At 31.7% G+C, this 111,164-nt stretch overlaps 1 protein-coding gene across 1 annotated transcript; it reads right to left on the bottom strand.

Annotated features, from left to right (window-relative positions):
* Positions 1–43,240: 43,240 nt before the first annotated feature.
* Positions 43,241–88,097, bottom strand: SMC5 (structural maintenance of chromosomes 5). Its single transcript, XM_065504624.1, has 16 exons — positions 87,907–88,097; positions 87,465–87,846; positions 83,182–83,360; positions 82,862–83,108; positions 77,864–77,962; positions 61,543–61,827; positions 61,373–61,474; positions 61,105–61,313; positions 57,988–58,151; positions 57,348–57,477; positions 57,064–57,269; positions 44,422–44,639; positions 44,145–44,366; positions 43,849–44,073; positions 43,493–43,768; positions 43,241–43,439 (listed from the first exon to the last, which is right to left on the bottom strand). Exons 1-16 carry the CDS (start codon positions 87,951–87,953, stop codon positions 43,341–43,343), a joined length of 3,090 nt encoding a protein of 1,029 aa, XP_065360696.1. The 5' UTR covers positions 87,954–88,097; the 3' UTR covers positions 43,241–43,340.
* Positions 88,098–111,164: the final 23,067 nt, after the last annotated feature.

Below are 111,164 nucleotides of genomic sequence, written 5' to 3'. Positions count from 1 at the left end.
ATTTGTCAATTTGTATAAAATATCATAACAATAATTTTTTAATAAATTAGTAATATAAATCATTCAAATCAATTCACACAACTTATTAAAAAATGTATTCCATTTATTTGTTAATAATAATCCACAAATTTTAATTTTGCACAAAAAATGACAAATCACAACAAGAGCAAAAACAAATGCAGATAACATTAAGTGATAACAATTTAAAGTGCTATATTCGGCTGTGCCGAATCTGAAGTACCCTCCACCCAAATATAATGAGAATTATAGAAACTAAATTGGCATAAATACCTGAATATTCATTGTTGCGCTGATTAACTGTATGTATGATTAACGTATTTAATAGATTTTTTCTCTTGTTCGAATAAAACGAATAAGAGATTTTAATTGTGTTCGAATAATTCGATCACACGTTTTCGAATAATTTAATTTTTTTTTAAAAGTAAAGAATGAAGTTTTGATGCTGGTTTTTTGATGGGTTCTTGCAGATGTTTGTAATGACCAAAATATTAGTCTAACACCCACCTTAAAGTGTACCGACCGACTCAGAATCACTTTCTGGGTCGATTAAACGATGTCCGTCCGTTTACATGGACAGCCACCATGTAAACCTTGTGTGCAAAGTACTGATTGCTATTTTGAAGACATTTCGATCAAATTTGGTACATACATTTGTTTCATTCAGCCCATACATTTGTTTCAACCCAACTCGGTCCATTATTTCACCTAGCACCATACGAAATTGGACTTTATCGGTCATAACTGTTTAATTTATATAAGTATCTACACAAATTTTGCACAAAATAGTTTTATATATCCGAAATTCATGTCCACAAATTTTACGACTAGGGTTTGGGGTTTCCCGGATAATTTAATTTCCCGGGATTCCCGGGAATGTTTTTTTAACTAGAAAAATAAGTAAAAAAGAAAATTATTTTATAAAATTGTGTCATTTTATTAAAAAAAAAAGAAAAACAATACATTACAATTCAATTGTACTCACATAAAACGAAAAAAAGTTTGTTAAAATATTTGGAGATCACTTGTTACTATAAAATTAAATATTAGCGGTATTCATGATATAGTAGAGTAAAAAAGCAATTAAGTGTCACAAAATTTTATAAATTGTGAACGTATCTTTTTAATTCGATGTCGATTAATATGTTAATGGGATTTTTAATGCACTTTTTAGATTCTTTCTTTTGATTTTTCTGTTATATTTTTATACCCTTCACCTTCGTGAGAAGGGTATATATAAGTTTGTCATTCCGTTTGTAATTTCTACATTTTTCATTTCCGACCCTATAAAGTATATATATTCTGGATCCTTATAGATAGCGGAGTCGATTAAGCCATGTCCGTCTGTCTGTCTGTCCGTCTGTCTGTTGAAATCAGTTTTCTGAAGACCCCAGATATCTTCGGGATCCAAATCTTCAATAATTGTATCAGACATGCTTTCGAGAATTTTGATATTTAAAATCAGCAAAATCGGTCCACAAATGGCTGAGATATGAGGAAAAAACCAAGACAACCTCGATTTTTGACCTATTTTTTACCTATATCTGGATTACTAAGACATTAATATAGACAATATGGATATCTAATCATAGATATTTTAAAGACATTTGCTACGACGTATATAAGACCATAGTAAGTTAGACCTACAATGGGTCAAAATCGGGAAAAAAAATTTAACCCGAATTTTTTTGTATTTTGTTTTCTGCTAATGTATTTTGTTTTCTGCTAAACTGCTCTTTTGCTATAGAAAGTACTCTACATTGTGAATACCGCTATTATATCAAAAAATTAAGTTATATGTATGTCCGTCATAGAACTATTTTTTTAAAAAATTGATTTGTCGAAATTACTAATGCATTCAATAAGTCATTCGACGAGAAAACTCTTTCGCTTTAAACATGTGTTGGCTTTATCGTTATTAAAGCATTATAAATACAATCAAAATGTATTCTCCGATTGCTACTTGCTTCAGCATTTGATTTTAAATGTTTAGAGCTTTCCTTTTCAATATTGATTGAATATTCTAATTGGTTTTTAAAATTTTGCTCCATTTGTATTTCGTTCCCTGAACAGATCAGGGAACATTGTGGTCATATAGACGTTCATACATTTGCTGTTCATAAATTTTTATATTATAATGTTGAAGTTTTTAGGTTTAATTTAATTGAATGAACCGTTTTTTGAGAAATCGTAGAATTTTTAGTTCATAAGTGTTCATAAAGTGTGTTCATTATAGCATCACCTATCAGAAAAATGGTTTCATTTCGGCTTAATGCTTCTACTGTATCCTTAATAGTGTTTAAAACCTCCACTAATATTTGGAACAAGCCATTCATCAAGCAGAGATGTCATATTAAAGTATTTTTAATTAATTTTAAATTTCCCGTTTTTAAATTTCCCGGAAATTCCCGACAATAATTTTACGGGAATTCCCGGGCGGGAATTCCCGGACCCCAAACCCTAGTCACGACCCTACTTTCTCACTAGTTTAATATTTTATTTTTAAAGAAAAACAAAAAATAACGTTAAAGTTAACAATTCAAGTATTGATAATGTTAAAAAACATTCATCAATTAATTTTCATCAGAAATATTCCGATCGAATTCCAAACATTTTAGTTTCCGTTTTGGAGCTATGATGGACATGATCCTGAATTCAAGTACAATATAAACGTATTATGAACATTTTTACGTCGTTCATTAATTCGGGTTTTAAAATGAGTAACTAATTCTTTAGTATATTATTCACTTTTTTCTAAATTATTTATCAACGTTGCCGAATCTTTGCTTAATCAAGTGGTCTTAGGGATTTACACAAATCTGTCAAAAGTTTGATATCATTGTCAGTGAATGTGGCTAATTTGAAGTCAGGCAGCGCAAGATCGACGCATTTATAAATACGCAAAATGTTTATTACCATGTTAGACAAAGATGTCCAACGATGTTTAACATCATGTACAAGACGAACTCCATGTTTTTCTTGCAAAAAAATGTAAGTTTGCAATCGTAATCATTATAAATGTCATCATCAATATCGACGACCGTTTCAAAATCACATTCGACATCACTTTCAACACCACTTTAATCTAAGTAATTATTTTGATTATTAATTGCGATTCTGCTAATATTTCGCCAGCATATGTTCACACCACGGCCGCCCGTCATGTTTAGACCCTAAAATTTCTGTTTCGAAATCAATTCCTAAATCATTCAGCTAAATAACAAATCTGTGGTCGTTTGGAAAAACAATTAACTCCATTTTTTTAAAACACGAGAAAAACACAACGTTTTAAACATATTTCACTAATTATTTAATATGAATTTATGTTATTATGCATGCGGATTAAGCAAAACATAATTTTAATTTTCTGGTTCCATTGAACTCATTTTTGGAAATTAAAACCGAAAATCAATTTCAGTTACGCAAACGCATTGGCCAAGTTGCACATTTTCTCAGTCAACAAAATACGCAAAGCATTCAACAGAACGCCGTTTAGCCGGCGGTGCATAGACAATATGAACCAATTTATTTAAAAATTGCAAAAGTATCTTTTCCTAATATTGCAACAAATCGGCTCTACGTCCAGTCTCATAGGTTTAAAGCTCTCTATTTCAGCTATAGCTGCTAATAACTCTCGCGATGTATTGTCTTTGTTTATTTATCTTCAGAAGATAAATCCACTTCAAGTTCTCTAATTGATGTTCCGAACAACGATGACGTATTTAGATTCGTCGATTCGTCAATCAGAAAATCAGATATTGGTTGAAGTGGAGATACTTCAGGTGAAGTTAAATCGAAAATAAAAGTTATTAGTAACGAAAAAAAATATTTATTATAAATAACTCTTATTAGGCAACGCAAAAAAATATAAATCGAAAATAAAAGTTATGAGTAACGTAAAAAATATTTATTATGAATAACTCTTATAAGGCAACGTAAAAACATAAAAATCGAAAATAAAAGTTATGATCAACGAAAAAAAATATTTATTATGAATAACACTTATTGAAAAGCAAAACTTATTTTCATTGAGAATAACTATTATTTAAAGAAACAAAAATTTATTTTTACAATATAACAGTTATTGGTAAATTTTTTTTAGATATTTCTTATAACAGTTACATATGTCTCTGTTTAAAACACGTGATTGCAGAAAATAATTAATTTTTAACAGACCACAAAAAAAGTCTACCATAAGATAATGCTGATTTTTTACAACTGACTATTAACATGACCTGCAAAAATGAAGTACACTCACCCAATGTGAATTTTCTGAGATCATAAAACTCTTAAGCTTGGTACCGCTACTCCTATGCTCTTAGTTTTAGAGAAAAGCAGCTATACCACATTACCCGAACTTACTCTATTTTACGGAATTTAAGCAACTTTAGTAATCATTTGTGAAAAATACATTAACTATTTGACTCAGCATGTTAATTTCACGTTTTTTTACAAAAAAAAATGTAGTTACCCAGTTTTTCCAAAAAATATTTGTTCCTTTTATTCTTATATACATATACAAAATAAGCCGAGTTTTTTTTTTCCTTTTTTTAGGTTCAAAATCTGGACCCAAAGAGCTAGTGGCCCGAATTTGTTGTATTTCGCTCTTTCTCTCTCTTAGTTTTCGAAACAACGTCGATTTAAACTTCTAATTTTTCTTTTTTTTAAGAAACTATGTTTTTTCAAAAAATGCTTGGAGTTAGCAAGTTTTTACATGAAAACAAATTTTAAATGAGAAACTATGTATCAAAATTTCGATCTAACAGAGTGATAGTAAATGTAACGCACTTTCTATTTTCTCAAAAAGTGGAGTTACCTAGTTTTTCCAAACAACCACAGAAATATTTTATTCCGTACCTTTTATTTTCATTGGTTCAAGTCGTAAATTAAACATTTTGAGAGACTTGTTTTTAGAATTGTAACTTCTTGCAGTAATATTTATATACAAGGCGTATCTAATAAGGTGACGTCGAAAAGCCAGCTGACTATTTTTTGCTCGATTTGTTTTTTCACTTATAGCTGTCAAAGTTTGTTTACATTTCTTTATTAATTTAAATTGACGTTTTTGTTTCTTTTAATAAAAAATATAAAATAGTAGAAAATGGAAATGTTTAGCTGTTTGACAGCTAGCAAATAATTTTACAAAAACAAAGTACATGTTGTTTTTGGTAAAGTTGTATTTGTTGTAGAATTGGGTATACCTGTAAATAAATTTGCCTTGATTTATATATACATATATCGGATCAGTGATCGAAAGACTCCCTTTATCTTTAGTTATTTGTCGAATTTCAGGAAAAATAAAATTTTTGTAAGTCATTATTACTTATTTAAATTTGGTATTATGAAAAATTTTAATCAATTTAATAAATTTAAATATACAGTAGAAGACAAAACTGTTCACATGTAGATGCAATTTTAGTTTACACATTATTTATTTAAGCACTTAAGCACTCTATTTACTATTATCTGGTAACTCACTCGGAAACTAACGGAACTTTTATACGTTTTTTGAATCACAGCTGATCGATGTTACATATGAACAATATTGTCCGCCAATAGATTTTGTGAAAAATTAAATTCTGATATTACAAGGAGAAAATTAAGTAAATACAATGGCCCATAATCGTAGTCAAAAATAAAGTGTATTTTAAGAAGTCAAAAAAAGTCATATTTACTTAAGAGTGGACTTTAGGTCTACCATATACTACGTTTATACGCAAGGCTTATTCGCAAATAAAAATATTGTAATTACAAAAATTTGCCGTATAAACCGTGAATTATTTTATTATTTGCAAATAGCTAACTCACAAAAACAATTCCTGATTAACGACACTATTTGCAAATAAGATTTTAAACATTGCCATATTTTTTAACGTTTTTAGTTTTTCTTTCGTTTTTTAAATATTTCATTGCGTTTTTGCATTAATTGAATTGTAAGACAAAAAAGAATTTTTAATTCTTTAATTTTTGCATTTAAAAAAATAAGAATTTTGCGTAACCAAAGTGACATATAAACAGAGAGTTAGTTAATTGCAAATAATTTTTATTTGCGAATAGGCTACGTATAAACGTAGTAATAGACAAGTTAAAGTATGGATGAATTCCAAAATGTATGTATGCAATGCAGTCATATCTTTATCAGGACAAAGCATGCAAACGCGTAGTTAAAATTTAAAAAAACTTATCATACTGCCTGTTTTTACTTTTTCATACATTTTACGATATGAAACATTATCAAAGTTTACACGGTTGCGTTAAGAATCTCTCGACTTTTTAAGGTTGCATTGCATACATACATTTTGGAATTCACCCTATACTTCTTACGTTAAAGTCAACTGTAAATATGAAACTAGCTGAAGCCGTTTTTAGCTCATTTAACAACAGCATCAGCTGTTCTTCGCCAAGTAAAAAAGTTCGACAAAAAGTAAAAAAAAAACATTTAAGTTACAAAATATTGTCAGAGATTTTTCAATTATTGAACAGTTATCAATAAGACGAGTACCAAAATATCCTAAATATGATATTAATCTTATCTTTTCCATTTTTCTACCACAAACAACATTACTTCTTCAGTTTTCCCGGTTACTTTTATTGTTTACCTTTTTTGTTTCTTTTTTTAATTTTCTATGTCAGCTGTTCAGCGGTGCCACTTGTCTATATTTTGTTATATATTTGGTCAATTCACAAGGTGTCTTTTCATGTCATATTGTCATAAAGAGTCGGTTAATTTTTGACCAATTGTATGAAAACATTTTCTACATTTGAGGTGGCACCCAGTTAAAGTCGATTCAATTTATAATATACTTTAATTTTGACTATAGTTGCAAAATAAGTAAAAGCTGGTTTTTATTTTAAAGTTGTTTTTAAAAAGAACCGACTTTAGTGTATGACTCTGATTATGATTTAATTTCTTTATTAAAAAAAAAAAAAAAAATAAACCAAAATAAATGGGAAATGCTATAAATTCTGTTTTGATGTAAAACATCCTATAATATATACAAAATTGCGTTCCGTACCGATTAATTGCGAAAAAATACAAAATAATTTATCAGTCAGTAAGCCCAAACATTTCGAAAAATCTTGTAAATAGTATGCCAAAAAGAATCAAAACTGTAAAAAATCACGTGGTGGTCATACAAAATATTAATTTTAAAATTACTCGGAAATGGTAATTTTTAAGTTGTTCGTAAGAAATTATTCGATTAATCGAACTATCATTATTCGAATACCGTAGTATTTAAGTTAGTTTGTTTTATTCGATATTAGTATTTTATAATTTGCGCAGTTCATAATTTATTTCAAATGTTTAAAAATTGTACTCGTATCTAATTTTAAAAAATTATAATTGATGTAATATCGATTCTTATAATTTAGTAAAATACATAAAATAATTTCATAAAGTTAGACGCCATAGATATTAAAAAATGTAAAATTTGGGAAGATTTTGTACACGATTCTTAATCTATACCTGATTAGCGTCTACAAAATATATTTTTTTAATTTTAATATTAGTAGAAATCAAATTAATGGTTTTTATGATAGGAAAATAAATACAAATGGAATTATAGCCAAAAAGTTAATTTATTGCTATTATTTATTTCATTATTCTGAAAAAATAATAAAAAAGGTAAAATGGAGTGTTAAAATTAGTGTTTATAAAAAGCCGGTTAAACCTTTTTAGAAAACTTGTTTTTCGGTTAACCGACTTCGAAAAAACTAGTTTAATTGGTTAACCGACATTGAAAGTAATTATTTTAAAAGTTTAAACTGTACTATTTTATATCGACCCCTTAGCGCCAAATTATCGTAAGCGACATTTTCTAAATTTTTTTTTTATTGCAAAAATTAAAATTTTATGGACCGACTGATGCTTTAGCGTTCTCAGAATATCAAAATTGTTAATAACTTCAAAATTATAGGCGGTAAGATTTTATCGTAAGTCAATGTTTACCTTTTACAGTAAACGAATTTTATCGTAAGCGACACATAGTGGTATAGAAAAAAAAGAAGGAAATAAATCTGAAACTTCTAAACCGTTAGATTGGTTTGAATGAAATTTCACATGCGCAAAGAAGAAGTGCTTTTGAGTTTAGGTTCTGAATCTGGACCTCATGGGCCCACCAGCGGCGCGACTAATGGCCCTTAAAGTAGGACACCTCGGGTATGTTACATTTTTAAAACGATCCTATTTCTTCGTTTGTGTTCCGATTTCAAAAAAATTACACATATAAAATCTTGTCATCGAGCGCTACAAAAGACCTTATCGTAGCTATAAATTACGTCTTATAGCTTAGGAGATATTCGCATTTGAAAATTAAATTTTCAATATTTTTCCCTAACCTACTCCAGTTTTTTGATAACAGCGTATCCAAATATTTTCCGATTTTCTCCAGTTTTCTTTCATTGGACTAACAATATGTGTATGTGTCAAATAGAAAAAGAACTGTTTAAAAATAATGACTAAGTCCAAAGTTATATACATTTGAATTTAAAAAATTTTAAAAAGCCGATTTTTCGCTAATTTTTTGGGAAAAAAAAACTGTTTTTCTTTTTAAGTTATCACAAAAAATTTCTAAGAGGATGTATAAGGAATTTATACTTTCTGAAAGCTAGGTTTTCACAAAATATTTTAAATGAAAAAAAAAATTAAAATTGTTGTTACCGAAGGGACCAGGTTCAATCAAAAAACACCTATTTTTTTTTTAAATTAAACTTTAGGGCATAAATTCTCAAATCGCACATTCGATATCAAAATATAGTAACCGATTTTAGATGGCCCAATATACTTTTAATTACTTTGTAAAGGGTTCCGATAACTCCGACCCTGGTATGGATATTATAGCCAAAAAACTAAAAATTTCCATTTTTGGGATTTTTCAACACTTTTTTGGGAATTGTGGGATTGCTGATAATAAATTTCCAAATTCGTTTTTATTTTTCCATTTTGAATAGAAAATTTTACATAACTGTGAAATTTCATTAAAAACTATTCTTAAATAACAATTTTATTTCAATTCGAAAAATTTTTATCTATGCAAAAATTCAATAAAAAACATTTTTTGTCATATTTTTCAATAAAGTATTCCATAAATTTTTAATTGTCAATAGTTAGACATATTTTTGAAAAATAGACAAATAGCTTGAACGAAATTATATTATATCGCATCATAACATTTTTAATTCAATGTATAAATTTCAAAATAATCGAAAAAACCTTCTCCTGTAAAATTTGTGTTTTGTCGCTTACGATAATTTGGCGCTAAGGGCTCGATATGTAGAAAACATAAAATATCCAATAAAGTAGTTAATGCAATAAAGTATAAGATTTAGACTAAACTTCTAGAGTTATGCGGAATTTTTTACATTTTAATTATGTGCAATTGATTCTGAAAAAGTTTCTAGGTAAACTCATCGTCCTCTACTATTTAGAATCAGTGTAATTCTTAAAAATTTTTTTGTTTATATTGTAACTATATCAGCAGTTTAAGTTTCAAATCAGACCAAATGTTTGATATAATGTATACAATGAATATAAAAAATTCACCAAATCATGAGATTTATTAATTTTAGTACCAAATTTTAAAAACCGGTTCAACATTTTAAATTAACCGGTTCTCAAAAACCCGTGATTAACCGGTTTATAACACATTTGTAATTGTTTTTTCCTTAACAAAAATGTCAATTTATATTGAATAAAAATTTAATATAAAACCGGTTAACCGATTTTTTTAGAATGACAAAAACCGAAACCAGTTTTTTGGACAATCAACTCAACATGTTTCCTTATTCGACACAAGTGAATGAAAATAGTATAAAAAGAATATTAACAAGTAAGAAAATACACTACACTAAGTAATTTGAGCTTTTAAAATTTCTATAATTGCCTTATATGGGACTAATATTGGACCGATGGCCATGAAGTTAGGAATGTTATTATTGTTGAATTTTATATGTATACCAACATTTTTAAGAGATTTATGTTCGTTAAAGTTATTATCGGAAGCAGGCCTTATATGGGAGCTATGACTAATTATTGACCGATCATAATAAAATTTGGTGACATGAATTCCGTATATATAAAACTTATTTGGAGCAAAATACCTATATTAGAGTTCGTTTGTGACCAGGTCACTTCATTTGATTTGCGGGTATCATAATTTTTCTGAAGGTTTTTGCGTAAATAAAAATAATGGCGTCCTTTTATTTGGAAAATTTTCACTCCTTGTGGTGGTTCAACGCACCTGAAGATGCGGTTTTTGAGCACATTTTTCTGTAGAGCAAAAACAACTTATTTCAATAGTTGTTTTCGCGTACTTGATAATTTGTAATAATTTGTACAAATTATCACTGGAAGTTACGGGATTCCGTTCGTTTACTTTTAAAAACTTGTAACGAGAGAGCAAGAGGGTGTTAAAAGTGACAGTTTTTAGATAAAGAACATGATATTTTTTACTGGACATGTTTTGTCCAGTAAAAAAGTTTGTATGTCTTTTTGTAAACGAAATTAAATAGATTTTATAAAAACAAAAGTTTAATAGAGGAATTAACATTAATTTGATGGAGGATGAACACGAAGAACATGAGTTCCAAGTGAATGCTGAAAAATTTTATCATGCCAGGCTTAACTACCTGGCAGACATGGAGGATTATGAATATTTCAAAAGATTCCGGCTGTCGATGGCCACGTTAAACAGCTGATTTATGTAAACATGTTGTCCAAAGTAAATTAATAAAGTAGCGACAGTACTACAACAAATACAACATTTACAAAAACCACAAGCAATTTTGTTTTTGGTTTAAGGTCTGAGCTGTCAAAGTTGCCTGTTGTTGTTTTTGCTTTTGGGCTTGTTGTATTCTTCGCCACAACAACCACAAGTGAATTGACAGTTCAGACCAAAGTAAAAAAAATAGTCAGCTGTTCTACTGAGTCTACTTTATTAATTTACTTTGATGTTGTCAATTGAAGGCAGGGTTCCCAACTTTCACATACAGTTGCGGTATAAATAATAGCAGCAGACCATATATTCACAAATTACTTTGTATTACTCGTTATGTGTTGCTTTTTGGAATTCCATTGCTTTTTGTTTTTTTACTTAAAAGAAGCAATAACAAAAATATAACTGTAAATTTTTTAAATTCTTTTTTCTTTCTTTAAAATTTTTGCGTTTTCTTTTTAGTTCGGTTTTACAAGCAGTCCAAATAATAGCAGTTTTTTATAAAAGTGCAATATTAAAATATTTTAATAAAGTTTTTGGAATAATTTTTTTTCTAAAAGTAAGAAAAATTGATATTTATTGATAAAAAAGTATATTGAGTGTGACTTTTTTTACAGTGGGGCGGGCAAAGCATTGTACGGAGGAAAAACGAACCATTATAAAAAAAATGATTTCTGAAGGAAAAAAATACAGAGAAATTCAAAATATTCTAGGTTGCTCAGCCAAAATGATTCGGAACGCCATATTATTTGAAGAAAAGACCGAAACACGTGGAAGAAAGCCGTTAGTAACTCCTGCTATGAAAAGAAGTGTAAAGCGTTATAGTTGCAAAGATCCTTTAGCGTCAGCTATAGAGATTAAGGATAACGTGTGCCCAAGCCTGAGTGTCGAAACAGTGCGTAAGATACTACGTCAACAAAATTTGCACGCAAGAAGCCCAAGAGCTGTACCACTTTTAAAAAAAACACATGTCAAAAAAAGATTAGAATTTGCAAAATTGCATGTGACATGGCCTAATGAAAAGTGGCGCAACATATTGTGGTCAGATGAATCAAAAATTGTTTTATATGGCGGAAGAGGATCTCGGCAATATGTGAGAAGACCTCCAAACAAGGAATATGACCCGCGATTTACAGTTAAAACTGTTAAACATGGAGGCTCAAGCATAATGGTGTGGGCATGTTTCTCATATTATGGTGTTGGTCCGATATATTGGATAAAAAATATCATGAATGCCCCCCAATATGTAGATATTCTTAAAAATATCATGCTTCCATACGCCGACTACGAAATGCCTCTCAGATGGATCTTCCAGCAGGACAATGATCCAAAACACACCAGCCGACTCGCCAAAAGCTTCTTTGAAGAAAACGGAGTTAAAGTTATGGAGTGGCCTGCGCAGTCGCCTGATCTCAATCCGATTGAGAATTTATGGTGTGATGTTAAAAAAGCAGTGTCGGAGGCAAAACCAAAAAATAATAATGAGCTTTGGAGAACCGTGGAAGAATCCTGGAAGCACATACCAAATGAAAGATGCCAAAAACTTGTAGACTCCATGAAAAGACGCTGTGAAGCTGTTTTAAAGAACAAAGGCAGCTCAACAAAATACTAAAGCATTATTTTCCTTTCATACTAAATACACATATAAAAAAGTACAAAGTTAATTAACTTTTTTTAAGAAAAAAATAGTATTTGGATAGCTGCTGCTATTTTTTTTACTGCCAAATCATTTCAAATGAATACTTCTAAGTTTCTGATCTCTCAACCTGAAGTTATTTTTTAAGTTTAAATGTAAAATTTAAAAATACCTTAAATAAGAAATTAAAAAATAAAAATATATATTTTTTTAAATATCAGAGTAATTTTTTTTAAACATCTAAGCAATAATTTCGGCTGCGCTGCTATTATTTATACCGCAGCTGTATATTGTGAGAGGTATTGCCAACTGAAAATAATCTTTTTTGTCGGTATATTGAGAAAAACAAAATTGTTAACTAAATTTATGTCGACATTTAGTAACAGGCAGTTTGTCGATACATTGAGAAAACGGGCACGACTTACATCCAAATATTTTTCCAAACTCAAATTGAATATTTAGGTCACGTTGATCAATTCAACAAAGTATCAATATCACCAGCTAAAATTCAGGCAATCGTCAATATACCACGTCCAGCTACGGTAGATGATGTTAAAAGATTCTTGGGAATGGTAACGTAATACTCTAGATTCATCAACCATCACCTTTCCATTACGTCAATTACTTAAAAAAAATACAAAATTTTATTGGTCTTCTACTTGTGAAGCAGCGTGAACGGCGTGGAATGTCCTGTCGCATTTGCATCCAGATCTTTGACATCTGCTGAAAGAAAGTTTCAATTATGAAATAAAGTACAAAAAAGTATCGGATCATATAAATGTCGATTGTCTATCACGGGCCATCTACAGATAAAGTAATAAATGAAAAAGTAAACGAATTATGCTTAGTATCTGTTTACGAAATTTCAAATGAATATGTAAATGCTAAAATTTTGGAATCTGAAACAGCTAAAGACCCAGATCTTTCAAAAATCATGTCAAAGTTACTGAACACTGGTGAGAGTGATGATATTTATACCCTTAATAATGGCATTATATTTAGGGGTCAACGAGTTTTAATTCCAAAAAGTCTCCAATCTAAAATTTTACAAGAGCTTCATCATGTTCATCCTGGCATTACAAGGATGAAACAGCACGCCAGAAGATATTGCTGTTGGAAAGGGATCGATCGTGAGCCAAATTTTAAGTTCTATATAGATTTACAACTTGTAACATTTTTAACTTTTCAATTTTGAAATTCAATTTAAATTTTTATTTTTTTGGTAGTTTTTTTTCAAAACCCATTCCACGGGTACGAAGAAAGACTTCACTTGGAAGAAAGACTTCACTTCACGACAGAAATGACAAAACGGTATGGAAGACTGGTTGTTTTCTACGTAAGTTTGGTGAAAACTCGATGATGGTTACATTTTAAAACGACACATCGACCAAATTAAATCTACTAAAGTTCAGCAACGTAGAGTAAACTTTTCTCCAGATGTTGAAAGCAACACGTCAAGTCAACAACAAATCGATTACAGTCAACAAATCTTCGAACCAGTTATTCCTCAAAATCAACAAGAATCAGAAGTCCCACGTATTTAAATGAGTACTTGGCAGAGTAAGAACCTTTCAATTTTAATTTATTTTAGTTTACACATACAATTTTTAACATTGTATTTTTGTCTATGCATATGTTTTGTAAATTGAATTCCATTATTTTCTATTAAGCGTGGGAGATTTTTATGTCCCGTTGTGAATTGTAATAGTCTGGCAACATTGTAAATTACTCCTGTAGTTATCATATTCCTTTTTATAGTTAGTTCGCAAGTTATAATGAAATAAAATGTTATGAGCGTTGAAATGATTCAACGCTTGTTTCAACTGGACTTAAATACATAATTATAATCCTACAATAGATAGAACACGTATTCTGGGCGAAGCCAGTTTTTGATACACCCCAGAGGAGAAAGCCCTTGAGCCAGGCCGAAGGCCGGCAATGCAAAATGTTTTTAGTATGCGAAGACGGTTTCTTTTTCATTTTGGTTGGGGGTTTAGTTCCATTGATTGGGGATTTATGTCATTTAATTCATAATGAACAAGTAAGATTGTATGGCCCGACCATATAATACCCTACACTAAGTAAAAGAGCAAAAACATTTTTCTTTTAAAATTTCAATAATCTATATTTTTGAGTGATTTTCGGAAGTGGGCCTTATATGGGGGCTATGACCAATTATGGACCGATCACCATGAAATTAGGTCGTGTGATTTATGTCTATATGAAAGTTTACTATGTTGAATTTTGTGAGTATACCAACATTTTTAAGCGATTTATGCACGTTAAAGTGATTTTCGGAAGCGGGTCTATATGGGAGCTATGACTAATTATGGACCGATCGTAACAAAATTTTAGGTTCATTGGTGAAGAAATTACAAAAAGTACCATTAGATTAAAGAAAAAGTGGTTTCCCACTCACTCGGTTCCATATAAGCTTTATTTCAGGTTTCTAGGTTCATTGGTGAAGAAATTACAAAAAGTACATTAGAATAAATAAAAAGTACCAAAAAGTCTCCCCCTAGAATTCTCACTCACTTAGGACCATGTATGCTTAATTTCATGTTTCTAAGTCCATTATTATAGAAAATTAAAAAAGTACCGTTATTATAAAAAAAGTACCATGAAGTACCCGCTTGAATTTTCACTCACTTAGGGCCATATACGCTTAATTTCATATCCATTATTATAGAAAATTCAAAAAGTACCATTCGAATATAGAAAAAGTACCAAAAAGCAGCCACTTGTGGATTCCCACCCACTCGGGCCCATGTAAGCTTTATTTCATGTTTCTAGGTTTATTGGTGAGGAAATTACAAAAAGTACCATTCGAATAAAGAAAAAGTACCAAAAAGTCTCCCCCTAGAATTCTCACTCACTTAGGACCATATTTGCTTAATTTCATGTTTCTAAGTCCATTGTAATAGAAAATTCAAAAAGCACCATTAGAAGAATGAAAAAGTACCTATAGTTCAGTTCTCACATTTTGGTACCTAAATATAATCCCTTATTTCTAACACTAACTTCACTCAGATACATATCAGCTAACTTTAATGTCGATAAGTGAAATAATTTAAAATATTAAAAAGGTACCATTAGGAGAAAAGTACCAATTTCCCTTTTCCTCCTTGAACACCCATCAAGTTTGAAATTTAAAAATATTCCATTTTGCAAAAGTTGTTTATGCTACAGACATGTCTCAATCGATTAAAATCTGTGTTAATGTGCCCAATAATAAATATGTTTTAAAAAAATTACCAAACTGTTTACCCGGATTTGGCCTAAAATACACCATGGCACTCGAGTTTCAAATAACAACCAGTTAGTTAATTTTTGTATGAACCCAGGAACCAATGTTAAAAAAATTATCAAAATCGGCTTAATAATTTGCAATAAAATGTATTTTAATGATTTTATCCCCTTTTTGGTACCTTTTTTATCCCCATTGCGTTTAAAATATTATTAAAATAATTTTCTGTATCGTGGTGGGAGCTCATAGTAAAATATTCGAATGTCTATGTCAAATTATAGAAAAACATATTTTATGAAAAAGTACCAAAAATAAACACAATTTTTATCCCTTAAGGGTTCGAATTTCCAAAAAGTACCAAACTTGTATTTTTTATTTATTAATAAGTAAAGAATACGATACATAGGGTGCCAAAAAAGTACCAAAATACAGTTTTTACCCGTTTTCTCCCCTAAAAGGTTCGAATTTCGAAAAAGTACGAAACACCTGTCAGCTTATTTTTTAAATGGAGTAACATGCAATTTCAAGTTTTTTTGTATCTTTATTAGTTTTGAAGATATAAGATTACCGGATTTACCCGTTTTTACACTTTTTACCCCCTATAGCTAGGTACTCTGTTCAAAATTTCGTGAGAAATGCTGTCAAACTACATATAAAATATTTGGAATGAAATTAATACCAACAGCTAGCTGTCAAACAGCATGTAAAATTTTTCGCATGAAAAAAACATAATTTTTCGCAAATATGAACAGAGTACTAGGCTTAAACGTTCGAATTTCCAAAAATTCCTTCTTAGTGGATCGTTTTGGGGAGGGAAGAACCCACAGTTAAAATTTCACGATTCTAGTCGTTTGGGCGTTATTCTTTTATATTGTTACGAAATTGTACTTGAATTCAAATATAACGATTTTAAGGGCTGATTTAAAAGTAGCATAATGCTATTTTTAAATAACAGTGCTGTAATAGCAAACTGTAACATATCTGTGGGCATTATTATAGTGCATTTACACCGAAGCGAAATCTATCGGATTTCAATTGAAATCTTCGTCAAAATCTATACTGTTTACACTGCTGTTTTCTGACATTTAGCAAGATTTCAGGCTATTAATATCAAAAACAGCTGACGAAAACAACACACATTTTTTTTGTATGTACATTTGCTGGTAATAAGTTAATTTTTAGTATTATAATTTTTATTTTCATATGTATCACTTACCTTTTTTATTCATTTTTGCATCCATTGAAAATATTTTTCAACTAATTTTTTCCGCATTTTTTTATTTTATTTTTTTTATTTGTATCTGTCAAATTTTACTTGAACAGGGCTGTATTTTATAGTTCATTATTGAGAAATTCAAGGTTGCATGACTTGGTACTAAGTAGATTTGAGGAGATTTCATCAAAATCTAGTCACGAAGTAGATTTCATTTTGTATGGGAAATCTCGTCAAAATAACAAGATTTGGCTCGAAATCTCGTATGTATTAGATTTCGCTTCGGTGTAAAGGGATAAAAATTGTGTTTATTTTTGGTACTTTTTCATAAAATATGTTTTTCTATAATTTGACATAGACAAACGAATATTTTATTATGAATAAAATTTTACCACCGCAATGGGGATAAAAAAGGTACCAAAAAGGGGATAAAATCGGGAAAATACATTTTATTTGAAATTATTAAGCCAATTTTGATCATTGGTTCCTGGATTCATACAAAAATTAACTAACAGGGTGTTATTTGTAACTCGTGTGCCAAATCCGGGTAAACAGTTTGGTACTTTTTTTAAAACATATTTTTTCTTGGGCACATTAACACAGATTTTAATATTTTGAGACATGTCTGTAGCATAAACAATTTTGGCAAAATGAAGTATTTTTAAATTTCAAGCTTTAGGGGTGTTCGAGGAAGAAAACGGAAATTGGTACTTTTCTCCTAATGGGACTTCTTTAATATTTTAATTATTACACTTATTGACATTAAAGTTAGCTGATATGCATCTTAGTGAGGTTAGTGTGAGGAAGAGGGGATAATATTTAGGTACCAAAATGTGTGAACTGAACTATAGGTACTTTTTTGTTCTTCTAATGGTACTTTTTTGAAATTTCTATAACAATGGACTTAGAAACATGAAATTAAACATATATGGTCCTAAGTGAGTGAGAATTCTAGGGGGAGACTTTTTGGTACTTTTTCTTTATTGGAATGGTACTTTTTGTAATTTCTTCACCAATGAACCTAGAAACATGAAATAAAGCTTATATATAAACCGAGTGAGTGGGAAACCACAAGTGTGGGTTTTTTGGTACTTTTTCTATATTCTAATGGTACTTTTTTGAATTTTCTATAACTATGGACTTAGAAACATGAAATTAAGCATATATGGTCCTTGGTGAGTGATAATTCTAGGGGGAGACTTTTTGGTACTTTTTCTTTATTCTAATTGTACTTTTTTGAATTTTCTATAACAATGAACTTAGAAACATGAAATTAAGCATATATGGTCCTAAGTAAGTGAGAATTCTAGGGGGAAACTTTTTGGTACTTTTTCTTTATTCGATTCGTACTTTTTGTAATTTCTTCACCAATGAACCTAGAAACATGAAATAAAGCTTATATGGAACCGAGTGAGTGGGAAACAACAGGTGGGTGCTTTTTGGTACTTTTTCTATATTCTAATGGTACTTTTTGAATTTTCTATAATATAATGGACCTAGAAATTTAAAATTAAGCGTATATGGTCCTATGTGAGTGAAAATTCAAGCGGATAATTCATGGTTCTTTTTCTTTATTATAATGGTACTTTTATTTAATTTTCTGTAACAATGGACTTAGAAACATGAAATTAAGCATACAAGGTCCTAAGTCATTGAGAATTCTAGGGGGAGACTTTTTGGTACTTTTTCTTTATTCTTTTGTAATTTCTTCACCAATGAACCTAGAAACATGAAGTAAAGCTTATATGGACTGCAGTGACTACAAGTGCCTGATTTTTGTACCTTTTTTATATTGTAGCGGTACTTTTTGAATTTTCTGTAATAATGGTCATAGAAATATGGAATAATCGTATATGTTCTAAAGTGAGTGAGAATTCTAGGGGGAGACTTTTTGGTACTTTTTCTTTATTCGAATGGTACTTTTTGTAATTTCTTCACCAATGAACCTAGAAACATGCAATAAAGCTTATATGGACCCGAGTGAGTGGGAATCCAAAAGTGGCTGCTTTTTGATACTTTTTCTATATTCTAATGGTACTTTTTGAATTTTCTGTAATAATGGACATAAAAATATGAAATTAAGCGTATATGGTCCTAAGTGAGGGAGAATTATAGGGGGAGACTTTTTGGTAATTTTTTTATTTCTGATGGTACTTTTTTGAATTTTCTATAACAATAGACTTTTTAGTACTTTTTCTTTATTCGAATGGTCCTTTTTGTAATTTCTTCACCAGTGAACCCAAAGCCATGAAATTAAGCTTATATGGACTCGAGTGAGTGGGAAAACACAAGTGGGGAATTTTTGGTACTTTTTATATATTCTAATGGTACTTTTTTAATTTTTTGTAATAATGGACATAGAAATATGAAATTAGGCGTATATGGTCCCAAGTGAGTGAAAATTCAAGGGCATACTTCGTGGTACTTTTTCTTTATTCTCATGGGTACTTTTTTGAATTTCCTATAATAATGGACCTAGAGTTTCCAAAAAATCGAAGAATTTCAAAACCGCGGTTTCGGTTTTGTGATAATTTATTAAATATTATGTATTATAGAAACAAAATTAGTTAATAATATAGGAAATTATATACAAATCTAAAATTCAAACTTGACGGGTTATGGTTTAGTGAATGCGAATTTAAAAGTGATAATCAATGGTACTATTTCCTTATTGCAATGGTACTTTTTGAATATTTTATAATAATAAACCTAACAATTTTAAATTAGGAACACATTTTGCATTTTCTTTAATAATGGAACCAGAAATATGAAATTAGACATTTTCAATTAGATTCACAAAGTGAGACTTGATAGTACTATTTCTTTCTTCTAATTGGGGTGGCGAAGCGCACCGGGTCAGCTAGTTGATAAAGATAAAAGATCCAAAGTTCTTTTGTCATTAAAAAAATCTTTTCACGAAAATATTGTAAAAAAGGTCGAAAATAACAAAACCACTGTTGGTTGTTGTTCAAATGGGCAGGATGAAGAGATAAACAAAGCCACCTATTTAGTTGCGTTAGAATTGGCAAAACATTGTCGCCCATTCCACAGTGGTTTAGAAACTTTTTTTTTTGGAAATAATTCGGTATCTCGGGAACTATTGGAGAATTTCACATGGTTAGAGCTGAGGTGTTTTTGAGTTGAATTACATTTGTTCAGCTTCCTAGGGGTAATACGGGCCAGTTTGTGCCCCCTCAAAGTTGGTCACCTCGGGTCTCAAAATTTTTAAAAAAATCCCCAAAAATTCATTTATGATCCGAATGAGCTGAAATTTAAAATATAAATAGTCCTTGAGAAGATATTTTTTTTTTAATTTTGCTCGATTTTTGTTTTTTTTTTAGATATGGCGGCAATTGGACAATTTGGACAATTTTAAAAAAAATATTTAGGTTTCAGTAAAAAATTCTAAAAAGGCAAAGCACCAATCCTCGAAAAAGTTCCATATTTGTATAACCCTATATGTTGTTTAAATACTTAGAAAGTTGTTTTACTATCACACGGTAAATAGCGTCACAGTAGGCACTTTTCTAAAAAAAACTCAGTTTTTGGAACACATTTTCCCCGTTTTAGGAATTTCGGTATTTGAAAATAAAAAATGTCAAAAATTATAATGTCATTAATTTAAGGACATTTGGATCTAAATTAGTTCCCAATTTTGTTATGATATCTTTAACCGTTCAAATTTTACATTAATTCAAATTTTATATTTTTATTCGTGGAAAATCACCATATGAAAGTTTTTTTAGTTTTTAAGGTAAATGAAGTCCCAAAATTTTATAAAATTATTTAATTTTACTAAAATATCAATCCTCAGGTCATAATGTTTTCAACAGTCTCCTCAGAAGTTCCACAAACCTTGCCCGCTTTGACAAATTTGTACATTTTTTCATATAATGCGTGCAAAAATCTGTTAATGTAAATATCTCTTCAACTGAAGGAGATAACCTACACATGTAAGCATATTTTTTGTAGATCTTCTCAAGGACTATTTATATTTTAAATTTCAGCTCATTCGGATCACAATGAATTTTTGGGGATTTTTTTAAAAATTTTGAGACCCGAGGTGACCAACTTTGAGGTTGCACAAACTGGCCCGTATTACCCCTAGGAAGCTGAACAAATGTAACTCAAAAACACCTCAGCTCTAACCATGTGAAATTTTGTAATAATATCTCCAATAGTTCCCGAGATACCGAATTATTTCCAAAAAAAAAAGTTTCTAAACCACTGTGCATTCACTGATGGATGTTTTTTTCAAAAAATTGCCTGTATCTGTTTTGGACAGCTTTGGGCGGGATGCGCAAATAGTTTGTCAGCCCAAACTATGTGCAGACGTACTGAAGAAATAAGTTCATTTCTTAAAAATAAAATAAACTAAAATATAATATTATTAATTGCAAATATTATTCTATATGTGTCGATGAAACAGCCGATATAAATGACATAAGTCAGTTGCTTATTTTTGTTAAAACAGTTGACAAAGATTTTAATGTCACAGAAGAAGTGTGAGCCCTTTGCTCTCTTCATGGAAATCCACCGGTATGACAATATTTAAAGCTGTTACTTTCATTTTCCAATTTAAAAAAACTGAGCAGTGTATGTACAGATGGTGCTCCTGTAATGGTTGGTAAAAAAGAAGGTTTTGTTGGTCAGTTGATAAAGAATAATATTAAGGTCCCTAGCTTTCATTGCATTATATACCAGCAGACTCTCTTTTCAAAAGATGTAGCCATGAAAGCTGCAGTAAAAATTATGACCAAAATACGTAGCATGTGTCCTTCCATAATCTGGTTGTTGCATTTTCTATCCCTTTTTAACTCTTTTCCTTTCTTTTGTTGATGCTTACATTTTCTATCATTCCTCTTTATCCTTTTTTCTCCTGCTACAAAATCACTCACGATCACGATTGAACCTATTTATGTATTTGTTTATGATTTTTGCATAAATTGTTGTTGGATGTACATACATACAGCAATTTTATATCATAATTATCTACTTGTGTGTATAAGTTGATGTTGTTGCAGTTAATTTCCTTTTGCTCCTGTTGTAATTATACCTGTGCCTTTTTGCATTATATCTTACACATAAAATTGTTCTTCCACAATTATTTTCTATTTGCTTATTTTTTTGTTTGTTCTCCTGTTACAAATTTTACGAAATGAAACATTTGAATGTACAACACTTTATTATGATAGATTTTATTCATAAAATGAATGATCCTGTTATTTATGGTATTTGGCTGTTGTTGTCACATTTTGTTGTTGCATTAAATATCCTTTTTTAACCGCTTTACATACAAAATTATTTTTTTTCTTACAAATTTTTCTGGACTCCTATTACCACCAGCAAATGTATTGAATTCGTATTAAAAAAGCCAATCAATCAAAAAATTCAATAATAATATCCTCCGCTAGCTATCCTTTGTCCAGAATCTTATTTAATTTAATTTATCTTTCACAATACATACAATTACATACCTCAAAAAATAAAACTTCTATTTTATTGCACTAAAATTCTTTATTAACACACATTTCAATACAATTTTTTATTTTGTACACCCAAATCAACTTCATAGTTTTTTTCACATTTTTCTGCTCAATGACTATATGCGGCAAAACAAAACCATATATGCGGCGGAAATATTTTAAAAATAAACATTTTCGCTTTAAACATTTTTAACTTTGCACAATTTCGTATTTTACATTTTTCAACTTCGTATGGTTTGGCAGTCTACTTTTAGCGTCTTCCATATTTTCATTGTTTGAATTTGTCACTGCGCATATCGTTTGCAGTTTATGGTTTTCACGCTGCAATTTGTTTGCATGTATGATGTTTTTGTAGTAATTTTTTTGTATATTATACACAAGCAATTTCATTTGTTTTTGCTAACCAAAAATATACATATATTTAGGCAGCAAAAGTTTTAAAAATGAAAAATTTTCATTTTGTCTTCTAGCTGCAACGTAAAATATTTTGTAAGGCAAAATATTTTTGGAAAAACTGCGACAAATATTTCTACCATGAAGCTTGTGCATATATGGAATTGGAAAATAGTATTTATATTTTTAGTATGTATACAATGAAATATTATCTTGTTAAATATTTGTTGCAGTTTTCATGTAAAATTATGAATTTTTTTGCAATTTTTTGACTAATATAGTAGTAATTTTAAACTCTGAAATGCACTATTAAATAAAAGCTTTCAGTTGACCATTGATCTAATTTGGCAACGCTGTTTGAATTCGAATATTCAGTTAAAGTACATTGTAGAAAGTACACCACAGATGGCGTATGATCTAGAATATTCGAACTTTGACAGTTAAAGAGCAATCTAGAGTGCAGATGGCAGTGTTATTAATAGTGGCAGAGGTTGCAGTTGTTAGTCAGTTTATCAGAGACGCTATTTGAATAAGCATCAACTGAGTGCCTTAAAGTGTGCTGTATTTTTCAAGTGAATTCGTGTACATTATAAAGTGTGTCTTTATTTCTGCGAATTTATAAACGTGTATAAAAAACACTGAGTGACTATTTAATTCTGTTGTACATTTTAAATAAATAAAGAGTTGTTACAATTTTCAAACTACTAAACGGCTTTTATTTGCAATCAAAAGTATCCGGTTTATTTAAAGGAAATAAACCAGCGTTTTGAAAAGGTTAAAACGTAACAATATATATAGATAAAACAAACTAATTTCAAGTTTTAATTAGAATCGAAGATCTCTTTTTTTATTCAAAATAAATATTACCTCGTAGAAGGAATATGTTATGTATTTAATTAAGATGCACGTAGTGCTTATGTCTAAGACAAAATAAACAACAATTTTTGTCAGATGATTTTCAAACATTTTAGATTAAAAATTACGACGCAAGCACAATATTTTAAGTTGGTTAAAATAATTGAAAATAAAAAGTATTTGGATAGAGGCATTATGTCCGTAACTTCAACAAGTAGATATCTACTGTGTAAAATACCAAGCAGTTAAATTTACCTAAAATGTACGTTCCCACGACAATTGGATCTCCGTTCCGGAACGACCCGAATCATATTCGGCCAAAGATTGTCAACTCAGCGACAGCTGTACAAACCGAAAGTTTTTTCCCCAGGAAAGAACAATCGGTCACAGTCGAACTGTTACAACAACAACAACCTAAAATGTAACTTGACATTAATTTCTACGGGTATCAATATCTACGGGTAAAAATTCAACAAATACATATCTACTGTGTAAAATACCAAACAGTTAAGTTTACCTAAAAGGTAACTTGACTAATTTCAAATCAATCAATATCTACGGGTAAAAATTACCTAATAATTTTACTCCATAAGTAACTATGCACTGCCATTTATCTATTTGTTGAAATTACGTTCATAAATATAATAAACATAAAAAAGATTGGAAGAAATCGCAGACGACCTAAATTGTATTGGACCACCATTCCGTATTTGATTCTGAAGCAGCCTGGTGAGGGTTGGTTGAAGGTATGGGCTTACTTCAAATTTAAATTAAAAAAAAACTGGCGCACTAGGCCGAAAGTCATGCAGCAGGTAGTGGAAATTTGAAACAGTTTATGTTATCATCATTAGAATAGGCTGCAGTAAATTTATTGGATATGCACACTATTGTACAACACAAAGAACTTGTCGGTCTTAAGCGACCGTTATGTGTTTCTCCAAAGCAAAATATCAATTTCGGGAATAGTTGATTTTCCCGAAATTGAAACATTGTTGGTCCGAATTTGTATACGTACGAAACGTTTGCTAAATTGTTTTTGTACATGACTTATTATTCGCAATATATGTAAGTCGTAGCTTTTTGCAAATCTTTCAGTCTTTTGTAAGCCGATCTTCCAGATTTTAATTAGCAACCGAACCAGAACCATTCATGTTTGTAAGTTATTGAGAGCCTTCGGAAAGTTTATTTCAACAGACATTGAAATATCGACTACTCTATTTATAAGGATTGTAAATGAAAAATGTCGAAAATAATAACGGTATGATAAACTAGTATTTAATATCTTATCTTATTATACAACACCTTTTTTATAACATTAATTATTTTAATATGTGAATTATTTATTGGATTGTTAGTTTTTTCAAAAAATTTGAAAAAAAAAACTACGTATTTTAATGCTTTCCGATTTTTTGACGATTTCAAAAATATTTGACCGATTTTGACGATTTTTTAGTCCAATTTTGACGATTTTATACCAAAATTATCTGGCAACAGTGGCTACTGGTAATAAAAATCGCCATCATCTTCTTCTAAAGATGAATAAAAGCCCACACAACATATCTATTTAAAAAATTAATTAATTTTTATTTATTCCGCGTTAATAAAATTTAAATTAATTTTTGTAAACAGCTGTGACTTTTGACAGTTGTTATAACAGGCTGCTTCAGAATCAAATAAAATTAAGTAATCTGTTACAATATAGTTACTAGGGTATTCAATCGGTTAACCGTTAATCGGTTAACCGATTAATTTTGGTCGGTTAACTGTTCGAATAATTCAAAATTGCCGATTTTCAAATAACGAATAAACCGATTAATTTGTGTCGGTTAACCGATTAACCGATTAACCGAAATTTCTTTTTTTTTGCACTTTAACATATTTTATTTTTGTTTTTAATTTTCCATTTTAATTCAAATACAAATGTCAAAGTAAAATTACATATTTTTTCGAACATTTAAGAAATATGTTTAGAGAGTATAATAACTGATATACTATCTAATTTACATGTAATTGTCGGATGAGAACATGATAATAGACGAAACTGGAGACACTACTGAAACAAGTTTTTATCAGAACTTATCCAAATTATTAAAAGTATTTAAAATCTAAAAAATCCAAAACTAAAAAAATAACTGACAAATTGGATATTCTTTATCATGTCTTACTTTCGAGAGAGTTTTTTCCAAGTCTAGTTTTATTAAAACTAAAGAAAATTTTTTACTTTTTGGTTGAATTGTTATGTTTTGTTTATTTTTATGTTTTGGTCTTTTTATCAATAAAATAGTTCAATAAGTGGGGTAGAAGGGGGACCATAAGCCACTTTTTTTGAGGCGATCTCAAATTGAAACCACAACACATATTCTTAATTTGTTTCTTGTTAGGAATACTTAGATATGTTGGCTTTAGTTTTGATCATTTATATCTTGCCTATCTTATCTTCATATACATATTTTTTTGACATTTCTGTACTGACCAAAAACGGCGAAACCGCCCCACTCATGGGGTAAATACGCCAAAGGGATATGACAGATTTGTCATTTGTAAAATAAAACAAAAAAAAATCAAAAATATAAACGTATTTTACTGCTTTATACCTTAACTAGCATGCAACCCGCTACTTCGTTAGCGAAAAAATGTGGAAATAACAAAACAACTACGTAAATTATTTTAAAATGTTTATTATAGAAATTTTAATTATTGCGTAAAGTAAATACACCTTACAATTGTTTGTAGTCCATGATATTTTGAAGTATTAAAGCATCTCAAAACTGCTTGCGTAATTGAAAATTCATAATAATAATTGCAAATATTAATAGTAGATAGATAAAGATATACTAATTTAATAATGTGTGTGAAGTTAAATTTCGAAATTTATAACCCTAGACACAAACCAGTTGAGTTAACAGAGTTATGTTTAAAAGTTTACATGACACCGTTAAACATTGTAAATCAAGGAAAGTGTATTCAAAATGGAATAATAACCACACGGTTGAACCTAATGTACCACTAATGATTGAAACGGGAACTAATCTCCCGTTTTTTCCAAAAACTAAGTCAAATCATAAATGTCAAACATAGTTTTATACTTTTGCGGAATTTTTAAAATTTAATTATTATGGATGGACGAATCTAAATTCATGGAAAACGGGAGATGATGGGCAGATGGAACTTGCTGGAATTTATAGCCAAGGTGTTTTTCTATCATAACCCATGGTCATAACCCTTAACAGTGCGAGTTTTTATAGAGAAATTAAAATTTTTCGGAAATTTAAATTTCTTGGGAGGATGATCTAAATTTCTTGGAAATGGGAGAAGATGGGCGGATGAATCTTGCTGGAATATTTAGGTAGGGTGTTGGTCTATCATGGTCCGTGGTCATAACCTTTAACAGTGCGAGTTCTGCTAGAGAAATTTAAATTTTTCGAAAATTTAAATTTTTTTGAGGATGATTCTAAATTCTTTTATAACGGGAGAAGATGGGCAGAAGTAACTTGCTTGAATTTATAGCCAAGGTGTTTTTCTATCATAACCCATGGTCATAACCCTTAACAGTGCAAGTTTTGGGAGGAAGAATTCAAATTTTTTGGAAATGGTAGAAGATGGGCGGATGAATCTTGCTGGAATATTTAGGTAGGGTGTTGGTTTATCATGGTCCGTGGCATAACCGTTAACAGTGCGAGTTCTGATAAAGAAATTTAAATTTTTCGAAAATTTAAATTTTGTTTGAGGATGAATCTAAATTTCTTGGAAATGGGAGAAGATGGTCTATCATGGTCCGTGGTCATAACCTTTAACAGTGCGAGTTCTGATAGAGAAATTTAAATGTTTCGAAAATTTAAATTTTTTGGAGGATGAATCTAAAATCCTGTATAACGGGAGAAGATGGGAAAATTAAATTTTTCGAAAATTAAAATGTTTTTGGAGGATGAATCTAAATTTCTTGGAAATGGGAGAAGATAGGTGGAATGAACTTGCTGGAATTTATAGATAAACTGTCCCACTATGATAATCTGTGGTCATAATATTTAACAGAGCGAGTTTTGATAAAAATTTTTTAATTTTGACCAAAATCAAAATTTAATTTACTTGGGAGGCTGAATCCGAATTCTAGGAAAACGGGAAAAGATGGGCGGATGGAACATGATGGAATTTATAGATAGGCTGTTAGTCTATCATCGTCCATGGTCATAACCTTTAACAGTGCGAGTTCAGAGAAATTAAATTTTTACGAAAATTTAATTTGGAGAATGAATCTAAATTTCTGGGAAATGGGAGAAGATTGGCAGATGAATCTTGCTGGAATAGTTAGATATGGTGTTGGTCTATCATGGTCCGTAGTCATAATCTATACCAGTGCGAGTTCTGATAAAGAAATTTAATTTTTTCTAAAATTGAAATTTTTTGGAGGATGAATCTAAATTCCTGGATAAAGGGAGAAGATAGTCGGATGGAACTTGCTGGAATTTATAGTCAAGGTGTTTTTCTATCGTAATCCATGGTCATAACCTTAACAGTTTGGAAGGATGAATCTAAATTTCTTTGAAATGGGAGAAGATGGGCGGATGAATCTTGATGGAATATTTAGGTAGAGTGTTGGTCTATCATGGTCCGTAGTCATAATCTTTAACAGTGCGAGTTCTGATAGAGAAATTTAAATTTTTCGAAAATTTTATTTTTTTTGTAGAATGAATCTAAATTTCTTGGAAATGTGAGAAAATGTGCGGATGAATCTTGCTGGAATATTTAGATAGGGTTTTGGTCTATCATGGTCCGTGGCCATAACCCTTAACATTGCGAGATCTGATAGAGAAATTTTCGAAAATTGGAATTTTTTGGAGGATGAATATAAATTCCATCCAAGAAATTTAGATTCATCCTCCAAAACAATTTCAATTTTCGAAACATTTAAATTTCTCTACCAGAACTCGCACTGTTAAAGGATATGACCACGGACCATGATAGACCAACACCCTATCTAAATATTCCAGCAAGATTAATTCGCAAATCTTCGCCTATTTCCAAGAAATTTAGATTCATCCTACAAAAACAAAAAAAAAATTTCCGAAAAATATAAATTTCTCTATCAAAACTCGCACTGTTAACATTCGCTTTACCAAAGGTTTTTTATGTACGTGGTTTACCAATACCCACCCGGGTGATACTGCACTTCTATACATATATCCGACGAACAAAATTTTAAAAAATCGAAAAAACCTTATAAAAAGTTTAAAATGTTTTTATTAAATAATATAGAACTCTAAAATTTGTTCATTGAGTCTAAATTTTATTTAAATCGAAACAAAATGAAAAAAATTATTAAGCTAACAAAAACTGAGTGGTCACCCGGGTGGGTATTGGTAAAGCGAAGGTTAAGGGTTCTGACCACGGATTATGACAGAAAAACACCTTGACTATAAACTCTAGCAAGTTCCAACCGCCTGTCTTCTCCCTTTATCCAGGAATTTAGATTCATCCTCCAAAATATTTCAATTTTAGAAAAGTTTAAATTTCTCTATCAGAACTCGCACTGTTAAAGGTATGTACATATACATTATTATACACTTATTATTACACAACTATTTTTTTTTCAAATGAGTTGACGGTTATATGTAAATAGTGTTGTCTATTCATCGAAATAAAAATATTTAAATAAATGTTTGTGTAAACGATTTTATTTAAGCGAAAATTTATTTGTTATTATCTAAAAAAATGTTTTTTTTTATAAAGCGTGCAATTTGTATGAAGAATACTGGTAATAAGGTTTTAAACTTGAATTTTTTTCATACACAATTTGTTTAACGTTTGGAAGCGTAAGCAATTTGTATGAAGAATACTGGGAAAAAAGTTTAAAACTTATTTCCATAGAATTTTATTTTAACGTTTGTCGTTGCGTTTTATAAAATGAGGCCCTATAAATCTTTTGATAAATTGAATATGAATAAGGTTTTAATCATAGAGTAAATTCTGTTTTTTAAATTTATAAAAAGTTTCTAATACTACATTTGAGTGAGATATAAGTTGATTTTATAAACTTGATAAATAGAGTATAAATAATGATTTACTCATAGATACACATAGTGCTTTACATTTTAATTTTTTTAGGGTCTAATTTTATAAAACGAAACGACAAACGTTAAAATAAAATTCTATGGAAATAAGTTTTAAACTTTTTTCCCAGTATTCTTCATACAAATTGCTTACGCTTCCAAACGTTTTGTTTTATAAAATGAGGACCTTAATTTACTGAAATTGTTATTAAATTTTGCGAGAACAAAATTCTTATTTTAGCGAATAGGAATAAACACGTGATTTTTTTTGAGAAATGCTTTAATGAATATATTTTTATGAATATTTTTTGTTTTGTTTCACATTTCAACAAAATAATTTGTTTTGTAGTTTTTTATCAAATAAAACTATAACATTTCAAATAGCATTAAACCAACTATATTTACAACACTGTTATTAATATTTTCCCTCATAAATTCCCATATACATTTCATATAACTGTATGTTGAATAAATTTTAAATTTATTGAATAAGGTGAAAATAATAATTTTTACAAAAAAGGTTAAGGTTTGTGTCTGTACTATTGGAATTTTCAACACCATTAGAATTCAACTAATGGTGAATAGGGTGAAAAACTATATATTTTAAAATAAAATTAGTATTCTAAACATGAAAATAAACATTCTGGTGTAGGCTAAGGGTTTAGACTACTGAACTGTAGCCGAACTACATCGGTTCGAATCTCAGTGGAGGCAAAACAATTTTATTGAAAAAAAAATAAAACTACTTGAATAGAATAGTAGAAATGAATTTCAAAAAAGTACCAATATAAGTGTACTGAAATTTGGCCCTTTTTACCCATTTGTATTTGACTTCCGAATAGCATGTTGTGGATTCTTTTTTGTGTGGTTGGAAGAATATTTTATCTTTTTTTTATTTTTAAATTGAATAAATAATATCAAATCTCCGTTTTTATCCCGTTTTTTGTCCCCCGTGAAGAAATAATTTTCAAAAAAGTACCTAGTAATACGTACTATTTGAAAATAATAGTTCATGGAATTGTTAGTGAGAAAATACATTTTGATAAAAAAGTACCAAAACAGAAAACAATTTTGAGGCCTTAGGAATTCGAATTTCAAAAAAGTACCAAAAAGATTTCTAGTTTTTATTGATCTGAGCCAGATACATTCAATATAATATTTCTATGTTTATTTATGTAGGAGATATACATGTTAACAGAGGGTTCTATGGGGACTATTTTAACCCCATATGGCCACTTGAATTTTGAATTTCAAAAAAGTACCAAACACCTGTCGGCTCTTTTTTTGATTACAGGTGGACGCATTTAAAATATTATTTCTAAGTTTATTTGTTTTGGAGATATAGAGGTACAGGTTTTACCCGTTTTTGCCCCATTTGTCCCCCTTAACGACCGAATTTCCAAAAATCCCTTCTTAGTGGATCTACATATTGTAAAAGGAACCCATTACCCGAATTTCAAGTTTCTAGCTTTAGCGGTTTGGGCTGTGCGATGATGAATGAATCAGTCAGTCACGTTACTCTTTTATATATATAGATTTACAAAAAAATAAACTAAGACTAGATATTTATTGTTTATTTCACATACATACATAACTTAACAAAAAAAATTAAACAAATTATGACTGATTTTTTTTTTATTTTATCAACATTTTGCTCTACATCAAAGGGCTTCCTTGTTTCTGGCGAATGTGCCCCAACGGTAGTTTTGAGGTTTAATATACATTTTGTTCGTACTTCAAATTAAATGATCCAAAAAACTATTGCCACTTATTGTTCACTATTATTGACATTCTATCACCAACCAATAACTTTTTTGTATCACAAAAACAAAAAAAGTTAGCATAAAAAATTCACAAGCTGAAATATTTCCACAGATTTTTGAAAAACAATTAATCGCGTCTGTATCACATCATATGTAAAATTAAATTTTCCAACTTTCAGGGATGATAAATAATCGATAAACGAAAACATAAATTGATAATGTAACAAAATCGATTACTCGGTTTTTAAGTTATTCGGTGTTGGCAGATGTGTCCCTATGGCGAATGATCCCCCTTCTACCCTACACAAAATTCGTGATTTAGTTTCAGTTTAACTTTTAAATAGAAATTATTCGGTTAATCGAAACGTTTGCAAATTCGCAGAAATACAGACACAATTTATAATATACACGAATTCACTTGAAAAACACAACACACTTTAAGGCACTCAGTTCATGTTTATTCGAAAAGCGTCTCTGATAAACTGACTCACAACTGCCACTATTTATAACACTGCCATCTGCACTCTAGATTACTCTTTAACTGACAAAGTTCGAATATTCTAGATCTTACTAATATATACTAATGAATATTCGAATTCGAATATACGGTCGCAGCAAACAGCGTTGCCAACTTACGATCAATGGTCAACTGAAAGCTTTTATTCAATGTTAATAATGCCCACAGTGGGATGCGAGATGAATATCTATCAAAATACATATTTTGTAAGTCAAGACATACAATTTTTGTGTTAGAACATTTATTTTGATACTATCCCACTACGAGACCAAAAAGCTCTTAAAGGAATAGACCTAAGCTTTCTTTTGAGCAAAAAAAATTAAAAAAGGGCCCCTTTTGAAAAAAATTTCGATTTTGCCGAAAAAAATCAAAAATTGTATATCTTGATTTACAAAACATTTATTTTGTATATATCCCACTCGCATCCCACTAAGCGACCAAATAGATCTTTAAGGACTAGACCCAAGCTTTCTTTTGAGCAAAAAAAAATTAAAAAAGGGCCCATTTTGGAAAAAAAAGTTCAATTTTGAAAAAAAAAGTGAAAAACTGCATGTTTTGAGTTAGAAAACATTTATTTTGAAAGATATCCTACTAAGCCACCAAATAGGTCTGAAAGGAAAATATCCAAGCTTTAAAAAGGGTCCATTTTGAAAAAAAAAAGTCAACAAAGTCAACAAAGTTTTTTGATTTTGCAAAAAAAAGTCAAAAATTTTATGCTTGAGTTACAAAACATTTTTTTTTCATAGATATCAAACTCGCATCCCACTAAGCGACCAAATAGGTCTTCAAGGAAAATTTCTAAGCTTTATTTAAAGAAAAAAAGGCCCGTTTTGAAAAAAAAGTTAAAAAATGTTTTGATTTCGGAAAAAAAATATTCAGCCTTATCATGGAAGGCGTAGTCGTTTTACGACAACGACAGTTTCGTACTATATTAATGAAACAGGTTGAATAATTTCTTTAATCTAGTACGAAACATGATAAGGCTGATTAAATTTTTTTTATTTTTTTTTAAATATTTTTTTTCGAAAGATTGAAGAAATAGCTATCTAAACTATTTGGAACACATTTTGCTAAGAACAATAGGTAATAAGTTACATGGATGAGAAAAATCACATGTTTGGCCAAAATGTCAAAACTCAGAGAGTTCTGGACCGATCTTGTTGAAAAATTGTGTCTGAATTACTATCCAATAGGTCTAACCTTGGTGTAAATTTCATCCCGATCGGAAGACATCGATTTTAAAAGTTGGTTCACTTGACGTGAAATTCCCCATACAGTGGTGGCCAGGAATTTAAGACAAAAATTGTTTGCTAAATTCCACGTGATTGTCAATTATTTTTTAAAATATTTCCACAAATATGTATGCATGAAGACTGTTTTAACACACAAGTGTGTTTTATTCGACTGTGTCAATTCATACATATTCACCACGAACACATACAATTTTTCTACAACTTGACCAAAAAATTTTTTTTTAAATAAACATATTTTCTCACATTTATATCATTATAATTTTATTATTATAAAATATTCGGACCAAATTTCGTATTTTTAGTTCCATAATTTTCGGTCATATCATGTTATTAACAGCGTGGTGGGTCAACGTATTTCCACATGTCTTTGTCCACATATGTTTTACCGATTTTTCCAAACATTTTTCAGAAACTAGAAACATTAATAATAAATTTCATACCCTTAGAGGTCCTTTTATTTTGGCTCTATCGCACTTAAAATTCAGTTGATGAAAAAAATTCAAGTATTTGTCTTAAATTGGTGGCCACCACTGTATATCAATGGATAGAGGATTTTGTCTACTTTTCAAAAATGTATACAATTTTTTGAAAAATATGACAAAAAAAAGCTTTTTATTGATTTTTTTTCCATATGTAAATAAAATTTTTCGAATTGAAATAAAATTTTTATTTATGAATTTCTTTTAAAATGGAAAAATAAAAACAAATTTTGAAAATTATTAGCAGCAATCCCCCTCTGCGATGGGTAGACATCTTGACGCGATGCAGAGGCTTAAGTGCTAGGAACCATGTAGGCCATGCTGGCAGGTATACCCATATCAGAGGACTCATGGTGAGCACGAACCAAGAACTATCCTTCCCTTTGTCAGGTAGCGTCAGTATATCCCCTATGGGGCGGCTACCTGACGTGTCTGTCAGAAGGTTTTCCCTTTCATTGAGATTGGGCCTTCTTGACAGAACATGTCCGTTTTTGGACCTTTGGGTCCTCTGTCCCTTACAGAGTCCGAAATCCACCAGCGTCTGTTCCCATATTGGGCGGCTTGGTGGTCTGTTCGACCCCAGTGGGGCGACAGTTTTAAAAACCTGGCAGATAGGTATAAAATGAAACTCTCACGTCGGTCCGTCCGGCAATGAAAGCCAACCAACAGAGCCCCATGTATCCGGTCGGGGGCCTCATAATCTCCGGAGACCCTATTCTCGCGGCGGCGATTTCAGGTCGCGGTGAATCGAGAGCTACTGAGATCCAGGTTAGTTCGGTGGAGACACCGGTCCGAGCTAATCTGCAAGCTACTGGCGATCAACAACCAGTAGCATCCGAATGCGTACAAAGTGCGTCCTCCAAAGGATGCAAGAAGAAAAGCAGTGAGGTGCCTCTGAACTTCAACCCAAGCACCTCGAAAGCTGCCTTGGCCCGTACCGACAGAGGATCGGTAGAAACCCCTGTTTTGGGTGCTGCTAGCTTGAAAACTCAGGCTACAGCTAACCCAGTGCCGATTGTGATCAAGAGTACTGCGAACAAGATTTCGGGTACTCAAGCTTCACCTCTCCCTGCCAGTAAAGGAACTGCGAACAAGTCTTCGGGTTCCCAAGCTGGGCCTCTAGCCCAACAGGGCGACAAAAACCCCACCACCAGGCACGTAACACCAGCCGAAAGGGCCTTTTTGAGACGGCGAGCCGCCGAGAAGTTTTTGAATCGGCTAGGAAATAAATCTGCCGTATCGCTTTCGTCCGATGATTTATCATCGCTCAACTGGGCAAAATCCATTTTAGCTGACCTGCAGAATCCTCCTCCTGCGTCTAAGGACGCGCCTAAACGGCAACGTTCTGAGGAGGAGACACAAACGCAGAGTCAGCCCGAGACGAAACGTCCGAAGCCTCATCGATCGTTTGACAGATCCTTCAGCGAGGTGGCCAAAGGTCATCTTGTTCGCGCTGTCATCGATCGGAGCTCCATATCCCATTCAAATTGGGATTTGGTGCGCAGAAAACTGATGGGAGTGTTCTGGCGAGTTCTCAAGGAGAACCCGGGACCCCCCCTCAGTATGACGATGACGGTTGGCATCGGGGTCGGGTAAAACTGATGGCCTGTTTAAACGAGCGATCTGCCCTGCTTCTTAAGCAGGCGGTCGCCCTGTTGGATGGCCTTTGGGAAGGAGCTAGACTGGATGTGGTCTCTGTTGACGAGATACCACGCCGGCCTAGGTCCACTGCCCGTGTTCACGACGAACCGTCGAAACCGGGGGAGATTCTGGAACTCCTTCGGATCGGAAATCCTGACATCCCTACACATGACTGGATGGTTGCCAGGGTCTCCGAATCCGAAGGAGTCCCTGGCGCCTCTTCGGAAAAATCTGGGAAAGGTCTACGGTTTCGAGTCGATCTTTCTTAGAGTTTACCGAGGGGACGATAGGGACAAACCGGTTCAGGATGACAATGAACCTATCCCCGAAGACATGTCTTGCGATGAGACTACCAGTTCTATTGCTCAAGAGGACACCCACTCCAACTCTGAATTGGTGGGTGAATTTTTTGGGCCATTGGACGAGGTAGTTGACGAGGACGCCCTCTTGGACTCGAGTCCCTCGGACCAAGAAGACGTCAACGTCACAATCGTACCAAAACACGGAGATGGTGAAGGTCACACAAATTAACCTTCACCACTCCAAAGCAGTTTCAGCTGCCCTGCTCCTCCGGAAGTCTGAGAGAGGGAGGAGCTTGCACTCATCCAAGAACCCTGGATCTATCGAGAAGGGGTTCGCGGACTAGGTGCCAAAGGCCATAAGCTACTATACATGAAAGGCTCAGGTAACATTAGATCATGTATAGTAGCTAGCAATAATCTCAATATCTTCATTCTTTCTGATTACAGCGATGAAGATACTGTGGTAGCGGCCTGGGAAACTGGTGTAGGAACTATACTAGTGATCTCAAGCTACATGACACATGACCACAGCGAACCTCCACCAAACAGCAAGGTTCGCGACATAATTGAAAGGGCAAGAGTTGATAATCTGCCGGTTATTATTGGAGCTGATGCCAATGCACATAATACTGTATGGGGCAGCTCGGTCACCAACGCGAGAGGTGATTCAATTTTCGAATTCATTCTTTGCAATAACATAGACGTAGTCAATACTGGTTCAGAACCAACCTTTGTAGTTACTAACAGAAGGGAAGTTCTTTGATTTAACGCTAGTTAGTTCTAGGCACTCAGATCTTATCAGTGGATGGAGAGTATCGAATGACTGTTCATTCTCTGATCATATGTATATAGACTTTGTTATTGAAGTTCGTGAAAAGGGGGCTACGCCCATCCGAAACAGGAGAAGGACTGATTGGGTTGGGCAACATGCTATTCTCTCTCGCCTTCTCCACGACCCTCCGATCATTAGATATCGAAACGATATTGAAATTGCGGTTAACAAACTGACTAATGCGTTTGATAGGGCGATTTCAGATTCATGCAGACCTAGTATCTGCAGAGGTAGGAAAAAATCACCTTGGTGGACTTCCGAGATTGCGAGCACTCGTAGAGAGTGTCGCAGACTTTTCAATGAGGCTAAGAGACTGGGTAACTGGTCTGTTTATAAGTCCTCTGCGAATAAATTCAAGAACCTGGGGGGTTATTATGCAATTCGATTCGAATTGAAAATACATTCGAAACGAATTTCCGATTCGAAAAGAAATTCTTATTATGTAGTACTTTCGGAACGTCTGCACAGTTGTATATACAAATTTAAGGGAAAAACGAAATGATGCCAAGTTTTAATACGTAAAAACTTGGCAGCATTTTGCGTAGTTTTATTCAAATGTCAAAATTATTTACCAAAAAATTAAAAACAAATTTAAAAATATACAAAAAACAAAGAATATATATAAATAAATACTTAAAAATGGATTGTGTTTTGTTGTGGGAAAGTGATGAAGATGTTGTTCAAGAAAGAGTCCAAAGGAAGTATATAAGAGATACATCGAATATTATGGATCTTAAAGATAATTCGTAAGTAATTTAATTTGAACAAATACGAAAAGTGCGTATAAATATTTTATTAAAAAAAGAAAAATTACTTTCAGGTTCGTGAAAAATTGTCGGCTTAGTAAAAACGCTTTTATGTACGTACTGAACTCCATCAGCAATGATTTAAAAGTACCACAAAGATCTACTGCCGTCCCTCTTATGTTAAAATTGGCAGCCACCTTGAAATTTCTTGCGCAAGGTGGTTATCAACATCAGATTGGCCAAGACAGTTTATTGGGAATGTCTCAATCATATATTTCTATATGTTTATCGGAAGTATGTGAATCAATACAAAAAATTCTTTGTTCTAAACATATTGTTTTTACAATGAGTGAAGAGAAAAAAATGGAGGCAAAAGGGTTTTTTTACAGTAAATGTTCAATACCAGGAGTTATTGGGGCAGTAGATGGAACTCACATACAAATAATAAGACCTTATAACAATGAGCATTTATATTTTAACGGAAAACTTAAACACAGTATAAATGCTATGGCGGTAGGATTTAACATGTATATACATATATCAATTGATTACACCACGTTATTAATTTCTTTAGATTTGTGACCACGAAGTGTACATTAGAGCCATCAATGGACGTTTTGGAGTCGCTTGCCACGACTCTCATATTTGGAATTTGTCTGAAGAGAGGCAATATTTAAAAGAAAAGTTTCAAGCTGGAGATACTGGAATTAGAATTCTTGGTAAAAATCTTCATATTATATCTATAAACTTAAAAATAAGCTTAATATTTTCTAGGTGATTCCGGTTATCCTTTGGAACCATGGATTTTGACACCGTACAGGAATGCTATTGAGAATTCTTCTGAATCATTTTTTAATGATCAGCATTCCAAAGGACGATCGATCGTAGAAAGAACGTTTGGTGTACTCAAGGCAAGATTTCGTTGCCTTTTGGCTGCAAGAGAACTGCATTACTCCCCAGAAAAGGCTGTTCAAATCCTTAATGTGTGCTGTTCATTACACAATATTTGTTTAATGTATAATGTAGAGAGTGATAGCTTGCAAACTGAGGAAGAAATAACTACCACATCTTCTTTTAGCAGCAACACAGAAAATAGTTTAGAAACAAATTTACTTCATGTAGCAAAAAATATTAGAAATGAAATTCAAAATAATATTTTTAGAAACTGAAAACTATAAAAATTTCTAAAATAAATAAATTACAAAATTTAAAAATAAATAAAAAACATTTATTGAAAGAAAAAAATAATAATTCAAATTAATAAGGATATTAAAAAAAACAAAATAATAATATAAAGAGGCACATAAAAACTAATTAATTATAGAGAAAAACATAAAAATTCATAAAAAAGGCACATAGCAAAACCGCAACCATTTCTTTTGCTCTCTAATTCAAACATTTTTCTTGTTCAAGCTTTGCTATTTTGCATTTCGTCCTTTCCAAATCATTTTTCTTTAAAAAGTCATACTTTTCCTTTTTAAGCTTATAAATACGTTCCTTTTGTTCGTTTTTTTCCAATTCATTTCTTTTATAAAACTCCAACTTTTCTTTTTCCAATTTATAAATACGTTATTGGAAATCACTGTTCCGTTTTAAGTATTTATTGGCAGTTATAAGGTTCGTATTTATTTCTTTCATTTCTCTTCTAATATTTTTCTGATTTTCGTCACATTTGCTTAACAGTTCTATTGAGCTTTCTTGATATTTTATTTGATTTTGAACCTGTTTTTCTAATAAAGGCGGCTTATTGGAACAATTTTTACGGTTATGTCTACGTGGATTATGGACATTTAAAGAATCAAATAAATTTTCCTCAGAAGGGTTTACCGCTATGTCACTGCTAGATATTGTAATGCCTTCTTGTATTGCATCTTCGTCTCTAATGCTTGTAGTAGCAGGATTATTTGTTTCTGCCCCATATCTTGTCGTGGCACTCATCTCTTCAGTAGAAACATTAATGACAAGCAATTCAGCAATTTGTTCTTCCAGTGGTGTTAAAGAACAGTATTTACTTGGACCTCCTCCAGTTCCAGAAAGGCTACTTTTGTTGCGGCGGGATTTAACCTTAATGTGCTGCTTGAAATCTGCCCATACCTTTGACCACATACATTTGCAAAAACGTTATATTTTCAGTTAAAATATTCATATGTACAAACCTTTTTCCACTTTTCAGTCTCATGTGATGGTGGACCTGCAGCATTTAAATCTTGCGATAACCTTTGCCACAATTCTCTGCACGTACTTTTAGCATTTGCAACATTTAAGTGTCCTTTTGGCAAATCCGGATGCATTTTCATAAACTCCACCATTATTTCATATTGCCTTGGTTTCGCACATACACTTTTTTTAGACGATTCCCTTTAAACATGTTCAAAATCAAAGTAATTAAATCAATATCTTTTATTATTCAAATAAAAAATTCATATACTTACATTTTAAAATTTTTTATTTAATTTTCTGTATATAAAATAATACGTAAATGGATTTCCGCAAACAAAATGCCATTCGAAAGAAATACGTACGTTACAACACTTTTGACTTTTGTTTTCGTACTACATAGTTGCATTTTCGAAAGGGATTTTTTGCTTTATGAAAGGGAGTAGAAAAAATTCCGTAATTTACGAACGTTCGGAAATAAATTTACGAAAACCGTACTACATAATACATTTTTTACGAATTCGTAATAATTTCGATTCGAATCGAATTACATCATAACCCCCCTGGTAAGGAACGCGAAGCGCAAATCCTGGAGGTCCTTCTGTAGCGGCGTGGAAGGTTCCTCTGAGACGAGTCGCTTGCGCAGGATCTTGTCATCTTCGGCCGTTGTCCCGAGTTACATTCAAACATCGAGCAACAGCTGGACTACTAGCGGAAAGGAAACCCTAGAGGTTTTGATGGACGCTCATTTCCCTGGCAGTGTTCCCCTATCTGTGGGTAACATTGCGGAATCTTCTGCTGGGCCTTTTGAAGTCACAATTCTCATAAACGAGGAGAGATTGAAATGGGCCCTGCGTAGCTTTGACCCATATAAATCTCCGGGTCCTGATGCAATCTTTCCGGCTGATCTGCAACGGAATGAGGAATTAATTATACCCTGGTTGACTCGTATATATTCGGCCTGCTTAGTTTGGTCACATATTCCGGAGTCGTGGACCAGATGTACTGTAGCCTTCATTCCTAAGGGAGGGAAGGCTTCTCATACGAGACCTAAGGACTTTAGGCCTATTAGCCTATCGTCCTTCCTCTTGAATCCATGGAAAGGTTGATTGATCTGCACCTTCGTTCATCGATTGACCCGAACCGACTTTCCTTGTCTCAACATGCCTACATGAAGGGCAGATCTGTTGAGACGGCTCTACATTCCCTTGTGGGATTCGTAGAAAAATCACTCGAGCACAAGGAATATGCATTGGTGGCCTTCTTGGACATTGAAGGGCCTTTAACAATTTGACGCCAGAGACGATTCTTTCGGCTCTAGGCGATCTGGATATAGATCAGTCTATTATCTTCTTCATAGGTAGACTTCGGACCAATAGAGTCATTATCTCCTCTATGGGAACTGCTGCTATTTTTAGATTAGCGAACCGAGGCACTCCACAGGGAGGGGTTTTATCGGCTTTTATATTCCCCATCTTCGAAAGAGGGTGTGCTTCAGGCTATATGATCAATGTAGTGTAATTTAAGCTGAGATCTCAGCGATTAAAAGGGCAATACACTGGATAAAGTACTATAGGCTATTTGGTGTGAATATCCGAATCTGTACCGACAGTAAGCCTGCTATCAAATCTCTATCTGGCGTCTACTCGACATCCAGATTGGTACATGAATGCCGGGTATCTCTTAATGATATGGCGATACATGCTAACCTGGAGTTATTCTGGGTGCCTGGTCACTCTGGTGTACCTGGCAATGCTATTGCGGATGAACTGGCCAAAAGAGGCTCACGCTTACAAATTGATGAGATCGATCATTCACCGCTATCTTGCTGTAAGTCAATCATACAGCGTAAATTATTTGAGTCTGCTCAGCTCAGATGGTCTAATTTGACAAATTGCTCGATATCGAGACTCACTTGGCCCGTTTTTGACCATCACAGGTCAATATCCCTCACGGGGTTACTGCTTGATTGGTGCGCATGCTAGGAGACTGAATACTCCATATAATGACTTCTGTAGGAGTTGCCATGATGAAGACGAGGATGAGACGGTTGAACATCTCCTCTGTCTCTGCCCTGCTCTATCAGGGGTAAGGACTGCGACAATAGGCAGTCCATTTTTGCACGGCCTAGCGGATCTATCTACTCTGGATATCAGGAAGATGGATTCGTTCATTCGTGCGTCAGGTTGGTTCGGCACTGAACCCAGTTCTGACATGTTAAGGACCTCTTGAGGTCCTGAGCATGATCCTCTAGGGTATCACAAAGGGACCAATTCATGGACTCAAGTGAGCTGATTGATACTAGCTGCCTTTTTACTAGCTACCTTTTAAAAAATAACCAAAAATGGTTATTTTTAGTTTTTTGGCATATTGGGCCATCTAAAATCGGTTACTATATTTTGATATCGAATATGCGATTTGAGAATTTTTTCCTTAAATTTTAATTTTACATAAAAAATATGCGTTTTTTGAATGGACCTGGTCCCCTCGGTATCAACAATTTTTATTTTTTTTTTTTTCATTTATAATATTTTATGAAAAGTTAGCTTTCAGAAAGTATAAATTCCATCCTCTTAAAAATTTGTTACGTAACTTACAGGTATGTTCTGTAATCCACGTGATTTCAAATCACATACCGTTTTAAAATCACACGTGTGATTTGTGCCTGTTCTGTAAATCACACTGTTATTGTATTTTTCGGTGTGATTTTAAATTTTCGAAAGCACAAGAAAACAGCTGATTCGTTTATTTTAAATGTTTTGTTTTGCAAATAATTTTGTAGAAATATTAAAGTGAAAATAAAAAAATGCCTGGAGCTTCTGTTATATCTTTAATTGAATTAAAAAGAATGGAATTACATTTTATAAACATTTTGCAAAAACTATGGCGCAAGCTCAACCACTATGTCAAAAAGAAAACAAAACAGCAAAGCTGCCACAGTACACAATTGCTTTTGGTTACCACTTGCTTCAACTTTGTTGCATTTTTTTTTCCAATTTGCGCAAAAAACTTAACGCATATTGATAACTTATAATATAATCTAACAAATATTATAAATTTTATGACGAATTCTATAATTAATTTAAAGATATTGAACATATTTTAGACAGACATTAAAAAATTTTAGTCTGACAAGCTTCCATGTATTTTCGAAAATCATAAACAGCTGACAACTGAAAACAAACCTGAAACCACAAAAGAAATCACAAAAGCAAATAAACTTTTTACAGCAGAAAAGGTGTCTCTAGATTTTTATTAAATTTTAAGTGTTTTTTTAATAAAACAAGTAATTCTATAAGAAAATTAATAACGGACATATTGTTTAATTTATTTAAATAATTTATTTTAATATTTTCCATGCAATAGCCGCAGAAATAACCAAGTGATTTGAAAACATTAGTGACTTTGTTGAACGTTTTAAAATCACAAAATTATATGCTCAGAACACCTTTTATGTGATTTCAAACCACTTTTATAAAATGTGATTTGCAGAACATACCTGTTAAAAAGAAAAAAAGTAAATTTTTCCCAAAAAATTAGCGAAAAATCGCATTATCAAAATTTATTATATTCAAATGCATATAACTTTTCATTATTTTTAAACAATTAATTTTCTATTTGACATACACATGTGTATGGGGAAATATTTGGATACGCTGTTATCAAAAAACTTAAAGTATTCTATAATTTTTTTAATTCTTAAACATTTTTGAAAATAAGACAAACTATCCTTCAAACTAATGTAGGTAAAAAAAACTAAAATTAGGCTTTAAATGCTTTCTGCTTTTTAAATCAACTGGGAATATGGAGCCGTGTAAGAGCTACATTTTTTAATAAGTATAATATTTTAATTAATATACTACCAGTTTAATAATATAAAATTTTTTAAAAAATAATTTGTTTTACGATATATCTAAAAACTCACTTAAAAGTCGTCACATTTGTAAGTAATTAAAAGGTTTTATATTTATTATTATAAAAAAATAACATTAGTAATATATGCAGTTCTAATATAAGTAAATAACATTAAAGATGATAATTCAGGCTTGAAAGGAAAACACTTTTTGAGAATCTACCATTCTGCCATTATATACTACATGTACTGACATTCTTTCATTGGTTTTCAGATTACGCAGGAGCTGAAAATTTTACTATTAAAAAAATTACGTAGTATTTTTACAATTACAAATACCTTTGGAGTGACGAAGAAATATTGAGCACGTCCTGTTTTAGTTGTCTCATCTACTAACATTTCAAATATTTTTCTTTCGTTTCGTGCATCCATACCTTGATTAATTTCATCCACACATCGGAAAGGAACATGTGTAATATGTTGCATTGATAACGTATACACTGCTATAGCGACGGCTCTTTCGCCACCTGATTGTACATTTCTGCTCAGGGGTTGGAGAGCAACATTTTTACGGTATTGTACCAATATTTCTATGCCGTATGTATCAAAATCAAACTAATAAAGGAATACATACAAAAATATAGAAAATCTGCAATGGAATATACAAGAAATACTAGTAATATTTATGAACATACCTCCTCTTTTCTCGCCAACTTTACTTCACCCACGTACCCCATGGACTGCATAAAATCGCTAAAATGACTATTAATAGTCATAATTACTTTATATATTTGTGGATACCATTTATCAAATATTGTTTTGATTTCAGTATGGAAATTTGTATCACCAACTTCATTAGAGTCAATTTGTTTCTTCAACGATTCTACATCTTTTCTCCTCTCGTCATACTCGCGCACTATCTGTTTTTTATGGAATACAAATGATTCCAATTAATTATTATGTTTAAAATATAGTTACACAACACAAGTACCTGCGAATCTAGATTATCCATGCAGTCTAAACGGCCACTAAAGTCGTGAATTGATTCACGGAGGTCGTCAAGAGAATTTGGTAGACTGGAATAGAAATCCCGATGAGGGAAATGTTCATCATTTGGATCCAAATTGTTCAGTAATGATCTTGCTTCGGTCGATTTTAATTTGGAGTCACGTTTTACGGAGTTATATTTGTTTTGGATAATTTCAACCCGTTTCTTAAAATAAAAATAATAACTAGAAAATTCATTAATTTAAGTTTTAAATAAATACCTCTGCAGTATCTCTCTTTTCTTTTGCTGTCTGTATGAAATTGGTCAGCTCTTCATTCTCTTGTCTAAATATAGACATCTTTAATTTGGAATAGGTTTTATTTGCAATAGCCATCTGAAATGCAGCAAAAGCTTCTGTTTTTTCAAACTGCAACTGCTTTATCTCCATAGAAAGTTGTGATCCAATTGTTTTTAAGCCTCTTTCCATCTCGGGAATACCTATTATATCAACAAATGTATTTTAATTGTTTTGTTTTTAATTTTCGCATATTACACAGTGCAACAGTGCAAAAAACACACGATCATGACAGTATAGGTTCGACTCTACTACCAAAGGGTAGTAAAACCCTATACTCAGTTTGTCTATTTTGGAGACCATTTTTTTATGGTCCCCTAAAGATTCTGAAAATCAGTGGGCCCTCAAAAAATGTTGTCATCAGTTTTTGGCCAACAGCTTATTCAGACTTGGTAGTTTTATATAGTTAAGAGTTCCCCAAAAAATAGCTTTTTCGTGCACTTTTTTTTTTGCAAAAAGTATAGAAGAAAATATTTTTTTTTTACTTTTTTTAGAATAAATTCCAGGGACTCCTAATTGTTCACTAACTATATTTGACAAAGGTCGATTTTTTTTAAATATGACATACATATATTTGCTATAAAATCCCAAAGAAAATAAAACAAATCTGATAACAATTACCTCGTCCCTATAAAAAGTTACACGCATCCAAAGTTGAAGCATTTTTTTATATACATACATATGTACATTAGAGTGCTCCAAGATTGTATGGATGAAAAAATTTTTCTAGGTACAGGCCGTCCCCCCTCTAGAATGGTTCTATGTATTGTAGAAATTCGTTGTGTAATATTTTTTTTATTAGATTTAAAAAATAACATTAAAGTTAGCACCATTCATATTGACTGTGTTTTTCGTGATTTTAAAAAGTTGAGGTTAATTTTAACCCCAAGTGCTATTAAGGGTTAATTTTAATTTTTCTGCTGTTTTTGTAAATACTAGACTTTGTGTTATATATTTCTCAAATTTCATCAAAATCGGGCGAAAAATAAATAACATTTCGCTAAGTTTCTTGAGAAATTCCAAATATTGAAAAAAATTACCTTTGACCTTCACGATTTAAGGGATAACGTTTTCCGATTTTAGAAAACCTTTCAGACTATATTTAAAATTACCTGGAATATATTCTGAATAGCTTTTGCTTAAAAATCATAACAATAAAGAAATTCGGCTCATTCGCCAAAATATGGTCAAAAAATAGTTTTTCTCGAAAATCTTAAAATTTAAATCGCAGGTACGGAAAAACTATAGGAGGTATTTTCATATTTTTATTACCTATTATGTTCTCAATAAATCCCAATGTGATGATCAAAAAATTTTGAAATTTGTTTAACAAAATTTTTAAAAATTTAATTTTTTTGGTCATACCTGCGAATAGGTTAACGGTATCCTACGAAGACAAAAACTCATATACAAGTAAATATGGATATATTTTAAGTAAAAATGTACTTTTATTTTAATATTTCTCAAAATATGTTAATTTTGTTTCTACATTTCTTATTCTAGTGGCCTGAGACACGTTAATGGCCTGGCGATTTTTTAATAACTTTAAAATTTTTCAACCAATTTTCGTCTTTTATAACTTGTTAGAACGACAATTACGTGTACATTTCGATTCTTTTAAATTAAATTGCAAAAGTAATTGTTTAATGCAAACATTTTTACAAAAACTGAAAAAATTGCATTTTTTTCCCTTGTAAATGCACCTCAAAACTTCAGCGTCGTTGCGGCACCAGTTAGCGTTATCATATCATCCTAAAATTTTTCACAACGTGTTTCTACAATACATAGAACCATTCTAGAGGGGGGGGACGGTCAAAATTCGCACTCTAATGTACATACATACATATTTCAACTTTGTGTTTTTTCCCAAAAAAGTCCCCATATTTTTTCTTTTATAGAAAAAAAATTTTTTTATGATCTGGAAAAGAGAACTTAATGCTAAAACTTATAAAGTAAAATTTGACTCACTTAAGGTGACATGTCCCTGACTTATCCAATTTTGAAACAAAATTTTAATTTTGAGTAAAAAATTCTAAAAACGCAATGCACCGATCCTCAAAAACTCTTAAAATTTGTATATGTTGTTTATATACATACAAAACATTTTTACTATCACACTGTATATAACGTCAAAGTGGGCACTTTTTTAAAAAAACTCAGTTTTTGAAACACATTTTCCCCGTTTTAGGAATACAATAGTGATGCCATTGATTTAAGAACATTTAGGTCTATATTACTTCCAAATTTTATTGTGATGTCTGCAACCTTTAAAATTTTACATTACGTTTGAATTTTTAAAACTAGAAGTTATACACTCTTGGAGCTACCACTAAGGTCAATCGTGACAGTGTGGATTCTACCCCCCGTAAGACTGGTGCAAACCATACTGGAAATATTGACCAAACAGAACTTTAATCTCCCTACAGACCAATGGTCTGTGGCCTCAATGATGTGTAAGGAGAATAATGGTAGGGATTTCCGGTTCGCAGTGGATCGTAAATCCCTAGAAATCTTGGATAAGATGAGGGGTGTTGTGAATTTTGGGTTTGGCACTGCCAGATTTCGGTATCCGAAACAAGACCGCTAGTGGTGCAGATAAACCTGCATCATTGTGAAGCGGCCTCAACAGAATTGACAACATTTCTCACCCTATCCCAGACTGGCGTGGCCCTGATCCAAGAACATTGGATTAATCAAAATAAGGTTTGCGGATTGGGGGTAGCGGGATACACGTTGTTTATCCCGTCCACAGAGGACAAATAAAAGAAAGGTACTATCCTGGTTATGGGATGTGATGCAAACGCTCACGTTCAGGAACAAAGATAGGCAGGCGGTTATTGACATGTCACTGACGGACCACAATGATAATTTCGTTAGAGATTGGAGGGTATCCACGAAATGTTCTTTTTCAGATCATAGTCGGATTATCTTCACTTTGAATCGTATGCAAGGACACTATTTAGGGATCCTAAGCAAATTGGGGAACCTTTCATGACAAGGTACGTACTGGGATGGGACAGTTAACTCTACGTGAACTGTGTTATGGTAAAGCCTGTAAGCAAAAACAAGAACAATTTATATGAGAAAACTTTTCTCACGGTGTAACAAAATTTTGGCAACGCGAAATATTACTGTGCAACGAACACCCGCCCAAGCCCGCTGAGTCATAGCCGCACAAAACGACAAGTTGCCAGTGTAGCATACGTCATACGGTGACAACCTTAAGGTTGGATCGGGACAACTGTTACCATCCGATTTGGAATATGCTGTGAATAAGTTCACTCATTTACTCAAGGTGAGCGTTCAAAGGTCGATGGTTAGGAAACTATTCAATAGGGCAAAGCTCACTAGATTGCAATGTGACTGGAGCAACTATAAGGTGTGCTTCAATAAGTATAAGCGAGATCTAAAGAGAGCGAAACGGAATTCATGGAGGACGTATTGTGAATCCGTTGATAGCGTCAATGAGTTGTCCAGGTTTTAGCGAATTTTATCCAAAGACCCTAAGGTCATAGGTTATATTAAAAGGGAGGACAAGTTATGGACGGAATCCAGCGCGGAGACACTCTACTTTTTTTCAATCAATTTATTTTCAATTTAATATACTTTTTAATTCTTAGAACTAATCCCGCGAAGCCATTTGGCTTGTCTGCAGGATATATTAAAATGAAGGATTAAATCTATGAAATGTTTTTTTAAATTTGCTTTTCTATTATATGGATTTGTTAAATTTAATAAATATACAGGTAATTTGTTAAATATGTTTGCCATAGTTGTTCTTATACTGGTCGGCCTTATATGTTCCTTCTGCACGCCTTCTGGTGTTGTATGCGTGGTTTATAGGTTTCAGATATCGGGGATCATTATAAAATTCGTTGATCAATGTGTTGTAGTATAGGCTTTTAATGTTCAAAATCTGTAGGTTGCTGGTTATGTTGGTATTTGAAATTATGTTGTTTTGGAATCTGTTGCTGCTGTTGTTGTTTGTGGTGTTGTTAGCAACATTAAAGTTGATATTTGGTGTGCTAATTGTAGTAACGTTGTATGTGTTGATGTTTGTGGTGTTGTGTGTATTGATATTGATTGTGTTCATGTTAACATTATTTGTATTGAGGTATACCTCAACTATTGTCTCCAGCAGTTCGAGGAGACAGTACCGAACTAGCTAGTCACTTCAATAGCCACGTGACTAGCCATTTTAACACGGGCATGTCCTAGGCAGGGGGTCAATTGTCTCCTTTTGATTACATTGAGACTGTCTTATAGTTGTTCCAAAGTAGTCAACGTATTGGATTCACATACCGGTTACATAGAGTCAGTTAGCTTACTAGCTACCAAACTGGTTACTTGATAAGCTACTTAACTAGCTTTTTGTGTCGTATGCGGAAGATTATTGATCCCAAATAGTCAGTCTAAAAGACATATCCTTCTGGTGAGTTAAATAACTAATTTCTTAAGTTCAATTTAAGAGTTGTAATAAGTTATAAAACCAAAATGATATATTTAAAATACAATATGTACATAGTCAGATTGACCGACTCCAGGTTACTTAGCGTAAGTTAAATTACTAGTCTCAAAGTATTATTTTCAAAGTAACATAAGGTAGTAAGTAAAGTTGCTAGTCCTTAAATATAATTATAGTTGTACTTTTGTAGTGAGTAAAATGGCTTATCCCTAAAGTTAAATAAAATTGAAACAGACTATACTTCAGACTAAAATGAGACATTAGGAGACAATTGACTATTCAATAGATTACTTCTGGTGGGTAAAATAACTTTCTAAAGTACAGAACAAAATAATATTTTAAAGTGATTTCAGCGTAGATTACTTAGAGACACTACCCAGCAGTTCTAGGAGACAGTACCGAACTAGTGATTTTACCCATCATTTAGGGTGGGAGCTAGTTACTTCAATAGCCACGTGACTAGTCATTTTAACACGGGCATGTCCTAGGCAGGGGGTCAATTGTCTCTTTTTGATTACAATGGGACTGTCTAATAGCTGGTCCAAAGTAGGCAACGCATTGGATTCACAAACTGGTTACATAGCGTCAGTTACCTTGCTAGCTTAGTAACTGGTTACTTGATCAGCTACTTGACTAGTTATTTTAACACGTGCATGTCCAAAGCAGGGGGTCAATTGACTCTTTTGATTACAATGTGACTATCGGATAGCTGATCGTAGTCAACGCTTCTGGTGGGTAAAATAAACTGCAGTACAAAAAAAAGTTTGAAGTGACTTCACCATAGGTTACTAAGAGACACTAAAGTGACTATTGACTTCATGCTATGTTACATGCGATATCAGTATACTTAAGCAAAAATAAAAATAAACTGTATGAGAATTATATTAACACAATTTGTAAAAAACTAGTTTGTACGAATTACTCACAAAACGTTTAAAGTGACTACACTCTCGATTACTTAGAGACACTTAAGTGACAATTGTCTTCACGCTAGATTACTTGGGATGCATAAAGTAACCAATTGTCTTCTATCTGCACTACAAAGTGCACACACGTGTCAATTGACCAAAATATATAAAATGGAGTCAGCCAAGTGATAAGACATTTGTGATAATTACTGTCTTTAAGGGATACATTGACTACTTGCTTAACTGCTGGGTACTTCTACAAATAACTAGTTCGATGTGGCTACTAAAGTGGTAGTTAAATGGTTATCACTTGCACTGCATTTCACCAGCATATTCAGTAATAAGCAGTAGTCAGCTATTTGTCCTAAGTTTTTGAAAATAAATTCAAGAAAAATAAAATCTTCTAGAATATACCACTTCGATGGCCACATGTAATGCTGAATGTGGCCGTTTGTGTTTTCATTCTCAGTGATGATGTAGAAAATGCAAAAATAGATAGTACTCACATGTTATTCTTAATAACAATTAGAGAGCAGTACAAATAAGTGCTCAGTGGTTTAGAGCATTTGACTAGAAAACGAGAGGTTATGTGTTCAACCCCGCTCTCAGAAAAATTTATTTTTTATTTTTTTCTCAAATGCTGGAGTATTTTCACTATTGAATTTAATAGTGAAGTGTTATGCAGAGTGTGCCAATCGGCCACTTGCAATGACATCCCCGATAGCAGACGCCGAGAAGGTTCTGCCGCGTGGAACAAGAGTCGTTCTGGCACAACTTAGATCAGGATGGAGCAACAGGCTTAATGCCTTTTGGTCTCGCATAGACCGTGCCGTCCTTAACTTATGCCCAGCATGTGGTCAGGGTCCTAATGACACCCTCCACATATTTAACTGTTCAGCCAACCCTACTTCACTCAGTCCAATGGATTTATAGACTCATCCTGTTGAAGTAGCTCAATTTCTTGGACTTGAACAACATGCAGAACCACCAGAACATCCAGATTGATTATTGTAAATTGTTCATGCTGCTACAACAACAACAACAACATCCCCGTGTTAAATTCACCAGTCAATGACGTTGCGAGTAGGTTGAAAATTCACTAGTCGTAGTTCTAAGTGGCCAACGAATTCGACGTAGCGGAACTAGTGCAATGAACTGCAGGGGATATTTGTGTTTGTACTGTTGTTGATGTTGGTAGTATTGAATAGGTTTATGTTGTTGTTGGGATTTGTTGGTATGTCGTTAGTATATTGGTTGGAATTGTTTCGATATATTAACGACATTTGTAATTGTTGTTGGTTGTGTAGCTTGTTTTTCATTAATATTTTAAGAATTTGATTTTGCGTTTGCTGTAGAGATCTGCAATATGTTGAGTTTCCCCATGCTGTAATACCATGCCTAATATATGATTCTGCTAACGCAAAATATGCTTGTTTGAGAACATCAAAGGTTGAGCAGTTGCTTAGATGGTAGAGACTATAAGCGGCTTTTCGCAGTTTCTTCGATAGTTGTTGTATGTGCGGCAGCCACTTGAAATGTTCATCAACGTGCACTCTGAGATATTTATAAGTTTGTACAATCTCTATGGCTGTGTTGCATGTGTCCGTATTTTAGTTTTAGACGCGTTTATTACAAGACCGTTATCGTGGCACCATTTTGAGATGTCGTTAAGTTTATTTTGCATCATTTCACACGCTATATCAATATTTCTATATGATACTATAATAGCTGTATCATCCGCGTATGCAAACATCGAACACTCCTTAAGAATGTTTAACATTTCGTTTGCATATATCAGGTACAATATTGGTCCAAGTTTTGATCCTTGTGGGACACCATTATTGGAGTAGGTTTCATCGCTTATTTTCACACGATATGTTCTGAGCTCTAAGTAGTTTTTAAACCATTCCAATGATTTGCCTCTTACGCCGTTTCGTTCTAACATGTCAATTAAATTAGAATGAGATAACGTATCAAAAGCCTTACTGAAATCAATGAAAAGTACATGACAATGTAAGTTTTCTCCTAAACATGTGTTTATTTTGTTTGAGAAATCTCCTAATAATTTATATATGTTTTTTCCTTTTTGGAATGCATACTGATTCGGATTTATAATTTTGAATTTTCTTAGGAATTCGTTTAGCCTTCGTACAAGAATCTCTTCCAAAACTTTTTCTATCACTGGTACTATTGCAATAGGTCTATAATTATTGTAGTCACTTTTAGAACCATTTTTATATATAGGACGTATTATTTATGACTTTAGTAAATTCGGTATTATAGCATTGACTATACTGGAGTTAATTAAGGTTGTAATTATTGGCGTAAAAATAATGGCATTATGTTTGAGGTCTCTTGGTCTGATTCCATCAGCTCTTGCACCTTTACGTATGTTTAGGTTTGTTAAAATTCTATACACTTTTTCATCGGTGGTGGGAGACAGAAACATCGAAGTTTGAATTGTTGTTGGTTGGTTTTGGCAGGTTCTGATATCACATTTATGTATGTAAAATTTTATTAACATTATCATTAAAGTTTTTCGCGAAATTATTTGCAATGCTTAATAATTTATCGCTTTCAAAATTTTTGATTATAGAAGAATCAATATGTGTTGTTTTCTTTCCGGTAATTTCATTTATAAGTTGCCACGTAATGTTATTTCTATTTTCTATACATTTTCTTTTAAAATAATTGTTTTTTTCGTAATTAAATTTTTTGCTTATGGAAACGCACTTTCCTGATTGTGTAGGTACATCAACTAAGGATGACGAGAGGCTATTATGCCTGAGTATATTAGCCATGACTCTAGACAAATTGAGGATATAGTCACTAGGGAAAAACTAGCCTGGACGATTAACACCGCGGCAGGACGATGTATTTCCGGCTGTGCTATGTAACATCCCGGATACAGCACTATTTCTTTTGGCAGATATCTTCAAGAGTTGTCTCAGCAGAAGATATCTGCCCAGAGGGTGATGGGAGGTTAAGGTAGTCTTCATACCTAAGGCCGGTAAGGCCAGTCCCTCGAAACCAAAGGATTTCAGACCTATTAGCCTATCGTCTTTTGTTCTGAAAACATTAGAAAATCTACATCTAAGGAGCAATATACATATATACTCACCTCATTAGCAACGCTCAACATGCCTACCTTAACGGTAAGTCTGTTGAGAGTGCGCGTCATGAGGTGGTTGGTTGTATAGGGAATATACTTTAGCTGCGTTGTTGGGCATGGACGGAGCCTTTAATAACATAAGGATAGAGGCAATCGTTAATGAAAAAAAATAAAATATTTTAATAAATAATAAAGGGTAATAGTGATGCAAATAAATGGTTTAAAACCCAAAATATAAAAGAAAGTGTAATTGTGTTTGATTGCGAATTTGTGTTGATGCAGATGGAGATTCAGACAGTGAAGTCAGTGAGGATCCAGGCAGAGAAGACCACCGAATCCATTGACGACATACAACTCCAAATGGAAACTTATAGTTTTTATATTTAAGTATTTATAAGTATTGTATTAAAAAAATGTAAAAAATAAAGAAATTGTTATTGATATTAATTACCAAAAAAATAGAAAGGAAAAATTGTCAGGTGTCAAATCGTACACGAACGGTATCAAGTCGACAACTTATGGTGTCAAATTGACAAAGGTCTGGTGTCAAATCGTACACGAATGGTGACAAATTGACACCGTTCGTTTATCAAAATGTACACGGATGTGTTAATTTTTTCGCTGGGTGTAAGCTAACTAATTTAATATGTTAAAAAAGTACCATTAAAAGAAAAAGAACCAATTTTTCTTTTCCTCTTGAACACCCGTCAAGTTTGAATTTTAAATTAGTATAGCATTTCCTATATTATCAACTGATTTTGTGAAGTAAGGGTATATGATAAAAGGATGTTAAACTAAGGAAAATTAAGTTAAAATTATGATGAGATCAGTTCATTAATATGTTGATATTGTGAAGCTAAGCATCTTCTATTAAAGTTAATCTTTCGATTTTATCATGTACGAGTTCGAAACCAGCTAGAACGTGTAGTGCCAATGTAGATTGAATATCATTTTAAGTAGCTTATTTTGTGCTAATTGGATTTTATATAAATGACATTTTGCAGACGTGGACCAAACTGGAGTACAGTAAAACATTATGGGATGAAATATGGATTTAATAATATTTTTTGGTTTTCTTTGTTAAGCTCCGACTTTCTGTTTATGATTGGGTACATCATTCGAATTATTTTGTTTATTTTATGAATTATATAGGGAATGTGATTATTAAAGTTAAGTTTTGTATCAAGCATTACACCTAAGTATTTGACTTTATTTTCCCAAGGGATGTCATGGTTCATAAATCGAAGCGAAGTTTGGGGGAGTGTAACAGTTCCTAAGCGTTCTCGTAAAATATATAATCTGAGTCTTCTCAGGGTTAATTAAGATTTTCCATTTATTAAAATATTTGTTCAAACCAGTAAGAACAGACTGTAAGTTTGTAATAATATCTGCTGAATATATATCCGAAGAAAGAATTGACGTATCATCTGCAAATATAGATGTAATGCAGTTCGAAAATGTGGGGATGTCTGCAGTAAAGACGTTGAGGCATTCCCCAATGGACATGCCTACAATTGAAGTCTCCTCCTAAAATGTAGTTGTTATTAGTGTTAGTAAGTTTCCGAAGATCCGAACTAAATTTTTGTTTTCGGGTAGGATCCCTATTCATCGATCCACCCGGGTAATAGCACGATAATATATCAATAAAATCATTACCTGATTTTATTCTGACACGAATATTTTCAACAAGTATTGTGTTTTGTGGGGTTAATAGTTGATGCTGTATGTTCTTTTTTATTAGGATAGCTACTCCACCTCCTCCACCATGTTTTTATTGAAATTTTGTTATTCAGCCAGGTTTCGAATAGTAGGCATATGTCAACATTAGTTTTTTTTTCCAAAAAGTGGAATAATTCGTCTTTTTTGGTACGAATGCTACGACCATTCCATTTGTAATAGCCTTATATTGTTATTCATTGGTAAAGAAACTTACAAGAGAGGTTTGTAACAACCTCAAATTGCTCTTCACGAGTCTTACATTTCCTTAAATTAGAAATTAAATCAAACGTAAGATTTTTTATTTCTTTAAAAGAAAAAAGATTATTATTGTTGGTATTGTTGAAGTTTTGTGAAAATTGTAAACTATTGCCAATTCTTGAGTGTTTTGAGTTTCGCTTTGGTTTAGAACATTTGGAAAATTAACCTTATAATTTGACCTATTGTTAAATTGTTGGTTTCTTTGACCAATTCTCTTTGGCTGAGCACGTTGCCGAATTTTTAAAAATGTTTCTCTATTAGGGTAGTCAGGAGACATAGCCTTGTGTGGGCCCTTACACTCAAGCTGAAACTTTTTAGTGAGAGCATCAAAAACTTTATTGAAATCTTCAATTTCAAACCAATAGATATTTTTCGAATATTATTTCGTTATCATCGTCATCGATTGTTTGCAGAGGTGGATAATAATTGGAGTTAACAGTTCTCCGAGAACTGTTTGTTGCTGGTTTTTTACTCATGTTATACCCAGAGCAGGTATCAACATTTTCCTCTCTCAGACGTTTAATTTTGTATGTGTTTTTTTATTTATTTATTTTGTATGTTATACTTTGTTATGTATTATGAAGTTGAAAAAAAACAACATAATACACAACAAAAAGAAAAATGATAATAAACCGTAACTTTTAAATAGTCAAAGAAACAGTGAAAAATATGACTTTACACATCAAGTGATAGTGCAAGACTAACTTTCTTTTTTGTCAAAGTCATTCCTAAATTCATATTTATATTTTACATTATCCATTTATACTTTTTTAAACTTTAAATTTGTGACGTCTGAACTCCACAAAATTCAGATAATAACTAAAAATCGTAGCTATCATCTACTACTACTTTAAATAAATTCGATTGAAGTTAAATTAAAACATAAGTACATTGTGTCTATGGACTTTACGACACATTACACATGGACATTATGATACTACCGAAATGACATAATGTCCATGGACATTATGTCACCTTTTGGAGTGACATTATGTCAATGGACACTGTGTCATGCCACCGTCCAGAGCCTTTTGGCTAAAACTGAATACCAAAACACTGATTTAGTTGGATAGGTATAGTCTCAGGATTGTAATAGGAGTGATTGCTCAATTGGGGTCTTCATAGGCAAATGGGACAATTGCACACAGGATTGTGGGGAAAAAATTGCAATTTTCCCATTTACCAAAAAATGTTCAGGACGATTTTTTTCCAATGTTCATCAAACTCGGGGGGGGGGGGTTGAGACTGGCAAAAATACAACTTTCGTTTATTAAGGGTCACCCTAGGCTTCATACATTCCATGTAGCGATGTTAAGTTTTTTCTTTGGTTTACCTCCTGGGATTCTTAAAATATCAGCCATTCATTCCATAAATCCATACCCAGCATTTAATTCTTTAGCTTCATTCTAAGACTTTATTCAAATAGAATTCGTTCATCGTTGAATTAATTCATAACAGAATTCATTCAACCTTTGAATCATTATATATTTGTTAACTCAAATCTAATACAAATTGAATTAAAATATGTTTTCTTTAATTAATTCATAATGAATTCATTAACTGATGTTGGATATTAATATTGAACCCTGCTTACAACACTAATATTTTCCTCTTTTTATAGGGTTTATAAATTATTCTTTTAATGTTCTTTTTTAATTTTTGTCTTTTGAATGTAACAGTTATTTCTTTTAACATTGTAAACCTATTTGTTATTTATTCGTAATAAATTATTCAAACGTGACACATCGTCTTTTTGGTGTCCTTTATAAAATCAAGATTAACGGAATGGCTAATTTGATTTCGAAAATGGAATTAAGAATTAATTCTTTCGAACCTTGGAATTCAACTCAGTATAAAAATTTTTTAATTGTAGAGTAAATTAGCAACAATAAAAACTTATTGTGTTAAAAAAATTAAAATTAAGTCCATAAAAGTATGGCTAATACTTATGGATGCACCCACAACCAATTTTATGCATTTGAAAATAGTTAGGATTTAAAAATTCAAGAAATATTAGCACAAGAAAAATTGTATCACCAAAGCACCTTATGCAAGTACATTAATTTATTACATTTAAATGATAATAAAGAATAATAATATCATACCGATTATATCCTTTTGAAGTTCAGAAATTTTATGATGTTGCCTTTTTAGTTGGATAGATTTCTGCTCGTATTCTTTAATTTTGCCACTGATTTCTTTCAACACTTGATTATGCTTCATAGCACTGACTTCTATTTTACCCAACTCCGCTTCAATCGAAGCACGTTGGTTTCTTAGCAAATCAGTTCTAGGATTAATTGCAGCTAGTCTTAAATTATAAAGAAGACGGCAATTAATTTAGGTGAAATCAAAATATAAAAAAAAAATATAATATTAATATTAATACCTTTGTTTAATTTCATTTACTTCTCGGTCATCCTTAGTTGAAAGAAATCCTTTGCCCCTAATATGAGCCTGCATTAGATATTTTTCCCTATTTCCATACTTTGAAATTGACAATTGATAACGCATATTACCTAGGTATTTTAAAATTAAATCGTATTAAAATACATATACGTAAAAACGTAAATATGTGTATTAGGGTGGGTCAAATTTTTTCACGAAAAATCGTATAGCAGAAACCATAGAATCTATAGGTCTAAAATCCTATCTTGCGCATTTCGTCTTTTATCCAATGATATTTAGAATTTATTTTTTATTGGATAAAACTCGAAATGCGCAAGATAGGATTTGATTTTACACCTACGGTTTCTTGAGGAAACTTCTGTAGAATTTTCCGTAGATTGCGTTTCTGCTATACGATTTTTTACTTTTTGATCGTCCATACAAATCAACCCAGCTTAGTGTATATATATTTGTATGTAATAGACTGATCAAAATTAAAAAGAAGAATTAAATTAGTCTTTATTGTTATAATTTCTTTTCAAAATAAGAAGAGAATACATCTTTGAAATATAATTTAACATATATTACTAGTTCAATTTTTATAATTTAGATGAGTCAACAAATAAGTTAAAAAATTTTACCGCCATAGTATAATCTAATTTCGGTTGGTATTTGATCAGTATAGTTATTGACATCATTAGCACCATATGGAATATTTTGTAAATTATATAGTGAGCATAGATAACCTAATAATGCTGGTGGTCCTTTGATTAGATCTATTAAATACGCATTAAATCCATATTGCCTAAAATTAAAGGAAAACAAGTATTAAATATTAAAAGCAAATTTTGTATGAAAATTCTGTTTTATAAACCTTTTATAAAATTAAAAATTGATTATGAATTAGTGGGTAAACATTTATTATGAACAACAGCTCTTTGTTATTATTTTTAATCATAGCATGAATAATGTATTTTCCGAACAGCAGTCAGTCGGCATCATTGTATCGTTTGTGTTAATGCGAAAGTAGTTAACAACAACGTATAGTAAGAATTGAGAAATGTATAATGAACAACTAAAAACTGGTTTTCGAATATTTCAAAAAATTACATTCTTTAAAAAAATCGGTTTACAATACGGTTTTAGATGAAAATCCCGGTTAAATGGTTTTTGATTATATTATTGTCCAATTCACAATCGGTGTCGAAGCGTTGAATCGTTGTGTCATAAATATTTTTCAAACTAATTTTTCGAAACATATTTTTGTCATATTTTCTCTACTTCTTAATGTTACACAATTCATTGGCCTGGATCCCGATGCAGAACCCTGCTACAACAACAACATATCATTATGGAAGACATGAGTTTGTCGAGTTCAGAAATCAAAATACCGCAAGATAAAAATGGGCGTGCCACAAGGAGGAGTACTCTCACCGATGCTCCACAATCACCCCTATCATGAAAAACATGTGAAATTTATGTTCCCATGAAATATCCATTTCCCTCGAAGGGAAAATTGCTATCGTGATATTCCCCTCAACTTTTCATTCACAATAGTTGATTTTGTTCGTAACAGCTGTTTATTGTTTACAAAATTCCATATAAAAATTTCCTAACATTGGGAATTTTTTAACGTGAACAAAGTTTATGAACGAAAAATGGGAAAAGGGAACATATTTCATGTGAAATATTGATTAGCGATAAGAGTGAATATATCGACCCCTCAATAAAACAAAAGTGTATAACATTGGTCTCCAACAGTACGGCCGCGGGTACTTCCTATGGATTAGTGTCTTATACATGTGAAAACGAAATTAAAATACGAACATGATTCATTTTACAAGTGTTGTCAGTGCAGTATTTCGTACCACTAGCGAAATTACAAGTAAATGTATATGACAACACACGAATCGGCAACACTGACCATGCCAACTGTGTTTTTTACTCAGTCGTGTTTTTTACTATCCCCACGGTTCAAAACCCGAACATTTTAGGGGTAGTCTTCGACAGCCTCCTTCACTTTTCAAGGCATGCAATTTACATCAACCAAAAGGTTAGAAATAGGAACCTAGCTGGCACCTCTTGGGGCATTAACAAAGACACGATTGTAGCGACATACAAGGCGATTGATAGCTCTCTTCTTAATTACGTTGCCCCAGTATGGACCTCATTCCTTAGTGATACCCAATGGCGAGGTTTACAAACAGCCCAGAATAATGCTCTCCGGATTGCAACTGGTTGTGTCAAGATGACGAATGTGGATCATCTACATGAGGAGACACATCCGGATGGACTTTCGACGTTTTCGCAGCAACATCTAAGACGTAACACAGGGATTTTGGTGTCAAAAAGTAAATTTTTCAAACACTTAATTTCAAAAATCAAATGATGCAGTTTTGTAGAGAAATGTTTAAAGATGAAATGTACACTTATAGTTTTAAGAAAAATTTTATTTTATTTTTAAAAAATTTAAAAAGTAAAGTCCATGCAAGGGTGTTAAGCAAAAATTTACTAATATTTTCACGCAATTCAGTGGTTTACATATGTATAATTTTCATATTAATACCATTTACTTTTAACATATTTGAAAAATATAAATTTCTCCATAAATAAAAAAAATAATTATGGGGATATCATAAACCGTTATGAAGATATGCCCAAAGTTATAAGTCTCTTAAAATTATTTTATTTTTGATTTTCCATGGAAAAATATGTAGCCCCACTTTCCCCCGAGCTGTTTTTTTAATAAAATGAAAGTTGGGAGTGTCTTGTTTCGATTAAAAAAATATATAGTTTTCGGAAGTTCTCAGAAGGATGAAAACTTAAAATTTTTTGTCGAATAATAAACGAAATATCCCAAAAATTCTTATCTATGTATGGGTTTCGTGGGCCGTGTGCGTGATCGATTTTATTGAAACTTGGCATGCGTTCTTCTTTTGTTTCTGAAAATATATGTACCAATATTCTAGACTTTTACTTGGATAGGAAAAATTTTATGCTAATTTGATAAAATTTTATTTTTATCTTAGTTTGGTCCATATAATTCTCGGTGCCAACGACCACTCCTTATAATTTTTGCCAAAAAATGTATGAAGCCATCCCTCTGTGCGTCATACCATCGGACGTCGACCGATTGTCTATTGCAAGTGCTCGGAAAATCTTGTATCAAACGGCGGTCTCTGAAGCCATTAATGGCTACAGATGCAACAGAGTCCTAACTGGCACTGTAAACCGTTGTCCTGCCTGTCATCAAAGTCCTCACGACACATTAAATTTATTTTATTGTCACTCCAAATTTGCTCCCCATAGACCTACAGACACCAACGCAAATAATTAAAAATATATTCTTATAATTTCAGGAAAAAACTATCGGCTACAGTCGAACTGTTACAACAACAACAAATCATTATCGCTAAAACACCGTTACCAACATAATCCAAATTATCGTTTTTTTAAGTCGAGATTTTTTGACTAAATATCGAGTAATTACCGCAAAAAAAGCTCAAGCGACAAAAACTAAATTTTACAGGAGAATGTTTTCATTATTTATTTCTTGTTTAAATTAAGAAAAAATTTGTGTCGATTGAGATATAATATTCTTATGATATATGAGAAGACCATTTATCGAAATAAATGAAAATCTGGGCCTTTCTATATTAAGGTAACGATATATTGATATGTATTTTTATACAGAACTCAAAATTCCTCGTTGATAGTTACTTACTTTACGTATTATCTATGTAAAATATGAATCTTACCGAATTTGTTCAATTTTCAATCTTGGAATAAAAATTGTTTCATTTGGAGTTGGAGCATGAAATACATTCACCATTAACCTTTTGTTAACACATAGTTCAGAAACAAGGATCGAAACATCAGAAGTTTTTTCACAGGAGAATGCCAGAAGATCTCGCAGGCTAATAGTATTTTCTAAGTATTTTGCAAAGTCAGGATTAGAAACATTTAGCTAGAATAAATTAGAAAAATATATTAATATTTTACTAAATATGAAATTAACAGTTTTACCTCTACAATTAAAGGCTTGTAAACTCGGCCCTCGAACAGTTCCATATTTGAGTCCAACCAGTTAATTGCTTCGTATACATGGGGATGTTTTATTTTTATAAACTAATTAAAAAATACATTGAAGCTTATAAATAATGTTAGAATTTTTAACAAGCACTCATTGTTCACACCTGTAATTTTTGTTCAGTTTCATTTTCCAAATGTGTTAGACGTGTTTTTAGTTGTTGTATCTCAGGAATGCTGTCGTTTAGTTTACTCGAAATATTTCTGAGTTCATTACTAAGACGCTTTGTTTCACATTTATATTCATTCATTTTACTTTCGCTTTCAATTTTTCGCTGAGCGTCTGCTTCCTTATTTTCTTTTAAATTTCTTAAATCCTGTGCGTATACTTCCAGCATTTTCGTTTCATGAATTAATTCAATTTCTCTTTCCTTCCTTTCACGTTTGCGTTTCTACAATTGTGTACAAGATAATAATTTTTAAAATTACTTATTTTTTTGGATGGGTCCCGTTTTGTTCTAAAACAAATTGATGAGAAATTTTGGGCTAATCACAAAATTTTCCTAAAATATGGGTAAAGTAATGGTTTTTGCCAAATACATATATGGTTTGGGAAAAATAATTATATTTCCCAATTCACAACCGGTGTTGTAACGATGTATGTATGTATGTACATTAGACCGTACCTCAAAAGAAATATTACCCCCTAATATAACGTAATTCTGCAAGGCAGTTATGAATTTTTTTTATTTTTTTTTTTTGCAGAACGTAGGGGAAGTAATTCTATAAAACTTGCAGAACAGTCTGCATTTACCGTCGGTTTTATACATATTATGTAACGAAATCGTGTCTTTTTGTCAAAGACAAAAATATTAGTTATATAGATATTCAAACCAAATTCAGCACAAATAAGTTTTATATAAGCCGAACTCGCACCACCGATTGGTCCATAATTAGTCATAGCTCCCATATAAGGCCCACTTCTGAAAATCACTTTAACTAACATAAATCTCTTAAAAATATTGGTATTCCCATAAAATTTAATACAAATAAGTTATATACATATATACAGAAGTTATTTCCCCAAATCTTATAACGATCGGTCCATAATTAGTCATAGCTACCATATGAGGCCGACTTCTGAAAATCATTTTAACGAGATTTCATAAAAATGTTGGTACTCAAATCCAGCTCCTATATACATTTTAAAAGATAAGTTTTTATCTTTTAGGTGTTGGGTATCATTTGGTCGGGCTTGACCGACTAAACTTTTTTACTTGTTGTTATTCTTTTGGTATAATTAAATTTTAAAGTGTTTCTGCTGGAGTTATCGATCCATTAGTGTTTCTCACTAATGGAATAATTTTGTAAGCATTGCCATACTTTTCAGTCAAATGACATGTGCATTCCTCAAAATGTTTCATATAAATATGGCAATACCTAAAATTTTCTATGAAAAAGCAACCGCGTACATAACTTTTTGTTTGTAAATTTTAACTTTGAAAGAAAAGTATATAAAATGTATATTAAAAATTATATTGATGTTAATAGAGCAAATCAAAACAAAGAGCTGCTGTGCTGAATTGTTTATTTTATTTTTCATCAGTTTGTGCTTTGGCATTTTATACTTACAGTAGCGAGCATAAAAATGCAACGCTATGCTATGTGAACTTCAACTGGTATTATTTTTCTTATAACTGAATTCAATTCTCACCATCTTCTGTTTTTATATTCTCATTGATCATAAGCAATTATTGTATGACATTTTGTCCAATATTTTTGTACGTATGGATATTTATTGGATTGATCGACCCGGTTTTCAATAACCGGTTATAACCGGTTTTTTTTGGTAATGTCGGTTTCGGTTTTTTTGAAAAGCTTACATTTCGAATATCGAAGAAACCTGGGTTTCTCCTCGAAAAGCCTGTTTTTCTAAAAGTGTGTTTTTATGAGTTTTAGTGTATTAAAAATTTTAAAAAAATATTCAAAATCCATAAAACTTTTTTAAAACAAATACTCCAAATATTTTCGAAGACTTTTATTATATAGACAAGTGATCCAAAAAGCCAGAAAACATACTCAATGCGTTGTTATCTATACACATCTGCTCAAAATAATAGATACACCAAAATTTATTTTTTAAAAACGAAAAAAAATAATGGTATATTGTAAAATTATAAAAAAAATTCAGTCGATTTTTATTTATAGTTAAAAGGAGAGTAAAAAACAAAAACAAAATATTTCATAATTAATAATAAATATTATAAAGTAAATTAAATTTCTTAAATTTCGAAAAATTTGGTGCTCATAATAATAGTAATAATACATTTTTAAAAATTCTTATTAAACAAAAGCTAATAAATTTTATCTTAAAAAAATTAGTTTATTATTAAAGTAAAGCTAGTATCCAGTATATCCACCTTTGTTTTGTAAAACTTTCTCCACTCTTCTGGGCATACTGGATATCAAGTTCTGACACTTCTCCAATGGAATCTCGTACCATATTTTTTGCGTTTTCTCCCATAAATCGTCTTTATTTTTGAAAACTTCCTTCGAAAGCCTTATCTTTAATTCACTCCACAAGTTTTCTATTGGGTTTAAATCAGGGGATTGGCTGGGCCAGCTTAAAACAGGTACGTTATTCTCCAAGAACCAGTTTTTAACTAATCTTGAACTATGTTTTGGGTCGTTGTCCTGCTGGAATGTCCATATTAATGACATATTTTCCGATGCATATGGAAGCATTACGTTTTCCAATATGTCTCTATACCCACTAGCATTCATGGTATCTTCTATTCGGAATATCGGACCAACACAATTCCATGAAAAGCAACCCCAAACATTTCCCCCGAAATGTTTTACCGTCTTTTTTGTAAATTTAACGTGGAATTCTTTTCCTTTTGGTCGGCGTACATTTCTTTGGCAGTCGTTTCCAAACAAATTTATTTTTGTTTCGTCGCTCCATAAAATATTTCTCCATTTTTTTTCGCCTTCACACCCGGACCATTGTAAGTGCTCTTTAGCAAATTCTAATCTTGTCTTGATATTTTTTTGGCGCATTAGTGGAACTTTTCTGGCAATTCTTCCCGGCAATTTAGCTTGTAAAAGACGACGACGAACTGTTTGTGGACTGATTTCGTTACATAGCTCCGCAGAAATAGCTTTCGATGATATGAAAGGGTCTTTTTTAACCATAAGGACGATCCGCCTATCTGTTTCTGGACTGGTTTTCTTTGGTCTACCGCGAGTTTCTCTTTTTTGTTTTTTAGATAAAGCATTTTGGACAAAATGTAAAGATCTTCCTATGCTCTTTGCTATTTCCCGTAATGATTTTCCTTGATTTCTCATCGTTTGAACAATTTTTTTCTCATCTTCGGTACAATGATGATTTCGTCCCATTTTCTTCAAAAGAGTCCTATTTTTTATAAAATTGTTGCTAAAATTTAAATTATACTTACCGTTTCACGTAAATAGGAACAAAAAATTACACAAAAAAAAAATTGTATATAAACAAATTACAAATTACTGATGTGTATCTATTTTTATGAGTAAATAATTTTTTGTAATTCAAATAAATTCGATTTTAAAAATCAACATGAAAGCAAATAGTTGCCAGATTTTTGACTGACATGACATTGCCAGATAGAAATTTTAATAATATGATGTATTCTTAACGCTTGCGAGGAAATTTTCAATGTTACCGCCATTTAAATTTTTTCCAATTAGGTGTATCTATTATTTTGAGCAGATGTGTATGTCCTACAAGTACACTGAGTGAAATATCAGTTTTGATGTCTAGTTTTATAAAAACAAAAGAAAAAATCGATATACTCCAAAGCATTTAAAATGTTGATTCCTAAGAGATTATTTAACTACATAAAGTCTTCAAATTTACTGACGTTAACGATATTTGGGTCTAATTTAACCTGAATAGAAAAAGATTACTTTTACCAATTTTTTTTTAAAAAATATCCACCACTCACTTTTCGAAAAAATTCAATTTTAATTTCAAAATGGGCCAAATTTTACTAGAAGACCTTATGAAGGATAAGAAAAACATTGCTTTGGTTTTTACCTGGGGAATCCCAGTTTTCATTCGAGTATAATGATTAGCATGTATGATGAAATTAGTCAGATATATATGAGAGCTACCAAAGATATATTGTAGTGCTACCAAAGCTCTGAAAACATTTAACTTAATTGTCAAATATGACCCAAAGAGACCTTAAATAAAAAACAAAAAGTATAGTGTGGCGCTTATAACAGCTGAATTTAAAAAAATAATTTAGAAACACATTTTTGTGTACTTACTTATATAATTATTTTATTCAAACTCTGTGCTACTTACATTTTCGACTGATGTGGGATCCGTATTTATACATACGAAATTAAAAATATCTATATTTAGTTTTTCTCAGACCAATTTCAAATGTGACTTGTTTTGATAGTTCTTGTTCGAAACTTTTCGCAAAATATTGTTACAGAAACACTTTTTCTCACACCCTTCCAATAATTGCTGGAAAATTATTTAAATGACAGATAATTCTCGCAATGTCAATATACAGAAACACCTGTGCGAGAAAAAACATATTTTGTTTCATTTTACACTAGTTGTGTTCGCGTTCTTGATAATTTGTACAAATTATCACTGGAAGTTACGGGATTCCGTTCGTTTACTTTTAAAAACTTGTAACGAGAGAGAGTGTTAAAAGTGACAGTTCGCAGATAGAGAACATGATATTTTTTACTGGACAATTTTTGTCCAGTAAAACATATTAACATAAAAATACACAGGTGCATAATCCTATAAACGCACACTACTTTTTTAAAAAAAATCGTAAAAATTAAACAAGAACATGTTTAGGGATCTACAAATTTGTTTATTATATTAGTTAAGACTTCACTTAAAATATTCTTTACAAAAAAAAATCATTTGTACTTTATTTTTTTTTACTTAATTTTCGAGATTAACAGCGATTTTTAAGGGCATTTTCCTATAAACGCACTTTAATTTATGGGCCGCTGTAGCATTATTAATAATGTGTGGATGATCCTTTGTTATGGATTGTTTCAAAAATACGGTCTGGCTTTGATTCCACTAATTTTTTTAACAGATCGGAATCAATTTCCTCCCAGACTTGTTTAATTTTTAGTTTCAGCTCTGTCACAGTCATTATGCTTTCATTCTGGGCATTATTTGCTTAATCTTTACGGGCCTGTATCCCCACAAGTTCTCCATTGGGTTTAAGTCCGGACTACAAGCCGGCCAGTCCTACAGAGGAATGCTATGTTCATTAAACCAAGATTTCGATTGCTTAGAAACGTGGATTGCAGCATTATCTTGTTGGAATATGCAATCTTCATCCATAAATGAGAGAAGAGCATCTTCCAACAGTTCGTTATAAATCGCACTATTCATTTTTGTCGAAACAAACCATATTTTCGACTTGCCAACTGCAGAAAACGCTGCCCAAACCATAATACTGCCACCACCGAAATTACGTTTTGACATCCGAACATCGTTTAATCTCAAATCGTGCCAATAGCATGAGTATGAGTCAGGACCGTCTAAATTAATTTTTTTTCGTCAGAGAAAATTACTTTTTTCCACTCATCTGTCCATTTCATATATTTTCTTGCGAATTTTAGACGATTTTCTTTATGGTGCTTTTTTAGCACTGGTTTTCATTTAGGCTTTTTCCATTTTATGTTTTCATCGTTTCGTAAAATGTGTGCAACGTGTTTGTAAGATTCAATTTATTCTTTATTTGTGTGGAATTCAATTTGTTGTGGGTTGCTTCTTGTTTTATTAGATTAAGTTGTCTTTTTGTTAGTTTTGTAACTTTTTGGTAACTTTTTTAAAAACAAATTTCACGTCTGCGTTTATACGAATCTTCCACTTAAAATGGCACCAAGAACATTTGATCGCATAATTAAGGCAAACAACAAGAATAAGAAAAAAACTTGTTTATTTCAAAAAGTACAGTTATGTTGTCTCTCATTAACAAAGCTAAATTCAGCTTTTGGATGAGAACAACAAAGATATAACAAAAATACAGAAAAAAATTAAGTGCGTTTATAGGAATATGCACCAGTGTATGTTTGAAGCACATGGTTGCAAATGTAAACAAAACTAAAAAGTTGAAAATTAATACAATTTACAAGTTTTGCAAAGAAAAGAAGTAAAATAACACAAAACAAACGTTTTTAATTGATTTATAATAAAATACAACTTATTTTTCAAAATTGTTATTCGCGTAATTTTTTTTTGGATATTTTTTAGATTGAGAGTAATTTATTTTTACTCTATAAAATAAAGTTACTGGATATTTTTTACTGGAAAGTACGCGAACACACCTACTGTTTTTGTTGCAATTCAATCGTTTCATGCGGAAAGCTTTTCGATTCGAGAAATACAGAAACAGGATCGAATTGATTTTAAAAAACAAACTGGACAGCCAAAAAAGCTTACCGAGGTGGAAGAAATCCGTTTTGTTAGAAAAAGCAAGACTAACCCACGCTTAAGTGCCCCCACAATTGTTACTGAAGTTAAGGCGTTACTTTCACAAAGGAGGTCGCGACTTTAAGGGAGTGTATTAACTAAAGGTTACTCATCTTGTCAAGATATTGGGGCGATAGTGTGTTCCATAGCTGCCGCGTCAAATATTATGACATATATCCTCTCGTGATATCCACACTTGTGTTCGCCACTTGTATAGTAGAGGCTTTACCGGGGGTACCACGAAAAATATACACTTTTAAGGTCAAGGTGAGTGGAAGCAGTGCCGAGGACCTGGATGGTTAGTTAGTGTAGAAATAAACTAGCCGCTAACAGCTCCCCTACGCTATTGTAAGTAGTTGCCTAGTCCACGCACGCCGTCACTGCGTGGATGGTCTGTTGTTTTACGTGCCTACTCGTGGGAACAAAATTGAGCGAAACGAAAATCAAAAACTTACAACTACTATGGAAGCTTCCGATTTCAGGGATATTAAGGAATCAGAAGGGGGGGGGGTATCGGACAGCACCCTAGAAGGTGATTTAACCCTGACGGACGTTCATGCCAGGATTTTGGAGCATGAAGGACAGATGTTAAAACTTGATGTGGATGGTCTTTTGGGACTGTCGAAAGACTCCTTTGGGGAAACTTGTGCCACTCAGAGGTTGGAGGAGTTGGTTCTGCTATCTGATGATGAACATGAAATCACTATGATTTCTGTTCAGAATCAGGTGACAGATTGGCGCTAAGGTCGCCAATCTTGTTCGGCAGGTCGCCGTGGAGGAGTCGCCTAATGCCACTCCACGAGATATTGAAAAACCAGGCCGAACGAAAGAAGATAGGGCAAAAAATTACACCAGGAAATCTCTAGCCTTTCTGGCAAAGATGGGAAAGAGGGATCCTGGGTCATTGACTGCAAAGGAGAAGTACCTTCTCAAGAAGCACAGACAGGACGTCGGTAGATTTGAAAGAATTTACGGCCCTGTAAGTGTACTCTTGGGAGTGTCTTCTCCTGTTGAGCAGCAAGTGGTAGCTGCTGTCGATCTGGCTGACACCCAAAAGGGTATAAGGTCGACAGCTCCAACCACTAGCAGTGCGGTAAACTCTAAGGAGGGGGGGCTCTTCTACTATCCTACAAATCGGTGCTTCGGCTAGATCTGTGGATAGTAGCAAGAAACCACCCATAAAGGTGTCAGGTGCGAAGGGAGTGAAGAACCCTCCGGCCGATCCCCTTAAGGGTGCCCGTATGGGTAACATTAAGGGAAACGGATCCGATGGTCCTCAACCTCAACGTGGTTGGGAAACTTGGCGACCAAAATCCTGCCTTAAAACTAGAAGTGATACGCGCTTCGGAGCTACCACTAAGGTCAATAGTGACAGTATGGATTCCTCCACCCGTAAGACCGGTGGAAACCATACTGGCACTATTGAAAAAACAGAACGTTGATCTCCCTATAGACCAATGGAAGGCTGTAGCCTCGATCAACTTAAAAAGTTCCGCTGGAATAAGGTATGCAGACCAAAAGGAGGAAGACTGAATGCTAAGTATTGCAAAGGAACAATTAAACATGGAGGAGGCAATGTAATGGTCTGGGGTTGCTTTTCTGGTCAAGGATTTGGGCCAAATCATAAAATTTATGGGATTATGGATCGGTTCATGTACCGTGATGTATTGAAAGCTGTAATGTTGCCTTATGCCAGTGAAGAGATGCCAATTATAGGGAACTTCCAACAGGATAACGATCCTAAGCACCCCTCCAAAGTTTGTAAGACTTGGCTACACAGCAATAAGATTCAAGTTCTTCATTGGCCTGGTCAATCTCCTGATCTCAATCCTATTGAGAACTTGTGGCACATTGTTAATATGAAAATAAATCGTGAAAATTGTTGAAATAAGGATCGGAAATTTTTACGATTTATTTCATGCCGTTAAAATAGCCTGGGAAGGAATATCGAAAAAGGAATACCATAAAAACATATTATCTTCTATGCCAAGAGATGTTCTTGTGTCATCCAAAACAAAGGATTTGCAACAAAAAAACTAACTACATTTTTTTATAGTATATCCTTGAAGGGGTGGTTTAGTTTTGTCCGTTTCATTTTCTACCTTAAAATATTTTTGGATTTTAAGTAACCTCTTATAGAAAGGTTAACTTTGAAAGTATTTGTTTATCAATACTAAACATATTAACAAATGAAAATAATACATAATAGATATTTAAAACTTTGATTTTATACAAAAAAATACCATATGAAAAAAATTCATTGAGGGGTTGCTTTAGTTATGGCCAATACTGTATATGCCGTATGAGGTATCAGATCCACCAGGCAACGAGGTGCTTGAGCTAACGGCGTATGCAAAAAGGAGAGGTGCTATCCTGGTAATGGGATGTGATGCAAATGCTCATCACAGCCAGTGGGTGCGTGCGTCTATGATTTCATAAGGTGAGTGCGTCCAGAGGTGAGTGCGTCTATGATTTCATAACTGTCAATAATTTAGTTATTTGTAACAAAGGCAACATGCCCACGCTTAGGAACAAGAATAGACAGGCGGTTATAGATATTACATTGACGAACCATGATGATAATTTCGTTAGAGATTGGAGGGTATCCACGGACTGTTCCTTTTCGGATCATAGTAGGATTACCTTCACCTTGGACTTTAACTCGTCTGCAAGGGTACCATTTAGGGATCATAGGCGGACAAATTGGGAAACCTTTCATGATAAGGTTCGTATTGGGTTGGAACAGTCTACTTCATGTGAACTGATACCATCCAATTTGGAATATACGGTGAACAATTTCACTCGTTTACTAAATGAGAGCTATGAATCATCATGCCCAATAAAATTTCCCGGGAAGCGTAAACAGCCAAAATGGTGGACTAAGGAACTTCGAGGTCAGAGGTCGACGGTTAGGAAATCTTTTAATAGGGCGAAGCTCACTAGATTACAAGGAGACTGGAACAACTACAAGGTGTGCTTCAATAAATACAAGGGAGATCTGAAAAGAGCGAAGCGGAGTTCATGGAGGAATTATTGTGAATCCGTTGATAACGTAATGAGGTTTCGGAGAATTTTATCCAAAGACCCAAAGGTCATAGGGTACATTCAAAGAGCTGAGAACTCATGGACGGAATCCAGCTCGGAAACACTCTCCCTGCTTATGGAAACTCACTTTCCTGGTTGTGAAGGTATAGGCACTAGGGCTGACGATCATTGGGTTAATATGCCTGAGGGTACTAGTCATGACTATAGACAAATTGAGGAAATAGTCACTATGGAAAAACTAGCCTGGGCGGTGAAAACTTTCGACCCGTACAAATCACCGGGTCCGGATGGAGCATTTCCGGCGATGCTATGTAACATCCCGGACACAGCACTATTCCTTTTTGCGGATATCTACAAGAGTTGTCTCAGTAGGAAGTATCTGCCGTGCGGGTGGAGGGAGGTCAAGGTTGTATTCATACCTAAGGCCGGTAAGGCCAGCCACTCGAAACCAAAGGATTTTAGACCTATTAGCCTATCGTCTTTTCTTCTGAAGACATAAGAACGACTGATAGATCTACATCTAAGGAGCAATATAGATACTCACCTCATTAGCAACGCACAGTGGTATGAGAATAAAAAAGAGGAAAATAAATCTGTAACTTCTAAACCCTTACGCCGATTTGAATGAAATTTCACATGCGCAAAGAGGAAGTGGAGTCGAGTTTAAGTTTTGAATTTGGACCTCATGACCCCACCAGGAGCGGGACCAGGGGTTCCCAAAGTAGGACACCTCGGGTATGTTCAATTTTTAAAATGATCCTATTTCTTCGTTTGTGTTCCGATTTAACAGAATCTCCTCGTCGAGCACTACATAAAACCTCGTCATAGCTATCAATTATCTCTTATAGCTTAGGAGATATTCGCATTTGAAAATTTAATTTTCAACATTTTTACCAACCCTACACCAGTTTTTTGGTGACCGCGGTTCCAAATATTCTCCGATTTTATCCATTTTTCTTTTATAGGATTAACAATAGATCTGTATATCAAATAAAGAAAGATGTGTTTAAAAATCATGACTGTAACATGCATTTGAATATAAAAAAATTAAAAAAGGCGTTTTTTCGCAATTTTTTTGGGAAAAAAGTACATTTATTCTTTTTAAGTTATCTAAAAATTTTCTAAGAGGATGTATAATGAATTTGTACTTTTTGAAAAGCTAAAGTTAGCTTTTCAAAAAGTACAAATTCAGCCAAATATTTTAAATGAAAAAAACATTTATAATTTTTTTATGTAAAATTCAACTTTAGGGCAAAAATTCTCAAATCGCATACTCGATATCAAAATATAGTAACCTATTTTAGATGGCCCAATAAGTTCTTAATTATTTTGTAAAGGGTTCTGATAACCCCGCCCCTATTATGGATATTATAGCCAAAAAACGAAAAAATCCCATTTTGGGGATTTTTCAAGATTTTTTTGGGAATTGCGGGATACTTGATAACAAATTTCAAAATTTGTTTTTATTTTTCCATTTTAAATAGAAAAATCTACATAACTGTGAAATTTCATTAATAAATATTCATAAATAAAAATTTTATTTCAATTTGAAAAATTTGTATCTATGCAAAATTCCAAGGCGTATTAATCAGGTGAGAGCGTCTCGGCAACAAATACAACAAAGACAATATTTGTTATTTGTCAAGGGATTGAAAATGTCAAAAAATATATAAAAACAAACAATTAAAAAATAAATAAATTATAAGTTTTTATATAAAAAATATTAAAAACGAACAAAGTTTGCTCTAACAATGTTTTTTTCTTAAAGATTTAATATTAAAAACGGCGAGCGGGGATAGAAATCTAAATGATTCCAGCGGAACTATCAAACTATCCATCTATGTATGTCCGTCTATCTGTTTTAGATACAAAACAACGTCCAAAATACACAGCCAAATTCTTCTAAGGAGTATTGAAATTCAGCAAAAGCTATAAATTGATGCATTTTCACCAAACAATTTCCAATACTGCTTATTTTGGTTTTGCAAATATTATTGTTTTTGTTTGAACAAATTTATTAATTTATTTAAACAATTTTCAGTTTTTTATTATTTTAATTTTAAATATTTCGAATGTCAACAACAAACAGTAAACAAATTTTTGACACTTTGAAACACAACATAAATAAACAAACAAAAATCAGCTGTGCTCGTAACTTCACCTTACTGAATACACCTTGCAAAATTCCATAAAAAACATTTTTTGTCATATTTTTCAAAAAAGTATTCCATGAATTTTTTAATTGTCAAAAGTTATATACATTTTTGAAAAGTAGACAAAATCCTCTATCCATTGCTATATAACATGTTTTTTACGTGTCAAATAAATTAGGGAAAACTTAACAACTCGCTGAGAATTTACTTGTAATTTTTTTTTAAATCGGAACACAAACGAAGAAATAGGATAATTTAAAAAATTGAACATACCCGAGGTGTCCTACTTTGGGAACCCCTGGTCCCGCTCCTGGTGGGGTCATGAGGTCCAAATTCAAAACTTAAACTCGACTACACTTCCTCTTTGCGCATGTGAAATTTCATTCAAATCGGCGTAAGGGTTTAGAAGTTACAGATTTATTTCCCTCTTTTTTTATTCTCATACCACTGTGCAACGCTCAACATGCCTACCTCAAGGGCTTCATGAGGTGGTCGGTTGTATAGAGCACAGTCTAAAGCATAGGGAATATAATTTAGCTGCGTTTCTTGATATAGAAGGCGCCTTTAATAACATTAGGACAGAGGCAATTGGGGACTCGTTAGTAGAACTTAGGGTTAACGACTTCCTAGTGATTTGGATAATCTTAATGCTGGAAAGCAGGATTATCAACTCAACCCTAGGGGACGATGTGATTAGAAGACGGGTTACCAGAGGAACACCACAAGGTGGAGTGCTTTCTCCTCTTTTGTGGCTACTGGCGGTTAATTCTATTCTTAGGACCTTCGAATCTAAGGGTAGGAAGATAGTCGCCTTTGCGGATGATGTGGTGATCCTGATCAAGGGAAAATTTCTCTCAACTATCAGTGACATCATGCAGGATTCGCTTGGCGATCTCTCGTCCTGGGCGAAAACTAACGGGGTGGGTGTAAACCCATCAAAGACAGAATTGGTGTTATTTACTAGGAAGTACAAGGTAGAGAGCTTTAATTTGCCGAAATGACGGTGTTGAGCTGAGTTTATCAGGGAGAAACAAGTATTTAGGAACCTTCCTTGACAATAAACTGTCATGGAAAATAAATGCGCAGGAGAGATTAAAAAAGGTCCTCAATGCCTACTATACATGCAGGAACTCAATTGGTAAGAACTGGGGCTTGCGACCTAGTATGGTCAATTTGATCTACACTTCTGTTGTTAGAAATATTATTACTTATGGTTGCACAGTGTGGTGGGAGGCAATGAGGAAACGTAGCTACAGGGCTATACTCAATAAAGCTCAAAGTTGTGCATGTCTGGACATCACAGGTGCCTTAGGTAGCACCCCACAGGCGGCCTTGAATATAATCCTAAACCTACTACCCATTGATAAATATGTTGAGAGTGTGGCAACAAGGAACTTACTCAGACTATCAGAGTCTTCTTTGGTAAAACCCTTGCGGATAGGTCACACTATGATATTGTATGAGGCAGACGACTTTTAGCTTCGGTGCATCACCCCCAGTAGAGTTCCCCACTAGGGATAAGTGGGTTGGATCCGATCAACTGTTTGATGGGTGCGCAGTTTTCACTGACGGTTCCAAGATGGACTCTGGTACAGGGGCCGGGGTATATTTGGTCGACTATGATATCAAGCGCTCATATAGACTCTCTAACGTGTGTAGCGTCTTCCAGGCAGACATCTTCGCGATCTGGAAAGCCACAGAGTTGATAAAGGTGACAATATACGTAGACAGTCAGGCGGCACTAAAGGCTCTGGAGTGTCATCTAATACACTCCAACCTAGTGGGGACTGTAGGAAAGCTCTAGAGGAGCTATTGGTACACTACTCAGTAAGATTGTGTTGGGTACCAGGGCACTGTGATATACAGGGAAATGAGGTAGCAGATGAACTGGCTTCGGGATGTTTAACCACCCATTTGTTACTACTATAGATTAATTTACGAAAAATTCCGCGACTATACAAATCAATCCTGGGGCAGTAGGTCAGATTGCAAAGTGTCCAGGGCCTTATGGCCAAAACTGAATGCAAACGCGACTGGAACATTGATAGAGTTGGATAGGTATAATCTCAGGATTCTAGTAGGAGTGATAACCGACCATTGCTCAATTGGAGCCTTTAAGAGTAAATCGGATTATGGCACACAGGAGTACTGTAGAGTGTGTGGGGATGCAGAGGAGCTAGAGACAGTAGAGCACATTATGTGCAACTGCCCTAGGTTACAGGGTCACAGACTTAGATGGCTAGGCAATAGATTTCTGGACGAACTTGGTAGTGTTGCTGGCTGCAAATTAAGCAACATACTAGGTTTCATTAAGGGAATAGGGTGGCTATTTAAGGGACGTTCTACAGCGATTCCAAATCCGTGAAAAGATCTATCTATCTTTCTTTCTTTTTTCAACAGGCGGTACTTTGGTCTCTTCTATTACTCTAAGGCTATCCTCTTTTTCAAACTAAGGGAATCACAATGGACCTCAAGGTCTCCGAGTGGAAGTGCACACCCCTTCCTAACCTAAGGCGGAATTTGGAAAGACAGTTTCAGAAGCAACAATAAGCCACGCCATTAAAAAAAGGATTCAACAGCCGTATTGCTCGAAAAACATCTTTCGTGAATTTAATGTTTTTTTTTGGGGGATTTTTAAACGGCCGTTTAATAATCAGTTAAAATTTACTAGGGAGAATATAAAAAAAACATGTAAATTGGTGGGAAGACGTAATTTTCTCGATGAAAGCAAATTTAACTTATTTGGAAGTGATGAAAAAACTATAGCGGAAGCCGAATTAGGAAAAAAAATTACTCCAATAGTTAAGCATGGAGGAAGAAGTGTAATGGTTTGGGGCTGCATATCAAAAAAGTGGTTGGGAAACTGGTATTAATCGAAAGCATTATGAACAAGGATGTTTATTAGAACATTTTGGGAGACAATTTGAAATAATCTGCAGAACAAATGGGATTTGCAAGAACTTTTGAATTATATCAGGACAACGACCCTAAGCTAAAGCCCATGTTATACGTGAGTGGATGCTTTATAATTGTCCAAAAGTGATTAATACACCTGCTCAGTCCGCAGACATGAATCCCTAAAAAAAAAAATATCACCGATTTTTTTAATATTTTATTGTATATACCACCTCAAAGCCGGGAATTAAATGTTATTGAGTACGTGTAGGAAATTCTACAACGGAAGATCCGAAAACATCTTATTACTTGTGCACCAATGTTAAAGGAGAACCTTCCAGAAAAATGGCAAAATATAACTTCCGCAGAACTGGAAAATTTAGTTGCTTCGATGCACAGACGCTTGTAGATGTCCGTGGTGGCCCATCGAAATATTGAATTTAATGAAAATTTGTATTCGCTGAAAAATGTTTATTTAGTGTAATGTATGTAGACTTTTGTCAACATATTTTTTTAATTTTTTGTGAATAAAAGTTATATTAATTATAAATTTAGCGATATTTTTTTGTTATATTACTCAAAATGCATTTGAAATAAAACTGAATCATTACTTTTACTTATTATGGTTTAGAAGTCCGCGAGTTACGAAAATAATGGTCGTATGTAGACTTTTGTCGGTCACTGTATATGGAATTCGTAAATAGTATTTATATTTTTAGTATGTATATAATGAAATATTAGCTATGTTCAATAACTAAAAGTTGTTACTAGTTAGTAACAATTGTTACTGGAAAAGCGTTCATTAACTCAAAAACTTGCAAGTAGAGAAAAAATCAAGAGCGTATAAATTTTAGAGAGTATTCTCTCGTTGCAAACTATTACAAGTTCTATTTTGAACTCGTAATAGTTAGCAGCTTATATTTTATATGTTTTGTGTTATTGTTTATTTATTTAAAATTTTATTTTTCTGGTGAAAAAATGTCAAAACAAAAGAATTTTCAATAAAATTTAAGAAAATGTGAGTATTTATACATTTTAAAAGGAATAAAGGCCGACTTCATAAACGCAGTAATGCAAAGCAATTACAGGGCAAAGCAATACTTTGTGACATTCATGAACGCATAAATGTTTTGTAAATAATCATAAATAAAAACAGTTCACAAATTTAACAGATGCTGCGCATGGACAAGCATTGCCATACAATATTGAACTTGCGACATTGCCAAAACAAAATCTATTGCGTTTATGAACACTATGCATTGCAGTGTTGCTTTGCAAAATGCGTTTATGAAGTCAGCCAAAATAAGGAAATTGTGTGTATAAAACAATTGTTACTGGAAAAGCGTTCATTTACTTTTTACTATTTTTGAGAATTTAAGAGACTAATTTAGTAAATTTTGATTTTATTCTCTCGTTGCAAGTATTTACTGGGAAAGTAAATGAACAGACCTATTATTTTGTTAAATATTTGTTGCAGTTTTTATTTAAAATTATGAAATATTTAGCAATTTTTTTTACTAATATAGTAGTCATTTTAAACTCTGAAATAAACAATAAGTGAGAAACACAATTTTTAGTTTAATTTAGGTTTAAACGAAGAATGTAGATTATCTTTATCTCAGAAACTAGCTCTAAGAAATGCAATTTAATAAAGGATATATAATTTTATTTCAAATAGAACAGTCAAATAACAATTAACCTGCGAAATTTTTTCATTTAATTGCACTTCCATATAAAAATTTGATATAATATTTTCACCTAATTTTACATCTAAAGTTTTAATCGATTATTGCATATTAAAGAAATTTAAAAATCATTTTGGCTTTTTAGGCTTTGTATTACAAATAAAATAAAAATTTAAGAAAAATATAGTAAAATTATTATTTAACAAACCTCAAATTTGGATTTTTCTTCATTTATCCTCTTTTTTAATACTTCTATATTTTGTATTACTTCAGATTTTTTCCCCTCGGCAATTCTCAAATTACGGTCCTAAAATGAATGAAATAGAATATTAAATTTTTTAAATAAACGCTATGCAACCTCTTTCAAATGCGATAACATTCATAAAAAGGCCTATTTGCACAAAATTCGAGTATATTTAACCAATTTTTTGTTTTCTTCACTCAGTATGCAAAGATTTTTTTGACACCATTCATATTGAAAAAAATGAAAAAACCAAACATAAACATTGAGAATTTTTTGTATTGTTTTTGCTCATGAGCGCAAACTGTACATTAATATAAACGTACGCAGCAGTGATGTTAACCGTACGGTAATTACCGTATTGTACGGTAATTAAGACCTCCGTATGGTAGGCAGGTAATTTCTACATTTGTACGGTAATTTTAAAAAGTTTAAATTTTTAAGAATTATGTACACATCTGCTCAAAATAATAGATACACCAAAATTTATTTTTTAAAAACGAAAAAAAATAATGGTATATTGTAAAATTATAAAAAAAATTCAGTCGATTTTTATTTATAGTTAAAAGGAGAGTAAAAAACAAAAACAAAATATTTCATAATTAATAATAAATATTATAAAGTAAATTAAATTTCTTAAATTTCGAAAAATTTGGTGCTCATAATAATAGATACATTTTTAAAAATTCTTATTAAACAAAAGCTAATAAATTTTATCTTAAAAAAATTAGTTTATTATTAAAGTAAAGCTAGTATCCAGTATATCCACCTTTGTTTTGTAAAACTTTCTCCACTCTTCTGGGCATACTGGATATCAAGTTCTGACACTTCTCCAATGGAATCTTGTACCATATTTTTTGCGTTTTCTCCCATAAATCGTCTTTATTTTTGAAAACTTCCTTCGAAAGCCTTATCTTTAATTCACTTCACAAGTTTTCTATTGGGTTTAAATCAGGGGATTGGCTGGGCCAGCTTAAAACAGGTACGTTATTCTCCAAGAACCAGTTTTTAACTAATCTTGAACTATGTTTTGGGTCGTTGTCCTGCTGGAATGTCCATATTAATGTCATATTTTCCGATGCATATGGAAGCATTACGTTTTCCAATATGTTTCTATACCCACTAGCATTCATGGTATCTTCTATTCGGAATATCGGACCAACACCATTCCATGAAAAGCAACCCCAAACCATTATGTTTCCCCCGCCATGTTTTACCGTCTTTTTTGTAAATTTAACGTGGAATTCTTTTCCTTTTGGTCGGCGTACATTTCTTTGGCAGTCGTTTCCAAACAAATTTATTTTTGTTTCGTCGCTCCATAAAATATTTCTCCATTTTTTTTCGCCTTCACACCCGGACCATTGTAAGTGCTCTTTAGCAAATTCCAATCTTGTCTTGATATTTTTTTGGCGCATTAGTGGCACTTTTCTGGCAATTCTTCCCGGCAATTTAGCTTGTAAAAGACGACGACGAACTGTTTGTGGACTGATTTCGTTACATAGCTCCGCAGAAATAGCTTTAGATGATATGAAAGGGTCTTTTTTAACCATAAGGACGATCCGCCTATCTGTTTCTGGACTGGTTTTCTTTGGTCTACCGCGAGTTTCTCTTTTTTGTTTTTTAGATAAAACATTTTGGACAAAATGTAAAGATCTTCCTATGCTCTTTGCTATTTCCCGTAATGATTTTCCTTGATTTCTCATCGTTTGAACAATTTTTTTCTCATCTTCGGTACAATGATGATTTCGTCCCATTTTCTTCAAAAGAGTCCTATTTTTTATAAAATTGTTGCTAAAATTTAAATTATACTTACTGTTTCACGTAAATAGGTACAAAAAATTGCACAAAAAAAAAATTGTATATAAACAAATTACAAATTACTGAAGTGTATCTATTTTTATGAGCAAATAATTTTTTGTAATTCAAATAAATTCGTTTTTAAAAATCAACATGAAAGCAAATAGTTGCCAGATTTAATAATATGATGTATTCTTAACGCTTGCGAGGAAATTTTCAATGTTACCGCCATTTAAATTTTTTCCTATTAGGTGTATCTATTATTTTGAGCAGATGTGTATATCCCAAAAGTAATATTTGGGTCTACATATGATATACATGTTTCTCATTAAAATAATCATAAAATTTTGAGGATTATGACGGTAAAGTAATCTATGATGGCGGTAAAGTAATCGCAAGTCTTTCAAGTATGGATATTTCAACATACAAATTAGTATTGGAAAAATAGTTTTGAATCAAATCAAATGCAATCATTAAAAACAGTGACGTAATAAATCCCCAATTGTTCGATACCAATATTTCTGTAATTCCATTAGTTTTGCATTTCCCAGAAGAAGAAAGATGTTGATAAAAATGACATACTTCTGTTTTACAAACTTGGTCCTATATTCAAAATCCTCTATCTTTGATATCACGAAAATTACTATGTTTTACAATTATTTCTTCCTAATGCAAAAGCCTCAATCTTTTCAAATAATTAGTTTCATGTTCATGTTTTCTTACTAATTTAAAATGATTTTTTCAATCATTTAAAAAAATGAATTACCATGAAAATATTTTACTTTTTGTTTTTGGAAAATATAATTTCCATGGCATAAAAATAAATGGTTAAATTTGGAGTTTGCTTAAAAAAGTGTCTAGTTTTAAAGTGTTTTTTATCTTATGTTGTATTATTAGCCGTTATCTTAAATAAATCACATTAAAAACTGACAGATGGCATACATGAAATCAAAATATTTTAATTCTATTAAAATCCAAAATCCTCTATCTTATCATTTGTATACATACTAGGGTATTCGAATTATTCGATTTTTCTCTTGTTCGAATAAAACAAATAATTCGAATAAGAGATTTTAACTTGTTCGAATAATTCGATCACACGTTTAAAATTAGTCGAATTGTTCGAATAATTTAATTTTTTTTAACACATTAAAGAATGAATTTTTGATGTTGGTTTTTTTATATTTTATTGTTAAAGAAAAACAAAAAGTAACGTTAAAGTTAACAATTCAAGTATTGATAATGTTAAAAAACATTCGAAAACAAAGTCCATCATTAAATTTCAACAAAAATATTCTGATCAGAATAACTCCCGAACAATCTACAAAACAATTGACTAGCAAACACTTTAGTTTCCGTTTTGGCATGATTCTGAATTCAAATAACTACAATATAAACGTATTAAGAACTTTTTTATGTCGTTCATTAATTCCGATTTTAAATTGAGTAACTAATTCTTTAGTAAATTAATTATTCACTATTTCTAAATTATTTATAACATATTTATAACATATACATCAAGCTCTACCAACGTTGCCGAATCTTTGCTTAATAAAGTGGTCTTGGGGAATTACACAATAAAGGGAATCTGTCCAAAGTTTGATATCATTGTCAGTGAACGTGGCTAATTTTAAGTCAGGCAGTGCATGATTGACGCATTTACAAATACGCAAAAAGTTTATTACCATGTTAGACAAAGATGTCCAACGATGTTTAACATCATGTATAAGACGAACTCCTTGCTTTTCTTGCAACAAAACGTTAGTTTGCAATATTTGTGTTTATCATTCGATTTATTAAATATTTTGCAACACTTACGTATGCGGTTAATAACATCACTTATATACATATATTTTAAGATCATGGCCTTCATCTATTTCAATGTAATCATTATAAATGTCATCCTCAATATCACTTTCGACGACCGTTTCAAAATCACATTCTCCATCACATTCAACTCCACTTGAATCTAAGTTAAAATTTTGATTATTAATTGCGATTCTTCTAATATTTTGCCAGCTAAATAATAAATATTTTATTCCGTACCTTTTATTTTCATTGGTTCAAGTCCTAAGTTAAACATTTTGAAAGATTTGTTTTTAGAATTGTAACTTCTTGCAGTAATATTTATATATTTATAGAAGGAGCTATCTCATCTACAGTGACCGAAAGTCCCTTTGTCTTTAGTTATTTGTCGAATTTCAGAAACAATACAATTTTTGTGAGTCTTATTACTTATTTAAATTTGGAATTATGAAAAATTTTAAGCAATTTATTCGATTATTCTACATAAAATTGTTCGAATTATTCGTTATTCGAAAATGGCCATTTTTAAATTGTTCGAATAATTATTCGTAAGAAATTATTCGATTATTCGAACGATCATTAGTCGAATGAATACCCTAATACATACACATTGAATATTTTGTTAAGAAAAACCCTCTATCTATCATAAAGCCACCAATAATGCAAAATTTTAAAAAACAATTATATGTGAAAAACAATTATAGTGGCTTAAAATAATAATTGTAGCATACCGAATTTTAACAACTCAAGTAATTCGCGAAAAAAAATGATTTTTGGCTTCCCTGAAAAGTTGTGTTTCTTAAGATAGAGAGTTTTGAATATAGGCCCTCGATATATTGAATTATAAAAATAAACCAGTTTCAATAATAAAATATTATTTTTGTATAAAACTTTGGATACGGTAATTTTACCTAAAAAACGGTAATTTTTTTAGGGCTGTACGGTAATCGAAATTAAAAAGTTAACATCACTGGTACGCAGCTAGAAAAGAAAAGAGTAAGAACAATATTGAAACATTCTGTTAAAAAACGTTTAAGAAACGTTTGGTACTTGATTTACTCATTATAATAGAGAACACAGTACAAAAAAAAAACAATATGAATAAAAAATACGTTTCTCTATCTGTTTTGTACTCAAATGTAGGATTGTAACGGTAAATTAAATAATGCAGATGAGTGAAAAGCTAATCGTTTCGTTTTCTCTCTTTGTCACTTGAAAAGTTTTTGTTTTGTGTTTGCTCATGTACAATACAATATAAAAATTTTGATTTGTTTTGTTTTCATACTCTGCTTTATATTACATATATGGAATAATAAAATAAAAAAAAATTACAATACATACTTCATTAAATTCAATTCTTACCCTTTCTTCAATTTCCTTTTTTAATTTCTCTGTTGTGGTATCAATCAAATTCTTTTTATTGTTGATGGCTTTATATTCATGATCACATTTTTTAAAATGAATTATCGCCATTTTGCGATCATTCTCATATTCTGAAAGATCGCTTTTTAACTTTTCGATTTCAAGCATTAGTTTCTTGGCGTTACACACATTTAATTTCTCTTCGATATCTTTGCGAGCATTATATCTTTCCAATTGTACTTTAAGCCTAAAAAATATAAATTGTTTAAGTTATTTTAAATGTCCATACATAAAGATTCATTAACAATTTAAATACATACTCCTCAACACGAAGCTTAGTTTCATCCAGTTTTTGAACCAAAATCTTATGCTCCGAAATGCCGTTTTTTTGTTCATTTCTTAGTTGCTTTAACTTCATAAAATTATCAATTTCATCACTTTGGCAAACCGAGTTGATAGTATTCTGAAGTATTTCCGGAGGTTCAATTTTGGCAAAGTCCTAATAAAAAATAGGTATTTAACAAAATATTAGTTTATAAACAATAGGGTAGGCCTTAAATTGTACATTTTCGATTATCGGTGCTCCCAAAATCTAAAACTATTTTTAATTGGAAATTTTTTAAATTTCAAATTTCTTTTTTATTTTAATATTGAGCCAACACTCGAAACTTCAAATAAAATGTGCATCATCAAAATGTTATCCGATTTTCTTTAAAGTATTATCCAGTATTAGTATAATAATTTTAGACCTTGGTATAGGGATCCTAAAAATATGTTTTTTCAAATTACTAATTTTAGAAAAAATGTGTAATTCGTTTAGAAAAAGAACATTTTCAAATCAGAAAATTTATAATTGTTTAAATTTTGTCACTATTTTCTATAAGTATGAATACCCTGAGAAGTATCTCAATAATTCCCGACCTGTTATATATAAACATTTATGTGTGTGAAGTTAAATTCGAATTTAACTAGCACAGACAAAAACCACATTTTTTAACATTGATCATTTTACAGTCAACATAGCACTGTTAATCACTTAACAGTCATCATAAATAAATTGTAGTACATGAAATATATCTGAAATATGTATCTGAAATAATTTCAGAACTATAAAAAATAATAAAAAAATAAATTTCTGACGTGAAATAAAAGTAAGATAGTAAGAATTAATATTGGAATTTAAATAAAATTGAGTTTTTTGAAAACAAAAGCTGGAGAGGATTAGTGATCATTTTGTGAACTGGGTGAAAGGTTCGCATACTACACTATATAGAAATGTTGGTGCAATGAGCACTTGTTGGAACTGTTATAGTGGGATACCTGAAATAATCTTGGGATTTGAGAAAACTTAAGTTTTTTGAAAAAAAAGCTCGAGATGATTTGTGACCATTTTGGAAACTGGGTGAATGGTTCGCATACTATACTATATGGAAGTGTTGGTGCAAGGAGCACTTGTTGGAACTGTGGTAGTGGGATATCTGAAATAATCTTGGGATTTGAGAAAATTTGATTTGAAAAATAGTATTTTTTGATAAATTTTCTGGAGAGGATTTTTGTCCATTTTGGTAATTGTGTGGAAGGTTCGCATATTACACTATATACATATGGTGGTCCAAGAGGTACTTGTTGGCACTGTGGTAGTGTGATATCTGAAATAATCTTGGGATTTGAGAAATTTCGACTTGAAAAATGTAATATTGCTGGAGAGGATTAGTGTCCATTTTGGGAATTGTGTGGAAGGTTCGCATATTACACTATATACATATGGTGGTCCAAGAGGTACTTGTTGGAACTATGGTAGTGGAATATCTGAAATAATCTTGGGATTTGAGAAATTTCGACTTGAAAAATTTTATTTTTTTAAAAAAAAATTCTGGAGAGGATTTTTGTCCATTTTGGGAATTGTGTGGAAGGTTCGCATATTACACAAATCTTGGAAATTTCTCAAATCCCAAGATTATTTCAGATATCACACTACCACAGTGCCAACAAGTACCTCTTGGACCACCATATGTATATAGTGTAATATGCGAACCTTCCACACAATTCCCAAAATGGACAAAAATCCTCTCCAGAAAATTTATCAAAAAAATACTATTTTTCAAATCAAATTTTCTCAAATCCCAAGATTATTTCAGATATCCCACTACCACAGTTCCAACAAGTGCTCCTTGCACCAACACTTCCATATAGTATAGTATGCGAACCATTCACCCAGTTTCCAAAATGGTCACAAATCATCTCGAGCTTTTTTTTCAAAAAACTTAAGTTTTCTCAAATCCCAAGATTATTTCAGGTATCCCACTATAACATTTCCAACAAGTGCTCATTGCACCAACATTTCTATATAGTGTAGTATGCGAACCTTTCACCCAGTTCACAAAATGATCACTAATCCTCTCCAGCTTTTGTTTTCAAAAAACTCAATTTTATTTAAATTCCAATATTAATTCTTACTATCTTACTTTTATTTCACGTCAGAAATTTATTTTTTTATTATTTTTTTTATTTTTTATAGTTCTGAAATTATTTCAGATACATATTTCAGATATATTTCATGTACTACAATTTATTTATGATGACTGTTAAGTGAGTGCTTAACAGTGCTATGTTGACTGTAAAATGATCAATGTTAAAAAATGTGGTTTTTGTCTGTGCTAGTTAAATTCGAATTTAACTTCACACACATTAAACATTTTTGTTTCTTTCACACATAGAAAATAGTTTTAAAAATAAAAATTTTTTTATTGATATATTTGCCCAATTCACAATTGACGTTGTAGTGTTGTAGCGTTGTATGTCGTAAATATTTTTCAAACAAATTTTTCGAAACAAAAACAAAACATTAATAAAAAAAATTACGACATACAACGATACAACGCTACAACACCAGTTGTGAATTGGGCAATTTTATACTTGCAATTAATGTACAATAAAATAAAACTAACCGTAATAATTGGTATATATTTTGAAATGTTAAAAAATTAAATTTTTTGGGTCATCCCTGGGAATAGGTTAAGGGTATCCTACGAAGGCAAAAACTCATATACAACTCATATATTAGCTTTTATTTTAATATTTCCCAAAATATGTTAATTTTGTTCCTACATTTCTTGTTCTAGTTGCCTGAGACACTTAAATGGCCTGCCGAATTTTTAATAAATAACATTTTTTAACAAATTTTTGTATTTTATATCTCATTACAACGTCAATTTTAAATTATTTAATTTATCGATATTAAAGTTAGCTGATATGTATCTAAGTGTAGGTAGATATAGGAATAGGTACCAAATTGTGAGAACTGAACTACATTTTCGTTCTTCTAAAGGTACTTTTTTAATTTTCTTTGATAATGGATCTGAGTGAATAAGAATCCAAGGGGGAGACTTTATGGTACTTTTTTTATTCTAATAAAACTTTTTGAATATAATTATAATTATGAACCTGGAATCACGAAGTTAGAAACATATAATGATGAATAAGTAAGAACCCGCAAAAGGTGTATTTTGTGGTACTTTTTAAATTTTCTATAATAATGGACCTAGTAACATAAAATTAAGCATATATGGATCTAAGTGAGTGAGAATTCAAAGCGAGGACTTTATCGTACATTTTCTTTAATGTATATAAAATTAAGCTTATAAGGTTCTTATATTATTTTTTCTTTATTCTAATGATAATTTCTGAATTTTCTATAGCAATTGACCTAGAAACCTGAAATTAAGCTATATGGTCGTAGGTAAGTGAGAATTCAAGAGGGAGACTTTTGCTACAATTTCTTTTCACCAATGTACATAAAACATGAAATAAAGCTCATATGGAACTGAGCTTGTGGGAATCCACAAGTCGGAGTTTATGGTACTTGTTGTTTGTTTTAATAATACGTTTTGAATTTTCTATAATACTTTTATTTTAATATAAAAAAACGCTAACGAATTAGCGCGTAATCTGCTAGTTCTTTATAAAAAATCGACAACGAACAAAATCATTTCTGAAACACAACACAAAATGGTTCACTTTGGAAGAAATCAAGATACCAGTTTATATTTCCAAACATTTTTTTTTGTGTTAATATTAATATTTTTTTTTGTATTGGCAAGCTACTTTTATTATTGTACTAGTTGACCGCCCCGGCTTCGCCCGGTAGCATTTACTAATGTTAGTTCGTCAAGTTTCTCCAACCCGCATACTCCAGCCTGATCATATTTATTTGCAAATAAATTATCTAAATTTGTGCTGCATACTTTAGGGAGCTTTTTAATACAAAAGCTTTACAAACCATCTCCTGAATATTTCGAATCGAATAAAAAAAAATCAGCCAAATCGCTCCAGCCGTTCTCACGTGATGCCATTACATACATGGACCATTTCATTTTTATATATATAATAATAAGATAACTTTAAATCCAAGAGTTAAAATATAATCTTGAACACTAACAATCTTCGAACCTGAAACACTATTAATGGTGAAATTAAATAGTAGTGGATGATTTTCAACCTACACTAGTGAAATTTAAATAAGCCAGAAATATTTTGAATCAATTAGAAACATTTATATCTTCAGTTTAGTGATATCATTTGGAACTTTGTAACACGTACATACCTGAACTTTATCCTGGGGCAAAAATTGACAAAGGTTACTTATTTGAATGTTGTAATTCGAAACAATTGCCAGAAAATTCTTCTTGTTCATCGATTGTCCGTTTACAAAATATTGAGACTTGTTATTTATATCGAAAGATCGCTGAAAAGTTGTTGTTTTGGAGTCCTCCTCATCTTCGCGATCGTACACTTCAACATAAACTTTAGCAGATTCGCAACCATTTTTCACATAATCACCGATTGCCGTGGATCGGGCAAGTAATATCGGTTCACCTCCCAAGCTAAGAACAATGGCTGATACTAAAGTGGACTTTCCCGTTCCATTTGGACCAATAATTACATTTAGATACTCCGATGGTTCAAATACGACATTACTGTAAGTACTGAACAATTTGAATAAGTAGGTACGTATTGTTTTTCAAATGTAATTTTTCTATATTTACACAAAGTTTTTGCAGCCAACAGTTTTGATTTTACCAAATCTTGACATCTTTAGGATATATTTTGTTTAAACAATTGCCAATTCAAGATTTGGTGCAAGGTACGAAATTAATTTATGATTTATAAAAAAAAAATCATACAAAATTTTATTTAAATGCGCCTTTTGTTGTTTGTTCTTTTTAATACGAATTTAGACCAGTGATGTAAAAGTATTAAGTATTTGGGTAATGAGTACTCAAAGCAGGCTGTTTTTGAGTACTCGATAAAATACTTTCAGAGTTGCATTTTTTGTATATACAAATGTTAAAGGCCAAATTAGTTTGTACGTTCCGTTCCGTAACGAATTAGCTGTTTTGTTTTTAGCTTACCTGCACAATTGTGTTAGTGCAAAAGTATGAATATGTTGAGTTTTTGCAACTGTTACTTTACTACGTTTACACTCACGGCTTATTCACAAATAAAAATATTGCATTTAGAAAAATTAGCCGCATAAACATTGAATTAATTTTTTATTTGCGAATAGCTAACTCACGAAAACAATTCCTGATTAACGACACTATTTGCATATACGATTTTAAGCATTGCCATATGTTTTAATGTTTTTAGTTTATTAAGACGTTTTTAAAATATTTCATTGTGTTTTTGCATTAATTGGAATGCAAGACAAATATGAATTTTAGTTTCTATAAGTTTGCATTTAAAAAAATATAAAATTTATCATATTTTGTTCAAAAACATTACTACCAAATTATTAATGTTTACCATCCGGCATAACATAAAAACAAAAATTTTCCAGTGGCCCATAATCATAGTCAAACACTAAAGTCGGTTTTTTTTAAAAACAACTTTAAAATAAAAACCAGCTTTTTATTAATTTGCAACCATAGTCAAAATTAAAGTATGTTTTAAATTGAACCGACTTTAACGGGGTGCCACCGCAAATGTAGAAAATGTTTTCATACAATATACAACAAAAAACAGACAAGTGGCAACGCTGAACAGCTGACATACAAAATTAAAAAAAAAAATCAAAAAAACGTAAACAATAAAAGTAACCGGGACATCTAAAGGGTGGATTAGCCGACTGTAATGTAACCTTAACGGAACGGAACAGCTGATCCTATCTATTGTGTGTAAAGTAGTTAAAGCAGTTATAGTGACAAAATGTAACTTAACTGTAACGTCTGAACCTGTTAAAAACAGAATTTCTTTACGTTTCTACGTGACATTTACTAACGGTGTTGTCAACTTGTTGTTTTTAAAAGTCTTGTATAAAAAATACTTATGCTCAGAACGCTTAACAATATTTTCAATGTTCTAAAAATGTTTTAAATATTTCATTAATATATGTAAATACATAAATAAAAAACAAAATGTAAGAAAAGTAGTAAGAAAAGTTTTTAAGTAGAAATTTATAACCGATTATGGCCAATAGGCTAGGTTGTTGAAAATAAATAATAATAAAAAAAAAAAAGATAAACTCACTGTTTATTGTTGATGTTTTGTTTAAGCTTTGATATTTTTACAAATAAAGCATGAGTGCCTGTAATTCTCATTCACTCTATAGTTTGATTTGTATAATATCTTTAGTTTTTCTAAAGCCTTTTGGGAAAAGGGTTGACGAGGTACAGTGTGTATTACACAGATTTAGGTTAGTTCAAAAGAGAATGAGAAAAATGTCTGCCTTTCAATTTCTGCATTGTAAAAGGGGACAAAGGAACTAGCATATCCCACAACAATAAATGTCAGTGAATTTATCAATAATTGGGAAATTTAGCACAATTCTTACTAAAAAAAAACTTTTTATTGTTATGGTAATATTTACTTATACAAATTAGTTCTTACAAGCATTTATAAAATGTATACTAATAATAGTCGAAAGTAATAAGTTTGAAAATATTAAATTAATATTTTGTTTCACAAATTAAATTAACAAATTAGGGCCATTATTACAACTTGCCTTTATGTTCGAAATAGTGAAGGTAAAACTTTATGCAATAGAAAAAGGTACCCTTAAAGTTAACTATTACTATTACGAACATAAAGGCAAGTTGTAATAATGGCCCTTAGTATAAAGTACAATACAATATTAATTAATTTTTAAGTTATCGGACCTTTAATAAATAAAGTCTGTATGACAAGGTAATAAATAATATTTATAATTGTCTCCTAATGGGTTAATATAAACATATATGAAGTCACTTCGAAGCACTTCACAATGATGATGAATACATTATGTGTACGGTTTATATATAAGTACTATTACCAAAAAAGTTTAATAATTTTTTTTTTAAATCGCAGAACAAAATTATAAAATCGCTTGAACAGTATTTAAAACAATTGTGTTGATAACACTTTCAAACAGCTGTTAAAATTTGTTTGTTTATGTCAAAAACATATGACACATTTTAAATGTTCTATAATCGCACTAAAGTGTTACGTTAAGTCAACATTACGGTTACATTTCATCAACGGTCGGCTAACCCAGCCTTAAAGAAAGAAAGTTGTTTGTTGTGGAAAAATATCATAATTACGATATTTTGGTACTAATTTTATTGATAACTGTTAAATAATTGCAAAATCTCTACCAATATCTTGTAACTTAAACATTTCTTACTTTGCGACGAACTTTTTTAATCGGCGAATAACAGCTGACGCTGTTGTTAAACGAGTTAAAAACAACTTTAGCTTGTCTATGATAGACCTAAAGTCCACTCTTAAGTAAAGTCGAGTTTAATTCTCTTAAAATGTACTTTATTTTTGACTATGATTATGGGCCAGTGAGTTAGTTAATTGCAAATAATTTTTATTTGCGAATAGGCTACGTATAAACGTAGTATATGTCGTTAGTTTTTCTGTAACGTTGCTGTTGCGGATGAATCTATAAAATATATATAAATTTGTACTAATGTATGTAAAAAAATTTAGTTTTAATAAAATCTTGCAAATAAATTCATTAACAAACAATATACATACATATCAGAGAACGGATTGAATGCTCTATTTTGTGCTTTTGAATGCATTCACAAAAAATGAGCCTTTTGTTGACAATATAGTACATTAATTCTATAAAGCAATGCATGGCATTATTCATAAAATGGAGTGCAACGAAAAATGATGCATTTATTGCTTGTCTTCTATAGAAGTAAACTAACACTCCCAAAAGCAACGAATACTTAACGAATGGTGTGAATGGTTTTAATACTGATAGAATGAATTTACGTACATGTTAAAAGTTTTACTGTACGCAAGTTTAACTTACCATATTGGTGTTGCACAGTGGTATAGAAAAAATAGAGAGAAATAATCTGTAACTTCTAGACGCTTATGCATTAAACACATTCAAGACAGCAGGCTACCAACTTCAATCTGTCAAAAATAAAATGCACACGTTTATATGGAGACGATTATTTTAACGACAGCACAGCTACACGGCCACACGACTACTCATGCCGATGTAGCCGAATTAGGCTAATTTCTATTTTTGTCAGCTACAAAACAGAAATAGTGGTGCTTATATAATAAACAAATGTAAATCAAATTAGTGCTTAAAAAAATATATTTTTTTACTTAATTAAGAGAAGTTTCTGATAACCATATTGAAATAAATTAATAACAGGTACATAATTAATTATAACCGTATATATATTTTTACTCAAAATAATTGTTTCAATCTTAATTACTTTGGAATTTTGTACGATTATTTTTTATTAAAGTGGCACCACTGAATTATAAATCAGCTGTTTACTTTGTAGCTGTCGTCTTTAAAATAATTCAGTAGCTGCCACACGACTACAACTGTAACCAGCAGAATTTGTGTTCGTGTAGTCGTGTAGCCTGCTGTCTTGAATGTGTTTAATGCATTAGTCCGAAAAGAGGAAATATTGTCGAGTTTAAGTTTTGAGTTTCGACCTCATGAATCTCCTTGCCGAGTACTATAAAAAACCTGGTCGTAGCTACCAATAATCTCTTATACCTTAGGAGATATTCGCATTTTAAAATTAAATTTTCAAAATTTTTACCCACCCTACTGCAGTTTTTTGATAATATCGGGACTAAATATATGCCGATTTTCTCCATTCTCCAATTTTGTGGGCTAACAATAAATATATATGGGGCATTTCATGTCAAGTGAACCAACTTTTGAAATCGATGTCTTCCGATCGGGATGAAATTTGCACCAAGGTTAGCTCTATTGGATAGTAACTCAGACACAATTTTTCAACAACATCGGTCGAGAACTCTCTGAGTTATAGGGGGTAAAATTTTGACAATTTGGTCAAACAGGGGTTTTTTCTTATCCATGTAACTTATTACCTATTGTTCTTAGCAAAATGTGTCCCAAATAGTATGGATAGCTATTTCTTCGATCTTTCGAAAAAAAATATTTAAAAAAAAAAATAAAAAATTTTTAATATTTTTTTTCCGAAATCAAAAACTTTTTTGACTTTTTTTTAAAATGGGTCCTTTTTTTTTTTTTTTTTCTTAAAATAAAGTTTAGATATTTTCCTTGAACACCTACTTGGTCGCTTAGTGGGATGCGAGTGGGATATCTATCAAAATAAATATTTTGTAACTCAAAACATAAAATTTTTGACTTTTTTTGCAAAATCAAAAACTTTGTTGACTTTTTTTTTTCAAAATGGACCCTTTTTTAATCTTTTTTTTAGGTCAAACAAAAGCTTAGATATTATCCTTGAAGACCCTTTTGGTCGCTTAGTGGGATGCGAGTGGGATATCTATCAAAATAAATATTTTTTAACTCAAGACTTACAATTTTTTAATTTTTTTTTGCAAAATCAAAATTTTTTTCCAAATGGGCCCTTTTTTTAAAATTTTTTTTGTAGTCAAAAGAAAGCTTAGGTCCATTCCTTTAAGATATTTTTAGTCCCTTAGTGGGATGCGAGTGGGATATCTATCAAAATAAATATTTTGTAACGCAAGACATACAATTTTTTAATTTTTTTTTGCAAAATCAAAATTTTTTTCCAATATGGGCCCTTTTTTAATTTTTTTTTGCTCAAAAGAAAGCCTAGGTCCATTCCTTTAAGATATTTTTAGTCCCTTAGTGGGACGCGAGTGGGATATCTATCAAAATAAATATTTTGTAACAATTTTTTAATTTTTTATGGCAAAATCGAAATTTTTTTCCAATATGGGACTTTTTTTTAAAAATTTTTTTTTGCTCAAAAGAAAGCTTAGGTCTTTTCCTTTAAGACCTATTTTGTCACTTAGGAAGATGTGAGTAGGATATCTATTAAAATAAAAATGTTGTAACTCAAGACATTCAATTATTGACTTTTTTTTTGCAAATTCGATTTTTTTTTCAAAATGGGCCCTTTTTTAAAAATTTTTTTTTAGTCAAAAGAAAGCTTAGGTCCATTCCTTTAAGATATTTTAGGTCCCTTAGTGGGATACGAGTGGGATATCTATCAAAATAAATATTTTGTAACTCAAGATATACAATTTTTGATTTTTTGGCAAAATCAAAAACTTTTTTGACTTTTTTTTAAAATGGGCCCTTTTTGTATTTTTTTTTTTTGCTATAAAGAAAGCTTAGGCCTATTCCTTTAAGATGGTTTTGATCGCTTAGTGGGATGCGAGTGGGATATATATCAAAATAAATGTTTTGTAACTCAAGACATACAATTTTTGTGTTAAAACATTTATTTTGATAGATATCCCACCCGCATCCCACTAAGGGACTAAAAATATCTTAAAGGAATGGACCTAGGCTTTCTTTTGAGCAAAAAAAAAATTAAAAAAGGGCCCATATTGGAAAAAAATTTTGATTTTGCAAAAAAAAATTAAAAAATTGTATGTCTTGCGTTACAAAATATTTATTTTGATAGATATCCCACTCGCATCCCACTAAGGGACTAAAAATATCTTAAAGGAATGGACCTAAGCTTTCTTTTGACTACAAAAAAAATTTTAAAAAAAGGGCCCATTTGGAAAAAAAATCGTATTTGCAAAAAAAAAAGTCAAAAATTGTAAGTCTTGAGTTAAAAAATATTTATTTTGATAGATATCCCACTCGCATCCCACTAAGCGACCAAAAGGGTCTTCAAGGATAATATCTAAGCTTTTGTTTGACCTAAAAAAAAAGATTAAAAAAGGGTCCATTTTGAAAAAAAAAAGTCAACAAAGTTTTTGATTTTGCAAAAAAAGTCAAAAATTTTATGTTTTGAGTTACAAAATATTTATTTTGATAGATATCCCACTCGCATCCCACTAAGCGACCAAGTAGGTGTTCAAGGAAAATATCTAAACTTTATTTTAAGAAAAAAAAAAAAAAAAAAAGGACCCATTTTAAAAAAAAGTCAAAAAAGTTTTTGATTTCGGAAAAAAAATATTAAAAATTTTTTATTTTTTTTTTTAAATATTTTTTTTCGAAAGATCGAAGAAATAGCTATCTATACTATTTGGGACACATTTTGCTAAGAACAATAGGTAATAAGTTACATGGATAAGAAAAAACCCCTGTTTGACCAAATTGTCAAAATTTTACCCCCTATAACTCAGAGAGTTCTCGACCGATGTTGTTGAAAAATTGTGTCTGAGTTACTATCCAATAGAGCTAACCTTGGTGCAAATTTCATCCCGATCGGAAGACATCGATTTCAAAAGTTGGTTCACTTGACATGAAATGCCCCATATGTTAAACAGAAAAGGAATTGTTTAAAAATCATGACCGATTCCAATGTTATATGCATTTTAATTTAAAATACTAATTCCGTAAGATCCTGTATATTCACAAACTACATATTTAAGCACACAAATGTCAAGAAATACTTAACGAATGGTGTGAATGTTTTTAGTTTCTTTCATATGGCAATCAGAAAAACAAATGTGTTTACGCATAGCTTGGCATTTTTTGTTATTGTCTATTAAAGGCAATGCAATAGCAATGAATTTATGAATGGGCAGTAAACGTGAATGTTTTCAATCCGTTCTCTGATACATATGTATTTATAAAAATTTTCACAATAATATGTTGATGGTCTAAATGCAAAAAAAACACTAAAAATAGTAACAAAATCACCAAGTTGATTTTTTGGTTCTTATTTCAAAAACAGCTGATACGTTAATACGGAAAAACTAACTACAAAATATCAGCCTACAGAACTGCACAGAACAGAACGCAAAGACTAATGGAGCCTTGAAACGAAAACAATTCAGAAACGAGATGGTGACGAACACCAACGTTTTTCGGTGTATGCGGAAACCCAGCGGTATATCGAAACGAAACCTTTTTTTTATGAGAAATCGTTTAAATCGAAAAAAGAGCCAAATACAAATAAAATTTAAAATTTTGTTTAAAAAATTCATTTATTTTAAATTAAAGTATACATTTGGGGCATTCAAATGGTCTCCTATTAGGTCGTAAAATATTTTTTTAGTTTAAACCAGCTAAATGCAAACTCACACCACTACAGTTTTTAGATATTGTAGTTGTATGAGTTGAGAATTATTCTCTGGCAAAAACAAAAACAACTAGCTGAAATAATGAAATAAACAAGCATAAAAGCGTAACACAACCTGCTTCTATCAATGCTCATGCGAGACTGACTGTTTTTATACAATGTGTGTGCTTGCGTACATGTGAAAATAAAAACAAGAGAGCTCATTTGAGAGCTCATTGCATTTCGCTGGTTTAAACAAATTCTTGTTGTGCTGCAAACAAAAAAAGTGATATTTTATGACAAACCAATAAACATAGTTCTAAAAGTCTTATTAGTTTATAACTTTTTTGTTTGAAACCCAACAAAAATTTATTTAAACTAAAAAAATATTTTATGACATTATGACAATACGACCTAATAGGAGACCGTTTGAATCCCCCAATTGTATTTAAAGCATTTAATAAAGCAAAATAATTGAATCTCACAAAAAACAAGTCAGTTCATTAAAAAAATAATTAGAAATATATTTCTATTAATTATAACATGTATCAGTCATAACTTCCAATCAATTCTTTATCACTGTCTTCCACTACTGATCGTATCTTTTGGAAGGCTACATATAACTTTCCTCACTAGATAATTTTTCATGGGTTTCTGGTTCGATAGTTTGGAGATAACATCAGTTCGTAGAGATTTGGAAATCTATTTTGTAATTAAAACGTATGTTGATTTATTGTTTAAGTCCTTATAAACCTCCTTAAAGTCCTTATAAATAGCCTTGTGAAATGTATCTCTAGAATGCGAAGGCTCTTTCAATATTTGGGTAATTTTAAAAAATTATTTCGCAATATTCAGCCTAATTCAAGCCCTTCACTAATATTTTTTGTTGTCAGTGCTACTGATTCCATAACTCCTTCATCGGAACCGTTGTCGTTTGTTTGGGTCATCATATTTATTAAATCTTCAACATATAATTCTTTATTTATTATCAATTCTTCAATAACACCTGCACAAAAATCATCAAAAACCTTCTCTTCCAACTGCAAGGATTGACACGATAGTATAACATTTTCTCCTACATCTGGCCACAAATTTGTGTGGCCTTTCAGTGTTGATTGCCTGAGTGCAGTATAAATCAATGCAACATGCTTTACACAATCTTATATTGTAAATTTTTTGCATCTGTGACAAATATATTATAGATAAATAGTTTTGATAATTATAAATATGTATTATATAAATATTTTTAATAATTCACTGAAAAAAACATAATTTTTGCTAAAAATATTAAAAAAAAAAAATCGTGTAAATTCAGGTAATTTCCACATCCCTCGATGTATACGAAATCCAAAAAAATCATGTAAAAGTGAAATCGAGTAAATCGAGAGATATGTGTCTACAATTTTCGTTATTGGTTGAAATTAAAAAATTATTGAATGCTAGCTTGACCCGGTGTGTTTCGCTACCCCTATCGTAGTAAAATAAAAAATATATAGCCTATTGACGCTTCTCAGTAAGGATCTATCTACGTTCCAAATTTCAATAAAATCGGTTCAGTTTAGGCGTGATGCTCAAACAAACAAACAAATCAACAAACCAACAAACAAACTTACAAAGACATTTATATATTTATATAGATACAATTTTCGTAATTGAAAACACAAAAAATAACAAAAATGTGTTTTCAATTACGAAAATTGTAAAAATTCGTTTTGAGCACATGAATACTTGATTCTATTATGAAATAATTGAAACCAGTTCAATATGTGATAAATATTTGAATTGAAATTGTTTAGGAAATTTTTTTTCTGTGTATGTATATTAACCCTGCATGCCCAATCATATTTTATATGCGTTATGACCAATGTTAGTTGATTCGACTAACATGTGAGAAACATCGATTCTGTGTAACCGGCGGTACGCCTACATCCCAAAAAATACTGAAAACATAAAATACTACTATACCTTTTTATATATAAAAATGAAAAACATTTATATTTGCTTTGGTTTTTTATTTATTTGTAATGTAATCACTTTATGTCTTTCTTCAGTTTTAGCAATATCACTTGGAATTTTTAAAAAATTAAAAAAAATAAACATAAACATAAAAACTTAAAAGGCTTCATGTGATTATAAAATTAAGGTACTTTAAGTAATTAAATGGAAACAAAGTTGTACTTCAATGTTTTGCACAAAAGGCGCAAAGCTCAAATTTGTGTTCGCCACATCTATTTTTTTGCATTTTGAGCATACAGTCTTCGTCATGTGGCGTTTCTGGTAAGGACAGAATGCTCAAATTTTTCTTTTGTTATTTTTTTTGGAGTTGTATTTTCAATACTCGTCTCCTGAGCAGTACTGTTAATTGGTTCTTCATCACTATCTTCTAAATTATGCTTTCATAATTGTCACTATCCACTTTCTTCAGATAAACGTGGCACATATTCGCTCTCGGAGGCACTAAAATCTTCTTCATCATCATCGGATATAGCCAATATTTTTTCAATTTCATCATCAGATATTCGAGTTGCAGTCATTTTGTAAAGCAAAAATAAATTGCAATAATACCAATGTTAGTCGTTATGACTACACTGTTTTTACAAACATATATGTAGATACTACTTAAATGAGTTATCCAACAAGTCAGTATTGATCGTCAGTAGCCTCACATATGAGTATGTCTGTACGGAGATTTGATTCAGTGTATATGTATTACCACAAAATGTACATTCCCATGACAGCCGGTTCTACGCACCGGAATGACCCGAGTTCACTCGGCCAAGGGCTGTCAACTCAGCAATCACTGCTGCTACAACAACAACCACAAAATGTTATTTCGTCATATAAAATGTCATTTCCTTTCCATGAATTTAGACGTAAAATTTATGTTAAAATTGTCACACGTGAAGTGGCAACACCTCACAAAATAAGCATTCCAAATGCTTTATATTTTTTAAACCTGTATTGTGTCGCTTTATGCGCCATCTATTTGTCAAAGTTGCATTAAATATTTTTTTGAGATAGTAGTTTGCTGCCATCTATGAATGAAAGTTAAATATGGTTAAATCGTAGAGTTGCCACTTAATTGCTCTTGACTTCCTCACGAGGTGCAAGTATTTACTAAGAAAATCGATGGAGTAAATGTTTGACATTTTATAGTACACAGTATTATAAGTTAAATTCGGGTACATAATTATGTTCTCTACAGATAAAATCACAAATATAACGCACTACTGCTGCGAAAAAAATTTTTGGGACGTATATTTTGGGTTTAAACAAATTAATAAAAAAATATATTTAAAAAAAACGTTTTTTTTATTTTACAAATAACATGTACATAAAGAAAAAATCTTTATTATAACCTTTTGCATCAATATTTTTTTTGTTTTAAACAAAAACGAAGCTATGCGGATTTTTAAAACATTGTATGTATCCATATGGATACAAATGCAAGCTGTGATTGTAAATGATATACACATAAAATCGTTTTACGTTTGATGCTGCTATGATGCAGACGTTCTTTTTATATCTGATACCATTTAAATTTAATTAAGAAAATGACAAGAAAAATAAAGGACTCTGAAATTGAAAAAATGTTAACCAATTTTGTCGATTCTTATGTTTCTGTCTTGGAATAATCGGAAGAATCTGGCATGTTCCCGTAGAAGAGGACGCCCAACGTCATGCCTAAATGAGTATATTCCAATTACTCGAACGACCTCCGACCAGAAACGTAAAACTACACCCTCAACTTCTGTTCTATCTGATGAAAATCTGCATTGGCCGGAACACACGACAGACAAAGGAAGATGCAAAGTCAAAGAGTTAAACTAGATACAAGTGCTCAAAGTGCAAGGTTTTCCTGTGCATGCCCAATGGGTCGAGAAATGGCTTCAAAGAATTTCATTATATATCAAATGAACAAATTATTGCTAAGATATTATCTTTTCTTTTAGATTATATGCATGTAAAAAATTTAAAAACCGTTTTAATAGAACCTTTTCTAGAACCGGTTGTACTATCAACGGTTCTGGAACTGGTTGCTGGGAGCGTTTGTGAAGCAGAACCATTTCCATACCGGTTCTTTTCATATGGGCTTTGTCCCGGCGATGTTTCTCAAAAGTAGAACGGGTTCTGAGGGAACCGGTTCTAGAACCAGTTTTATTCATTAGAACTGATTTCGAAACGTTTTCTTGCGTATATGATATTTTTGGTAATAATTTAATTTTTAATTTGTTTATGTAGACATCTGCAGTGTTTGCTTTTATTGTAAACAAATTAATATTATGTATTAAAACTACTGAAATAAATAAAAGCTAAAATATAAAAAAAACATAATATTGTTACGCATAGGGTAACATAGAGACGAGACGTAATTGTCAAAAACCTAAGTCTGTTGTCAAAAACCTATCTCTTGCAACAACAAAATACATGCTAGTCAATGTATTTTGTTGTTGTATCAGACATTAGTTTTGTTGTATTTTTGTTGACAAATCGGAGTGTTTCGTCTCTATGTATAATTCTCTATGTTGTTACGTTTAAACCTTTTCAAAACGTTTGTTTATTTCCTTTAAATAAACCGGATACTTTTGATTGCAAATAAAAGCCGTTTAGTAGTTTGAAAATTGTAACAACTCTTTATTTATTTAAAAATGTACAACAACAGAATTAAATAGTCACTCAATGTTTTTTTATACACGTTTATAAATTCGCAGAAATACAGACACACTTTATAATGTACACGAATTCACTTGAAAAACACAGCACACTTTAAGACACTCAGTTGATGTTTATTCGAAAAGCGTCTCTGATCAACTCACTAACTGGCCTACCTAAACAAAAGCGTATGACGGAATGTTTTTTTCCGCTTAGCTTTAACGCTGAAATGCCATACCTAAACAACAGCGGCAACGCTACGTCAAACAATAAAAACAGGGTTATCAAAAAATTAAATATAACAACCCTGATTATTTAGGCAATAACCAAATTTCTGATAATATAAAATATATACATAAATATAAAATAAAATAATATATGTATACTATTTTAAATATGTATTTACTTACCTCCATTTGTTGAGATAGTAAGAAACCCCAAACTGGATACTTACCTATCCATGTGGCCAAGAATGTTTATTTATAATTCCCTGTATAAATGTTGTGATTTTGTTTTGTCCAGAATGTCTCATTGTTTTATTCATTGTGTTTGTTTGTTTTTTTTAGTTATTTAACTGCGTTAGCAGCTAATAATTATTTGTCTTGTAAATTTTGTTTATTTTGATCTATAGTTTTGTTTATGTTGATTGTTCAATGTTTGTCATTGTTGATCTGTCAAATTGTGGAACATGAACATTGACAGGGTGATCCCGATATTATTAAAATAGCTTTGAAATTAGGGTTGCCAAGATACGGACGATAATAGGAAGAGAATAGTGAACAATTTGAATTGAATATATTTCTCTCTTAAAGAATGGCAACTTTTCAAGGCTATGGCTAAAAGTACAATGACCCAAGGTCCATTACTCTTTATTTTTTTTTAATAGTATTTGTTTGTATATTTTTCAGTTACTTTTCTTATGTGAAATTTTAAAAGAAAAGTATAGGTAATTGCAAACATGAACATAATTAAGGTTACAGTATACAAGTAGCAGCTACCAATAGACATTCAAATTAAAGACTATGATAAAATATAAAGTCGAAATTCTAAATTGTGAAAGTGACCAAAGAGTTTTTTTTTTATTAAAAGGACGTATAGCCTGCTAGGCAAACCATAAATTTTTTTTTGATTAAAATCAACAGGCACAAGTAAATCCAGTGAGTATTAAACTGAAAGAAACATGAAAAACAATTTATTTTAAAGACTCAATTTTGTGTTAATAAAATTAGATTTGTGCCAGGTGATTGGGAAGCCACGGAGTAACGTAATAAAGGATACTAAAAGCCCAATAGGATCACCCTTTTATGCCATAAAAACGGTTGGATTTAAATATTTAAAATTCAAGAAAGAAAAAAAGAAAGAAACATAAGGTAATATTGTGCAAATAGAAATATTTAGTATATTGGTAGCCCGGTGAATGCATGATAAAATACGCCACCTACTTGTGGAAATCTTGGATTCCACAATTGTGAAGTTAATTGGGAAGCCTAGATCAGAACCTAAAACGTAGACCAGAACCCATACAGATAAGAATAAATTCCATTAAAATATCCCAAAAACATATTTTTATATTAAAAAGGCATTAGGGTGATACAAGTTAGGGTAGGTTAAGATATAGGATTTATTTAAATAGGTTTAGTTTATAGTTATTAAGAAATTTGTTTTATGTTTGTTATAATTTGTTTGTAAAGGGATCTAACTAAAAGAAGTTTCATAGTCTAACCCGGAAAAGAACTCAAAAATAGTGAATATAGAGACTCGATACACATCCTTCAGGGAGCTCCTTTAGGGATTAGATAGAGAGAGAAAAGGATGAAATAAATCGTTTGCAATTAGAGTAAAGATTTGAAGCTCAGAATTTTTTTTTAGTTGATCCTTAGATAAGAATATTTTTTGTTTATTTCATGTATTAGTTAAGTATATTTGTTTAGTTTTATTTACATTTAGAATAAGGTTAAGAATCAGATTAGGCTAATAATAACAAAATTAAGACCAAGGATATGAAAACCCACAATATTATTATAGTTTTATTTGATAACCAAATATATATTGTGTGGTAATTTTCACTGTCTGAGAAGACAAGTGTTTTTAAAGAACAAGGAAACAAGAGTTTAAAAAGAAAAATTATAAGAGATTTTAATGTTAAAGCGAATTAACAAATAGGTTCAAAGACCGTTCGATTCAAACATAAATGTTTGTAAGTTAATTTAAAAGAAAAAAAGGAGAGAAAAAAAAGGACAAAATTTAATATTCAATTTTTTGATAGAAGAAAAGACATTTTAGTAAAGGATTTAAGTGTAAGTTTTATTTAATGTTTAGTTTAAGTGTTTTTATGTTAATAAATATGTTTTAGAAAGGAATTTAATATAAATATGTGTCACTAATTGTTTGCAAAGTTACAGGTACAGTGGGCCGAAGAAAAAGAGAGTAAAATGGTATGGTAAGTTGTAATATCGAATATTATAGGGGTCATTGAGAAACATCAATGACTTTGGTAGGGTGGGCAACGTATGTGGATGTAACATCTAATCCACTATTAAATTTCATGATGTTCTGTTTAGGTCTAGTTAGTGTTCTTTTTGTTTGTGTTAGGTATTAGTGATAGGATTTGTTTTTATTTGTTTATTTGATTTTTTTTTGTTGTGACGATCTCGAGGTGATGTAGATGCGGGTTGGGTTCCCACGCCAAGAAAATGAGCTAGTCGAGGTGGCATCAAAACTCACCAAGACCAACAAAGAGTTTCGTAACAATAAATGGCGCCCAAGCAGAAATTAGACAACCTAGAATTCATATTCAATTCTACGAATATGTATTCAAAGTTGTAAGAAAAGTACGTGTACAACAGCTAAACGTATAGAATAAAAAAAAAAAAATTTTGATTTTTTTTGTATTAACAGGAAATAGCGAGATTTTTTTTTTAGTTCAAAATCGACCTTAAAATTAACAATAATTAAGTTTGCGTATTTTGAACTAATGACAAATCAAATTGTGTAGGGAAAAGCTTAGGATAGTGTAGAAGAAAAGGGGAAAGAGAATTAGATTCAAAATCGTCCTTAAAATTGATAATAATTAAGTTTGCGTATTTTGAACTAATGACAAATCAAATTGTGTAGGGAAAAGCTTAGGATAGTGTAGAAGAAAAGGGGAAAGAGAATTAGATTCAAAATCGTCCTTAAAATTGATAATAATTAAGTTTGCGCATTTTTAATCTATCATACTCAATACAAATGTCCTGATTTTTGAGATTCAGTTTGCATTTTGTATTGGAGATGGTAAAAAAATAAGTCAATATTTGTCCTAAGAAATAATATATAAACTTAGTTTGCAAATTTTGAATTATTTTAAACCAAAAAGAAAAAGAAAAAACATAAATCGAAAATTGTCCTAAAATATATAAGTTTAGTTTGCATATTTTTGATTTATGTTGATGGAAATTAGTAGTTACGAGAACATCATGGATTAAAGGAAATACGTTAAATATCAACAACTCCCATAAACACTTTCTTTTTCAACTGGAATGCCACTGTTCCTGTAATTTTTTTTATGAATTGTTATTAGTTAAATTTTATTGTATGTTCTATATGTTATATGTTGTGATAAGAAAATTTGTAAGTGTATTTATGTTTAGATTAATTATCAAAATTTTATTTGTGTTTTGTTAAATGTATTAAATGTTTTATGTAGTAGTTTAGTATTTGTTTATTTTATGTTTAATGTACGTATTACTCTTTTATATAAATTTAAAAAAAGGTAAACAAAAAAAACTCCGATATTTAATTTTGAAAGATAAAAGATAAAATACCAGATATCCAAAATGCCTGTAGGAAGAACACCAATGAATGTAGGGGAGGAACCTAGGGAAACAGGGACATTTATAGATATGTCAGGAACTATTATGACACCAGATACTCACCATTCTGGCAATAAACCGTCAGAAACACCAAAAGTAGTTCTCGGTCCACAAACCGGAGCAGTTCCAAAACCATTCATTCCTCAGAAAACATACAATTTTCCGCCTCCAAACGTCCCTCAAACGCAAAAAGGCTTTTCAACGGGCAATAGTCCAAGAGCTTATGCTGGTCTTATCAAAGAGCTAATAGCTGAAAATATAAAAGGATACAGATCAGAACTAGAGGACAAATTGGATTTGAAAATTCAGGAAAGTTTGGAAGAAGGATTCTCTAAGATGATTAGGGAGATACAGAAAATGAACATTGTAGGAAAAACAAGCGATGGTATAGAGTCTTTGACTAGTGAGGAGGGTGAGAAAAGATCAGGCCAAATAGAAGGAGCACCCACAAAGAGGAAGCCAGAAACTCAGCCATATCCACAAAGAAGGTTAGATTTTAGGGAATCCACTTCTAATGTGAATACACCACTAGAAAATGTTTCACCACATAACATTTATGCAACACATAAACAAATCGGAAATCTTATAGGTGTAGATAAATGGGACATAAGTTTCGATGGTAACATAGAGAAACTATATATAGAAGATTTTATATTTCGCATCGAATACATGCTCAAATACCATAACATCTCATGGCAAGAGTTACAAGGAGAATTTCATAAGCTTCTCAAGGGAGATGCCAAGGATTGGTATTGGCTCCTCGTACAACAAAGACCCATTGAATCGTGGGATGAATTAAAGAAAGCTCTTAGAGTACAATATGGTTCTGTTCGAAGCGAATACGAAGTGCTGAGAGATTTTGAGGAACGTCGCCAACAACCAGGAGAATCAATAGACGATTACTTCCAGGCTATGAGAAGGTTAAGGACTAGATTAAGGAATCCTTTACCAGAATACGAAGTCATAAGAATATTGAAACGAAACTTACGTCAAGGTATTTCTCAAATAGTATATTCGGTACAAGTGTTCTCTGTAGAACATTTGCGCGATACGTGTAAGGAAGTTGAAAGAAATTATTTCCGTAAACAAACATTCAACGTTCCACAAAACCGTTTTGTACCACCTAGGAGACAAGTTGAGGAAATGGAAATGGGAACAGAAATGGAAAAAGAAACCGAAATAGTAGAGGAAATAAAATACAAATCCGACAATACTTACAGAAAACCGAATAACAGTAATATTGACAAAATACTTTGTTGGAACTGCAGGTTACCAGGTCATTTGTTTACTGATTGTCCTAGTGTTCAGAGAAACTTGTTTTGTTATAGGTGTGGTCTATTGGGAGCAGTTACTCCTACCTGTCCTAAATGTTCGGAAAACAAGATAGGGAGTGTGACGAAAACGGCGGAGTCACGCTCCACACAAACTTGAGCCGAACAACAAGGAATGTAGGTGATCAATGTGGTTATAGTGAACCTGAAATGAACAAAACAAAAGATAGGAAATTAGTTATAGCAGGCAAAAGTGATATAGAATCAGTACAGGATAATAGAATAAATAGCAAGATAATAGGAACTTATGATGAGCGTTTAAAAAGATATATGGAAGTTAGGAATAGAATTTTTAATGCAGATAATAATGATACTAAAATAGATAAAATCATAAGCACTAGGAATAGATTTAAAAGGAAAAAGTCAATATATAATGAAATAGGAAAATTTGTCCGAAAGTGTGAAGAAATAGATGACAACGAGATAGATCCCAGAGCCTTTATAGACATTAAAATAAATAATATAAAAGTAAAAGGACTTCTAGATAGTGGAGCCTCGATAAGTCTAATTGGAAAAGATTGTGAACAACTAGTGGAGAAGTTAGATAGTAAAATTAAACCAGTTTTTTCTGAAATCCAAACTGCAGGTGGAAAACACTACCAGGTTTTGGGGAAATTGATGCTGTAGTAGAATATGATGGAAAAAAGCATAAAATAGAATTTTATTTATGTCCAAATTTAATTCAGAACGCATATTTAGGTGTAGATTTCTGGAAGAAATTCGATATTGCTCCCAGATTATTTCAAATATCAGAATTGAAACCTGAGAAATTGAAGGAAGATTATCCTCTTGAATTGACACATGTAGAACAACATGACTTAACTGTTGAACAAAAGAAGAAATTAAGAAACGTTGTGAACAATTTTCGAACTTTTGAAAGAGATGGTTTGGGCAGAACCAATCTTGAAGTTCACACCATTGAGCTGACAGAAGATACCATACCAGTTAAAGACAGATATTATCCAGTATCACCGGCAGTCCAAGATTTAATATATGCCGAGGTAGATAACATGTTGAAATTAGGAGTTATAGAGGAAACTAACAGTCCTTGGAGCAATAGATGCACGCTAGTTCGAAAACCTGGGAAAAATCGACTATGCCTAGATGCTAGAAAATTAAATGACAGGACAATCAAGGATGCCTATCCGATACAGAACATTGAAGGTATTCTTAGTAGACTTGATGAGACATTTTATATAAGCAGCGTCGATTTAAAATATGCCTTCTGGCAAATCGAGCTGGAAAAGAAATCAAGATCGTACACAGCTTTCACCATTCCTGGCCGACCACTATACCAGTACGTCGTTATGCCGTTTGGTTTATGCAATGCGGCGCAAAGACTGTGTAGGTTAATGGATAAAGTTATTCCACAGGAGTTAAAGCAAAATGTGTTTACGTATTTAGACGATCTATTAATTATATCCGCAGATTTCGACTATCATTTAGATTTATTAGGGAAAGTAGCTGATTGTTTAAATAAGGCAAATCTGACCATAGGCCTCAGCAAATCAAAATTTTGTTTCAAAGAACTGAATTATTTAGGTTTTATTGTAGGAGGTGGTGTTATGAAAACGGATCCTAAGAAAATAGAAGCAATCCGGAATATACCTTTACCTAGATCCGTCAGAGAAGTGCGCAGTTTTTTAGGTACAGCGGGTTGGTACCGCCGTTTTATACGAGACTTCTCTACGTTAACTGCACCACTATCTGATCTGATAAAAAAGGGAACGAAATTTGAACTGACTGAAAAAGCAATTGAAAGTTTCAATAAGTTGAAAATAGCTTTGACATCTGCACCTGTATTGGCACATCCAAATTTCAAAAAGAGATTTTTTGTACAATGCGACGCTTCAGATTATGCGGTTGGAGCAGTGTTGTTCCAAATAGATGATTTAGGAAATGAAAAACCTATTTCATTCTTTTCGCAAAAACTTATTGAAGCGCAGAAAAACTACAGTGTAACGGAAAAGGAATGTTTGGCCGCTGTCTTAGCCATAAAAAGATTCAGGCCATATATTGAGCTCATGCCGTTCACTGTTATAACCGATCATGCGAGCTTGAAATGGCTGATGTCACTCAAAGATTTGAACGGTAGGCTAGCCAGATGGGCTTTACAGTTACAAAGTTACGATTTTCAAATTGAACATCGAAAAGGGTCGGAAAACATTGTAGCGGATACGTTATCTAGATTGATAGAGGAAATTGAAATAGATAAAGAGAAAATTTTAGGTTTTGAGACGATAGAATTTGAGTCAGAAGAGTATAGAGATTTAATCGATGTAGTAATGAAAAATAAGGATAGATTGCCGGACATAAAGGTTATAAATAGTTTAGTTTTTAAGAAAAGTTTAACCAATTCTGAGGAACATGAAGAATTTAAATGGAAATTATGGATTCCTAGTTCATTAACGTCTACATTGATAAAAGAGGCTCATGAACCAGAGGACAAGGCTCACGGGGGCATTAGCAAAACATTACAACGTTTGAGAATCAAATATTATTGGCCTAGAATGGTAACACAAGTCAAACATTTTGTTAAAAATTGTACTATCTGCAAAGAGACTAAACCAACGAACATGATATTAAAACCAGAAATAGGAAAACAAGTAATAACAGATAGGCCTTTCCAGAAGATTTATATTGATTTTCTTGGTAAATATCCAAGATCAAAAAGTGGAAATGCATACATTTTTATAGTAGTAGATCATATGACTAAGTTTGTGTTTCTAAAAGCCATGAAAGAAGCTACGACTGCGAATGTAGTGAAATTTCTAACAGATCAAGTTTTTCATGTGTTCGGTGTACCAGAGATTATTCATTCAGACAATGGAAAACAATTTACCTCAAAAGAGTTTTCTAGACTGATTGAAACCTACCAAATCACACACATTAGAACTGCTGTTCACTCCCCGCAGTCGAATGCATCTGAGAGGGTAAACCAAAGTGTACTTTCTGCCATCAGAGCATATCTTCAGAATGATCATAGAGAATGGGACATTAATTTACCGAATATAGAATTGTCTTTGAGAACATCTTGGCATACTGCGACTGGTTGTTGTCCTTTTTTCGCGTTATTTGGACAAAATATATTCACCTGCGGCTCAGACTACAAGTTAGCCAGACAGTTAAAAGCTTTAGACGATAATGAGATCATAATCGAAAACTCCGATAGAATAAAACTGATAAGAGAAAGAATAAAGGAAAATCTAAATAACGCGTATGAAAAAAGTGCCTTAAGATATAACCGCGGGGCAAGAATTGTAAAATTTATCCCTGGACAGGAAGTATTCAAGAGAAACTTTATATTAAGCGACTTCAAGAAAAATATTAACGCTAAATTTTGCAGAAAATTTTCAAAATGTAGAATTTTAAGAGTTATTGGAAATAACATGTATGAATTAGAAAGCTTATCTGGTACACCGTTGGGAATTTATCATACAAAATATATTAAGCAATAATGAGGGTAATATGCAATATAGTTTATAAGGATCAAATGTGCAATATTTTAATGATAAATTAAACAATTTTAACTTACTAGTGCAATATTTTTATGTGTGCAATATTAGGTTAAGATCCGTGTTTTGTCATTAATATGCTGATTATTTACTCCTTGATTATACAAAAATTATCCTCGTCCACTGTTTAGTATTCTTCAGTATGACTGACAATGTACCTATGAATAGAAGGAAATGTGAACAAAGTATCATTCATACAAATAATAAAAGATTGAAATACTTCCCTAAGTGTGACTTTCGTTGTGGATTGCCCGGCTAACTCTTTGTACTCAGTATGGTGGGTGTAGCCTACGTTGGGCACTGATGATAGAAGTAGGAAAGATTCAAACAAATCTACCTCACACTGTCGTCTCTGCGATGAGTCTAGATACACCAGAGTTTTGTTGAGATAGTAAGAAACCCCAAACTGGATACTTACCTATCCATGTGGCCAAGAATGTTTATTTATAATTCCCTGTATAAATGTTGTGATTTTGTTTTGTCCAGAATGTCTCATTGTTTTATTCATTGTGTTTGTTTGTTTTTTTTAGTTATTTAACTGCGTTAGCAGCTAATAATTATTTGTCTTGTAAATTTTGTTTATTTTGATCTATAGTTTTGTTTATGTTGATTGTTCAATGTTTGTCATTGTTGATCTGTCAAATTGTGGAACATGAACATTGACAGGGTGATCCCGATATTATTAAAATAGCTTTGAAATTAGGGTTGCCAAGATACGGACGATAATAGGAAGAGAATAGTGAACAATTTGAATTGAATATATTTCTCTCTTAAAGAATGGCAACTTTTCAAGGCTATGGCTAAAAGTACAATGACCCAAGGTCCATTACTCTTTATTTTTTTTTAATAGTATTTGTTTGTATATTTTTCAGTTACTTTTCTTATGTGAAATTTTAAAAGAAAAGTATAGGTAATTGCAAACATGAACATAATTAAGGTTACAGTATACAAGTAGCAGCTACCAATAGACATTCAAATTAAAGACTATGATAAAATATAAAGTCGAAATTCTAAATTGTGAAAGTGACCAAAGAGTTTTTTTTTTATTAAAAGGACGTATAGCCTGCTAGGCAAACCATAAATTTTTTTTTGATTAAAATCAACAGGCACAAGTAAATCCAGTGAGTATTAAACTGAAAGAAACATGAAAAACAATTTATTTTAAAGACTCAATTTTGTGTTAATAAAATTAGATTTGTGCCAGGTGATTGGGAAGCCACGGAGTAACGTAATAAAGGATACTAAAAGCCCAATAGGATCACCCTTTTATGCCATAAAAACGGTTGGATTTAAATATTTAAAATTCAAGAAAGAAAAAAAGAAAGAAACATAAGGTAATATTGTGCAAATAGAAATATTTAGTATATTGGTAGCCCGGTGAATGCATGATAAAATACGCCACCTACTTGTGGAAATCTTGGATTCCACAATTGTGAAGTTAATTGGGAAGCCTAGATCAGAACCTAAAACGTAGACCAGAACCCATACAGATAAGAATAAATTCCATTAAAATATCCCAAAAACATATTTTTATATTAAAAAGGCATTAGGGTGATACAAGTTAGGGTAGGTTAAGATATAGGATTTATTTAAATAGGTTTAGTTTATAGTTATTAAGAAATTTGTTTTATGTTTGTTATAATTTGTTTGTAAAGGGATCTAACTAAAAGAAGTTTCATAGTCTAACCCGGAAAAGAACTCAAAAATAGTGAATATAGAGACTCGATACACATCCTTCAGGGAGCTCCTTTAGGGATTAGATAGAGAGAGAAAAGGATGAAATAAATCGTTTGCAATTAGAGTAAAGATTTGAAGCTCAGAATTTTTTTTTAGTTGATCCTTAGATAAGAATATTTTTTGTTTATTTCATGTATTAGTTAAGTATATTTGTTTAGTTTTATTTACATTTAGAATAAGGTTAAGAATCAGATTAGGCTAATAATAACAAAATTAAGACCAAGGATATGAAAACCCACAATATTATTATAGTTTTATTTGATAACCAAATATATATTGTGTGGTAATTTTCACTGTCTGAGAAGACAAGTGTTTTTAAAGAACAAGGAAACAAGAGTTTAAAAAGAAAAATTATAAGAGATTTTAATGTTAAAGCGAATTAACAAATAGGTTCAAAGACCGTTCGATTCAAACATAAATGTTTGTAAGTTAATTTAAAAGAAAAAAAGGAGAGAAAAAAAAGGACAAAATTTAATATTCAATTTTTTGATAGAAGAAAAGACATTTTAGTAAAGGATTTAAGTGTAAGTTTTATTTAATGTTTAGTTTAAGTGTTTTTATGTTAATAAATATGTTTTAGAAAGGAATTTAATATAAATATGTGTCACTAATTGTTTGCAAAGTTACAGGTACAGTGGGCCGAAGAAAAAGAGAGTAAAATGGTATGGTAAGTTGTAATATCGAATATTATAGGGGTCATTGAGAAACATCAATGACTTTGGTAGGGTGGGCAACGTATGTGGATGTAACATCTAATCCACTATTAA

This window comes from Calliphora vicina, chromosome 3 (genome assembly GCF_958450345.1).
Source record: "Calliphora vicina chromosome 3, idCalVici1.1, whole genome shotgun sequence".
In the NCBI taxonomy this organism is placed as follows: Eukaryota; Metazoa; Arthropoda; class Insecta; order Diptera; family Calliphoridae; genus Calliphora; species Calliphora vicina.
The sequence above is the reverse complement of the archived record's forward strand: the minus strand, read 5'-3'. Positions and strand labels throughout refer to the sequence as shown.

Bases quoted from the DNA above. Each gene is read 5' to 3' on its own strand.
- SMC5 (XM_065504624.1), bottom strand. From the start codon at position 87,953: ATGTCAAGATTTGGTAAAATCAAAACTGTTGGCTGCAAAAACTTTGT. The intron at 61,828-77,863 runs GTTTGTTAAATA...ACACAATTGTAG, and splicing joins AAGAAAAATCCAAATTTGAG to AAACGCAAACGTGAAAGGAA. The intron at 57,478-57,987 runs GTAAAATTTTTT...TAAAATACCTAG, and splicing joins AATTAGATTATACTATGGCG to GTAATATGCGTTATCAATTG.